Raw genomic sequence first — 141185 nt, forward strand, 5'->3', positions numbered from 1 at the left:
CCATGTTGTTTTTACGCTGTAGAAGAAACTTGGCGCTCTACGTAGCGATTGGCTGTTGACCCGTGACGCAAAACTCATGTAGACGGTACAGTACACAGGACTTTTACAGAAAGATTTGAAATTTTATATATATATATATATATATATATATATATATATATATATATATATATATATATATATATATATATATATATATACACATACATATATATTAGATGTATTTATAAATATTTTTCTTGCTATATATAATACACAACAAAATAATATAAACGAACAAAAATATTTTGGTTTTCGCAAATAGTATTTCAAATAAAACATTTACCATAGGAGGAAAAACAGAAAAACAGCAACACAGAAGAGCACGAATCCTTTGACTTCTTTGTATTTATTCCTGAGCAAAGAAAACCAACAATAACTAATATTTTCTTACAACTTCACAATTTTGTCTTGTTACCATAAAGTCAACAATCATGTCACATTCACCAACAGTGGCTGGACAAAGGAATACATGACTAACTTCACTTATAGTGTGACATCTGTAGGTCCTTTACAAACATTTAACTAAAATGTCATAAACACAATACATTTACAAAATATACAATAAACAAAAAAATATTGTTTAGCCAGAAATTCACAGTTATGGGTAAGTAAGTAAAACTTATTAGTAAAACTAAGAGAAATACATACATAAATACATGTGCATTAGGTTGTATGTTCTCATGTATGGTACTGACATAACAACCAATGCCCTCAAGCTGGTCAACTTTGGATCAAAGCTTTGTTTATTCATTCATCTTCGTCTAACCACTGAGCATCTTCGAGTAGGTAGCCAAGACCCATTGAAGGCCGTGGTCGAGGTTTAACTGTGGCTCCATCAACCCCTTGCTCTGAATCCTCCTCACCCTGCAAGACATTTTTAAAAAAATATTATTTAATTATGATAGGCTGTGATTGGAAAAGTCCCTAACATAAAATAGTTGTCATTTGCTCACCTTGAAAGTAACAAAGCGCCTCACTTTAACTTCTGTTCCACCGATATTGTGAGGACCGACCCAGTCTGCCATGTCTGCTTCTTCCTCACAAGAAAACTTCACAAAGGCCAACGATTTTTGTTTCCCAGAGTTGGGATTCTTCCTAATCTAAGATCCAGTATAAAACAGAAAGTATTTATCGCAGGTCTCTTGTAGGAAAAAAAAGCAAACCAATAGTTTTTTTCTTCAGTCTTTACTTTGCATGATTTGACGGTGCCCCATTCTCGGAAGTAAGCTTGTATATATCCTTCATTTATATAGGGATTCAGATCTTCTACAAGCAGTCCATGTTCCTGTTAAATAGCAGAAATTCAAGAGCTTCATGAAACATTTAAACATAAAAAGATAAAAGGAAATAAAATGATAGCTTTGCTCAAAGATATGGGAATGAGAAAAGTTGTTTACAAGTTCATATTGCTCGGCCAAAAGATCTATGAGTTTTTTCGGAATACAGATGTACGGCCTTTTGTTAGGCGCTGTCTTCATGCCGCCTGGGGGAAAGATGAGCAAGAAAATTATAACATAGAAGGGTGATGCATCTAAAGCAGTCGCACAACAATTTGTAATTTCATTTTCTTTAAAGATGAGACATGAAATCAAGAAAGCCCTTACTTACCAGAAGTCATTGTTGAGAGTCGGATGTGAGACAAACCTGCACTTCAGATTAGACCAAGGTAAAGAATGAAATAACCTGCTGCAAAGTGGGTTAATATGTAAGGTAGGAAAACTCCTCCCACTTTCATTCTTGTGTTTTCATGAAGGAAAGTCAGGAAGAATTTTTGAATAACTGTTCAGAGTTACCTAACTTGTTTAGCAGCTAGGGGGAAACTGTATGGTGGCTAGGGACGGCTGGCATTACTGAAAACTTGTTAATGTAGCAATGTGCTAGTTAACTTACTGTATTTGGACATGGTGGTACGCAGGAGCAAGTTGTCATATTTTTAGACCGTTGGTTCATCCAGCTGGACTTTTCTCATTGAAACAGTAAAAAAAATGTAAATAAAATAATTATAATATTTTTATTTCTTTTGATGAAACATATTCCTTCAGATTTGGCAAATGTTCTTCAATTGTTCACTTGAACTCAAGGATGAACTGACTAGAACTTGGTGGTCTATACCATGAATATGACTCAATTTGTTTGTACTGGAAAAGAAGAACAACAAAAAGATCAAAGAACAACTTCAAGTCAGCTCAGGTAAGTTTTTACTCACATAACCTTTATGTGTTCTCAAAAGGTTTTACAGTCAGGCAAAAGTCGTTCTTCACTGACAACATATCCAACAGGACCCCACTTTACTTTTTCTTTCGCACTTCTGCATATTTTACCGGTTAAACAATGTCACGTGGAATGTGTTCTTAAGAAATCCATTGTGAAGGTATTCATGATGACTGATTTTAAAGAATCTTGGGTTGTGTGTTGTGTGCTAAGGTCTCCATATCCGGATATGTAAAATAAAGATCATTTTTTAAAGTAAAAAGACCACTTTTGAGCCGTGTCTTTTTGGCCGTAAAGAATCCGAAAGAACCGGAATTTAACACTTGCCATCAGATAAAAGAAACAACAGGGACAAAAACAAAGAAGAAATTTTATTTTGTCTTGTCGTAAAATACATTGAAGATCATTGTACACTGTGATAATAAAAGCCTATAAATAAATATTAATAACCCTGCTGAGGTGCCAACTGTCAGTGATTCAGTTTTCAGAGATGACCAAGATTAACATATATTTAAAAACAGCAAACTTCACGGTTACTGATTTTACTTTTATTTTGTTCATGTTTGTAGCATGTTTTAGACGTTCCTGTTTATCTGGACAATCAACTCAGCTTTGAGATAATATCGAAGCCAAAATACTTCTCAGTGAGCCAAACTGCTGCGTAGTGAGAGATGTGTAGTGAGAGAGTGCACTTTGTTCACAGTGTTCAGCCAGAGACTGGGGAAGAAAAGAAAGTTCATCTTTTGACTTGAAATACCAGTGCAAAGCAAAAAAAACCTAAACAAAACAAAAATTATGTAGCCTCAGTGAAGAGCTGCAGTATTGAGAATACTCACCCTTGAGGGGAAGTGGGATGATTATTTGCATAAATCCTGTAATTTGGCGATGAGGAACTTTTTGTCCTTACCCTCCTTTGAACAGCATTAAAACAAAACACAATGCATTGACATTAATAATGACAAAAAATTGATTTCAGCAGTTATTAAAAAATAAATTGATTCAATAAATTAAAAACTGTAATAAAATACTGACTGAGCCAACCAGATGAGCTGAGAAAGGCTGTTTCAAAGTTTTAGAGCTACTGCGTGAAAAGCGTGGTCACCTCTGGTTATAAATAGTGTGGAACTATAAACCGACGATCAGAGAAGCTGACTGCTGTTATAAGCTCTGCTATGTAGGCAGGAGCCTACCCACGTCGGGTCTTTTTGATAGGTTTATGTTTGTGGCTAGCTTGATGTTGGTTGTTAACTCTGACTGATCTGTCCTGTTCTCAACCAAACACTAGATAGTGAAAGTTATATGTTATGTTTCTTATCTTATCTTATGTTTTTGGTGACTGTTAACAGGACTGAGTATGGCAGCTGTTGCTTCTGACTTAAGTTTCTGAAGGAAGCTTCATGGACGGAATTGTATTTGTGTAGAAAAGATGATTTGTCGTCCATAGCATAACACTTTGAATTAAATGTGAGCAAGCAAATGCTTATGAGAGATCTGAGAAATGTGGTCTCAAACAAACTTTTGGGCTCGGTTCATCTTGTCCTCCAGTTTTACCTAATAGATCTACACAAGCAAAATTTGCTCTGCCAGTGGATGATGGGGAATTGGCTGCTATCGAGACACACCCAAAATTGCAAAAATAACCACTTGACCTAGCTCAATTAGTTCTTTTCACTTCCTGGAATAAAGGAAGAAGCATTTCTCAAGGAATGTTTAGCAGGATTACAGTTGGAGGCTCAGGATAAATCCCAAACCATCAGACAGAGTTTGAACTTTGGAAGTTGGAGCCGGGGTGGGGTTAATTAAAACAATTCAAACCCAGAGCCTGATCCATGTTTTGAACAATTTATCTTTCAGGGATCTTTGCCTTTAACAAGCAAACCAGAGGTTGAGCAAACTATAAAAGTCCTGAGGGATACTGGTAGATCTCGGTCACTGATAGTCACTGATTTGTTGCCCTTGAGTGAGTCAGCTCCTCTAATCATAAAGGCTTTTTTACCATCTTTGGCCTCCCAAAATCCAAAGTAGTTCAGACAGACAAAGGCATAAATTTTCTATCAAAACACACTCAAAAAGATGAAATTGGGTGGTTGTTACATGTACAACTTGTAATTTGAACTAAATAATTTCATGTTTCTATGGTGAACGTAATTAAATCATGTAGCATCTGCATGAAATTCAGCAACTTAATTTGTTCTTGTTGAGATGACATGATACAATCTAGTAAGAGTGGTTCGTTGCCTGGACTCACGAAAATCACATTAGATGTCAAACTGCAGGAAAATCGCTGGAGTTTTAAGAGGCAGACAACTACACCCACACCACGTGTATGGCATTGCTATTTATTGCGGTTTAACCTGTCAAGGACAAAAACGTACAGAAAATGCTGCATCAAGCCTTGTAATCATAGCTTTCCTAGTTTGTTAAGCCTGGGTTGACAGCTTGGTGGTGTGATGGTTAATGCTGTTACCTCAAAGCAAGAAGGACCTGGGTTCAAATCCACAATCTGGCTAGTTTGCTGTGTGTAATTAGAGTTAGGTTAATTGGTGATTCTGCATTACCCATGAATCTAAGTGTAAATGGTTGTTTTTCTCTATAAAATCATCAACCTCTGTATTGGTTCATTACGCAAGACTAGCAGTAATTGTCTTGCTTAACAAAGTAGTTATTCAAGCAACAAGATTTCTTTGCGTTTTCCTTAACTTGTGTAGAATGAATTAAAACAGATTTCATACTTAAATAAATCACTTCAACTCAATGTAAGTATACTACGTTGATCCAATGTAATCTGATTACGTTAAACCACCAAATGCCAAATGTGTTGGTTTGACATGGTCAAAAATTGGTTATTGTACTTGGTTAAATCACGTGGAAATAGGTGCCATGATTAAATTGTGTTCATCCAACAACAGATTCTTTTGAGTGCTCTTTAACTAGGTCATGCAGACTATTAGTAGTTAAACATGTGGTCTCTAGTGCCTGTCATCCTGAGTCCTAGGGAGCTCTGGAAAGGTGGCACCAGACTATTAAATCTGTGCTGCAGAAGTGCTGTTTGGCTATTGGTAATGACTGGGATGAAGGAGTTCCACTAATGGTATGTGCAATACGGGAAGCTAAACAAGGATCCCTGTGTCTTAGCCCAGCTGAAGTTGTTTTTGGTTATTCAGTGCAGGGGTCTTTTAAAACTATTTAAATAACAACTTCTGCACAATCCAATAAAACTAATGTTTTGGACTATGTTTCTTTGAACGCTTGTAGCAAGCCCTTTCAGTAGCACTGGAAGCTCTTTTGTCTGTTCAGATCACCATGAAGCGGCATTATAAAAAGCACATGAAAAGTCAGTTACAATGATCAAGACAGGAAAAGAATTAAAGTGTGTATTAAATGTCCAAATGATTGGGTGTCGGTAAAACGGGAGGAAGAGAGAGTGGAAATCTGGAGGCATGCATTGGAGAGAAGAGAAAGGAAAATCAGTACAAGTAAGACAGAGTATATGTGTATGAATGAGACGGAAGCAGGTGGAAAGGTGAAGATGAGGGGAGTAGAAGTGCTGAAGATGGATGAGTTTAAATACCTGGGTCAACCATCCAAAGCAAAGGACAGTATAAAAGGGAGGTGAAGAAGAGACCGTAGGCTGCAAGCTTTAGAGATGATGTCACAGACAAAAAGACAGGAGGAAGAAGTGAAAACCAGGAGGGAAGAGACGAAAGAAGAATTTTAACATAACCATATATACTCAGATGATGAATTCAAACTAGGATGCTGAATTCGTTTTTGTCATTTCTGTCTCTCAACTCAGAAGGAATTTTCACATCTTTAGCGATGCCTTTTTTTTCTCCGCTGCCATCATCAGGGGAAATGCTAAAAGCGGTTCAAATGCTACTTGTACATTTTAAAAGTACGCCATCAGTGTCAGCCTTAACATGGTGCGAGTGTTAGCGCTTAAACTCACAAATGCCGCTAACATAGACAAACTCATGCATACATTTTCAATCTGCTTTTCTAACCGGCTGATGATTTTCCTCTGGCCATCAACAACTTGAGCCTGAAAGTATATCACCATTCTGCAAAAACAAAAGCAAAAATAGCAATGGATCATTTCAAAATTTTAAGAGTGTAAAACCATTTCTGTAAGTCACGAACATTAAATGTTTCAATGGAGGAGATGCTTGCTGCTACGAATTGCTACCAACAAACAACGCTGACTTGCTAATTAATGAAATGAAATACATAGCGGAAACAGGAGCGTAATCATTACCACTCACAGAAAGACTCCACTGGCGAGGAATAGAAACACTGGATTCTCTACCAAACAGTCGTAGACCCAACTGAGCCACTTCAGGATTGGATGAGCATCCTCCAGGTGCCTGGTCGACATCTGCCCTCCCTCAAACATTGTTGTGAGATTCCTGAAAGGGCCGCACTTTTCCGAGGGTTTGATTCTGTGCATGACAGGCAGATGCATTTAAGGGGATACAGTAAAGAGTGTGTGTATATATATATATATCATCTTTTTTTAGCCTGATCCTTTATGTCTCGTGTTTTTTTGTTTACTCTGATCTGAATCAGTTGATGAGTTTGTAAACTCATTGTCTTTTCCTGTAGTTTTGAATTTGCAGAGAGAAAACTCCAAGTGAACTCAAGATGAATCACGTGGGAACCTTCAGCCTGCTTATCTACCAGATGTCTCTTGTCCTACTCTTATTTCCTGTTTTTGTTTTCTTCCTGTGTGATTGCAGCTCAGTGTTGATTCATTACAGCAGGTCTGAAGGCAAAAGAGTGTCCAGCCTGTTACTTCACAGTAGCAAGTGAATATAGAAAGATTTGAATACATAGATTGTAATCGTTAAGTTGAAACTATTGGTTTTGGTCTTTCTTGAGAAAATGTCATTTCCAGGCCATTTACCTTCAGGGTAAAAATATTCCAGTTGTAGTTTTAGTTTGTACTTAAGAGATTGTTGTTTTACTTAAGGTTTGTTTTTAGCGAGCTGCGTGTTTGTGGTTTTGAAACGCTCACAAGCATTTTCACGCTATAAGCATGAAAACGCTTACGTGCATTCCAAGAAGATTGTTATACTTACGTCCATACTGTATAAATGATAGTCACGACAGTGCCAAGAAATGAGGGGAACCACAGTATGCAAATGAACAGCGTTGTCATTTGAGTGGCCCTCCAGGGCTTTCTCGAGGCCTGACAGTTGAGAATGAGACTTCTCTGGAAAACAAAGAGGAAGAGTCATCTTTGCAATGCAGTCTTGGCATACGGTACTACAGCCCCACTGCATACACACTCTACCAACCTTCTTCATGTAAAACAACACAATCAGTTTTATTAGTTGGACTCCAGGAAGAAGTGGTGCAAACAGAACTCCGATCCTACAAGAAGAAATGCAACACATGACCACTGATTTTCCTTTTTATCGCTGATATTAAAGCTGTGTTTTTACTGAATAATCACCATGTAAGAGTTTGCCCATATATGAGCTCCAACACATTACGAGCAATGTCGAACACTGGCTTTCTTTTCTTTTGCAGGATTGTCTGGGAAAAGACCCTAGAAGGGAAGAATTAGGTTTTGGCTTAAAACAGAAGTAAAACCAATCACCCGATCTTGCTCTAACTGGTAAACTTGCCTCCATAGGAACTCTCCCAAAAAAGTGTAAAGCACCGTAACGATGAAGTCCATCACAAGGAGCCGGTACAGTTCTTGGCCAACTGAACTCTCCCAACACTGAAAAAATGTAAAAATGTGGATGTTAAATGCTTTCAGATTCCAAAACTGTAGCTATAATATCGCATGTGTTAAACATCTGCGTGCAAAAAGCTTTCTTTAAGGAATAAAAACGATTGCATACAGTAACTGAGTGCTGAATCATGTAAGAGCGTGAGGATGTTACTAACCTCCAGACCATTGGCTGGAATGCTCTCCAGCCAGCGATAACATAGAACTCCAATAACACTGACCTTCAACAGCAGGTTCCTGAAAAATAAATGATCAAATACTTTATTATAAATATTTAAACTTTATAAAAATCAAATCACATAACAAAGACAATAATTTTACATCGTGTTGAACTATGTTATTCATTTGAAAACTTCTTTTGCGTGTTTTCCTTTTTTTTTTTCCTTACCTGAAGACAGAGACATAGACACGTGTGCCAGGTGATTCATATTGCTCTGCCCAAACGCACAGGTTGAAGAAGCCAGGGAGTAACAGGTTAATGCCCGACACCACTGCTGACAAGACCAGCAACTCAGTGTCTTTGGGCAGATTTAAAGTGGTCTAAATCACAATGAAAAATGCAGACCGACAAGTTATAATCAAAACAGGAAATGAAGTTCCGCTTAAACATTATATGCAACTGAAGTGAGATCGTCTTGACAACCATGATATTTAAAAATGAAGTATTGCTATAGTATCAGTAATCCTCTTACACCATCTACCTGCAGTTGTGTTTGACATCATGGGGACGTGTCCAGGTTATACTGGAAGTCAATCTGCAGTTCTCTAACGTTGACTGATTCTGCGTTATTACTAAAGAACTGTCTTTAGACTTATTCAGAAAGAGAAGAGTGAAATTGGCGACACCGCTTTGAGTATGTACAGTGCTGTGAAAAAGTAGTTGCCCTGTCTTGTTAAATCGTGAATTAACTGTGATGAACCGAATGTTTTAGAAAGCTGAGCCAAGGGTGATATGATCAGCTGTTAGGTTTAGGGGCAATTACTTTTTCACACATTGTCAGGTAGGTTTTGGCAGCTTTTTTCCCCTAATAAATGAAATAATGTCAAAACTGCATGTTGCATTTACTTTGAAGGTCTGAAACGTGTGCAATATGCAAAAATCTACGAAATAAGGAAGAGGGCAAGTACTTTTTCACCGCGCTGTATATGCAGGTTTTCAGGACCATCTTGAGCCTTGTGAGTCGTGAGATGATAACACAAAAGTTTATTACTTCTATATTATTCCTGTTATTTCTATTATTATTTGTCCTTGCACAGAAAAGCTTTGAAACACCAGTATCTTTTTGGGGGGGGTTGTGTGTGTGTGTGTGTGTGTGTGTGTGTGTGTGTGTGTGTGTGTGTGTGTGTGTGTGTGTGTGTGTGTGTGTGTGTGTGGGGTGGGGGGCGCTTATTATCACACAAAGTAGACAGACAAAGATATCAAAAGGTCTAGCAGAAAAGAAGAAGTAGCTAACCACAGTGGGTGGGGAATTAAAATTTACATACTTAAAGTGGTGCTTGACTGTGCATGAATGCTACCATTTCCTTTTCCCAACAATGTACCTTGATGTTGATTTTTTTTCCTGACAGGTTGTGCACTCCTATGGTGCCCAAGAAAATGCTTATTAAGCATGCGGTCCACGCCAACAGATGAACAATAAGGCGGTGAAGTTGTTGCATGCAGATCTTTTTGTCTTCTCCCTTGATCATCTCAGACAGCTGCTCCTGTTGGAAAAGCACCATTTGTAAACTAAGCCTTTCAAATAGGGTGCTTGTTCTTTTTAAACTAAGGACATGGCCCCGAGGGTGACATAACACGTGAACATGTGATCAGGTTCCTGTGAGCAAACGATAACCACAAACACTACTATGTGTGATGTCAAACTGACAAAGACTGCTGCAAAAACTGAAATACTTGTTGCTAAGAATCATCAAGAGAGCATTCAGTGTAAAGAAACCCTTTTTAAATAACTTGGTTGGTTTGGTCTATTTTAAAAATAATTTCAACAAAACAAGAACCAAAAGAAACGTTTCACGCTTCAGTGAGTATTCATATAAAGTCGTACTTTGAGCTGAGTGCTGATTTTCTCAGACTGGAGTCTGACAGATATCTTCTTGCTCACTTTAAAGTCCCAGCAAGAAAAAACTTTCACAGCCAGATTCTTGTTAGATTTGAGGACTTGAAAGTTTTTTCCGAAGGATTTGGACAACCTGTCAAAAAAACCCCAAAAAAAACAGTATTAAAAAAAAGACACAACAAAAATAGAATTAAAGCATAAGTAATTGAGTTAGAGTTCAACCTGTACACAAGGATGATGCAGATAATGAAGAGGGTGAAGCCAATGGTAAAGAAATAGGCTGCTGGCATTCGGTATTGGTCTCCAGGTAACGTTTCACTGGAGTAATAGCCATAAAACATCAAGCTGTCAGAAAAGTAGCCCTGTCAACGAAAACATTAAAGATAGCTCTGGTTTCTTTGTCGCTGAAATAAGCTTGTAAATACAGCTGGGATATGATGTACAGCCATCTCACCGTGCCCGTGAGAAGCTCAATACCACTGAAGTCTGCTTTAGGACTAGGAGGAGGGTTGATGCCTTGTGGGATGATTAGGAACAAGCCAGTGATGACAAAGAGGAGAAGGTTAAGGAACAGGAGTGTTCTCAGAAAAAGGAAGTAGGACAGCACACCGGTTCCGTAACGTCCGCTCAGTGTCTTCAAGGCTGAATGCCACAATTTGAACGAACTGAAGACGGGCAGGCAGCTAAAGAGGCAGTGGCGCCAAGTCTGAGGGGAAAGGAACATGAGCGTGTCGCCTACACACATGGTGAAATCTTATCACTGTGTACGCTGTTTGCACTTACCATTGAAATGTACATGCTTAGATGAGTGTAGCAGGGTATATTTCTGCCGATGAATGAACTTTCAGTTTTTAAACTGAAAGCAACTTTTCTAGAAGAAGATAGGGAGAAAAATGGTGAGACGCCATCCAAATAGATTCTAAGATTCTTGAAGATGACGTAAAGTACTGATTGTGATTTCCATTGCACGACTCCTCTGGTCACGCCAGTGGTTTGTGTCTCACATACCGGATTTCGATCTTATCTGCCAAGCTAAGTGGCATTGCTCGCAGCTTGCGGGTGCCTTCACTCACTGAGAGGCCTTGGAGGCTGGACACCAGCTGGTCCATATTATTTTCAGCGGCGCACAAATTGGAATCTGTGGAATAAGAGAGGTCAGATCTCACTGTAGTGAGAGGGTTAAAAGTAGAACGAAAACACTTGTTAACACCTGTCAAAAAAATAGCAAATGGCACCTTCAGTGTTGATTTCCTCCGCCTCTGCCAGAACAGAGGCACCCTGGACTGGTCTGGAGAGGTGAGGAGATTCATGGGATGAGGCCTGATATCGCACTCGCCGGGATTTATTTAATTCTGTGTGGATGAGGAATTTCGTTTTGAACAAATGTTGCAGTTAACACGTGTGAATAAATCCTAGCAAACATTTAGACAGCACGGAGAGATTTTCCCCTCACCTGCAGTGCGACTAGGCATCGAGGCGAGCACCTTTACCGTTGCAGCCGACCAGCCGTGTCTCTGCAGATGGCTGATCTCTTCTCTGTCGTGTGATTCGTCACTCGTGTAACTGCTTCTGTTTGACTGTACATCTACGAAATGATAGGTTTTATAGGTTTTATAATCTGTAGATCAAAAATAAAACTACAGATAGAAATTGGATTCTAACATTTCGCTGGGGTGTAAACAGCAAACACTGAGTCATTGTACCTGTGCATTCTTTAAAGACTTCCATCTCCAGTATTTCAGGGCAATTTTGGGTGCTGGTTTCTGGCTCATTGATGGGATTGAAGGAGAAATCCTGAGCTGGTTCTCCATCTGCCAGATTCCTACAACAATGAACAGAATAATGACCAAAAGTCCCCAAAACCTTTGACCAACATGAAGAGGACTTATAGCTCATGTTGTTTTATATGAATAGCTTTTGGAGTTTTTCTTTGGACATTGGCTGCTTTTTCACTTATTTTCAGGGGAGTGCTTTTTTCATCTGTTACGCCGCCTAACTCTTAACTTTGCATCATTTATGCATAAAAATGGCCCCTAACTCAAGTGAGGAAACAGCGTTATGTCTACACATCAAAGACAACTCAGAAAACAACCACGACTGACCATTTTAAATTGTATCTTTAGGCTCTTGTATATTTTAGCTCAAACAGCTATTAGCTGAAAACTTAAAAAAGAATATCTTTGCATGTTGGTCAGTGAGTCCTTACGAATTTGAGGAAATTAAACAAGTGGACCACAAAAGAAGAAGCAGCGAGCGTAAAAGGAAAAGGAAATAATATATACAGCAAATGGACAGGATCTGAAAATCCATAAAAAATAGAAAAAAATTTCGAAGTAAGACCAAAAACAGGACCTAAAAGATGCATTCGAAACTTTATTTAATCCATCTTCTATTCACTGAAACCTCATCAGAAATGTTTTCAGTGTTTGTCCGAGATATGCCAAGTTGCACAAGAAGTGGAGTGAAAATCAGTGGCAGCAGGTCTGATGGAGCGATGAACCCAGATTGGAAAGTTTTTGGTTCAAATCATGGTTAACATGTACGCAAGACGTAACGACAGAGGTGCAGATATGAGTGTTTAGAGTTCTAAAACACAGTGGCGGCTCGACCATAGGTTACATTTTTTGTGTTGGGCATTTTGCTAGAATTGATGGAATTACGAACACAGTGTCGTCAGGTTTTGATCACCATGCAAAACTGCAATCTGGAAAACCTGTGATTGGCAATGGCTTCATTTTTAAGCACAACAATGCAGTAAAAGCAGATGTGGATAGAAAAAAAGAATAAAAACACAGTAGAAACACTGTCAGTTATAGCCTGGCATCTCCCCATGAGTGTGTGCGTCGTGTTCATCATTTTCACAACTTTTCATCCACTTGGCAGATGCATTGCAAACGAGATTAACCTGTTCTTTTTTTCACACTAATGCATAGCATGTTGTAAGGCCAGTTTCCACGGCACCTACGAGGTGCTTTTCAGCAAGATTGTTCAACAAATCGAAAGTACCCAACTGTAATAGGAAGGCTTTTCTTTTTAACTTAAAACTGTCTGATAGGCAATTTTTGTGGAGTAAAATGGAAAACACTGGCAATCTACCCTCATTGGATAATGATTCTTTTGATTGGAGGAGATTTATAAAACAGACTGTTTTGCGCACCCTGTGCTGGGTGAGTGAAATTATATTAGTATCAGAGTTAGCCAGCCACATTACTCACTGCAAAGTAGTGACTAATGCGGGCTTTTAGATATATGTGCTTAAACCTGTCTACATGAGGCATGAACACCCAGTGTAGACAGGTTTAAACATTTTAATTAAATGTAAATTAAATGTAAACTATGCAACGACCGATAGTAGCAAATAACCCTGTGTCACCACACTGCCACCTGATGATGAGTGACATGTCTTAAAGGCTTTAAAGTTTTTTGCTCCTGTAGTTGAAATTTACATTTAAAAGTCAGAGAAGGTGCGCTTCCTTTTTCATAGCACAAAATTTTAAGCAGCATTTTCTCTTAATCATGCAATACTAAGCGTAGCTAATTGACTATATAAAAATAACTTGACAACTAAAGATGCAAATCAACACTATCACAAACGAGGAAGTCAATGCTTTAAAGTATTTATATTCATATATTTATTTAGTGTTTGCCGTGGCTGCAGCAGGAGGAGGTAAAACAGGTGGAAGGTTAGTAGTTTGATTTCTCTCTGCAATCACCGATCTGTAGTCCAGAGCAGTGCCCCACCTACAGGACTATGTGAATATCTTTTTTCCGGACAAATGTCAAACATGTTTATTTTATGTTTGATATTCTGTGTAGGCAAGCAAGTTGATGTTGACAGAGCTCTACTTCTTCAGAAAGGCGTCTCTATTTTGTTTTCTTTTTTTAGACTGCTTTCTTGCAATTTCATAATCTTGCAATGTTGCAATGTCATGATCTTGCAACTTCACCCGGGACTGAACCCTGAGTGTCTCCACTTTGCAGGTATTCGCCATTGTTGTTTTTGGAACCATCTCAGACCAAGGCTACTATAGCCCCACGAGTAAAACAAATGGCACCTGTATGTTTAACAACAATGAATGCGCATGCAGCTATGCGGTGGGAGTTGGAGTCCTGGCCTTTGTGGCTTGTGTTGTGTTCCCCATCCTGGACGTCATCATTTCAAAGATCTCTAGTGCCACAGCGAAAGATCGCATTGTCAAAGGAGATCTGGCCTTCTCCGGTAAGTCAGCTTTAACTGCTATGCCATATAGTTCATTAAAGGAACAAAAGAGTACAAAAGAAGGAAGTGCAGCCTGTCATAACTTGAAGCTTTCATCAGCTGTAATCTTTTCCCCTGAATTTGTTTCTCTGCTTTGAATCACCTGACAGCGGCTATGACCTTCCTGTGGTTCATCTGTTTCTGTGTCTTGCTCAACCAGTGGACCAGAACTAACTCCGAATATGTCATGGCCGATGCTGCCCGAGCTGCCGTTGCTTTCTCCTTCTTCTCAATCATCACCTGGGTATGTCTGACATACAACTCACAGTTGGTTTGGAATCTCTTGTGCGAACAATTAATGTACTAATTCAAATTTCTCTCAACAGGCTGTTTTGGCGTACGTTGCATATGGAAGGTATAATGTAAACCTGAACACCTGTGAGTGGCTGACTGCTTTATTTCCCAGAATCATTGGAAATGGAAATTCTGAATAGATGTTCTCTCTCCCACGGTGCCCTCTGTACAGCATAGACTTTGATTGTTCAAACCCCACACAGGTGAGATTTGGATTCGAGGCAGCAAATATTAACTTTGAGACTGACTTTCAGCAGCCAAACAGATTGGACATGTAGGCTACTAAAAGTAAAACAAAAGGAGCCTGTATGTGTTTGTTGTTTATTTACAGTTTACTTCAACCATTTTCAACCAATGAGAAGCTACGTCTGTAAAAGACTTTCCATTTGATTATTTAAAAAATGTTCGGATTAGAAAAAGCTCTGCTCCTCAGGCTCGTATGCGTTGTTTGTATCAGCTGTGTAACAAGACATTTTTAAATTGTACTAGAGAAAATGTGTGTTCCTCGTTAGTCATGGTTAAAACAGACACTCGGCACTCCTCTGGCATTAAACGCATCACCTATTATCCCAGGCCTTGAACATGTGAATTATGTGTTTTTATAGGCAAACTAGTGCATAAATAACATGTTTACAGGAAATACCCTAATCTAATTAATGTTGATTTGTGGTAACAGTTTCATTATATTTTTTCTCTGACAAACCAAATTAATAAACTGCAAACTAGCGTTTAGGTAGCATGTTATTGTGTCTCATTGTCTATTCCCCCTTTTTGCTATTTTTATTTGAAGTGAAGCACTTTGTAATTTTACCTGGAAAGGTGCTATAGAAATACATCTTTATTACTTACTTACGTCACAGAAAAATATTTTAAAAAAACTATATATATATATATATATATATATATATATATATATAGTTTTTTTTTTTTAAAGAGACTTACTCGTAGTCGATATCTGTTTCACAAATGTTCACATTGTAATCCATGGTTTTTGATGATCACCGTTTATCTCAAACACGACGTCCAAGTCTGCTGTGTAGTGGAGCAGTGCTGTGTTGCACTTCTGAAAATAAACTATCTGCAAAGGAGTATGATGCTTTATTTTGTCACACTGTCTAACTACTTCTCTGATAACCTCACAGTGTTGCTTTGCTACTTGTGACATCCTGCCACAACCTTTATCATAGCCGCTGGGGTATTAACAACTTCCTGATTTACGATCTCTTTTTTTTTCTTTAATCATTTGAATATGAATACAGAGCAAAGAGGAGGAGGTTAGGTTAGTCTTTCTTGACTCTTTAAAGACATAAATGTTTCCTTTCAGTTGTTTGCTATACCATTTCATGACCATTCTTTGTATGGGGACAAAGTATATGAATAACTAACACAATCACAACAGCAATAATAGAAAATACGTCTAATTCATTTTTTTTCCACTGGAAACATTTGTATTTGCATTCAAGACATCTGGAAGAATAAGATGAGCATTTTCAGTTATGGTTGACCCTCCAGTGGTCATAATAACAAACTACAACATTATATTAGGAAGCTAAATGAGTTGCAGGAAAAAATATACAGGCTTTTGAAATAAAGGCAAAACCAATGTATTGTAGTACTGTATTTCATGCATTTGAGAGTATATGTCATTGTTTCTTGTATAATTATTTTTGTACCATTGTTGGCAAATAGTTTGTGCTTTGTAATTTGTTTCAATGTGCGTGACCTTTTGGTTACCTATGAGTGGGTGAGTGAATAGTATTATGATTGGTTACTTCATGGTTAAATGGCTATTTCCAGCCCTGTGCTTGTTTTAGAAATGACCGTTCTCACTCTGGTGTAGTGAATTTGAGGGACTAGCACAAACCTTGCAAAAATAAGCTAATTATCGAAAGGAAGAGATCAGATGAGAACTGAATGTAGAAGGACAATAAACACACAGCACTGAGGTAATAATGTAATGCTGTACTAAATTCAGTAACCACTTTAAAGTGATGTCATTACTTCCGTTACAAAGGCGCAAAGGAATAAAACATAAAAATCAAACATGCCTTTTTCTCCTTGTGCACTTGCACTACAGTCAACGGATGGCAAAGGGGAGGAGTGGAGATGTGAACAGTATCTTTATTTTTATTGCACAAAAGCGCAGGAGTATGCATTCGTTTTTGAGTTAAGACCCCAGCACTGTTCGTTGATGCCAAAGAAGAATATCCAGGCTGCTTGGAGCTGATAGGCAGATAGACTCCTGGTGGTGCTCAAATACTTGCCCTTTTGTTCTCTTAAGTTCAATTCAGTTTTATTTATATAGCACCAAATCATGACAATTGCCTTTATATTGTAAGGTAAAGACCTGCAATAATAGAGAGAACCCCAAAACAATCAGGTGTCTTCTGTCTATTATTATATAACAATCAAAATAGCTAATGATTAAATGCAAAGAGGTGCATGGGTGACTGAAAACGGAAAACTAATTGCATTGTAGAAAGCCCCCAGCACCCTAGCACTATTGCAGTAGAACTAAGGAAGGGTTCAGGGACACTTGATCCTGCCCTTTCTGCAAAACAGTTTCTTTTTTCATCTCAGTGTGAAGTGATAATTTAGTAGAAATCTGTTGATTATGAGTGTTTGTGTGAAATGAAAAAAAATTCAGCATGTAACAGATATGCAGCTGTGTAAAAATTTATTAGATTTTTTTTTTGATGAGGGATTTTTTTTTTTTGTGCTCATCTGTGGCAAACGTTATTCAGATAACCATTTGTTACAACTAAGGTATATAGAAGAGCACGCAACACTTTGAACCTTGGCATAGATGGGCTACAGTAGGAGAAGACCCCATGGGCATACTGCCAGCTCAGCTAAGAACGTGAGGATGAGGCTACAATTTACACAGGCTCAAGAAAACGAGACAGCTGTTACCTGGACTGATGATTCTTGATTTCTGAACATGAAAGCGTCTACCCAGCCTGTCTTGTATCAGTGGTATAGGCTACTGCCGGTGGTGTAATGGTGTGGGGATATTATTATTTATTTTATTTTTTGTGCAGATTTAGGGCCCCTTAGCAGCAGCTGAGCATCATTTAAATGCCATAACCTTGCTGACCATGTCCATCCCTTTATGACTACCATCTTCTGACAGGTAAAGGTCAGAAACATCTTAAACTGGTTTCTTTACCTCACATTCAGTGCTCGACAGTCATTAGATCTTAGCTCAATGAGCACCTTTGGGATGTGTTCGAATCGTTCACATGATTGGTTAATCCGAATCATGGATGTGCAGCTTGCAAATCTGGAGCCACTGTGTGATGCTATCATGTCAATATGCACTAAAATCTTTTCAGCACCTTGTTGAATCTGCACCATGAAGAATTAAAGCAGTTCTGGGTGGGAAAAGGGGCCTTGAACACCAAACACGGTAAAAGCAAGGTTTACATAATAACACGGCCTCCGTAAGATCCACGGCGTTGAGGAATTAAACTTCCGGGAGTCCCGTGAACGCATCGCCGCAGGGGCGGCGTTAAAAAAGTTTTGAGGAAGTTTTTTTGACAAATCGAAACTGCCGCAGTCGTGACAGGAAGACTTGTCAGTTTGTCCTTAAACTGTCTGACTGTCGGGGTTTTCTTCACGGGGAAAATGCAGAACAGTGCTTACGGGGCCTCTTTGGCCGGTGGCGCCTTTGATTTAGCGAACTTTCTAAAACAGCCTCAAACTATTTTGCGCTTCCTGAGCTGGGTGAGTGACTTCACGGAAACGTTAGCATCACAGTTAGCCAGCTGTCACTGCACCTAGTTTAGCTTAACAGATGTGCGCTGCCAGCGCCCACCCAAATTAGTGAAAATTTTGTTTTTTTAGCTTTTTGTGCGGTCAACGCGGGACATTATCTGAGTGTCACGTTTAAACATTTTAATGAGCTTTCAGTAAAGTGTAAAAAATGGTGTTTCTGTGGCTCTGGTTGATGGTAGCTAATAATAACTAGCAACTGACCAGTGCTGTGTCACCACACTAACTGCCACATGATGATAAGCGATCTGCAGATTTTTAATTTAAAGTTTCTGTGTTCCCGTGGTTTAAAAACGAGACAGGTTAAAACAACAGGAGTTGTTTGCTTTTTTTCTTGCAGTTTTATAGTTTAGATAATTGTCAGAAATTGAAGCTTCCGCCGTCATCTGTTGTCAAGTCAACTCCAGTTGTCAGGTGATTGGAAATGCTTAATATGCAGGCACTGCAGTGGAAGCTTAAGTATGCAGTGTTACTAAAGCATACCTTCACAGTGCTTTGCAAGAAAAAAAAAGCAATACTAACAGAAAACAGACAAGTAAAAGTTATGCTACAGTATTTGCTTTCCGGTAAGTGCATTTAAGTTCAGTGGGCCTATTAGTGAAAACCTACATCTGTGAACAAGACGGGTAGAAAACAAGGATATTTTATTTAACTAAAACTATGAATCAACTGTTTTCAAAAGGTTCCTGCACTGATTTTCCTAAATCTCGCTTCTGACATACACCCTCCATACAATAATAATCAAAACAAAGGCTAAAACTAGCACTGAAATTTATAAATATTAAACTAAAACCTTTTCAAACAATATAAAGTAAACTGCAATAAGTCAATCCAGTCTGGAAACCGAAAGAAAAATGAAAAGTCACTATGTAATACAATTCAAAAGAATGCAAAACTATAATAACTAATGTAGGAAAGTTTAAGTGTTCAAATGTTATAAATAAAACCAACATGGTTTTGCAGGCAAATGGTTGTCCATAAGTTCATATTCTCTTCAGATGTCTTCATGTAGAGTATTTATAAGAATGCCTAAAACCTGTTCAAAATCATACAAAATGCATGAAGTCTTCATGAATTAAGAAGCTAGAACATGAGTGAACAGTGACTCGGTGATTCGGTTGCCTTTTAAAAGTAGTATTTTCATTTTGTGTCACGTAATTGTGTAATGTTTTTCATGTTAGCTGTGTTATGAAAAAGGGGATGTGGGTCACGAATAGCTGAAAAGGTGGCGTTATACTTGTTTAGATTGGATTGACAGATATTATTTTTTTGATTAAAGAAGCTTTCTTGTAATGTGAGTCATGGTAATTTCGCAAACTCCATAGCTGCGTGGCTTAAACTTGGCCTTGACCTTTTTGTGTCCCGTCTTTGCAGATATTCTCTATCGTGGTTTTTGCAACCATCACAGCCGAAGGCTACACCAACACGAAGGAAAAAGCTGAAAACGAGTGCATGTTCCACAACTCTGACAGTGCTTGCAGTTACGGGGTGGGAGTCGGAGTCTTGGCCTTCTTGGCTTGTGTTTTGTTCCTCATGCTAGATGCCTACTTCCCGAACATCAGCAATGCCAAAGACCGAAAATACATTGTAATAAGTGATCTTGCTTTCTCTGGTAAGAGTTGGTTTTCATTTTTTCACCACATAGTTTAATGAAGGAACTGTGCCATAAATCAGGAAGTGAGACTTAAAGTTAACACATGAAACATGTTTCTCTCCTGTGAACACCTGACAGCGGTGTGGACGTTCCTGTGGTTCATCTGCTTCTGCGTCCTGACGAGCCTGTGGTCCAAGACGACAAACGAACAAGTCGTGGCCGACGCTGCCCGAGGTGTCATTGCCTTCTCCTTCTTCTCGATCATCACCTGGGTGAGGCTGAGGCAGAGTTCGCATTAGCTTTGAATTTGCTGTGATAAAAGATCCTAGCACTAATTCAAAGTTCTCTCTACAGAGCCTCTTGACCTACTTTGCACTTGCAAGGTATCGCCAAGGAGTGAATGAATTCGAGCAGGAATACAGAGACCCAGCCAACGACCACAATGCTCCTTACCAGAGCAGCCCCTACTCCAGCACCAGCGGGCCCTCTGGCTATCAGCAGTCACCTTTCTCCAACACCCAGGAGACTCCAGGAGCGTATCAGCCTCCATCTTATTGAAAGACTAAGATTCAAAGGCAGGAATCAAATGAGGAAGTTTTTCTTTTTAAATATGTGTGCCAGTTGTTTCTTTTACAGAGCCGGACCGTTCTGTGCACTCCCCCTTCTGTTCCTGCTGAACGCGTTTGGTTTTCTGGGTGCACTGATATCTTTTTAGTTTCCTGCAATGGTGGAAGTTTTGCTGTGTTGTTCACAGCGGGTAAAGTCTAAAGATGTTCTTTTATTTGCTAGCGGGTGATTGTCTTGGTTTAAAAAAAAAAAAAAAAGTTGCCTTTGTACCAAAACCGCTGCAGATTTTTCAGTGCCTCCTTTAGTTACTATTGCGAGTGCAGTTTGCTGCTGTTCCTATCAAAGCACTAATTATCAGAAAGGTTAGACTTAGTGTAGTTCATTAGGAAATCTGGTTTGCATTGAAAATTTTTACTGAATATGTAACTGTTCAGTGTTTACTTCAATAACTGCAATTCAAACATACAGCTGAGTATACTGCTCTTTCACCACATTGCAAACTCATATTATTCAATTAGTTGGTAGATCAGAAGTATCGGAAGTCTATAACTACTGTAATGCCACGTGTTTGTGTCTTTTTATTAAGTAATCAACCACTAAATAGGCTTTCATGCACTGAAAAACTCAGTTTGTTTCTGTTTGACATTTTAATTTGTCACATTCGTTTCTTTTTATAGTTTGGCTTTTACAGGTGTTTTGATTGATTTGTATTGGATTCTTCTGTTGAATTCGTTGCTTAGGATTTTTAAAGTAATCAATGCCATAAATGTCTCAGCCATAGGTTTAGCAATTCTTTGATGTTGTGGCAAATTTGGTATTTATTTTCTTTTTTAATACTGTTAAATTCAGGTACATGACAATCAAATTGAATCATTCTCCACATTCTTTTTCCCCCTTGCTTTTTCTTCTCCTCTGCACTTTTGCTTTGTCACCGCTTTGCAAATGTTCCTCATTAAAGTGCCTTGCACAGTGATCCTGTATCAGACGGAGTGTGCCAAATAAAAACAGGTTTTAAAACTCTGAGTCTGACTTCTTTAAAAGAAAAGGCAAGACTGTGTGTAGTTCCTGCCTCTGCCCCTTTGTCAAATATTTGAATAGTAAATGTGGAGGAACACTTGAGGTGTGGAGACAGCAGGATCCAGACAACAACTGAGGTACTAAGATTTGAGTAATGCATTATAGGTTAAAATAAAAGTAAGTAGAAGTGAAAGCTGCTCCCTTGTCTTAAGAGGAGACCACAACGGGAAGCTCCACGTTTGATTTGAGTTTTACAGCAGTAGTCCTTCCTGATGCAACCCTGAAGGGGATTTTTAAAAAGTAAGGCTTAAAACAGGATAAAATAAAAATATCAATTAAAAATGAACTGCAATAAAGCAAAGAAATATATTAAAAGTTAGGTTTTTGTCTTAATTACGGCAGAATTTTCATTGTAACAAACTTAAATAGACACCGGTTTATACTTTTATTTGAGAAATCTACACAAAATCTAGAGTGAATGCTCATATTCTAACACCTGTCTTCTCTATCCAATAATATGAATCATAATAAACATGGAATAGTAGCTTATCTCTTACAGTACTGTAAGCCTTTATCATAAAGGCTTGCAGGCATAAAGGTATAAAGCCTTTATACCTTTGAGCAAAGTGTGTATGTGACACGTGTTCTGAACTTCTTAAATGTGATAAACACAACCTGTAAAAGAAACAAAGATAGATGTGATCTCGTGGCCAAGGTAGCAGCCACACAACCCATAACATAAAAAAAGATTCTAAAATGCATCGTAAAAAATAACATCCACAACACACAATATTTAAATAGATAAATGAAACATCTCAAAGTCTCTTTTGTATTCTTTATTCTGTTTTTTTTTTCACCAATAGAGAGACATGTTTAAATGTTGGTCTTTCTTTGCATTATTTAATGTATGTAAAACTAAATTAAATTCTAAAGAAATCCATAAAACATTATAAAAGTATAATAATTCTCACAGGTAGGCTGAAACTTTAAGTTATCATATTTCCGACAGCCCCTGAAGGCAGCGTTCTCCCCCCTCCCTCTGCATCGACTACACGTAAGCACGACATGGTGCTGTCGTCATCAAACTGACATAGGAAGTAATGATCGGCTGTCCGGACAACGCAAAAAGAGGAAAAGGGGCCGAGGAAGGAAGCGACACAATAATGACATCCAAGCTCCGACCACCGGCGGACTGAGAGCTGAAGACCCCACATCTGCGGTGAGTAACGAAGCGGGAAGAGGGGTTTGATCGGAAACGTTTCAGGTGGCCGTTACTGACGGCATCTGCGTTTTAACATCTGCGCTCCTGGCAGGAGAGAGCCACAGCAGCTAAAAGCACGCTTGCAAATGAGATGATCGCGTGTGTCAGTCCAAAAGCTTCGCCTTCTTCACCGAGAAAATCAACTATGATGGTCCGGCAGACATTTAATTCCCTTACAGGTTTAGTGTCTCAGCGCTTAAAGGCCTGGAAATAAAAACTTGGGTATTGTCCTGGTTCACCCGCAGCTTGTTATCTTCTGGGAAACTGCAGACAGCGCAACCACGTAACATCAGGTCCATAGTGTGTGATGCACATTTGTTTGTGGCTCCTTGACACACAGGGCATTTAAAACCCGAGTTAAAGTACTCAGTAAAAGTGTTTATTGGCCTCACACACACTTTGAAGGTCAGCCTTACCAGATGTCATCGATTATGGGAGCACAGAGGCAAGTTTATGGTCAGAGAGGCGCTTGAAAGGACACTCACTCAACATTATGCACAGTTGCTACCAGGCAGGGGTGGGTTTAGAGAACTTTAAATTATTCAAGTAACTTAGAGACCTGCAAACACAGATTAAAATGCTTGACTATAATGTGTCTGATTGTAATTCTTCTGATCTATTATCCAGTTTTAGTGAGCCTGTGTAAACCGTAGCTTCAGTTTCCTGTTCTTGGCTGACAGGAGAGACATCTGGTGTGGTCTTCTGCTGCTGTAGAGATCCAAACGTTTCTGGCACAACTTCACCTACTTCCAAGGTGCGTGAAGAGGTCCATGGCACACTATGGACCTGGTGAGGTAAAGACTCCAGCAACACATGAAACACTAGGGAACAACTTTATTAGCAGGCCAACACATTTCGGCTTGTGGCCTGAATGACCCCGATGAAGGCCACAAGTGTTCCTGGAGTCTTTATCTCACTTGTTGTGCTGCTGTAGCCCGTCTGCTTCAAGGGGCAATGTGTTGTGCATTCAGACATGCATACCTTGCTTCTAATAAGTGCTCATTTAACGACTTGAAGCAGCCCAGACTAATCTCCTCTGAGAGGCATTTCCACCCACTGCCACTCACTGGTATTTTTCTCCCTTGTGGACCATCCTCTAGGGATCACAACCCTAGAGATGGTTGTGTGGAAAAATCATCAGTTTGGCACCAGCAACCATGCCAAGTTGAAAGGCACTTCAGTGACCTTTCTTCCCCATTCTGATGCTCAGGTTGAACTCTTACGTTTTTAATTTTACTTGTTTAATGTTGTCAAACGGTTGTTTTGAGGTGCGGTGCAGCTGCAGAGACACAAATCTATTGGTTCATTTTAGGAGAAATGCCGTCAGCTTTTTAACTAAGTGGAACGTGATCATTCCAATGAGCAGCCTTTCACCATCATCACCATCAGCTAGGATGCCAATTCTAAGCAGTTCAGTGTTATATTAGAGGGAAACATCTGTGCTTTTCTTTAAAAACAAAGGCTATTTCAAATTCATCCCAAACTTTTAAGAGTCTTCTTATCACCCAGCGCTGCAGTCTTGTCTATTAGGTCATCTTCACTGCGTGGGGAATCTGAAACATGAAAGTATCGGGCTGAGAAGCTGAAAGGTTGCTTTTTAAGAAGCTGTCTGTGCTCTTAATATGTTTCCAACTAAAGTCCAGAAGGTGTTAATCACTTATTAACAGACATTACTGCGTCTCAGAGTCAGTGAGGTTTCCTGTGCGACTATGCTGCTCGCAGTCCTCAGTGTAATGATTACATCACAGGAACGCCTCTGATTGTAGGTTTGCAGCTAACTTCTATTCATATGTCCAGGGCTGTGGCTTTTCACCTTTATGCCGATAGTCGCTGAGCACTTAATAAAGGTTTTCGTAACCCTCGGTAGCTGTTCATTCATAGGCGGTGATTAATAACAAACTGAATGAACTGCGTTGTCTCTCAAAAGGCTTTGCCCCTTTGGACTTGGTGATAATCCTCCAAGTGTAGGTAAAGTTCACAAGCTTTGTAACAACATAGTCATGGTTGCAGTGCAAATGATCAGTGGGGAGAAAGACAGCTTTCGAGCTCAGGACTACTTGTGGAAGGACTCGTGGAGTAAACTTAATGACACAGGATCAGCGTGCGGGCAGGAGGAGACGAAGGGGTAAGCCGCGTCATCTGATTGTGTTGTGGGGCACAAGCAATTTTTACACCAACAGTCAATCAGCAACACTGTTTCTATTCTCAGCTACTCACTGAGTTTAGGTACAGTGGCGGGCCTCAGAGAGGGAGACCCGATGCTGCTGCCACAACGGACGGCTGTTTGGCTCAGGGCCCTCGTATGAAAGAGCCTTTCAGCTCCTGCTCCCCTTTAAGAAACGCGTTCAGGTTTCGGGGTATGATCCTGCGGCAGCTGGGCCCAGAGGAGCTTTAGGGTTGCAGAGCTTTTCAGGAGACCCTCTAACAGCGGACAGTTCCACTGCTGTGTTTGGGTTGTGTTGATTCAGCTGAAAGGTCACACGCACTAGTTTATTGGGTGTGTAAGCAAATAACAGGAATGTAGTTTTCCCAAGTTACAGGCCTTTCAGCTCTACGTGAGCTTGTAAAGTAAAATAAAAATGCGTTGTTTAAATTATTCCCAATTAATCCCGCTGTTTATCTGTTATCTCACTATCACGTGTTTTATCCGAAAACAAAATATTTAGGACGCTGCAATTCAAAAAGGGGTGAAAACTTCACAAGTTTGGATGATTTACCTGAAATAAAAACAGGGAAGAAGGGACAGAAGGTCCTGACAGATTAATCCAATTGTAACAATCTTTATTTTATATATTTTTAATGAATACAATGGGCTTTTGGACAGCTGGTAGGGCAGGATTTTTCAGTTTTCTGACAGCTTATTGAATGACTAATTTGTACTCTCTGTCCTTCTTCAGCCATCTTTATATATTTGAACAACGGCTCACGCACACAAAAAATCAGATATATTCAGATATGACAGAAGATGTCTGAATATATCTTTAAAGCGGCTGGACTTTCTGCAGTAAATCAATAGATAGTTTGAATTATTGGCCACTGTACATTTCAACACTCATGTTTACCATATCATTACACTACATGTGACGGCTCATCAGTGTGACAGTTGCTCAGTGATTGTGTACTTCCTGAATAACTTGTTCAGCCGCCCTCTTATTACCTCAGAGCAAGCTCCTCCCATCACCACGTCGACAAGACTCATTGTCGGGCGCTTGATGGCCTGTATTTGTATTTGATATTCACCTAGAGCGGTTTCTTCCTCCTTCTAAGCAATCAATGTTCAACCAGTGGACTCGCTTTTGTCCGCTCTGACTCTAACACTTAGTAGGATAATTAAACCAAAAAAAAAAGAATGAAGCTATAACCTGAAATGAGTCATCTGCCTGCCATCGCTTATGGAAGTGTGTAAGTTGAAGTTAATTATTTTAATTGCGTTCATTCTCTCATTTGTGGATTAAGAGAAATGACGAAAATGAGCCTTTTGGTTAAAAAACTAATTGTCGTTTTTCGATTTTTTTTGTTAATACTTTTGCGTTGTCATTTTGCAAAGTCGTGTTTTAACTACGAGCCGAGGTTGCGACCTTTGCTCGGGATTTAGGATCAACCAACCCCATTGTTGTAGTTTTGGTGTTTGGTCACAGGTATGATACGTGTTCATTTCGTAAGGGCTAGAGCAGGGTGTCAAACTCCAGGCCTCGAGGGCCGGTGTCCTGCAGGCTTTAGATATCACCTTGGGTCAACACACCTGAATCAAATGATTAGTTCATTACCAGCTCTCTGGAGAACCTCAAGACATGTTGAGGGGGAAATTTAGCCATTTGAATCAGCTGTGTTGGATCAAGGACACATCTAAAACCTGCAGGACATCGGCCCTCGAGGCCTGGAGTTCGACACACCTGGGCTAGAGCAACTTTATGTGAATAGATGACCTCACTGTGGCTTGGTGCTGAAAAAAGGATCTCCTATAACCTCCATGTTGACACCAGAGAACCAGACTGAAGTATTTTCCAGTGGCCTCTCTGACAGTGAACTCACATTCTCTCTATTTTTCTGTAGGTCACTCCAAGCCTGGTTCCCCCATGCCTGCTTCTCCAGGCTATACTCGACTTGAGCATAATGAGCCTATGAACCCGCTGCGTATCTCCGTAGGAGGCCTCCCCATGTTGGCTTCCATGGCCAATGCCACCGACCCCCGGTTCCGCCTTAAGTGGAGGCCCATCGTGGCAGTAGCTGGCTCTGTGGCCTTAATCCTGCTGCTTTTCATGCACTTCAGCTCGGGTTTACGGTACCGCTCCTACGGCTCACGCAGCTGGAGAGTCAACCCGAGCGACGGCCACCAGTCGGATTTGCAGTACAACGACACCTACCCCCTCAGTCCACCCGAGCGCACGTCGCAGGGCACCCGCTATCGCATCGGCGTCATCGCTGACCTGGACACCAGCTCTCTCAGCGACAAGAAGATGACGTGGATCAGCTACATGCGGCGGGGGTACCTGCTGGTGTCAGAGAGCGGTGACAAGGTGGCCGTTGAATGGGATGTTGACAGGGTGGTGCTGGAAAGCCACCTGTCGGAGAAAGGCAGGGGCATGGAGCTGTCTGAGCTGGTGGTGTTCAATGGGAAGCTTTACAGTGTCGATGACAGAACGGGTGTAGTCTACCATATAGATGGAGAAAAGGCTGTACCCTGGGTCATCTTACCCGATGGCGATGGCAGCGTTGCAAAAGGTTGGTGTTGCACTTTTAGATGATTTGTTTCCACTTTTCATTTGCTTTGCATTTTCATGGTGCCTTCGTCTGATAGGATTCAAAGCCGAATGGCTGGCAGTGAAGGACGAGCACCTGTATGTTGGCGGTCTCGGGAAAGAGTGGACCACCACTGAAGGCGAATTTGTCAACAACAATCCAGAATGGGTGAAAGTTGTGGGCTTCAGAGGCGACGTACAGCACAAGAACTGGGTTCCCAAGTACAAATCCCTGAAATCCGCCGCAGGGATAGAGCAACCAGGTAAAGACGCAGATCTGATCTTGCTAACAGCCGCCTCCGTTTCCATCTCCGTGCTTTACTCATTACCGTATTTCCCCGAATCTCCTCAGGCTATTTGATTCACGAGTCTGCAGCATGGAGCGACACCCTACAGCGCTGGTTTTTCCTTCCTCGCCGCGCGAGCAGCGTGCGCTACGAAGAGACGGCGGACGAGAGACGCGGCACGAACCTCGTCCTTAGCTGCTCGCCAGATTTCAACGACATCAAAGTCAGCCGAGTGGGTGTACTTAATCCTACCCACGGTTTCTCCTCCTTCAAGTTTGTCCCCAACACTGATGACCAGATCATCCTGGCGCTCAAGTCTGAAGAGGACGCTGGGAAGATTGCCACGTACATTATGGCCTTCACACTTGATGGGCGCATCCTTTTGCCTGAAACTAAGATCGGGGATGTAAAATATGAGGGCTTGGAGTTTATATAGAGGGCTCACACACAGAGACACTCACACTTGAGGCCACTTCACTGTGGTTCTAGTTTGTTTACAGTCACTGTTGAACTTTTTGCACTCGCTGCTTCCTCATTGAGTCTAAAACACATAACTCCAACCGTTGAAGTGACATCGTCAATACAAATAAAAGAACTAATGGCTGAAAGAGTAAAGTTTCAAGAATGTGCGGATCGGGTTGTGGTGGACTGCGTTCTTCCTAGGCCAAATGTGGGCTTAAAAAGTACTGTAGCCTTTCTTATAATGAATGTACAAAAGCTAATTTATCAGACTGTGATTTGCTTTGGTTTTTTTCCCCTGAAAAATTCATCTTTATGCACACACTATACACACTCAGAAAGTCTAAGGTTTTTTCCCCTTTGCTCCATTTTCCACAGTATCACTCTGTCCACACGAGTATTGTCAGTGGGATAGCAAAAGCCTTGTTTTTAATCCTGTATATTGTTTGAAGACTGTTTTGGTGATTTTATCCTATGTAGTTTTGTTTGGTTTTCTGTGCGTGTGTGTGTGCGTGTGTGTGTGTGGAGGGAGGTGACTGAGTAAAATCTTAATTCCTATTTTCTGAGTCCTGTCATATCTTTTTACATGTTCAAAACACAATCTGCCAAAGTTAGACATTGTCCTCAAACAAGTTCCTGTTAAACCAAGAGCAGTTGTGCAATCAGGTATGTGCTCACAGACCTCAAACACAACTTCGTAACCACAGGAAAGAAGGTAATGCGTTTTTATTGCACGTAAGGATTTAGGTAAGTTTGTATTTAAAGTTTCAGCTTTTAATTTTTTGTGCTATCAGTTTGAATTTGAATAGATCTTCCTCTCTATCTCATGGAAATATATAGTAACTCTTTGGAAGTACTGAGCAGGTTGATTATTTATTCTTTGGAGGATAATTTTAGGACGTAAAGTAAAGCAGATGGAGCATGTGTCATTTGCCGCTTCTTATTTTTTTGTCTTTGTGTTAGAGTCGTGCACTAGCTGTTGGAAATGCTCCCGCCTCGAAATAGTCTTTGTCTTCTCCTACTTCTGTACGTCTGGAAGGGCATACAAATTTGACATTTTGAGTGAGTAATCCAAACCACAAATACTTTTAAGTATATTCCTAGTTTTATAATTACACATAATAATAAAAAAGTGTAAATAATATACGTTAGTGTCAAAGTTATGTAATGACTATGATCATTTAGTTAGTTACATATAATGGCTCTTGGGCTTTGGAGACCTGAAGCTCTGACTGTGCTCTCTTTACATGCAGTCTTGTTTGACTATCTTTGATAAATGTACTGGCTGATTTGGAATAGTTTCTAACTGATGTACTTCATATCAGGCATCTTTTATACACAGAATGAAGTCATTTGTGGGATACAGCAGCGGTTGATTGCTTTCTCAGTGTTTTCAGAACAAATAGCTCACGAGGTTGTGTCTCCTAAAAAGGGAGGCAGATTTAGTCATTAACTAGATTTTAGAATTAAAGGCCTGTTTACTTTTTTGTTTGTTTTATCTCAATCAAGATACAGGAGAAATAGTGTTTTCACTCTGTTTATCCAATATGTATTTAATCATTAGTTATTGTCAGTTATTATTAATGTCTTGCTGCTGTGGCAGATGGCTGCCCCGCCCTGGTTCTGCTAGAGGTTTCTTCCTGCTAGAAGGGAGTTTTTCCTCCCCACTGTCACCAAGTGCTTACTCATAGACGGTCATTTCCTTGTTGTAGTTTCTTGGCAAAATATAAATAAAAATGTGTTTAATTAATTCAAAGGTTCAGAGAGCAACAAAAGCCAAAAAGCAAAATAGAAAAAATTCAGGGTTGGAATAGAGTGTCATAAAAATAGTTTTTTGTTTTATTTTGCTTTAATTGATCTTTTACAGGATGCAAAATGAGCTAACAATATTAATATTGTTCAATATGAAATAAAAATGTATGTATTTACTCTGGCTTTTTAAAAAAAGAATACATTATTATGTTGAATAGACAGAAATCATGAGCCACGGGAAGGTGATGTGAGGCTGTTTGGCTCTAAGAACGTGTCAGAGGGCCGTGTGGAAATCTACCATGATGGGAAATGGGGAACAGTGTGTGACGACAACTGGGACATGGCTGACGCCCAGGTGTTGTGTCGCCAGCTCAACTTCCTTGGAGCCAAATCTATTGTGACTGGGAAGGACTACGGACAAGGTGGCTTTTATTTCCACTGATCCACCACCAGAGGGCAGTGAAATGATTGAAATTGTAGTTTGTGATTTCAGTTTAAACAAAGCAACTCTACATGTATGTGTACGCTCACCAACCACTTTTAGGTACACTTATTTACGCAGATTTCTAAGCAACCAATCACAACTCGGTGTATTTAGGAAATTAGGCATGGTTGGAGTCACTGAAGTTCAAACTGAGCAACAGAATAAGGAAGAAAGGTGATTTCAGTGACTTTGAATGTTGCATGGATGTTGGTGCTAGATGGCCGGTGTGAGTGTTTCACAAACTGCTGATCTATTTGGATTTCACTGCACAAGCACCTGTAGAACAGTCTGAAAAAGAAAAAGTATCCGGTGAGTATCGGATGTCTGGGCAAAAATACCTTGTTGATGCCAGAGGTCAGAGGTAAATGGCCAGTGACACAGAGAGTGTCACTTAGTGTGTGTCACCCTGTTTCACCCTGTCTGCAATTTGCAGGCTCAGATTGCACAAACTGAGTCACCCTGCCTACAGTTTGCATGGGCTTGCCCAAATTGGACAATAGGATATTGAATATACTGTTTCCTGGTGTGCTGAGTTTTGATTTCTGCTACACAATGTGGATGGTAATGTTAGAATTTGGTGTAAACAACCCAGAGGTACAACCCAGTTTCAGCAAGGTGTACCTAACAAAAGGGTAGGTGAGTGAATGAGTGCTGTCTAATATGTTATGGCAAGATGATTCAGTTTTTTTGAGTGTTGTGTCCATTTCCATTGTAGCTCCTGGACCAATTTGGCTGGATGATGTAAACTGTAAAGGCACAGAAACACATCTCTTCACCTGTGAATTCAAAGGCTGGGGAGAAACTGACTGCACGCACAAAGAAGATGTTGGAGTAGTTTGTGAAACAGGAAGTAGGTATCAAAACTCTTACAAAAAAACTTTATGTAGAACCCATAGTAGCACTGATGTGGTATGTGGCATCAATGCTTAATTAATTATTCTTTTTCAGGCATTAATGTGGACATCAATGATTCTACTCACTCACTGGACCACAGTATCGGTCTGTCTGACTTTCTCGGCCAAATCTTTGATGATGGAAATGGCTGTGACTTCCTGATCGTAGTGCAGAGTCCTACTGGGAACAAACAGGAGGATGGGACCCCAGAGATAAGTGAGAAAACCATCTGTGCTCACAAAATGATCCTGTCACAAATCCCATTCTTTAATGCTTCAGTGGGGATTACTAACATCACAGTCAACCTCAGCTTGCCCTGCCAGCCACATTTCACCTCCTTCATCAGGTATAATGAACATAATGTTTTGCTGCATTTGCAGTAGATGACTTATTCTTTAAAACATCTAAATGTTTTGCAATCATCTACAAATGTGTACAAATTCTAATATTCGATAATCTGATCTTCATTAGGTACATTTACACCCGTAAGATAGATGTGACCCTCTCCTCTGCACTGTGTCTCCACCAAATGGCTTCTGATTTTGGGTTAAAGCAGCTGATGGAGGACATTGGCCGACTGTTTTCTAAAATCCTCCCAGAAGACTCCACCTTTCACAACCAGGTGTCTTTTTACAAGTATGCAGTGGAGACCAAGGACTTAGTGCTTGAGGAGAACTGTGTCCAGTACATGGCCTGGAACTACCAAAACCTGACCAGGTCTCCAGCTTGGTCCGGCCTCTCAGTGGGGCTTCTTAGGGCTCTTCTTACTCGCTCAGATTTGGTGGCACCAGATGAATATTTTGTGCTGCAGTCTGTAGAGAGATGGATCAGTGAGAAAGGCGACTCCATCGATTTAGAAACGCAGACTGATCTGTTGGGACGCATTCGTTTTCCTATGATTCCTGCTGAGAAGCTGTATGTGATAGAGTCCAGCTCTCCGCTCTACAGCACTCATAAGACCGTGTATCGTGATAATATGTTGAAAGCTTTTCAGTTTAACGTGCTCTTCTTCAGTAATCTGACAAAGCAAAAGTTCGGCAAAGAAAATAATGATTACCAGCCCAGGATTTACACTGCTGAGCCCTGGAGCATTGTTTTAGAGGTTTCAATCAGAACATCATCCTCTCAAACCCACTCAAGACCGATTGACAAACGGCAGCGCTACAATAACCGCTATATCCACGGCTATGGCTATGAAACGTCTTCCTACAGTCAAACCAGATCCAAGTCATTCAGCACACCTGTTCACAACAGCCTCATCTTCAAGCAAATATTCTCATGAACAGGCAGGAATGTTCAAACCATGGTGTGAGATGTGAGTCTTTTCCTGTGGCAAAGCTGACACCCCAAAGCTACATCAGCCAAAGTGAAATCCTCTTTCGTAACCGGGTCTTGCTGGTCTGCCAGGGCCAGTATGTTTGTCAAATCCAGGACTTCAAAAGCAATATGGCTTCCGTCTCTGCGAATGCTACTCAGGTCCTTCCTTATCCCTGTGCTGGTGACCAGTTCACCTACCAGATTGTAGTGACACCAGAGTACGTGTGATGCAGCGTCAGCTTCAGGATCAATGCGTTCATCATTTTGTATTCTCAATAATTGACCAAATCACTCTGTAGCCCATGAAGTAATAAAGAAACAACCAATATTATCCATGTGAGTCATAATTGTTTTGACTACTGACAAGTATTTCTGACAAATATGTGAAAAAATATCTTTTGCCTCATATAACCATCCTAGCATAGTTTATTGACAGATAAAATGCGAGTTCGATACCATTTTTGTGTTTGTCTTATAAATTCAACATTTGTCATAAAAATCACCAGGCCAGGATTTACACTGTTAAGTCTGGGCGCTTATGTGGTGGCCCATCACACAGATGTCATTACAGTCAAATCATCTAATTCAGCACAATAATCCGATTCTTAAGGACAAGACGGCCAACTGATATTGTACGTGAGGCTAGACACTAAGGAAGGAAAAAAGGACTTTTATCAACTGGCTAAGCAAAGACAGAGAAGAGTTGTGCAACAGGTTAGGGTGATCAAGGAGAAGTGAAGAGTGTCCTTTAAAAGTGGAAGGAGTACTTCCACCTTTAAAGGAAAGACAAAGGATTACTAAGGAGGAAGTGAGGGCTGCTATAAAGAGTGGGAAGACAGCTGGTCCAGATGACATTGCCTTGCCTGTCACGTTGCCTTTCCTGGGGTTAGCTTCTGCTTCTGGGGATGGGGGTTGGGCGTGCTCTCTTACCTAAGCTAAGTTAGCCTTCTTCTGCAAGCTTTTCAAGTGCACTTTGAGGTTTGTGGGATTTTCCCCCTTTATAAATATTTTATCTCATTTCACTACAACATTCTTGCTTTAATCTAAAACACAGTCATAGTCAGAGTAATCCCAAATTGGACTCTGGATTTGGACTTTTTACTTCTAATTTTCATTATTTTGTTAGTTTTCTTTAAATATTATAATCTTGCTGGACAGTTTAGCTACTAGCCCACTAAAGGCCTTGACGATCGTCAAAAGAGGCCGGCTAAGTTGCCTCTTGACTGCTACTGAATAAAAAACAAACCAATAAACCAACATGCTCTATTACTTTTTGCTCTATTACACGTTCTCCTTCTCCCTCTCCCCTCTCCCTTATCTTTCCTGGTTGGCTTCTCATGTCTTTGTATAGTCTTGCTTATTCTCTAACCCTAAGAGAGTCTCCCAGACTTGTTCTCTAAAAACCTAAAGAAGAATTATGGATTTGATCAACTGGTCCCTTAACAAAACTGACAACTCCTGGGCTTGGGAGAGCCTGATTGTCCTGCAGAGACGTTTGCTGCCAGATACTCGATGGTCGGTTGCGTCGTGTGTCTGGAAACACTCTCGATGGTGGACTTTGAATGACATCTACCAATTCGGAACCATGATAAGAGAGTTCTGGCTGATTGGAGCTGGCTCAGACCTGGCTTATCGAAGAACAAGAAGCGGCTACAGCTGCTCAAAATCCCACAAGGCTGGCCAACATGATAGACGATGGGCAGGGCTGTGAGTACTCAGACTGTGTTTTTTGGAACACAATATGGATAAGATCTTGGAGAAGCTCATGGCTCTGCAATATGGACAACATCTTGAAGAAGAACAACAGGAATTGAGAGACCTGGTGACCAGTGACGGACATTAGACCAACTGTAAAATTGGAAGCAGTTTGTTCGCACTAACCAAAACAGCTATCATCTTCATCTCATACGACCCCCCTGGTGCCGGCTGGATGCTCAAGGCAAAAGCTGACAGGAATAACAATTCTCTCCTTTAGATAACAAGACTGTGTTGTGACTCTCTTCCCCCTCCTTCAAGGCCACCCGAGTCGACCGAAGATTGTTGACTTTTGCTTAACCGGGTGAAGGGACACTTTCTCTCGGCTGAACACGGAACACACACACATGTACACTGACACAGACCTACACTCACCCCCCACTCCCTCCAAACGCCTTCGAAGCTTATGTCTTCTTTGTTGTGAGATGCGATGATTCATGTGCTATGTGCTGAGGTGTTTTTTTCTGTTCTCAAACTGATCTCCCCGTTGGAGCTCAGTCTGGGGGGAGATCTTTTTTTCTCCTCGTCTCTCCTCATGTTGTGTATTTTCCATTGTTATACCTCTCTGACCTGTCTACCCCATGTGATGTTTGTGTAATGTATGTACGGTCGGAAGGGTAAGATGGCGCTGGCAAAGGTCGGCAGCCTTAACCCAGTTTCCTTCGGGGTCAATCTTCAGGATCAATAAAGTTTTATTGAATTGAATTGAATTGGTATGCATTTGCTTTGGCATCTTTTTAAGCTAATGCAATAACATTTATTTCCATCCACAGTTAATTATTTGGTGAGCTCTTCTGTTAATATTGACAGAGTCGTACTGCTCCATAAAGTCTTCTCATCCCAGAGATTCTCAATAGGTTTTGGGTCTGGTCTCTGTGTTAGCCAGTCCATGCGTGGAAATGATATCTTATGCACACTGAACCACTCTCCGATAATCTGAACCTCACATACTAAAGCACCCCAAAGCCACCAACCCGGGTTGTTCTTGTAGACCCCAGACACGATGGGTGCATCATTTCATCTGCTTGTCTTTCTGACAAGTAGGAAGACAAATTTACTGTGGAACAGGGTAAATTTGGATTAGATGTCCTTTTTTCCATAACTCCAGAGCCCTATCTGTACACTGTGTTGCAAACTGAAGCCTTTAAAAAAAAAAAAATCCTCTCTGGCAAGTGATTTTCTTATGGCAGCTGTTTAGTCCTGATCCCCAAAGCCTAGCCTTGAGTTCTGCTGTTTAATTTGATTTGACCAAAACTCATTTCCAAACACGACCATCAAAGACGCAGCCACATTTCTTTCTGGAAGACAAAGTTTCACCACTGTCAGTTTTTGTAGTTTCAGCAGTCTCTTTAGTTGTTCTCTTTATTTAATGCACGCTAATATTTCGACCCTTCTAAAACAGAAAGATGTGTTTTTGCATGGTTGTTTGAGAAATGAGCAGCTACTCACTCCATCAGTTCCGTTTAAATAACCTCAAACATTTATCACTACAGTAAGTCTCCAATGAAGCACTCTTACCTATTTGCATGGTGGTGATTTTTTTGTATTATTATTATCGTTTTTCTTTTTTTAATCTACGCACCCCGGTTTGTTTACCCGTTTACTCTTGAAAACTGTAAAACACATGACTCTAACAGTTACAGAAGTGTAGTCCCATTTTATTCTTCACTTGAAAATACATGTCAAATCGGAGAATGCAGGGCTGTATTGCGATGGATCACTTTCTTCACAGGTTAACTGGTGAAAATTAAACATTAGTGTTTCCTTTCTTATACAGATGAATGATTTTTCAGATTATAATTATTTCCTCTAACTAACTTTTGGGGCTTTACAATCTCAAAGTCAGTGGTTGTTTCTTTTCCATTACTTGTCTGTTCTTTCTGCTTTTCTGCTGACATAGGGATCTTTATCCAATCACGAGTTCAAGTAAAGTGCAGACATTGTGATCCGACAAGTTTCGACTTACCCACAAAAAGTTATGCAACCAGTGTGGTCTTCTGCTTTAATGAGAAATGAAACTTAGGAAAGGTGCTTGGAAAAGAGGAGTTTAATGTGAAGTGAAGCTCACAGAATCTGGAGGAGCGCACGTTCATTTAGCCCCCTCTTCCCCTCTTTCCTTTGTCACGCGACTTTAAAAGGAGTGAACCTTGGGCAAGACACACTCAGGAGCACATTTGCGGACAGCGCAGCTCGATAACACAAAAAGGGTAATGTGGCTTTATTTTTTGTAAGGTTTTTAGATTTGACTTTGACTTTTTTTTCATGCACAAATTTGGTCGAGACATTTAATTTGAGTAGATTTTGCAGTGCGCTGTACTGAAAACAAAAGCAGCTGATGGAGCAGATTTCTCACATTATTTCTTTCTTGTTAATCACTGTGTCAGTCCTACACCGGAAGTCGAAAATGCTCACGCATCAAAATCTACGCACTCTTTGGATTCTTCTGCTTCTGCACATGTCTGCAAGGGCTTACAAATTTGACATCTTAAGTGAGTAATCACCAGTTTGCATACGAAGCAGTTCAAATAAATCCTATAGCTGCTATGCAGTAGATATGACTATGTGAGTATGATATGTGAGTATGAAAGTGAATTACAAATAGATTTTGAGAGTGACCAATTAACTTGGAATGAAGGGCTAGAATATGTGGTTTCCATCATCATGGTCTTTGCTCACATAACCTATTTTTATATATATTTCAATAGAAACACACCACGAACCGCAGGAAGGTGATGTGAGACTGTTTGGCTCTAAGAACGTGTCAGAGGGCCGTGTGGAAATCTACCATGATGGGAAATGGGGAACAGTGTGTGACGACAACTGGGACATGGCTGACGCCCAGGTGTTGTGTCGCCAGCTCAACTTCCTTGGAGCCAAATCTATTGTGACTGGGAAGGACTACGGACAAGGTGGCTTTTATTTCATTTATATAAATGATCCTCCAGCAGAGGGCAGTGCAATGACTGTACAGAAAATAGTTGAGATTAGGCTCAACATAACAACCACTACAAATCACAACTCTGTCATAGCTAGAAATGTAAACAAATTCCCTTCCCTTTAAATTTCCATTGTAGCGCCTGGACCTATTTGGCTGGATGACATCAATTGTAAAGGCACAGAAACACATCTCTTCACCTGTGAATTCAAAGGCTGGGGAGAAACTGACTGCACGCACAAAGAGGATGTTGGAGTAGTTTGTGAAACAGGAAGTAGGTATCAAAACTCTTAAAAAACAAACGTTTTGTAGAACCCATAGAAGCATTGATGCTGAATATGGCTTGATCACCGCTCATTCCCCCTTTGTTCATTACATTAATTATTCTTTTTCAGGCATTAATGTGGACATCAATGATTCTACTCACTCACTGGACCACAGTATCGGTCTGTCTGACTTTCTCGGCCAAATCTTTGATGATGGAAATGGCTGTGACTTCCTGATCGTAGTGCAGAGTCCTACTGGGAACAAACAGGAGGATGGGACCCCAGAGATAAGTGAGAAAACCATCTGTGCTCACAAAATGATCCTGTCACAAATCCCATTCTTTAATGCTTCAGTGGGGATTACTAACATCACAGTCAACCTCAGCTTGCCCTGCCAGCCACATTTCACCTCCTTCATCAGGTATAATGAACGTAATGTTTTGCTGCATTTGCAGTAGATGACTTATTCTTTAAAACATCTAAATGTTTTGCAATCATCTACAAATGTGTACAAATTCTAATATTCGATAATCTGATCTTCATTAGGTACATTTACACCCGTAAGATAGATGTGACCCTCTCCTCTGCACTGTGTCTCCACCAAATGGCTTCTGATTTTGGGTTAAAGCAGCTGATGGAGGACATTGGCCGACTGTTTTCTAAAATCCTCCCAGAAGACTCCACCTTTCACAACCAGGTGTCTTTTTACAAGTATGCAGTGGAGACCAAGGACTTAGTGCTTGAGGAGAACTGTGTCCAGTACATGGCCTGGAACTACCAAAACCTGACCAGGTCTCCAGCTTGGTCCGGCCTCTCAGTGGGACTTCTTAGGGCTCTTCTTACTCGCTCAGATTTGGTGGCACCAGATGAATATTTTGTGCTGCAGTCTGTAGAGAGATGGATCAGTGAGAAAGGCGACTCCATCGATTTGGAAACGCAAGCTGATCTGTTGGGACGCATTCGTTTTCCTATGATTCCTGCTGAGAAGCTGTATGTGATCGAGTCCAGCTCTCCGCTCTACAGCACTCACAAGACCGTGTATCGTGATAATATGTTGAAAGCTTTTCAGTTTAACGTGCTCCTCTTCAGTAATCTGACAAAGCAAAAGTTCGGCAAAGAAAATAATGATTACCAGCCCAGGATTTACACTGCTGAGCCCTGGAGCATCGTTTTAGAGGTTTCATCCTCTGAAACCCAGTCCGGACAGTACAACAACCACTATAACAACTATGGCTATAATCCTTACAGTCAAACCAGATCCAAGTCATTTACCACACCTGTCCACAACAGTCTGATCTTCAAGGACATCGTGATGAGTTGGCAAGCAAATATATTCATATACAGGTATGAATGTTCAAACCATGGTGTGAGATGTGAGTCTTTTCCTGTGGCAAGGCTGACACCCCAAAGCTACATCAGCCAAAGTGAAATCCTCTTTCGTAACCGGGTCTTGCTGGTCTGCCAGGGCCAGTATGTTTGTCAAATCCAGGACTTCAAAAGCAATATGGCTTCCGTCTCTGCGAATGCTACTCAGGTCCTTCCTTATCCCTGTGCTGGTGACCAGTTCACCTACCAGATTGTAGTGACACCAGAGTACGTGTGATGCACCATCAGGTCCAGGATCTTTGTTTCCTTATTATTTCATGGAGTGAAATCAATTGGCTTCATTATTATCCATGCGAGTCCCAATTGTTTTGATTACTGATATTTCTGACATATATATGAAACATATCTTCTTCACATATAAGAATCATAGCATCATTTATTAAAAAAGGTGAAAAGGGGTTTCTGTGAAAATTGTATGAGTCATCTTCTTTTGAATGATTTGTTCCTGATTAAAAGAAAATCCTGGTGACTTTGTTTCCTTATTATTTAGTGTGTTGCAATAAGATGCTTTCATTACAATCCATGTGAATTTTCTTTTTCTTTTTTATTACTGACAAATATTTTTCTGGCAAATAAACAGTGATTTCCACATTATTTTTTGTGCATTCGTCTTATTTTGAAAGATTTGTTCCTTACAAGAACAAATAAATCATAATGTGGAATGTAATAGGCAGTTTAGCCTGATATGAAACACAAGACAAGTATAAATGTTACATTAATCACCAAATTGATTCATACATTCATTCCACCAGACATAATGCATTCCGATTTATTAATATTATAAGTTGTTTCTTCCACAGGTTTTAGCCAAATTCTAGCAAATACATTACAGATCCAGACATGAACCTTGCTTAAATGGCATCTGCTGTCAGACAGTTTGTTACAGTCCAGAAGGAGAAGGAAGTATGACACTGATATGAGTAATAAAATGTCTTTACGGCAGATACTGCAGATACTCCAGTTGTTCTTTCCAAAACTAATCAGCAATTTTGTGTCATTTGTCTCACTGAAGCCTCGCCTCCCTGCAAGCTGGTTGTAAATTGTAAAGCTGTAAAGTATATGATGTATACTCTTATATAAGTACATGAGTGATTTATACTAGAAGCTAGTTTGAAAAGGCTCAGGAATGACTTTGTCATCATTTTTTACAAATATCTGAAGATGTATTTGTTCATACAGATGACATGTGAATGCAGTTCTGCACTCCACAACAGACTTTTGGCACATTTCTCAAAAACTGACAATATTTTTAACTGCTCTTCACAGGGGGTGTGCTTGAGCCAATGTACCTGCACAGATAACGGCAAGTAAGATGATACAAGCACCCTCCGCGTGAAAAAGGTCAAAGGTCACACTTAAAGGTCTTAAAAGTTAAAATGAATAAAAACAACAGATTTTAAGCCTGTCAGATTTATCTCCCGGTAGGACACCGAATACAAAACTGTTTACAGGGCTTTGATTAAAGGTTATTGCAGTCTCACGTCATGAATCATGAAATTTTCCCAGGTGATTGTTTTTACCACCCTCCAGACTGTCTTCAAGTCTTCCTGCATTTCATCTTCACACAACTGAGAGTTATTCATGACAGCAGCGCCTCTACATGCCCGGGCAGGTGGGAAAAACAACTAGAGCTGTACCGAACCAGTCGATCAAACTACGCAATCTGCGTGGGCTTTAGATTTAAAGATTACCAAATACTTAATCTTTAGTCTAGTATAAACTCAGAACAACCGTTTGGTTGATAGAAAATAGATCAATTCACAAGTAGCCCCATCCTAAGGCGATTGTTTAATGTACTCTAATATATATTTACAAGAAGGAAAGGTTTGCCTATTTCATCATAAGGGCAGACTTGCTTTGTGAGTAATATCTGGCAGCTTTTTCATTATCGTGTCACTTAACCCACCAAAAAATTAACCCCGCATGTCATGACATATTCTGTTTGTTTGGTCAGCCCCAGAATTTTGAAATTCCACATGGCTTTTATGAACAATGTTCTTCTTACTATGTAATCTTCATCATCTGAACATCCTCCAGAATTTCCCAATTTCCACCGATGTCAGATGCAACTAAGTGTGTCGTTATGGCAAAAGTGCACAACAACATAACAAACCAAGTTGCAAACATGCCGAGAATTAAGCATCACATTAATACTGAAATGTTCGGCAGCAAAGGGTCTCAGTCTCACAGCATCGCGGAGGGTTTTTGCCCCACTTTTCTTTGCAAATGTGAAGGTTCAGCTGTGTAGAAGATAGATTGCGCATCCAAATGCAGGAGTGAGGAGATCAAAACGGCGTTAATGCTAACAGAAATACAGGAAGTTCAAAATGTCACAGAACGGGAGCAGGGAAGTGGCAAACACAAGGTGACAGAGCTAAAAGAGATGATAGGACAAAGGCACAGAGGTGGCACATGGAGGCACAGAGGTATACAGAGGAGCTCAAGCTGGTTTGAGGTATTTGTGCTAATACGCTGTTTGATTTCACCAAATGTGGCCAAACATCTCCACTTTGTTCCAGAAGTCTCGTGGTTTGTTCAGATGCAACTTTACAAACGCAAGCTGCGTGAAAGAAGACACTTTCTCCTGGCAACCCTCACAACCAACATTTCTTCAGTCTTTTTCTAATTGTTCTGTCACGAACTTTAAAATTTAACCTGCTAACCGAGGCCTGTAGATCCTAAGGTGTAGCTCTCGGGTTTTACACAATTTGTCCGAGGATAGTCTGACCTTAGGGTGAATTTCCTGGAAGATTGCGACATTATATTAACACATAGCTAAATGCCCCAGACCAACAAAGTTCAAAATCTTCTGCTTTTCAAGGAGTGCTCACACTTAGCTGATGCTCAGTTAATCGAGTATATTTTATTAGCAGCACCTGACTGCTACTGACCCTTTTCATTTCTATGGAATAAAGGGTAGCAGTGAAGGTGTTCTTAGCGTTTTAGATGTTTCACGTGACTTTTTAAGAAAAAAAAGAACTATGCTAACAACTACTGGAATACTGAAAACACATTTCTGATTTCCTCTGAGTCTGTTGGATGTAGCTCAGAACGTAGCAGCTCATTTACTAATGAGAAGGTTGGTAGTTTGATACTTGGCTGCTCCAGTCTCTGATGTGTTCCTCACAGTATGAATGTGTTTGAATGTTAGATAGAAAGGTGTAGTCACTATATTCAAACCAGTCCCATGTCCCAATTCCCATGTGTAAGAGGAAACAGCTTTCTAGTGGATTTGGATTTCTGTGGGAATTAGCAGGTTAAACAAATTGCACAACATCTATTCCCCTCTTTAAGTTGCTCATCATTTAAGGAGCTGCCCACAGTACCAAAGTCACGAAATGGTAGTGCTATTGTCTGCAGAGGAAATGACTGTACATTTTGTACAAACTTGATATTTTACAAGTCTGTGCCTGTTAGGTAAAAGTGAAAGTTCCTGTAAACACACTCACCGTAGTTACCCAGAGAGGCACCACTTATTAAAATGCACTGAAGAGACTAAGAAAGCTTTTTGGATATTATCAGCAGACTCATGGTGACTAACATCTCAGTTGCTAACATCTGTGGATGTGGACATTTGACCTCAGAGTGCGTGGAACTTCAAACAGATGTTTTCTTCCACATCGGTGTCCCTGAAGCAGTTTCCTAATGCTGATTCACTGTCTTCCATTGTCACCGGTGAATTGCGAATAGCTGCAATGATGGATGGAAAGTTATTGGAAATACCCCGTGGGTTGTGGCTGGGGGTGCAAAGAGGGGCTGGACAGTTGGAAATCTGCGTGGCGGTCAGGTCATGTGCAATGTGTGCAGATAACAGGCGAGGGGTCTGTTTGGGAGTCAGAGGATGTGGGTCAGTGCCACAGCACCCACCAGTACCCACAATGAAAACCTCTTTTTTATGCCTTACTGGGCACTTCCTTTTGAGAGTATTCCTGGCCTTGCAAGTCTGTAATTTAGGGAATGGAGGTTCAGGCCATTTTTAAGCCCCTTTTGGCATTTGTAGCTGGTAATGTACACAGAGGGGGCTGCTTACATTGCACTTCTTTGACAAATCCGCCCTCTTTCAACGAATTAAAACCAAATGTTGATACAATCATCCAGATCTCGACTGGTGGATAAAACTCTGTTCTAAAGAGAGAGTCGTAGTGCGGGAAATCGCTCAGAATATACCCAGGAGCTCAGGACAAGGGTGTGATATGTGAGCAGAGCCCATCACATCAGTCAGCATATGAGTGTAAAGGAAGCAGACTGTTTGGACAGGAGGCAGCAGGCCTTGCCTTAAAGAAGGCATCTGGTGTTCCCCCAGTGCCCCTGGTAAAGTTGTATTAAACAGAAGCATATTTCTGGCAACTCTGTCTCAGATGTGTCACTTCCTTTTGTATGTTTGTCTTGATTTTTCTCACACCCATCTTCTGTGGTATTGTCCCTCTAAGCTCTATTGTTTCTGGTAAACTGCACTCTGTTTACGAGTCATAACGACTTACCAGAGTTCAAACAGTTTGGGAATTTTTCTTATCTCATTGGTGGTGATCTCACTCCAAAGGTACATGTAAATACAACGGTAAAATAAATGTCTGAATTTAACAAAGGTAATGAGTTACGCAGATGACACCAATTTGGTTGTACCATTTTGCTTTCTTCCTCTCCCGCCTGTGTTTTTTAAAAAATTTTTCTTTAACACAGACATCAAGTAAAAGACCTGTGGAAAAGAAAAACATGCAAAAATTGTTCAGCCATGAAAACCAGTGGAAATATTTGCCGGAGTGGCCAGAGGACTCACAGTCAGTGGCCAAATATGATGTCAGGGAGCGAGGCAGCCACAGCAGATCCAGTCCCCTCTCTGGCATTCTTCTTCATTCATCATCAGCTCTAATCGCTGAATACTGTACATCATGTCCTCGCTGTGATCTCGCCCTCCTGTGCCAGAATCAACACAAGAGGCCGCAACCCTAAAACTCTTAAGATCCTCAGTTTCCAGAAGCAGCGGTAAACTTTCCATTTATTTCTGTACATGAATACGGGATGAGGAACGACTCAGGAATTCGACTATAGCATAATGTTTCTTTCTCAGCAGGCTGGGGGTGGGAGCTGCTGAATTGCTGCCAGACTGAGCTCATTAACTTTAAGGGCATGATGTCACTTCTCTCCACCGTGCCACACCTCCTTCTGTCAGACAGTGTTTTAGGAGTTCCTGAAAGTGACTATAAGATACATAAACACTCTCGCTAAATTCCAACCTCAGATAACTGCGCAGCGTGGGCTACGGATTACTCAGCCTGACCCACGTTAGGATTTACTCATAGGCGAATTATCATGTGTGCAAATGTTTAAAGCATCTAAAATCAATATTTTTGTGACAGTGAATCAAATGTTGCCGTGACAAGACCTGGCAACGGGAAAGGAGTTGAGCGATGAACCTGCAGGGGACTGTGGCCTGAATTTCCCGCTACCCACAGCTTAAGTGAGATTTATAGCAATTTTTAGTAAATTGTTTGTCTGTCCAAGCCACAGCTTTGCCAAATGGTTTTGCCCTCACAGGAGTCTCATTGATTTTATAGGATAGTTTTTTAGCATGATAGAAGAATTATTTATGCCAAGACAGAGATTTCCTCCAGGAGTTTGTTAATGCAAAAAACTGGGCTAAAAGACACTAAATATCAGTGTTGCTCCATGATTGCTGAATGTGTTTTTAAAAGGTACGGCAACAAATGGCTTATATAGTTGTTGCTGTACTGGGGATTTCTCTCAGGATGTGATAATTGAACCACTTCATTTAATGAGACTATACAGACTTTTTTAAAACTTCCACAGTATTTGCTCCTTTTGGTCTCCTGTTAGTGGAGAAATGTAGTCACAAGACTATTCTGGTGTGCTGAGCCATTGCCTCATGGTGTCCAGTACAGAGACTATAATGAATAGGCAAGGCAAGGCAAGGCAAGTTTATTTGTATAGCACAATTCAACAACAAGGTGATTCAAAGTGCTTTACAGAGACATTAGAAACAAGAACAAATAAAAAGCATGATTTAAAATTGATTAAAACAAGCAAATAAACTAACTAACTAATTAACAAACAAACAAACAAACAAACAAACAAACAAACAAACAAACAAACAAACAAAACAGTATATAAAATCAAAACAGAATATCATGTATTAACAATAGTAATGCATTGTAATACGTCATATTTATTATCATTAAAACAAACAAAGCTCCTGTCCTTATCTAACAATTTAAATGAGTAACACACACACACACACACACACACACACACACACACACACACACACACACACACACACACACACACACACACACACACGTCCATCTAGAAAGGCTTTTCATTCCAAAGTTGTATTTTAAGTTAGTAGCATAGTTGTAAACGTCAGTAAGATTTAGTCTGACGCTTTCTTACCTCTGGAGTTGAATCCAGATGTTCAGGTTCCAAGCTCTTTGATGCCTTTTGTAGGCATTTATATATAATCCACTGAGAAATTGTTTATTATGATTAGAGAAACAAATGTTACCTCTGTGGCAGGAACCACACAAACTGAAGAACAGATAGTTTTTTTTATGCCAAATTTTAGTTTTTACTGCTCTACCGTATTTCGGGGGGAAATATTGCACTTTTTTATTTACTATTTCTTAAAAACCTTCAGATAAAAAATGATAAAATATAAAATGTTGCTATAATTAAAACAACGCGAGAGTTTACACGCGCGAAACCACACAAGGTATAAGTCAAATAATTAGTTAAATGAAAGAAGGGGCCTTAAAAAAGTACAAAAATTAAACAATTAAAACATTTTAAAATATTTTTAGATACCCATAAGTTTCATGGTAATACCTACATACTCTCACTGCAAGACTTGTACTTTTATGGAGTGGCGTGCAAGAGTGAGGAAACACTTCGCTTAAAACTTACGAAAAAAAAAGGGGAAAAAGTCACAAGTCCCAAAATACGTGTGTCACAGGGTGATGCTGTTTGTTATCACCGTCGTTTCCTAAAAACAATTATCCGCCTCCTCATGCATCAGCCTGAGATTTACGTAGTTTAAGGGGTGCGTGTGTAAAGTCGGCAGCTCCTGACCTCTGTCGAGCTCTTGCGCTCTCTGGCCACCGGAGGGGGGGGGAGGAGTTTGCTGCTGCTGCCTGCTAATAAAACGTGGCTGCTGCTGCTGAGGGTAGTGGAAAACAGACTTGGTGTGCAGTCTTTAGCAGGATTACACTTTCTCTCGTGCCCTGTGCATCATTTTATGCACAGCACCGTCGTGCGTCGACTTCTAGCCAAGGACAGCGACTCGTTTCCTTTAAACCCGACAGGCAGGTCTATATCTATACCCTCACTCACTTTTCCAGTTTCAGTTAGAAAGCGTAGTTTTCAGAGATGACCTGGACGATGAAGAGATGTTTTGTCACTCTGGCCATCCTGTGTCTTTGGCGAGTGCAACAACTGGCAGAAGCCTGCAGCTGCTCCCCGAGGCATCCCCAGCAGGTGTTCTGCAACTCAGACGTCGGTAAGTTGATTTTTAGACTAACAATCAACACATCAAGTTGTGTTTTTGCCATTAATGTATTAGTTAGCAATGTCTAGGATAAATTGGTTTGGGGGTTTCCCCCCCCCCCACAAGGAAACCATCGTATTCTGAGAGGGAGACTGCCCAGCTCCCGTGTTTACAGTTGCAGTGGGAGGAGGATGGAATTTTCTGTCCCCCAGTCTTTCTTTCCACTGCCCTCCTCTTTTTCTCTAATCTTCTGTTGATAGCTTCAATGCTCTTTCATAGACACATCAATATACTGTCTGGAGTTTTGTCTTCTTCAATACCATTTTAGGCTTTTTTTTAATCTACAGTAAACCACATTATTCCTTGTTGTTGCTAAGGAGACTTTAAACAAAATCATTTGTGTTTGTGCTTGTTTATGACAACATGAATATAACTTCATTTTCTTTCACCAGTATCACCTCAGTGATCATATAGTTTACTGAAAGGCAAATTCATTTAATCCTACTCAAACGCTCCTGAGGATAATTTCCCTTTAATTTCGCCTGTTACAAAAAAGTACTTGTTGCTGCCTTCAACACAGACCTTAAGCTAACAGGACTGTTAACAGTGACCAGCCTGTCCAGCTCCGGGTCTTTTTTCTTGCTTCTGAGATGGCTGAGTGTGTGGCATGTGGACAGAAGGTGACTTATTCAAAGATTTTTACTCACTGGATTCCATTGCTCAAGAGGATGAATAAACTTTATTATGCTACCTGAGAATGTACACAAATGGAAAGTCAGATACCGCACTAAAAGGGAAGACAATTTTTCTTTCTTTTTACCCTATTTTGGTGCTTTAGGCTTTACAAAGTGAACCTATTAAAATAAGTTCTGTTTTTTGATTAGGCAGATTGTGCAGAACTCTAGAAAAACGAAGATGCTGGCAGTCATCTCAGCCTCACAGCTGATTCACCTCATTTCCATCTCTTAAGTCAGTTTCTAACATGACCTTGACCCTCCGCTCCTGCTTCAGCACCATGGATAGACCCTCACATAAACATAAACCACCATAGAGTCTCGGGGAATCTGTTTCTTGACCAAATATTCTTGAGTTCGTGTCTTCGGGGGTTTAGGCAAAGTTTAAGAGTGGGCTCAAGCTAGTTGGAGAAGAAAAGCGCCAGCAAAACTTCACCAAGTTGCTGGGTCACAGAGAGGGCAGTCAACTGTTGCACACTTGCACAACTTATTTAAACGTCAGAGAGAAGTTTCGGGAATTTACGAAATCGTTGGCATTCCACTTCACCAGCCCATGAACTGACTGCTACCTCAGTGGGTTGATGAAATTTTGCATTAAGCAAGCTCATTCAAAATTCTTATTCTTCTTGGGCTTAAAATGAAGGTGAATCATGTTTTTCTTTGAACCATGGGCCACTTGTGTTATAATAAATGATGTGTGTGTATTAAATACAGCATTCCTATGTAGATTAAAATAAGTCAAGATACTATCTTAATAAGTGCCAGACAGCTAACTGACTTGGAAGTATTGCTAAAGTTTCACATAGCTAGTGCTGGTTTTGGTTTTTGGAGATTACAGATACTTACTGAAGAGCAGTTCATTTCCACAGTGCAGGAAGATCATTACACCACTTGTGATGTCATTTTTAAAGGTGGGCCTTCGTATAACCTGAAAGTCGATATAAAATGAAAATTCCAGATGCAAGTTTGATACTAAGATTAATGGAGGCTTAAGCCTTGAGCCAGAGTTTTTAATCTCATAACAGTGGTTCTCTTTTTTTTTTAACCTCAGTTGATCGCCATGGTAACTTATGGTGCAGATTTAACCAGCTTATTTTCAGAGATTTGGATAAACATGGAGATGGGTTGGTTTGATGTCAGTGAGCAGTGATAGTTAAGGATAAGTAGCACCTTTTAGTATCTATTGCAACTCCTGGGTGCTACAGGAACAAAAAAAGCACACACACACACACACACACACAAAATCAGAGACTTCTTTTATCCTTGTATCTGGAACAACAATGATTTTCAATTCAATTCAGTTTTATGTCTACAGGACCAAATCACAACAGTAGGAAACCTCGGGCAAAACCAGAACCAGGGAGGGGCAGCCATCTGCCATTATGTTCCTATTTACTGAAGTCAGCTGTTGGTCAACTTTGTGCAGAAGAAGAGTCTAATGTCTTGTCAGAACCCCCCTTAACTGGGAGTCAGCACAGAGGCTGATAGAGAAAATGTGATTAGGAGAAAAAGGTAACTGCCACTGATTGGTGTATATGGTTTTATCCAGCAAAGTAAGTCTGGCTTTGTAGAGCCTGGTTTGTAGTGCACGCCTAGGATCAAGTTTTGTTGTAAACAGTTCCACTGTCAAAACAGTCAGAGCAATCTTTCCTCATAAATGGAAATCTATCTTCTGGTTCCTTGGCGGAGGCAGAGGAATGTTGGGTATTCATAAACCACACTCATTATTCTTTACTTTTATTTTTCTTTTTAAATGTAAAAACTATCTGTGCTGCTTTTTGTGAAGAAAGAAAATGAGTCATATTGGTTCCTGAACAGAAAGTAGTGGGTACGACTTCTGGGACAAAAGCAGCCCATAAATTGCAAGCTGTGCAAACACAGCTGATATTAAAACCAGATTTCCGTCCTTTGAGCTGGACAGAATTTGTGCAAATAACCACAGCAGCTGCCTTAAGCTCCAGCACCACTTGCAATAGCGCGCTGGATTGATCCGTGCAGTGCGACACTTGCAACTCCCCTTTAGGAAACTGCATGTGAACGTTATGTCCATGGCCTCAGTCACATGCAGACTGTAAAAAAAACAGGAGAAAACGCTAAAAACGCTACATTTTTTTATGCAAGGCATAACAAAACTAACGGCTAATGTAGATGATGAGATTTTAAAGTTATCTTCGTCCATAGCTTCATGTGTTTGCGTTTTACATCGGATGCTCTTCCCTGAAGGCGATTTGTATCCCTGGCTGGAATCGTACCGGGGACCTTTTGCTTACCACACGCACACCAATGAGATGATGAGTATTTAAACTCTACAATTGTCCGTTTTTAAAAGGAAAACAAAGGATTACCTCAGATTAGTCTGTATCTCTTTGCACAGGATCAGCAGGATAGTCAGTTTGAATTTGTACTTGACTTTTTCGCACTCTGACCGCTTTGTGGCTCCTCGGAGAGGAAGACGAGGGCACATGCTCTTCAATTACATGACATGCATTTGCTTTTTTGTTCTTTGTTTTTAAAACCCTCCCATGACCACAATACTGCATGCAAAATATTGTGTTTATTGTTTGAGTAACTAGAAAATTAGATGGTTCCTTCGGTTTCCAGTTCTGTGAAACTTATGATTTTTAAAGGGCTTTGTCAGCCTGTTCCAGTAAACATCCAGGCTCTGGCAAGAACTTGCGTACACACTATATACCAGCACAGAGAATAAAGTTGTACTTCTAAACCGCTCGAACAGTTTGTGGAGGAAAAATCCATCAAATCAAATAGGTGGCATGTCAAAGGAATATCACATTAATTAGCTTAAAGATCCTTTTTTCCCCGATAACTTGCCTTATTTTCTCATGTACATGTAACTCAAGAGCTACACCTAATTCTAAAACATGCTAAGATTATATATCAGTATGCGCATAAGACCCCATTTTCAGTATTTTTCACTTTATGCCTCTTTAACATCCTGTGGTTATTCCCACCTGCTCTAATTCCTGCTTTTAGGCGTAGAAGAAGAGGTCTCTGTTTGATTCGACACATTGGAGCAAAGGGGGATTACCGCTAATACACTCTGCTGAGAAGTTGGAGAGTTTCTCGGCACGGCTACCTCACTCTGCATCAAAGCGAGGGAGGGAGGGAGGGAGTTTGTGATATGTAAACAACGAAAAAGAAAAAGAGAAATCCGGTGACTGGTGTAGATTATCCCTAACACAGCTTTTCTTTTGTATCCCTCTTGACTTTAAAGGGCCGTCTTCTCCTTGTATACACAGCACATTGTTACGCTAAGAATACTTCAGCAATGTGACTGCCTTCCCGTGCTTGCTTCAGGACCCATCACTCCATCACTCCATGTGTGCGCACATTCTCCTTTTTTCTCTTGCTTCCTTTTGTCTGGGATTGATGCTTTAGACCCTTAAAAGGAGATGTTCTCTAAGCCTCATGAATGAGGGCACATATGGCTCACATCTTCATAGCTTCATATAAAAAAGGCAAATGAAAGGGCTTGATATTATTTGGCAAGGAGCGATCAGAGACAGTCAGTAGCTGCCACCTTGGGAAAGCAAGGACTGAAGTGGAACTTGAGAGAGAACATCTGGTTAGTGTTAGCTCTGTCGCTTGCTTCCTTGCAGTCCTGTGAATATACAGTAACTGCCGGGTGTCTGGTTGCAGCTGACATGTGATCATACTGTACTGCACTTCCACATTTTGAACACACATGGAAAGAGCAGCAACTTTGAAAAACACAAGTTGATTTGGGGTTTTTTTGTTTTTGTTTTTTGACTACTCGGGATTTTAGCTCAACGGCTCATTTGTATGGCTCTAATAGTAATTTTCCATTAAAGCCTGTTTTTTTTCCACATGAGCTCTTTTCTTCCAGCTTCAGAGTGCAAGAGAGAAAAGGAGGAGGCTACATGTGAAAGGAGGAGGTTGATTTGCATGTCAGCACCTCTCTCCAGACAGAAAGGCAGGCTGGCTGAGAGGCCTGGGGGCGGGGGGCACTCTAGTTCAGCTTTTTCAAAGACTGCTGACTGGCTTCCTCCTGTGTCGGCCCAGGAACCTGGGAACAGGCAGCATGCATTCCTCCCTCTGATTGCAGCTGATGAAACACTCATGCGCCTCTGTCTTCCCAGGACCTGGCACATGCAAACTTCTCAGATTCAAGCCACAGCAATGTGCTGCGGCCAACTCCAGCATGCCAAACCTGGGCAGGGCTCAGATCAGATACAGATAGATGCGGATTCATTTCAGTTTTAACATAACAAAGCAGCGTTCCAGTTACAAAGCTGGCATTCACACAAAATGAATGTTAATGCAATTTGTTTTTTCTCTTTTTTTCTTGTCTTTATCCAGTTATCAGGGCAAAGGTAGTCGGAAAGCAAGAGGTGGATGTTGGCAATGACGTCTATGGGGATTCCATCAAACGGCTTAAGTACGACATTAAACAGATCAAGGTATTTAGGACAAAGCTATTGCATTTATCATTTTTCTTCCATGTGTAAAAACTTCAGTGGAATCTAAATGTTTTTGCTTGAATTCCCAGATGTTCAAAGGTCCCAGCAACGCTATCGATGCCTTCTACACAGCTCGCTCTTCTGCGATGTGTGGAGTGTCTCTGGAGACTGACGGCAGGAAAGAGTATCTAATCACAGGTATGACTTTCAGTGCAGTGTAAGGCACATGTTGTGTAATATAACAAACATGTTCTTTAATGTGGCTTCATATAGATTCTTATATATCCTCTAGATTTACACTTTGCTCTCCTTCCACTGTAGGAATGCTGGAGGCTGATGGGACAATGCACGTCACTCTGTGTGGCTTATTTGAACCCTGGGACAACCTGACTACCACTCAGAAGATGGGTCTGACTGAGCGCTATCAAATGGGCTGCGAATGCAGGGTATGGAAAATTTATGATTAAAAGTCTAAGGGAGTAGTTAAAGTTTACATTTACCAGATGATCACTTCCCAGTTGCATAAAACAAATCACCGCTAGATGCACGATGTTGTAACGATCACTGTGCTTTTTCTGATCCTCAGATCACCTCCTGCAGCTCCATCCCCTGCATGATCAACAGCCCATCCGAGTGCCTTTGGTTGGACTGGTTGATGGAGAAGACTGAAAATGGAAGACAAGCTAAACACTATGCATGCATCAAGAGGAGTGATAACTCTTGTGCCTGGTACAGAGGCTCTGCAGCGCCCAAAAAGGATTTCATGGACATCGAAGACCCTTAACTTTACCACTGTGCACATGTCTGCAGTTTAAATATGCCACCATAGAAATATCAAAAACAAAAATAAAAAACTCATCAAATTCCCCTTCTTTTAATTATCAAAAAAGCTGTAGAGTGGATTTTTAAAAAAGGAAAAAAAAAAAAGGTTTTAATTGCAGATCTCATGTTTTCACTTATCATTCCTATGAGCTCAGCGCTTTTTGCCACACCGGCCCCTGAATCTGAAGCACATCCTCATAAACCACTTCTCCTCCAGCTGGAACAAAGGGGGGAAAACACCATAATTCAATGATACAATTTCTTCCTGAGCTATTAATCTGTAATTCTTTATTCAAGTTTTAAAGGGTTCTATAATTAAAATAACATGTACCTACTGATCAAAGTTCTGTGAATCTGCTTTGATAAATAACACCAGGAAACAATCATCCTGGCAGAGCTATCACAGGGAACAGGAGCATGCTTTTTAAATGTGTGGCAACTGATTTGTGTTAAAGCACGACTCTTTAACCACAGTCGCTGCTTTTCTTATACTATAATCCTGAATAGACAAGAAGGCACTTTGAACATAATTATATCGCAACATTCATATTGTCTGTAATGAAAAAAACATGTTGGAATTAAAAGAGGATCAAATCCTCCATGGTTTGTTGTTTTGTTTGTTTTGTTTCTGCATATATAGATCACAGCTCTAGGCACTGTTATACTTTAGTACGTGTGAGCACATATTTTATTTAAGGTACTACATATAATTATTGGGAAAACACTTAAATTCTCTTTTTTTGATAAATAAAATATGTAAATGTAAGTGTATGTATATACTGTGGGAAAAAAATTTAATGGCCCATCGGCTTGGTCAGTGGAAAACAACAAGATCATTGAATTGTTCCCTTAATTTTTGTTGCAGTATATTTAAATAAAGAACACCATATATTTTCTTAACATTAGTAAAATACATTTTTGTTGGGAATAACAGATTGTAACCAATCATTTTTCTCGCACTGACGGTACTAAGATTGCCGTCAGTGTGGCGCAAATGTGACATGAATAATTAATATGAGAGTGTAAAAAGATTCGTCATTTGAAACTGTAGTCAAGTATGATGTGCTGGTTTCACATGGGACTTTTTTTTAAAGATAAGATGACTTTTGTATGCATAGCCATCTGAAACATTACTGTACATTTGACCCTTACAATTAAATTCATAAACCTCTTTCGGTGTGCTCAGTATTTTCATACCAGTACATGCAGCAAGCACACTTTGCTGCTAAATCTAAATGCCTAGGAATGTGCATTTAGTGCAGATCATCATGCATCATTTTAGCTTACTAAATCTGTAATTTAGAGACTCGTTTGAGGCAATCTACTGCCGCCTACTGGAGACAACAGCAACGTGACATTCACGAGCCAATCCATGTGCCCAGATCAAGCAAACATGAGTCCATTCAGCATTTCACAGCATGCAATCCTTTTTCACTGTAGATTTTAAATGCGTTACTATTCTAACATTAAAATGTCCTACTCTTAGGATAACACTGCTGGTCTTTGCAATGACAATCGAATGAAATGCAATCTTAGAAAGAAAAGCAAATGAAAAAGCATCATTAAAAATGTAAAATGGGGGGTTGCCCTCCTCTGGGAATTTTCATGAGCATGAGTAGCGGTGTGATTCAGGCCCTGCCATGTTTCCGCGCGTTTTTGTTGTTATATAAAAACATAATCAGGTATCGCGCATCAATGGTAAACAGCGCTGGCTGGAAGTCACGTGTAGCCCTCTCCCGACAGATCGACGTCACGTTAAGCGCCGATTGGCTGAACCTTTCGGCTACAGCGTGACCTGTGCTCTGATTGGTCCGTGATTCCTGTCAGTCATTTTTTTTCTATCGCCCTCTCATAATGCAGCATGGGCGAAAATACTAGATTGAAGAGCTTCATCTGAGGAAGCAGAGGCTTCTAGTTTAAATTATTTTGTCCCGTTGAGTGAAAGGTAAGTGAACGGAAAGGCGTATTCGTGTAATATCTGTTCGCTGCTTGTTTACGTGGTGCTGTCGTTGGGCTAAGAGGCGAGATGTGGCGGTTAGGGAGGTTTGTTAGCTACCTGGGTGCTGGGATGCTAACCACATTGCAGCACTGAGGGAGGCTGGCTTTCGCCACGTTAAGCTAGCTTGGCTGCTAACCGCGTTGCTCCACTGTTAAACGATTGAATAGCAGAACACGAATCAGTCGACAGCAGGGACAGATAAACGATTAAATATCGAGCAGTTGCGATATTTAGCGACGCTTCCTGTATAAATTTTAAACGGTTCAGGGCGAGATTAGCTGCGGCTGTAGATAAGCAAACTAGCATTCAAGCTTTGGTGATTGGCCCATAGTGGTGGGACCAGTAGGTGAGCAGCTACACCGGCTACTTCATGGAGCTCTTAACGACCTTTAGAAAAAACAAGACCTCAAACTAGCTTAAATTATGCGTCCAGGTAGATTTATAAGCAGGTCAAAACAATAAGCTGTGGGATTTAAGAAGTGAAATCTCTACACTTTGAGTGTGCTTGTGGGAGTGTGTTGAAGCGAGTGAGTAGCTTTTTGTAGATCTATATATTAAACCTGGAGTAGTCCAGTTTTGGGTTTTTTTTTTGGTGTCATTAGACAAACCTTTGCAGCAAGTTCTTTAAGAGTGATCTGAACCCTCAGTTTTAAAAACATATAGGATGGCCCAATGCTCCTCTAGTGGTGGTGGGTGACTTGGATATGGGAGAAGGTGAGGGCTGAATGCATGTTTTCATATTCTGGTGTTTTGTTTTAATAGTTTATGGATTTTTTTTTCCTCTGTCGTTTGAGTAGTAGTTGAGAATGAATTATTTCAGGGATAAATTATGCTGAGTAAGTAATGTTAATTATCCAAAGCTTCTGTGGCTCAACAAGACAATAAATAAATAAAACATGTAAAGCTACCCGCTGTGGTGACCCCTTGTAAATAAATGCCCTTTTTTAATGATATATTGCCTCATATATATATATATATATATATATATATATATATATATATATATATATATTCAAAAAGAATCATTTTTTTAAAATGTTCTCATAGTTTGTTTTGTGTCATAATTCAACATTTTTGGTAGCCCTTGAAGTCACCTGCATCCAGCAGTAGTTTAGGCAGGATATGTGCACGATCTATGTATGCATAGTTTACGAAATGCAAATAAAGAGTCAGTATTGGGTAATGCAAGTATTCACTGGAGGGTACTTGAAAGTAATCCCACTGTCTCTACATTTTTTTTTATTTTTTTTATTCTTTGTTTAAATATTAGTAGCTAACATAATTTGCTATTGACTGTCCATAAAAGCACTTAATAAACTAATTCAGCTGCAATCTATCCTACAAAAGTAAAAGCTAGTTTTGGTTGCTCACTTATTCGGAAAGGATCGCGCCGCATGTTTACACAGGATGCCCTTCGTGATGCAATCCCAGAAGGAACTCTCAGGATCAAACTGAGGTTCTCCGAACTTTCACTGTGCAATATGGAGTCAATCTATCCTTTACGAGTCAGTTTTCTAAACATCTAAATTTAAGTTCAATATCAGTTGTGTTCCTACAAATTGAATGAAATATTTTCATATCAGTGTGAGGATTACCTTTTAAAATCGGAAACAACCAGGTTATAAGTTTTTAAACCCCTGTAAATAGGCTTTAAGTCGTATTGTTTAGTTTGACATTGCACTACATATTGATTACATAGGCAAAATGGCTTAACAAGACCTTACGCTTAATGACTGTCTGCCTGTGTACATCCCTTCCTTCATTGAATGGAATAGCCCTTTATTGTCATGGTACATGTACAACGAAAAAGGCAAAGGGCATTGATGGAAAGTGGAACAGAAAACAAAGCCATGCTAACATAAATTACCACATAAAGTGAAAACTTATTAAAGTTGGCTTTAAGATATCTGAAGTACTCTTAACATTAAAAAGCTTTACCAGTGTAATTTTATGCTTGATGTAAGCTTGAGTTGACAAGACGAGGAATTGTATTTGTTTTATTTTTGGATTTAATCGATTTTCTTTTTTTTTCTTTTTTTTCTCAAATTAAGCATCGGTGTAAGTAATTATTCCCAGATTATCACTGTTTGTGAAAACCTTCACTCACCTTAAAATGACCCGTGTCTTAAATAGCATCATTTGTTAGTTATGCAACCAGCATATCCCAAACAGCAGTCAGAAAGTTTCTGTGTTATCAGTAATGTGACACAATCGGATTAAACATCCGTGTTTTGGTCAGCGCATCAGCAGAGCTGCCTGTTTGGACGGTTGCATCACTGCAGTTAGCTCCCTCTCCCTGTGGGCTCTGTGCTTCTTAGTTGTATCAGTATCAGCAGCACGTGAAGGTCAGCATGCCCTTGTGCATACAATGCATGTTCGGCCCTCCTTCCCTCTTCATGACGTCACTGCCTACTCTGATGAGTAAGTCGTAGTGCTGTATTGTCTCTATGATGTAGCCTTCGCTTCTGTTTGTTTGTTTTTTTTTCCTTAGATGTTTTGTTGTCTTTATCTGGGGGGGACGGTATCATTTGTATGGGTAAACTGAGAGAAGATTGAATGTTTTACACACTCACCATCAAAATATGGCGTTGCTATGCTGTGTAATAATAGCTTACTCGTAAGTTTAAAAAGTAAGTCACAGGTTCAGCGATTGATAGTTGAATGTGTTACTCGAGGGATTGCAGGTCACCTACTCTCCGACCCTCTAATGCTCCCGTAGTTTGGAGTTGCTCTCTGTTAACTGCAATGATCAGCTGTGTAAACAATGTGTCACTCTTTCCTTTGGACTTTGATCTCCTCATTTCTTCCCGCTGCAGTCAGCCGGCCAGTCAACTTGATCGACTAACACCCTTCATCAGCTGTTTAGTTTAGCAGCCTGAATCAGAGCTCCTTTACAGCTGCCTGGTGTAAAGCAGCAGTTCTCAACACTAAAATGGTCTTTGTGTACATTAAGCTGCTTTTTATGTGTAGAAACAGTACATGGAAAACACTTTTAGGTTTACTGTTATTACTTGTTACTGTAGATCTCTAACTGTTGTGACAAAATTTAAGGAGCTACAGCTTTGCTGATTATGCACTCACTGGAGTCGAGAGGATGACAAAAAATTTGATTAGGTCAAAATGTGACTTGTATAAATGTAATTTGGCAGTTAACTACAGCTGCTCACACCTTATGTGTAAGCATAAATGCTCTCCCTCTCCTATCCCATACACTCCCCCACCCTATGTTACATCTGATGCCTTGCATAACTGCAGGGACAGCTGCCAAGACCCAGCTGGAAGCACTCAGTCCTTATCTCTCTTGTAAGGTGATGTCAGAAAATGTGCCTAGAGAGGTGCCCACTGGAGGGCAAACAAACGGGCTTAATTTATTAGCTATGAGAGCAATTTAACTTGTATTTGCAGGTTTAATTTTGCTCATGTTTAACTCTGAAACAAAGTAATTTTGTGTGAGCATTTTTTGCAGATATAAAAAAAAAAGGATGGCATGTCATTGATATCATTGAAATGGTACATTTTTATTTTTATTTTTTTGTGCAGTCTTGAGAAGTGATGCTGACACTCAATCTGTTTGTCCCCACAGTGATGTTCCAACAATGCCGATAGTGGATAAACTCAAGGAGGCTTTAAAACCTGGCCGAAAGGACACAGGCGATGAGGGTGACCTCAACAAGCTATTGGCCTCTTCTGCCAAGAAGGTCCTTTTGCAGAAAATAGAGTTTGAGCCTGCCACCAAGGGGTTCTCCTATCAGCTCGACAGCCTAAAGAACAAGTATGTGATCCTCAATCCTAGGACTGAGGGTGCTACAGCACAGAAAGCTGCAGAGCCTGCTCAAATTAAGAGGCAAGGTAAGCTCTCAAAATGAACTGAAAATTGAGCAGAATTTGATGGCCTGACATTTTCCATGTTTGACCTTTTGTTCTTTGATGCTTACCCTGAAAGCTCAGTTCTGGCGTTCTGTCCTCGGCTAATGTCACAAAATTGCCTGTACCCCTTCTTTAGTCTTAGAGAATGTGGTCGGGGGCCAGAGCGATGGGATCCCTGCTCCGCAGAAGATGCTCTTTCCGGGGAACAAGATCACCCTTAAGTGGGAGCGTGTGTACAGGGTGGGAGCCGGCCTCCATAACCTTGGAAACACCTGCTTCCTCAATTCCACAGTGCAGTGTCTCACCTACACGCCGCCACTTGCCAACTACTTACTCTCAAAGGAGCACAGCCGTGTCTGTGAGTAGATTTACTATCCTATTTACTTATTTTTTTTTTTATTTTAAACACTAACAGTTTCTCACACAGTTTGGGGAATTACTTTTACCTGGCCTATATCCCTGTGTGTGCCTGAAGAAGGAAAAACAAGAAGTGTAGCTTCATTTGGTTCAGCTAGTTTATTTTGAGCTCCCAATCATCCAGGGATTTCCTTACCTGGATGATTGTGCATGCATCAAGACATTTATTATTTGGAGCTTTTTTGTTTTTGTTTTTTTTTTTACTCGTTTTGATCATCTCATTCAAACAGACTCTATATAAAAGATTAACATATTGTAATATCAGCAGCTGGTTTGTGGAATGCCTTTTAACCCCTTAAATTTGAGTTAAAGGTATTGTTTTTGTATTTAATGCTAACACCTGCTTATACTTTTATGTTATGTGTAACTCCTCTTCCTCTTTGTTGTTCAGGTCACCAGTCAGGCTTCTGTATGATCTGTGTAATGCAGAACCATATCATCCAAGCCTTCGCCAACACAGGCAACGCCATTAAGCCCGTCTCCTTCATTAGAGACTTAAAAAGTAAGATCGCCCTCCTTTAACAGTGCCTGAGCAGTTTATGCCTTCTAGGTTTATCTCAGACGTCACATTTATTGGTTGGCTACTCTCAAGGGTAATGTGTTGCAACAGTGTCCCGTATGACAACAATGGGCAGTAACTGCAGTATAGAAGTGGAGCAGTGAGACTGCAGTTAGTGAATGAATCCCACGTAGACAGTAGCGATGAGGTGTGAGTAGTGCCCTGACACGGCGAGTTACTGTGCTGTAGTTTCATTGCACCCTAGTCCCCTCCCTACCTGGCTGCTTCCTCCTTATGTGATGCTGCAATCATGTCTCCACCTCCTGTGCCTCATTTTCTCTGCCTCCCTCCTTTCCCAATGCCCTTTCTGTCTCCTTGTGACTGCGGGCTTTAGCACAAAAATGTACAGGCCACCTGCTTTCTCCCCCCCCATCAGAGCTCAGGATGCGCTGTATGTGTGTTCAGGTTTTTTATACATTGATTTAGCTAGTGGCCTCCTCTGTAGCTTAAAATGTGCCGCTAATGCTGGAACAGTTTAAATGCACACATTGAAATATCAACCTCGGTATTTCTAGTCCAACTCTAAAGCCCATTAATACAGTGCCATATCACTGCACAAAAACAAAAGAGCTTACTGCTGCCGATTCCTGAACTGCCACCAGATCTCACAGCTGAGGTTTCACAAACAAAATAAAAACACGACACACCAGTATTAATGCCCACAGCTTTAATGTCTTCAAGATGTTGCCTCTCTCCTCTCCTGGAAGTGCCTGGAATAGATCATTAGTGCTTGATGTATTATATTCCTTTTTCCCCACTCTCGGGTGACTCATTGTTGTGAATGTGCAGGGGTGCTATGCTGGGAATATGTTGATGACCACATTCTAATAGCTCATCCAGTTTTCCATTAGGAAATAACAGTAGGGTACATTATCTCTACTATGAGACTCTTACTGCAGATTAGACGCCGCTCTGTAACCATAACATGTTTATTGGGTCATTATGCCATGGTCTGGGTGAAAGCTCTAGTTTGATTGGCTGCAGGGTGTACTGTATTTCCTGATAAAGGACCTTTATGTAGTTACAGTGAAACAGCCAGCCCACTGTTTGAAATGAATGTGCTGACCTAACCTGTTTCTATAATAGTTACAAAAAAGTGTGACTGTTAACCTGGGGAAAATGACAACTTGGATGGCTGGAGTGTAGCTAAAGAGACTGGACACAAAGGACAGGAGGTGCTAGTTTCTAAAGGAAGAAACAAAGGACTGCTAGAGTTTTGTACTGTCCAGTTTGCCAGTGTAGGAAGAGTATAGTGCCAGCCTATAAAAGGAGTGGTATTTATCATATTACCTCGACATGCATGTATTTCCTTTGAGTGCCGAGAGAGAGCCGATGAATCGGCTCACTGATTGTTGTACATCACTACTATCTGTATTAGCCATTCACTTTATAAGTGTGCACATGTGCCGTGTCATATTTTAATAGTTAAATGACTATAATCAGTTATTCTTGTTATGAAGACTATAGAGAGAACCTAATTTTACGTTGTGGGCCAGTTCAGTTAAATCTCAGTGGGTCAGACAAATCGGTTAATCACCTAATGACCATTTAAAAAAACCTGATGTGTTCTCCTTAAGTCTTCATGTTTCTGCATTGTAAAGAAATGCTGCTGTAGTAAATGAAAGTAAAAAGCATTGCTGTTAGACTTTGTCTATAAGAAATAAAGTTGTAAACATTAAAAGCACTTGTAACTCCTTCCTGATCTTTGACGTGTAATTAAAACAACAACAAAAATAAAAAAAATAATAGAAAAAAATCTTTGAATTAACAGCAAAATTCAGTTTTTACATTTTGTTTGTGTATAAATAAAAACATTTCTGTAGAAAATTATGGAAAACAATAACTTTTCTGTTATTTAATAATGAAAATATTACTTCAATTTGTGACCTTTAATGGTTTACTTTGGTGTCTATCAGGCCATAAGTGATAAGCTGTCATGCTATAAATAAGAAATGAATTTTTTGTTAGGTTTTTTTATTTTTAATGAACCTCTACAGTTTCTTGCTTTGCTTTCACTTATTGTCAGAAATCACGATATGTAACAAATGTCTGTGACCTCAGTCAGATAATCTGGGTAGTCAGTGGTTGATCTATTTCTTTAATGAGCCTGTGGGTCATTGCAGTTCATCAACATTTTATCAAATACAAGGAACATTATTGACAAGTTGGAAAGTGAGAGACGCCTTTCTCTGAGCCTCCCTGTCTCAGTAAGTGCGAGGCTAGAGGAAAAATGTAACTCTGGTAAAGCATGAAATCTGACAGGCTCTTTGTCGTCCACAGAAATTGCAAGACATTTTCGCTTTGGTAGTCAAGAGGACGCCCATGAATTTTTGCGGTACACCATCGATGCCATGCAGAAAGCCTGTCTCAATGGCTATCCGAAGTAAGGATTTATGCTTCTTATGATATTTGTTTAGTCATTAGTCATTACATGAATAACTTTTGTCTTTGTGTTTTTAGGCTTGACAGGCAGACCCAGGCCACGACACTGGTTCACCAGATCTTTGGAGGTTACCTCAGGTCAAGAGGTATTGACTGATGAATAAACACGCAGCTCAGATTAAGTCTTAATGGTTTGATGCAGGTTAATACTCAATATACTAAATTAGGCTAATATAATCTTTTTAGTCATGCATGGAAAACAGAGAGGTGTCATATGTGTGTATCTTACCTTGGCTTAAGATGCAGGTATCCTGTGTAATTATTTTATTTATTTTTTTTAGAAAAAGACACTACATTGTCAAAATTTATTTAACTATTCAATCTCTGTGTTTTACTTAAGAACCCACTGCTCAAATATTCTAATTTAAATTGAATTTAAATCTTATTAAAAGAGACATTCATTATGATTAACTTTCATATTGAAAGTGAGAGGTTAAGGAACAGTTCGTGTAATTTCTTTTATGTGGGTTCAAGAGTTTCGCTTGTTCTATAATGGAAAAATAGAAACGAGTTAAAATGTAAAAGGAATTTCCCCTTAAAGTTTGCTCTAATAGTCAGATGAGGTTGTTTGAGGTGCCTGACAGTTTCATGTTTACAGGAAATTGAACTGAGGTTGCTGCAGCTTCAACAGATTTTACTTACAAGTACTGTCAGAAGAGTGAGACTTGTTTTTTTTTGCCTTTCAGTAAAATGCTCTATTTGTAAAAGTGTCTCAGATACGTACGATCCTTACCTGGATATCGCCGTTGAGATTCGGGTATGTTGCACGATATCTCCTTATTGTATAACGTTTATTTTCATGGAAATGTTCATGTTTCTGTCTTTGGAAAGTTTGGTAACGTAATTTCTGTTGTGTTGTTTTAGCAAGCAGCAAACATAGTGCGAGCCTTGGAACTGTTTGTTAAACCAGATGTTTTAAGTGGAGAGAATGCCTACATGTGTGCCAAGTAAGTTCCCCTCTCATGTAGTCAGAAATGATTCAAAATACTTTCACCAGACACTTCATTAGGTACACCTTGTTAGTACTGGGTTGGACCCCATTTTGGCTTCAGAGCTGCTTTGATTCTTTGTGGCACGTATTCAGCAAGGTGCCTCTTGGGCCATATTGACATGATGGCATCACACAGCTGCAGATTTGTTGGTAGCACATCCGTGATGCAGATCAGTATAACTGCAGTAGCTCAGTAGTTTCCGAAATAGACTGGTTGTTGATGGCAGACGGGCCAAACCACGTTCAAAGTAATTTAAATCACCTTTCTTCTCCATTCTGATGCACAGTTTCAACTTCAGCAGGTCGTTGTGACCATGTGTACGTACCTAAATGCATTTAGTCGTTACCATGTGAATGGCTGACTAGATGTTTACATTAAGCAGTTGAACAAGTGTATCTAACAAAGTCAGTGGTGAGTGTAAATCTTAAAATTTTTGGGGAAAAGGTCTTAAAATTAAAAAAAGATTAAAGAGTGTCGTCATAATTTTTATTTTTCGTCCTCTTCAGGTGCAAAAAGAAAGTGCCGGCCACCAAGCGCTTCACAGTGCATCGAACATCCAACGTACTCACCCTTTCACTGAAGAGGTTTGCAAACTTCAGCGGTGGAAAAATAACAAAGGTTAAAGAATTTTCACGACACGGACTGATTTTTAGCAAAACTGCCTCATTCCTCTATATATCTCACACCTTTCTGTCATTTTCTTCTTCTTTTTCAGGATGTTGGTTACCCAGAATTTCTAAACATCCGCCCTTACATGTCTCAGAGCTCAGGCGATCCTGTCATGTACGGCCTCTATGCTGTTCTGGTGCATTCAGGCTACAGTTGTCATGCTGGACACTACTACTGCTATGTGAAGGTAAGACGGTATAGATAAACAATCTTTTTAGTGTGCGTGTGACAGGAACGTGAAGGAAAATTGGCTTTAAAAATCCTTCCACTCCGTCTTGTGGATTCCGATCGGGAAAGGTGACAAATTAGGTGTCAGCGATCTGAATTTAAAGTTCCTTTTCTACACTGTTTGTGAAAGCTTGTTGTGAAACTTTCCCATTAATACGTCAGTTTTGTGGAGTCAGAAGTGACTATATGTGGACAAGAGAGTGGATTGTTAATAGCTTACCATAGCAGACCTGGATAACAAGCTGTATCCATCGAATATACCAGTACAACACATTTACACAGATAGCTGCCAGTTTTTGCCAAATATCGATCTTCACCAAAAGTCAGGGTCACATTGGTTTCTCTCAGTTCCTTTTTAAAAGCTAAAAGTTAACAAATCCCTTTCACAGCTAAACTAGTGATTAAGATTTGAGAGCTTTAGTTATCTTTACAGGGAAAATGGCTTTATTTTATGTTTCTTCCCTCTTTTATCCTCACAGGCAAGCAATGGACAATGGTACCAAATGAATGATTCAATGGTGCACTCAAGTAACATCAAAGTGGTCTTGAACCAGCAGGCTTATGTGCTTTTCTACTTGAGGTGAGACGGTAGCGAGTGATGCAAGAGATCAAAAAAGATGTCTGTACCTCCTGGATGTGCAGTCCAACAAACTAGAGTCTGTGTTTGTGTGTTAAAGGATACCTGAAACCAAGAAAAATGCAGATGGGCAGACCACCAAGCAGGGGATGTTGTATTCCGGGAAGAATACGGCACCATCGGAACAGATAAAGAGGTCCAACTTGAACGGGCCTCTCTCTTCCCCACAGGTGAAAAAGGTATAAGAAATATTTGGCTTTTTGTAAAATAGTAAATGTATGTGTTAAACTTTCTAGCTTTTAACATTCTGGATAAAAAATGTAAGAAAAGTCCTCGTTTTCTTGATAGAAACTTGAGCCAGCCCAGCTGCGCAAGATCCAGTCGATGGACGGTGGTTTGGGTTTGCCCATTTCCAGGAACGGTGTGAGCACTCAGCCACAGCCCCGACTGTCCAACTGGACATCCTCTTCCAACGGTCTGCCAAAGCTGCCGGGTGGACCCGCAGTTATAGAGGAACCTTTCAAGAAGGTGAAGAAGCCCTCTTCGCAGAGCCAGCTGCCATCCCGCAGCAGCACTCCGACCCCTTCCAACAACGGGGTCAGCAGAACGGAGGGAGATAAAAAACAAGGTGGAGAAGGCAGAGGCATGGCAGCGTCTACCTCATTTAAGTCTTTGTCTGACTCCTCCTCTGCTGACACCACTGAGTCAAAGGTACGGTATAAAGTCAACAAGCATGAATACAAATGTTACATTAAGGGTGAAATCTTGACAGGGATTTTTAATTTTGATCATCAGGTAATAAAAAATACTCAAAATATTTGAGTGCTGTGAAAAGCAGTGGCATTTCTTTAGGGAAACATGCTTTCCTACAGAGATTCAGTCTACAGTAGCATGAAAACAAGGATTCTCTCACATTTCAGAAGCCATGTTTGATGTAAAAGATCAGATCTGCAGCTTCACAAAAGCATAACCGCCACCTGTGGTTTTCTCTCTCTGGACCAGGACTCCATTGGTCCCAAAAGTGCACCAGTAGGAGAGACTCCCTCCACTCCTCGGAAAGGCTCCAGCGGCCTGGCGTCTCCAGCAAGGAGCGTGGAGCGCTCTCAGAGCACAGAGGAGCAGAAGACGGCAAAAATTAAACCCCCGGCTCTCGGCAACATCACATCTGAAGCCACCAGCACCATGTCACCTCCACCTGCCAAGAAGCTTGCCCTGTCGGCCAAGAAGGTGAACGTCATCCCCATCCACAGCAGTTGCCTCACTTCCTGTCTTACTACAAACTCATAATAATTCTGCTTCCTGTCGTGTAACGCCACACCTGCTGTCACAAATTGCACCGTTGATTTCAATTAGTCTTTTTTATTCAGGCAAGTTAAAGAGTGGTGTTGTGTTACGTTTTATGCCTTTTATGTAATGTCTTATTTCTCCAGTGTACCGTCTAATCAACCACATGTTAGCACTTGTTTAAAGTTTGTCTTCTTTTCCTTTAGTTTGTTCTTTTTTCCTAATCATTTCTAATTCTTCTCTGCCATACCCTTTCTACTTTGTTTTCCTCTCTCCACCCCCCCCCAATCATCCTTTTAATCACCCTGTTTTTTTCCTTTATTTACTCTCTTCCTTATTTTTGTCACACTCATGGCTATTTTCTTTAGACCACCAAGTTTTTATTTATGTCGATAACTGCAGGCTCGCAGCCGGAGTCCGAACAGCATTGATGTTCTGCCCCGTTTGCCGTCCAGTGACCCCATGCATCAAAATCAACTTAACTCCCTCACCCTTGCCTCACCCACTCCCACTCACAGGTATGTATATGGAAACCTGTTTCGTATTGCGAATACTCACACTAGGCATGGTTGAGTTGTACAGTCCTCTGCCACTTAGGGGGTCAGTATACTCTTAATGTGAGTGTATCCATTCAAATTTTGACACCCAAAAACAAAGACGATCCTTATTTCTTTTCCAGAGCTGATCCATTCCATTCATGTAAAGTCCAATCATCACCTTTAGCCCATTCAACTGGATCCTTCAAACTGCAGAGTCCTCAGAAACAGTCCCTTTTCTCCACACTGCAAAAGCCAAGCGTGAGCCTTCCTCCTAAAACAAACGGTCTTCACTGTCCAGGCCCAAAGAGTCCCAAGTCTTCCAACAAGCTCAACTCAGTGGTTCAAGAACCAGACCTTGACGACCCTCCCGCTCAAAATGTCAAACACAAAAAGAAGAAGAGGAAGCGGCGGCATTCTGAGGTGGAGAGCGTCCCAGAGCCAGTCACATCCCCAGCTCCACAGACACAGTGCACTGCAGCAGAGTCCGATGGCGAGAAGAGGTGCAAGAGGAAAAAGAAGAAGCGAAAGCGGCTGGACGAAGACGGAGAGAAGGCGAAGGAGCGGGCGTGTGTCTCGTCTCATTTGGACACGTCAAGCCAGGAGGAGGACTGGTGTCAGAGTGGCATGTGGAGCCTGACCCCTCAGTCCAGTGCAGAAGAGTCTAAGAAAAAGCCTCAGTTATCCGCTACAACTCCATCGCAGTGTGAGTCAAACCGGAAAAAGCAGGAAACGGATTGTGTGTTGAAGAAGAAGAAAAAGAAGAAAAAGAAAGACAATGTGGGTCAGTCAGGAGACGCTCTGCAGGATACAGTGTCTGCACGCTCTACAACAGAAAGGTTGGTTCGAGTCTGGTTATGTTTGTTCTTCACCTGAAGTTGAGTTCGTGTGTAAAGCTCTCAGAAAGTCTACATTACTGGCTTGACTCTAGGAATCAAGAACTTTTCTTTTTTGTGATCAACATTTTATTGATTTAAAACGGGGTTGGGGGGGGGGGGGGGGGGGTACAGACATATACAGCACAACTGTAAACTGCAGTAGCAAAGCAAACATTAGCAAACAAGGCATAGGGACAGCAAAGAAAAGACACAAAAACACAAAGTTAAAACCAATTATTGCCTCTTCCAGGAGATAACTCTGGATGAGAAGATTTTCCAAGCGTCAACAGTCGTGGGTCGAGCTTTATTTAATTTTGCTGTGGTATGTTCAAAACCAATAACACGGATAAGACATCGTCTCCAGAATGATTCCATACAAATGTCAGGACAGAACCATTGCTTTGTAATAGTCTTCTTTGCGGATGTAAATCCAGCGAACAACATTTTGCATTGCATTTGTTTTAAGGAGATTTCAGAGGTATCATTAAGGAGACAAAGACCAGGATTGGGAACATAAAAAACTTCCAGTACCTCAGATAACACAGAGTTCACAAAGACCCAAAAATCGGATACCACAGGACAGTCCCAAAACATGTGCAAAAACGTGCCAGGTGATGAATCATTGCAGATGTGACAGTAATACGTAGCCTGTAGTTTCATCTGGAACCTCCTATAGGGCGTAATGTATGTTCTGTGTATGGTTTTGAAATGAATTAATTGATGCGCCAGGTTCTTAGAAGTCAAACTCAGATTAGACCACACTGTATCCCAGTCTATATTAACCTGTAGTTCTCCCAGTTCCCTGACCCAAATAGATTCAATGGGCAGGGACTTCATACCATGTTCAGCTAATTTGTTGTAGATTTTGGAAACAGAGGGTCTGCCAGATTTAGGCAGGATCCAGTCCAACATGGGATGAGAGGGAAGAGGAGAGTCCCAGGGGACACCGTATGCTTTTAAAGCGGATCTGAGCTGCAGATATACAAAGTAAGAAGATGCAGGAAGAGAAAAACGTGTCCTTAAGTCCTGAAATGAGCAAAGGCCTTGGGCGTTGAATAGATCATCAAAAAGGTTTATCCCGAGTGAGAACCAAGAGGGTTGAACAAATGGTCGGCTGCCACATAGTAACTTTAAATTATGCCAGAGTGGTGAGCTTTTACAAAATTTAACTGGAGCACCCAGCCGCCGTTCTATCTTCCTCCATACCTGTATAGAGTTGGCAATAATAGGTCCAAATTCGTTGTTGTTGTAGAGCGTATTGGCGGGAACATTAGCAAACAGAAGATCTTGTAGTCTATGCGGTGCTGCCTTGGCGGATTCGATCATTTTCCACGCAGTAGTAGTCTCTGGGTTGACCCACGTACTAAGTGCCCTGATTTGGAATGACCAGTAATAAAACTCAAAGTTTGGTACTGCCAGGCCACCAAACAATTTGGGCCGCTGCAATGTTGACAAACGTATCCTAGGCCTTTTGCCATTCCAAATAAATTTAGACACCGCAGAGTGTATGTCTTTAAAATAAGTTAGAGGAGGAGAGAGTGGCAACATAAAAAAAAGGAAATTAAGCCGTGGCAGTATGTTCATCTTTACTGTGTTGATTCTACCCTGAAGCGAAGTTTTTAAATTGTCCCACCTTTGAAAGTCGGATTTGATCTTATTTAGCATAGTAGTAAAATTCTCCTTGATTATCTTTGGAATACTATTATGAATTGAAATGCCCAGATAAGTAAAAGTGCTTTTGATCTGAACACAACCGGGTAAGGAAACTTTCGTAGCTTTATCGTTCAAAGGCATCAAAGCAGATTTCGACCAGTTTATTTTGTAGCCAGATAGAGAGCTGAAATGGTCAAAGTTTTTAATCAATGGATGGATGGACGTCTCATAGTTGTCCAAAAACAGAATAATATCATCCGCATATAGAGATATGATATGATTATGACCACCAATTCTTATGGGAGAAATCGTGGACTGTCTAATGGCTTGTGCTAAGGGCTCTAGAGAGAGGCAGAACAGGAGAGGAGAGAGAGGGCAACCCTGCCTCGTTCCACGCTGCAGCGTGAAAGGGGGAGAGACCAGGTCCCCTGTTAAGACACTAGCAAGAGGTGAGTGATATAGTGTTTGAATTAGAGATGGACCGATCCGATATTACGTATCGGTATCGGTCCGATACTGACCTAAATTACTGGATCGGATATCGGAGAAAAATAAAAAATGTAATCCGATCCATTAAATATCACGAAAGCACCTCACAAAACTTGCAACACGCCGTAACTCACCTCAGAACGTTAGCACGTTGGAGCAGTATGCATCATGTGATAGAGCGGCTGTGGCATGCGGACCCGTCGGTGGTCTGGATAGCATGTGGAGCTTCGCTAGCAACCCAGCATTTCATCTCCGACAAAGTTATCCCAAGAGAAGTAAAGCAAGTGTGTAAGTCCATCTCTGAATGTTTGTAAAGCATTCCTGCCTTAAGCTTAACAAGCGACTGCGTCTTCTTGCTGCTACTTCAATGATGAAACTGCTTAACGATCAGCTGATCGGCTTTTCTGTCGCGAGTCCGTGTCTCTAGTTTGCTTTTGGCCCACTTTGCACCAGAAAGAGGAAACCAGCGGCTGAACAACAGCAGCACGTTTAAGCTTGATCAGCTATTGTTAGAATGTATTTAATATTACTTTCTACTCGAGGATCTTTTTCTACGTAGCTGACGCTGGTAACTGTGCAGGGGCGGATCTAGCAAAGTTTAGCCAGGGGGGCCGATAGGGCATTAACAGGGAAAAGGGGGCACAAAGACATACTTTTCTTTCTTATTCTCATTTAAAATGTCTAGCTTTTAATAAATAATTATCTGACACCCAAAGTTTTAATTTGATGTAAAATGAATAGAAGTCAATTACTGTATATAGTAACTATTAAGTCTAATATATATACCCTAGTAAGCTATAGTACTTTTTCCTTTGGGAAGGTACCATCTGTGCAGTCTGCAATTTTGTTGAAGAAAGATGTTGAATCTATTTAATATTTCTTGAAAAATAATTGATTTCTGTGCATTTTTTTCACACTGCATCAAATTAAGGTTGATTACGTCGATTAAGCATCATGAGGTGGAGTGTGAGGGGTGGTTCCCTATTTTTTATTTATTTATTTTTGTTGTTGCTGGGAGTTGGAACCCTATTAGTTAGGTTGCTTAATATTTATGCTAAGTACTCTTTAAAATACCAGAATAGGGAGGATGGTGTAGGTTTAAGTTTATTAGATTGATCAGTATTGCTGAACTATGAAATATTTTTTTTTTGCATACAGGTATAACAGAATAGCTTTAGTGTAGTTGTTGTTTTAAACTTGAGTATGAACTTATACAAAATGCAGCAAGATATTTAAAAAACAGTTTTGTTGATTAAAAAACATTATATCGGATTCATATCGGTATCGGCAGATATCCAAATTTATGATATCGGTATCGGTATCGGACATAAAAAAGTGGTATCGTGCCATCTCTAGTTTGAATCATAGCAACAAATTTCTGCTTAAACCCAAAGTGTTTTAATACCATCCACATATAGTCCCACTCTAGCCTATCAAAGGCTTTTTCTGCATCAAGTGAAAATACTGCACATGGATTTTGATAGCTGTTAGCGGCATCTATGATGTGCAACAGCCGTCTTATGTTATCAGATGCAAGCCGCCCTCGGATAAATCCTGTCTGGTCTGCATTGACCAAAACATGGATAACTCTTTCCAGGCGCAATGCGAGAGCTTTTGCAAATACTTTAAGATCAGTTGTGAGCAGAGATATCGGTCTGAAACTAGAGCACTCAAGAGGGTCCTTTCCCTTTTTTAAGAGAAGGGTAATAAGTGCTGTTTTCTGGTCTCTATGGAAAGACCCGTTCCGGATTGCAAAATTAAATGAGCCGAGCATGAGCGAGCCTATTGTATCCCAAAGTTCTAGAAATAGTTCTGGCGGAAGGCCATCCAGTCCAGGTGATTTACCTTTGTTAAGGTCTTTCAGCGCTCTATGCAGCTCATCTAGAGTTAATGGGGCCTCTAGCTCATCCTGATCTGCTTGTGGAATATGAGGTAGATCCAGATTCTCGAGAAAGCTATTACAGATAGTATCCTTAAAATTGATATCTGATTTATACAGATTTACAAAAAATGACGAGAAAGTGGTGTTAATGGACTGGGGATTTGTCGTAATTTTATCGTTTGCAGCTGTTATAGCTGGAATATGTGCCCTTGTTTCACATTCTTTAAGCATAAGTGCCAACAAATGACTAGGACGCTCTGATTCAAAATAGTACTTCTGTCTAGTTCTATGCAAGATGAACTCTGCTTTGGACAAGGTTATTGCATCATATTCTTCTTTTAGTGAAGCTAGGAGTGTAGACTGATCGTCTGACCGGCTTAGTTTTTGCAGATTCTGTAAAGATTCCACCTGATTTTCTAGATTGGACACCTGAGCACGTTTTGTTTTTGCCAACATGGAGGAGAATGAGATGGAAAAGCCACGAATGAAACATTTTGTAGTCTCCCATAAGACTTGTGGGTCGATATCCTCATTAGCGTTGATATCCAAAAAATCCTTCAGCTGGAGCTTAAGCAGGCTGAGAAAGGTAGAGTTTGTTAATAGGGACGTATTAAAGCGCCACCTGGGGGCCCTATTCTTTAAATTGGGCAGATCGACAGAGCATAACAAAGCTGAATGATCCGATATCAAGATTGGCTGAATAGAAATAGATGTATCACCTGAAACTAAGGAAGGACTAACAAAAACGTAGTCTATCCTAGAGAATGTCTTATGTCTATTAGAAAAGAATGTATAATCCCTAATGTCGAAATTCTGCATCCGCCAAAGGTCGATGAGATTAAGATCTTTTATAAGTGTATTCAACAGAGAAGATGAGAGATTAGCTACTGCATCTGGATGAGATTTATCTAAAACGGGGTTGACGACAGCATTGAAGTCTCCACCCAACACTATGGAATAATCATTGTATTCTAATAGTGTATTGGCAATATAAGTAAAAAAGTCCCTGTCTGGCTCATTTGGACAGTATACAGATACGAATACCAGTTTATGGTTTAAGATACTGCCAGTTACAAGTGCCAGCCGGCCGTTTTCATCACTCGTGCTATACCTGGTAGTAAGGTCGAATTTTCTCTTCAGCAAGATACAGACACCCTTGGTTTTATTTGGGGCAGAGGACGAAGCTAGTAGTTTGTAGTGTTTGTTTTGAAAACGTGCCACATCACCTTGTTTCAGATGTGTTTCTTGGATTAAAGCAATGTCAGCGTTTTTACGGTATAGGTACTCAAGGACACAATCAAGAACTTTTCTAAATGTGTTATCATTATTCATAACTCTCATAAAGGACTTGAAATAAGATTCTTTTTCATTAAATATTTGATCTTCTCACCCTTAAGGGTTAAGAGTGAGACAAAGTAGTTGCTTCTGCTATATGCCTTTCATTACCTCGATCTCTCATCTGCTTTTTCCCCAGAAGCAGTTCTGAGATGAAGCCCACAGGGAGCCAGAAAGATACAGGAGATTTATTAAAAGTAAAAAAGAAATTAAAAGTGAAGAAGAGGCTAAAAGAAGAGATGCAGCAGTGGGAGGAGAGCAAGCATTGTCCTGATGCTGAGACTGAAGCATCGGAGCCCCCGTACAAAAAGAAAACGATGGAGAAGGACAGAATAAACAAAGAAAGCACAGGTGTGTGAGCGAGAACTTAACATTACATCGATTACCTGTGGAGTGTCAATGTAAAATTTTGATTGGAGCCATTTGACAAAATCACTTTGCACCTCTGCAGCCTTTCAGCCTTTCTGTGGAGTGACCAGTCATTCTACTTTTGTGCAGAGTGTGACTCATTGCATTTTGAGAATGTCAGATTTAATCACAGTTCTGTGATTTTGTTTTGTTTTGTTTTTTCTCAATTCCCAGCCACAGTGGTAGTGTGGGACAGCCAAGTGAAGGACGGCTACAAGCGCAGCGTGGCACCAGCGGCTGATGGAAGTACATCGGATGGCTCGACCCGCGCCGCACCCGTAGCTTGGGATGGGAAAAAGACGAGTAGTGTGGTAGAAGAGCTGCTCAGGAACGCGTCGGATAAAGCCTACGGAGCCAATGGTGAGATGCAGAGTCATATTTGTGTTTTTAAATGCAATTTTAAAGAAAATGTGTTTTTAAAGACCCTAAAGGGTGTCAGTGTCTTGTCTTCACTAGTCCTCAGTTGGGATGGTGAGGTCTCTGCTGTCAGCAGAGATGCCATTGAAGATGCCCGCGATGCCAGGTGTGACACTGTGATCGACGAGTGGGATGAAGACTTCGACAGGGGAAAGGTGAGGGGTGAAATGCAACATGAAAAAAGTCATTGTCTGTCTGTTCAGTTCACAAGAATCTGTACTGCTGCATTAGAATTAGTTAGATTTCAGTGAAACTTGCACACAGTGATCACCTAATGAGTCTTTACTCAAAACGTGCATGAGGTCAAAGTTACATTTGTCATTTCACAGGCAAATTTAGTGCCACTAACCAGACTTTTTATTGTACTATTCTTAGTTAGCGTATTGTCTGTCTTGTCTTAATGTTGGTTTAAAATGGAGCACTGTAACAAAAAATAATTTCCCCCAGGGATCAATAAAGTATTCTGATTCTGATTCAGACACGTTGTTGCTCTTGGGACCTAAACAGTTACTTGTGACACTTTGCATGTATATTGTGCAATCAAGTACGATCCCTGGAAAGATTGTCTAAAAATGTGTTGTTGTAATCTCTGTTATTAAACAACACAGCGCCCCTATTTCTCTCTATGATGGCCAGTTTTTACCCTGCTTTCCTGTTTAGTATTTTGATTATTAACAACTAAAATACTTCTCCGAGACGATATGCAATTATTTAATTTTAATTTTGTCCCCTTTTCCTCTTATTAACAGGTGAAGAAAGTAAAGCAGTATAAAAGAGAGAAGTGGAGAGGGGCCAGCAGCATGTTCCAGAAGATTCAGGACAGGCGGAACAAGTGGTCTGTAACACCCGGAGGGAAGAGAGTTTTTGGAGTCCGACGCTGAGAGTCCAGATTGCTGCTGAAGTCTTGCTGACTTGAAATTGAGACAGAAAATACTTTTCTTACCAAACTCATTTACCCAATCTCTCTCTCTCCCTCTCTCTTTTTTCTTTTGTCTTTTGTTTGTTTAATCCCCCATATTCAAGAATAAGATATGTGCCAAAAGCAGTACACATTACTGCATCAGCAGTCTGCCAACACAACTTTTAAACTAATCAATGTGAAATATTGTTTTCAGCAGACAGCTGAATTTCACTATCTCCCCTTTAGATGCCGCCATGAGCAGCTTAAAGTTTTCTATGCATTCAGTATTTAATTGAAAATCCTTACATCACGAACATCACGTCAATATCGCGCTAGATTTGTGTCCTTTGAGCCCCGATTATTTCCCTGAAAATGTGCTACCATGAAATACAAAAAGCTTTACCGTAATTGTGAAAGGTAGGCTGTGACTCATTGGCCTCGCTGAAAACTGCGCTGAAAACGCAATCTGAGCAAAAAAAGTGACTTTTTTAACAAAAAATGAAATTATTCTATGTCAAATAACAAAGCTGGACTCATTCATTATTCTTGTTTTAGATTTCTTAAATATTTTTATGTTATTATTATTTTTTCTCATAAGTTGGGATTTTATTTTGTACTCTAGTGTCTGTACCACACTGCTTCTTTTTAAGGACCGAGTTTTGCCTGCATATTGTTGGTAAAATTGAGGTTTAAAATAGCCACTGTTTCCTCATTACGCATGCCTAAACTGGTTCAAAACCCATTTTAAATGAAGGGTCGTTTGTAGTTGCGCAGTTCTTGTTACACACGTGATTTTTCCCTTCCTTACCAAGTTCAGCTTTAATGTTAATACATTAATAATACAAAGGAATGCTCGGTGTCATCGATATGGAGGAAACGCATCGGATGCTGTTAGTTTTATTTTTTATTCATGAGTTATTGTTTTCTTACAGCTCGGTGCAATTGTTGTGTGCGTCGTAGAGGCCGGCGTTTCTGGAGGAACTCTCGTTGGCGCAGTTAATTTTCTACTGTGCAGCTATCCAACTATGTAGCTCATCTCATCAGTTCTTCATTTAGAGAAGCTCAGTTTGGAAACATGTTTTTGTTTTCTGTAAAGAAGGAAAAAAACTCCTTCACCACTATACTGCAATTAAAGGGTTACATTTTATACTTCTGGCACTGTGTTATGATGCGATAACTACATGATGAGATCTTCTTGTCCCCTTGTATCTTATACCTCTATGCAATTTTTCTGACAGTCATGCTCGCCGTCTAGAAACTGGGCTGAGACTCAGGAACCCAGAACCTCCTGTATTCCCATCTCCACCCTTGATCAGACCCCATTTCATGTAGGAGTCATCCCTGGACCTAAGCCGCCTCGTTGCATCCTGTACATCCTATAAACAACTGTTTTATACAAAATATATCAGGTGTGGAATCCATCTAATCATCTTGCACCAGTTTGGGCACAGATGTGTAGAGAAACTAAAGTTAAATAAACAAATGCTTTGCCAGTGTAGATTGTACAGTCCATCTTGTGCTACCAGTGTTTCCCCCACCCCGACAACGCTGTAAAGATTTACCCACGCATTTCTTTTCATTCTAGAGATGTTGCCTTGAATTGGCTATAAAAAGCATAGGTTTTAATGTTATAAATATGTAATTTAAAGAAGATCTTTACTGTGCTACTAAATACTCAGAGTAGTCGGTGGGTGTTGAGAATTTATCTACAAGTGTGTTTGTTCAGTTGTGTGTAAGAGAGACATTTGTTTTTCATGCAAGTCCTTCCTTATGTCACTGTAATGTGTACAGTACAAGAGGGGCAGTGTCATTTCCAAAGGATAGCTGTGAAGTGGACTGGCAGATGAACATTTACTGGCGTGAATGGACAGTCCACATGTTTGCATTGATGGTTCCATATTTTGCACCACCTTTTCTGACCAGAGAAGAGAGCTTTCATAATGAAAGTAGCTCTTACCTCGTAATAGCTAACTGAAAAGGTGCAATAAAGTTGTGACTTTTGTGAGCTGATTGTGGGGTTTTTTTTTTTCTCTTTGTCTTCCTCTGCTTTTTCCAAATATACAAATGGTATGTGGGTAAACAGCACAAATAGGGTCAGCATCACTGTTTAAGAAGGGTTCTTTCTTTAAGAAAGTCTGACTTACCAAAAGAGGTGCATGTATGTTGTATTGCCTTTATCTATGGAAGCTGAACCACTTACTGCACTTTCTTGTTAATACAGCATGCTGCTGGTTGGGTTACATTTAAAATGGACCTCAAAACCATTTGTGTACCATTTCAAGGAAACATGGTGCTCAATGCAATTGCAAGAAATTGTGCATGATGTTCAAATTTTGATTTAAACAGATCTGACGAATTAGGGTGAGCTCTGACTGGGAAACCAAAAACTTGTAACCCACAGGCAAAGCTCTAAAGTATACACTGCTTTCTTGTCTTTTTTCTGTCTGAAAAGGACTCTAATCTACAGGATGAACAACCTAACAAGTCCTAAAACTACAGATGGAAACCAGATCTCATTAGCAGGACGTTTACTGTGGGTGGTAGATCAAGTCTCTCATTCACTTTTGTATAATCACTTATTTTTGTAATAGGGGGAGATGCTGCTGACCAACTAAGTTGGGGAGTTTTTGGTTTGTTTTTTTTATTTGACATTTCAGACCAACCCATCTTTTACCTCCAGTCTGTGGCTATGATGTATGAGAGATACCAGTTGGATTTATGGATGCCCAATCCCTTCCAGATTTCTAGGGCTTCCTGAGCAGACTTTGCATACTCTTCCTGTGCTTGGGTGGGATTTGTCCAATTACTCTGGTTTCCTCCTGAATTACAAAAATATGTCAACTGGTGATTCTCAGTTGGCTGCAGGTGTAAATGCAAGGTAGATGAAGCATGCAAGTACAGAATAAAGTGCTGTGTGAATATGTGTGGCAAAGGTAATGTTGCTGCAGTATAGAGTGTTTTGAGTGGTTCAGCAGCTTCTTAATGCCAACATCATATAATCACATAGCAGTAACCCAATGCATTTAGCCATGTAGAGATGGTCAAGATCACCTGCTGAGAAACAAGGTAAGCATCAGAATGAGGCAGAAATTAAGCTTAAGTGTAAGTTCAATAAGGAGGTATCTGTAGTCACTCATCTGTCTGTTTTCCTGTGTATTCAGCTGCTTTTCTGTTGTTTACAGGACTACTGCTTTCCCATGCTGTCAATCTCATTTCTGACATCATTACTCTAGTCCAATCAATTCTCGCCTGCCTTCTTTGAGCCAAAAGCCTCGGCTTTGCATGGTTTAAATCTGTGCTCCCTGCCATTCTCCCTTTCAGATTCTCTTTCATGCAACCCACCTCCTCCCCATCTCCACTTCAGTTACCTCAGCCACAGCTCTATTCAAGCCTCAGTCTTCATCTTTACCACCATTTGTGGAGGTCCTGTCTTAAATCCTATCACTGCTGGGATTCTGTTCTGCCATGATGGGTCATTTGGTGTCTAATCGCCCAATACGCTAATTTCTTTATCTCAGTAAATCATGTTTAGCTCTCTCCTTATTGAAATGTGATTTAAGTAATTTCGAACATGGCATGTCGGGGTCAGACCAGGGGTCCAAGGTTCACAGAGAACGGTCAGAAAAACAGCAAATATTTATGAGTGGAAGAAGTAAGAGGAAAAGGACTGCTTCAAGCTGATAGGAAGGCAACAGTAATTCAAATAACCACTCATTAGCTCCAGAGGAGCATCTTTAATTGCACAACATGTAGAGCATGTTAGCAGATGGACTACAGCAGCAGAAGACCACACCAGGTGCCACTTCTGCACCGTGTTCACTTTATGCCACAAAGGACTATCGTTAGCAGCGGCCACTGAGTTTGTTCTACTCCATCTGTGTTTTTCTCTTGGAAAACAGGGATGAAGTTGCTCTGGTGAGCAACTGAAGTCTATTCATTAGCTCAAAAGGAAGATTTATTTACGTCTGGGAGCTAAAAGAGACTGAATAACGCTCCAATAAACAGAGGATCACCTAAATCTGTTTTGCTTCTCGCATTACATTTAGTAATTTTCTCATATTTTCACTGGATGTTGTATTTAATGGATTATATGAATAGTTGTATGCACACGTTACAGGGCCCGTCAAATAAGCAGCAAGTTATAAAACCTAGCAGCAGGACATTTAGTAAACTTGAAGCTAAGTTAGAGCGTGACATCACATCTGGGATGGGAGGGGCCAGCATGTGCACCGGCTTTTCTGGAGAGCTACATAACAGCGGAGCAGCCAGGCATCGGCAGCACACACCTCTGAAACGGCAAAAAGAAAGGGACAAACAGAAAAGCAACAAGCTAAGAAAAAAAAAAAAAAAAGTAAGCTTACGCCTGCTTTCAAGTTGAGAGCTGGGAGGTGAGGCGAAGCCAGAGAAGAGACGAGAAAGGGAGGGAAGGAGGGCGGCAGGTAACGGAGTTGCTGCGGGCGCTTCGAGAGAGACATCCCCGGACAGAGACGCCTTCATCAGCCGCAGAAGCAGCAGCAGCATCAGCACCACCGGGATGGAGGGGGAGAATTACGGTTTGTCCTCATCGCACTGTTTCACGCATGTAGCAGACGCTTTGATCCAAAGCCTGACACTGCATGAGCGCATGCTTTTCAGCACTGCCGTAGCGTGTCCGTGTTCCTGCTGTGCCAAGAGATTAAAAAAAAAATGCAGCCCACTGAGCTATGTCCACACTACTGCCTGTCTGTTTGGTGAAAGTGTTAAAAAATGACAACGTGTCACACTTCAAAGTAAGTCCTAGTCCGCAGCAGGCCTGTATGCCGTGTTGTTTTCATCCTACACTTGCCCGTGTTTATGTAGTCTAAGCGCATACACAGGAACAGGAAGAAGGATGCAATCTAAAGCCAGCTTTAAAACAGGTGGTCTCTGTGGTAATCACACATATAAAAAGGTCGACGCAATTAATGATTTAGCATCTCACTGCAGCTATGACAGCAGGGTGACAGCTGTGAAAACAATAATAATAATAATAAATCGGATTTTTACACTCAAAAACAACAGCAGGGAGAAACAGAAAAGTTCCTGCTCTTTTGGGAGTTTACATGATCCGGACTGATTTATTTATAGGATATCAGGCTGGGATCTATTTTGAGGCTGACATAGTTTTTCTTTTCTTTTTTCTTTTTTTTACAGAATGCCTTCTTATACAACTACTTGTGTTGAAAAAAATGTGAGCCATATTTACTGGAAATTCAGCATCATGTCATCAAGTGTATGGTGACATCCCTGATGATGTCAGACCGGGATGAGCTAGCTGGTGGCTCAGCTTAGAATATGATAGAGCCTTCGTCTCAATTATTTAGTAGTTTAGTTTTTTTTTTTTTTTTTTAGTGAGCTTAATGCATCTCAAAATAGAACCTCCAGCAATGGCCTCATTGCAAAAAATTCTACTGATGCTCTGCTGAAGGGAGAAGGAGGGGGATGATGCTTCTCATCTCTTTTCCAAAAATGAGGGGAAGTTTTAGTCTAATGGAAGTATCACAGCTCCTAACAAAGGAGCAATTGCTATAAAGAGTCCATAGGTGGTGACTTTGGGTAGCCCGTGCAGGGTGTTTTCCTGTCAGCCCCAGAACAGGATAATGATATGCCGTCAGCGACTTCCTATTTGCAAAGGAGCTGAAAGAATCAGTTGGTGATTATGTAATTATCTGCTGAAGTGTGAGGCATAAGAAAAGAGACACGCTGAAGCACCCAGCGCATTCAGATAACACTCTCGCTGTCCCCGACACCTTCTTAGTCAAATCGACAGCTTGAGAATCTGAATGAAGAAGTGCAAAGCATATCATCTCCTCTGTGAGCAAGAAGACGGGAAGCAGATGGAAGTAAAAGTGGAGATGTCGTTTTATTTTGGCACAATTTTTTTCCCCCCACTGCAGTTTATTATTAGTCTGGACTTATATAACAAAACACAACATTCGTCTGGAGGCTGCCTATATTTCTAATGTAATTTGTATAATTTATTGCGTCGTGGCTTCACCTGCATAGCTGCCTTCTTACATTTACAGCAGGATTATCATTGAAACAGGTTTCTGAACTGTGTTCCAGTGATGTTGCTAGGTGCTGGCGCCCTAAATCAACTACCTGGGGATTCACGAGGCGTGGCTGGGTTTCAAGACTTACTTAAAAGGCTTTGAGCTGCAGGGTGTCAAAATGTTTTTTTTCTTTTGTGTGCACCCCCTCCCATCTACTTGCACCTGTCAGCGCAGTTCGGTTTCTCTTTGCATAATAAAATGTGCACAAAGGAAACAGTGCAACTGCTCATAGGTGTGGTGCGCTGGTGCTCTAGGGTGACAGGTATATGTGGTTTCTGTGGTTATGGGTGTCATCTTTCTCTCTGTCAGTTTGACCTCTCCTCTTTATCTGAGTGATTTCGTCTGAGAAATAGAGATGCTTCTGCTGGTCTTAATGCTGCGTGTGTGTGTGTATTTTTTCTTGTTTTCTCTTTGTAATTTTTTTCCCTTAAACTGTCACTCTTCAGCCATGTGACACATTTACTCCAGCTCTAAGCTCCTCTCATGTTCAAAGCATACTGACACTGTCACGGAAGCAGCAAACTCTCAGCGGGCTTATGCAGACACAACTTGTTCTTAATAACAAGAAATAAGTAGTTACATAAAAATCACACCAAAGATGCTACAGCTGTTCTACTTTCTTGATCGTGTAATAACTCCAGAAATAAGAAGCGAAATGAATTTAATGGTTTGTTTAATGGGATTACATTTGCACCGATCAAAAAGAGACGCAGATGAAGAGAAGTGCTCAAAGCTGAGCAACGAGTGCTGCATGTTGCTATTGTGGAGATATTGTGAAGCTCATTCAGCCTGTTCAGGTGTAGAAGCTCTAGCCTTCATATTCACTCTGGTTGTATCAGCAGAGACACTGGCTCTGCCCCCACTCAGCCAGTTGTTAGTCACCAGAGGTGATGCTATCATTAGGCTGCCATGTAGGAGTTCCACCAACACAGATCAGGAAGCTTCCTGTAGATTTTATCTTCCACCTGGGAAATGATTGTATCGAAAAAGAAAACACGTTCACCTCCGTAGCTGTCTACTCGTTTACTGATGACTGATTCACATCAGAATCGTGTAATCTTCTGGGGAAGTTATCGGTTTTCTTATTGCAATTTTTACTCATGACTGTTGCACTCAGCCCACATAGATTTCATAGTTAGATTAAATCTGGGTCTGCTAACTCCAGAAGACTTGTAGCCTGCTTGGGGAGGTGAAAATAAGAGTTGTTGTTGCATGCAGTGTCCACATGATGGCATGCCATGCTCAAGGAAGTGGTTCATCTGGGGCCAGTTAAACGCAAAAGGCCTTCATGCTGTACGTGGCAAGACTTACATATCAAAGCAAACTGCTTCAGCTGTTACGAACTGGCTCAATAGCACAACATAAAGTGGAGACTGACACCAGATCTGGTTTTATTTGGTATTATTTTGATTGACTTCAGCTAAAAATGACAGCCCAGAGAGCATGAGGCCAAGAAGTGGCATCCATACTTTGTTGGATGAACACAATAAGCAATTAAGCCTTGACAACACCCAGACTCTTGCACCGTCACTATAAGACAAGTAGGGGTTGGATCGGGTGTGACAGAGTACAGTCGTTAGCCTCCTAGTGGTTTAATCACTTAGGAATGGATGCATTAAATTATTTGTATAATTTAAACTCTTTTGATTTGTTTAGGGAATTCTTTTGCGATGCCATCCTACATATTGCAGAAAAAGTGCAGTTTACTTTGTAATCAATGCATTGCTGTAGATTTTTAGTTTACTCACATATTTGAGGGTCATTAGATGTTTTCTCCCATTTGGGGTTCATGAGGAATCAATCAGTGACTTACCATGTGCCTTTTTGACTAAAGCAATCTAAAGTGTGTTATATAACAAATCAGTATTAGCATTTAAATTGTGACAGTTTGGGCATCTTGGGGATCTCTCTTTGAATGACTGCATTTGCAGCTTAATTGCGTGTTGCACTTGACGTCCTCATTAGTCCATAATAAACTGCAGTGCAAAAATAATTAATTCAAATGAACTGTTGTCGATTTGGCTAATTGGCTTTTATGAGTTTCATTAGAGCACTTAAAGTTTGCTCTGTGGACTAGAATAGCTCCATAAAAGTTCAGTGGAATACACAGATTTAAACATTTTCAGTGTGTTTGTGTTGTGCTGTCGAGCGAGGGGGGAGGAATATGCATTTAGAAAAAGAAAAAAAAAGAGGCGGAAGATTTGTGCTGACTTCACTGTGTGCCGTTCCTCTGGTGACAGAGCTGTTCTGTCTAGGTGATGTGCAGCTGCAGCATTTAAAGTACCCAGAACTGACTTTGCAGTTCATACAGAGGTCAAGTTGAAGCACTGTGCCCTCAGATAATGAACTAGGCAGTGCTTGTTAGATCATAATGATTTCCATAACCACGAAGCACGTCTTACTTTATTGCATTCCTTATCGAGTCACCCCTATATTGCTTTTCAATGGAAACATGATTGACAGAGAGGGCGGAGTTGAAGGATTAATGAATGACTCGCAGAGAAGGAGTAATTAAGGAGTGACTGACAAGTGGGGTAATGCAGAGTGGCAGGTGACACGAGTTCAAGAGGGAAGCTAATCGTTTGCATTTTGTTCCACGAGAGGAAGCGAGAATCTGAAACAGATCGTTGACGAGCACATTTTCGTTGCTGTTGTTGTTGTTGTGAAACCCATGTGCGTTATACAGCCCCAAAATGCGATCGTGTCACTGCGAATAACCCTCACCGAGTGTGAGAATAATCTAATCAAAACAAATGGCTCACAGTGTTTGGCCCAGGAGCTAGTTATTTCTTCTATCCTGTTGCCAAGCAACAATGAAATCTTGTCTCTTTTTTAAATGCTTTTCAAGCCAAAAACCAAGAGTGACTAAAAGCTAAAAGCAGCAGAGGGTGGAGATGGAAATAAAAATCTGGAGTGGACAAAAAAAAAGCATACTGCTGACTTTCATCTATTTATTTATTTTTGCCATAATTTCCATGAAAACAACAGAACTCCATCCCTTCTTCAAGCGACTTTTCAGATTGGACCAGTCGTACGCGGTTGCTGCAGCAGTCGCAGATACGTTAATATATTTTGTGTGCAGCCTGTCAAGAATTAGTATGTGAGGTAGCTAGTGGGAGAGAAAGAGAAAGGGAGAGAGAGGGAGCAGAGGAGGATAAGAGCGAGGTTCAGATACCAACGGAAAAGGGGAACGGGGGAGAAAGCAGAAGTGATTTTAGCATCCGATAGCAAGTTGCACATTCTCAACAAAGGGGAAGAGAAAGTAGGTTAGTGTAAGACATTGGCCGAGGAGCGTCATCCAACTTGGGGTGGGGGGGGATTAGGTGAAGCAAAGTGACACAGTGCAGGATCTTACAGTTGGAATCCTTCCATGGAGGGAACAGCTGGGAGCAAGGAGTGACAGGTGCACTGGGGAGACTGGGATCTTCACAACTTTTCTTTCACATCACAGTCATAAGGAGGGAGGAACTCAGGACGATACACAGCTGCAGTCTGAGACATACACTCAGATACGGAGATTAACACGCCGGAGCTATGGGGACAGTCGGTGAACTATGTGTGTCCAGTTTTCAGACCTTCTTGTGCCCTGCTGTGAAGCCACTCGAGGAAGCTCCAGGTAAAGTAAAAGTTGTTTTCAGGAAGATCATTTTTCATTTTGCTGGCTTTTGGCATCATTACTATAAACCTACAGTGTTGAAACTATCACGAGCATTTGTTTTTTGAATGTGTTTTCAACCTGTGAGCGTGGTCATGTGTGCTTCTGTGACCACTGGCACGAACACATGACTAAACCAGAGATGAAAACAAACAGTCGGACAGAAATAGAAGGAGCTTCTCGAGGCTCAGGGAGGCTCTCATTTAGCACAGCTTAAACCTCTGCCCTGTGCGTGCACGCACTCTAATAGAGCGTGAGCTAATGTTATTACTCACTCAGCTGATCGAATCTGCAGCAGGGCTGCCTCCTTCTTGATGACTTCACATTCCTTTTTCACACATGTACATAAAATCCTTATGTTGGCCGACAACATGTGAAATCTCAGCTTGCGAGCCAGACTTTCTCAGCTCTGCCAAAGACTTGTGTTTCCGTCCTTTAACAAAGAGGACTGGCAGTGTTGTGCTTACTGGTGATCGCCTCCTAAAGCTGGGTAAAATGAATTTTCTGTGTTTCTCGGTTTAATTACACACAGAGAGACACAGATTAAGATGTTGGTTTCTTTAGAAGTTTGCTACTCACCATCTGGACAGCGATGGAGCTGATGTGTGCGTGTTTGTTGTTTTGGATTGGTTGCTAAGCGCCGCGATGACATTGCACTGCAGGATGGTGTGCAGGTTCCCATTGGGGGTGTTTAAACTGCGTGTTGACATGACTTAAAAAGCTTTGTTGGGTGGCAGTGAATCAGCTGACTTTGTGCGAAGCATGTGGAAGCGTTGCTGCCTCAGTCATTTCAAAATATCCACATCAGCACCAGGGCTCTGCCTGTCGATTTGGATATTCAACGAGGAAGTAATCTGGATTGTTCTGGTACTAAATGTGATGACAGCAGACTTTTGCTCATTTTATTTTATTTTTTGTCAGGCCAACAGAACTGAATGGCATGTTGGGTGTTTCTAGTCACTTAGATAAAACACTGGCTTGCATTTGTACATTCAGCCTTCCCTGCAATTTGTGGGCAGCGTATTACCAAAGCTGCCAACTGCCTGCCTTGTGTCACGTTTTTTGATTAAACGGCAATAAAACGAAGTTTGTGTTGTGATGGCAACCGTTAAGAGTTTGGGCCACTTGTGATGTAATGACATTGGCTGATACTGTTAGTGTTGGTATTTCTGCTTTTAATGGTGAATCACGAATGACTCATGTGTGGCTCATCCAACTGTTGTTAGGCAAGTTCACGTTGTGTCATCTAAGCTATCACTGTAAACCACTCCTGAAATAAGTTGGGGAATTATTTGATTTCTGTACTTGCGTACAAATTGCATCACATTTCGCTGTTATGACATCTCAGTAGGAAATGGTGTACTTTTATCTGGTGGCTTTACTCTCTTGCACACACAACATATAAAGCTCTTAAAAACTGCTTGACGGAAACTATAATTTATCTACTGACTCACTGGTCACATTGTCAGTTAAACCTTTCTAGTACTGGGTTACACTCCTTTTACCTTCGCAATTCAACAAGTTGCTTGGAACATTCCTCAGAGTTTTGGTCCACATTGAAATCACGGCATCACAAAGTTGATGTAGATTTATCAGCTGCACATCCATGATGCGCATCTGCCATTCCACTGCATCCCAAAGGTGCTGTATTGGAATGAGATCTGGTGATTGTGGAGTTCATTTGAATACAGTGAACTCAATGTCATGTTTAAGATGATTTGAGTTTTGTGACACGAAGCCGCCATCAGAAAATGGTACACTGCGGTCATAAAGGGATGGACACGGTCAGCAGCAACAACACTCAGGTAGATGGTGTTTAGATGATGCTTTGTTGGTACCAAGTGGTCCAAAGTGTGCCAAGAAAATATTTCCCGGACCATTAAACCCCGGTTGATGGAGCTACTACTACCTGCCTGAAAGAAGGCAGGATGGATCCATGTTTTCATGTTGTTTACTCTAACTCCTGACCGCACCATTCAAAGGTTGCAGTGAAAATGGAGACTCATTAGACCAAGCAACATTTTTCCAGTCTTCTGTTTTCCAAACATGCTGCCCATGCAAATTGTAGCCACAGTTTTCTTTTTTTTTAACTGAAAGGAATATCACCTGGTGTGGTCTTCTGTTGTTGTGGCTTGAATCAGTCCATTCTCCTCTGACCTCTGACATCAGCAAGGCATTTTGACCCAGAGAACTGCCACTCGACAAATGGCTGTGTATCTAACAGGTGTATCTAAGAAAGTGGTTAATGAGTGTATTCTGCCCACAATAACTGTTTACATCAGATTTTTCTAATAAGACATGTTAATAATACTTAATGCTTTTATTTAAGAGGAGAATGTATATTGAAATTAAACTAGTCTTGTCTTTTGAAGAAGTAAAAAGAAATTACTTCCTTCTTAGTCTGTTCTCATGTAGTAATATCAGACTCCAAAGTAAATACAGACTTTTATTTTATCATTTATTTTCTTCAGTTCCCTTTTGCATCTAAATTACTGAGTCACACGCACACTGTTTTGCACCTTTCACAATGTAATTGTTATTGTTAACCAAACGCTCACAGTGACAGTCACTGTGAGTCGGCATGCTTAAATAATCATCATAGCCCACAGAATGACAGCGATCCCAAGTACTGTGTTGTTTATAGAAGACATGATAGAAATTTTCTCCGAGTGATATCAGCACAGCTCCATCAGTCATCTGTGCAGAGAGCCAGGTGTGCCCCGGATTTGCCGAGGCTCTCTGACGCGGAAATTACTCTCGTGGGCTCCAGGGACAGCTGAGGACACACTGATCTGTGCGAAAGCACAACAAGGCCGTCAGCAACAGCGTGTGTTTGAGAATATTTGCCCTATCAGCTTGTTATATATGAGACTGTAGTGATGGCAGCAGTTACCAGCCTTTTTTGGTTTGGGAGCCTTACACTGTACTGTTATCTATTTTAACAGCTTTTATATCAGTTTATTATTGATTATTAAAATAATGAGATATTTCACAAGTCAGATAAAATCAATAGTTTTTTTGACGGAAAAAAAAGGTACAATGAACAACATCCAGAACCACTACAGGTTGAGCTCTTTTTGAGCTAGAGCTATAAATGCTGTCATCAGCCACTTCATTAGGTACACCTATTCAGCTGTTTGTTAACACAAATATCTAATCAGCCAATCACATGGCAGCCACTCGGTGCATATAGGCCCTGTTTCAGGCAGGCAGCAGTGTAATGGTGCAAAATGTTCTTGGTACGCGTTGGAGGACTTAGTACCAGTTGAGCATCTTTTAAATACCACAGCCTAGAAACACAAGTAATGCTGTCCATCCATGTCCATCCCTTTATGACCCCAGTGTACCCACCTTCTGATGGCTGCTTCCAATAGGATAACGCGTAATGTCACAAAATTCACATCATGTACAGTTCACTGCACTCAAATGGCATCCACAGTCACCAGATCTCAGTCTAATAGAGCACCCGGAGGATGTGGTGGACAGGATATTCTCAGCCGACAAATTTGCAGCAACCGCGTGATGCTATCATATCTATATGGATTAATATCTGTGAGGAGTGTTTCCAGTGTTTGTTAAATCTGTGTGAAAAAGAAATAAGGCATTTCTGGAAGCAAAAGCATGGGTTGCACAGAGTACCCAATAAAGTGTCCTGTGAGTGTTTATGCTGAATGAGTTTGACAGTGAGAAGTCTGACAGGAAGTTCCTTCAGGGAAGAGTGTATGAAAACATAGAGAGACTCACAAAACCTAACTAAGTGGGTTCCTTTTGGTGTTATGGGAGGATATGTCTCAAGATATTTTTTATGTCTTGATAAATGCTCTAGGAAAGAACAAGCAACGGATAGGACAGTAAAGAATTGATGTTCATAATTGTGCTATTTTGGCTATATCTGACATGACCGTCAGTTTTCACCTTTAACGCTAACTGCTTAGCAGCATGCACCTGCTGCCCTCGATCTTTTAGTTTTTATGACTCAGATAGAATCCTGTTTATAAAGAGCAAAATGTATATTTAGTTATTTCTCTGGAGTGCTTATTAGTCAAACTCATGAATTTTTCAGCAAAGATAAGCAGTCGCTTTGTCACCGTGTGCCATCTCTTGTTGGGGTCACCATGTAAATGTCAAAACTTTGTGCGGTGCAGAACGCTGCACGACTAGCATGAGATGAGTACGTTTTCTTATGCAAACAGGTTCTCAACTGTCATGTTTTATCAGAAGCTCTGGAAATTTTGCATGCTCCTCCTGAAACAGTTTCTGGCAGCAGTATTACTGCGTGTAGGTGGGTCCTGCTGTAAGCTGTGTAGAGTTCTCTATTTTAATTGCAAATTGATTGGCCGCCCACAGAGTTCTTTCTGACATGCAAACATCAGAAAAATAGCACCAGAGTTAGATGTATTCTGCTTTTTTTTTTTTTTTTTTTTTTGCACATGACTCATGTCAGTAATTAATCGTTCAGTCCTGAATTCCGTCTAACCCAGAAAATTACAGAGTGCATAGAACCAAAGGTCTCATTACCTGTGATTGCACCTGTAAAAGGAAAGCAGTGGTTTCAAAGTCAACTTGTGCAGTGACTCATGCGTCGAGCAGCAGATCAGCAGAGCCATGTCTAATACCAAAGAATATTTGCCGTGCAGGTTTGTAATTGTCGTGGTGGCAGAACCATTTTTCATGCCTTGTTTCGAGCTCGTCTGTGGATATTAACCTCCTGTTTCTCAATAAACCTCCTGTTTGCATGTTTTGTAAGTTAGAAAAAAGCAACATGACTCTGTACAGTGACCCAACTTCAGTATGACGCAGTGTAGTTAATTTTGAAATGCTTTTGGTTGAAATCATTGCTGTTTGATAGTAAAGATAAATTTCTCTAAAATTTTCCTTTGTGGGTTTCTTTCTCCCCTCCTGCAGCTGTAATTAATACAAATGATCAGCAGGAGTCACTCTTGGTACCTTTTGTCTTAATGATGGGGATTATTTTCTCTCACACAGCAATTTTCCATCTAATTCAGGCAATTTAAAGCCTAAAATAAAGATGTATTTTTAGTTCAGGAGCTGCCAGGATATTGTTTTGACTCTGTGGTTTCACTTATAATAGCCCCGGCACACCCACAACCGATTTTACACATATATACACACACAGAAACACAAAAAGCAAAACATTATTTTGCTTTCCAACTTCTGTGTTTTTGAAGACTTTTTTTGATGTTTGAAAACGTATTGCATCAGTGTTTCTTGGATTAGGAGGCTATATTTTTATGGCAAGCCTGCCTTATAAACTAGGACTTTGGTTTTGGGCCTCTTCCAGGGAGTCGCAAATTGTAGTTTTTGTGAAGTGGAGTGTTTTGGAGCTCGGTCAGACATAAAATAAAATTCGCCCCTCTGTTGGAATTATCTTGACAATCGTTTTCTTTCACATCCTGCAACCTTGATTCATATTTTGAAATCACTACTTACGAAACTTTATATGGTGTCGCTGAATACTAAAAACCTGGTAGTGACCTGCACATCAGTAATGAGTGCTAATGATCGAAGTCAAAACATTCAATCATGTGTTCATTACACTCAGCTGAGGGCACCTTTTAAAACCACAAGCTTTTTTGAGACTCGCACTTGCAATCACACCTGAAATCCACATTCTTAACATAGCACCGTAAGACTGAACAACAGCTATTTCACAATACGAGCCAGACTTGTGTGAGGTCAGAACATTCCTAGAGGCTAGAGAGCTACAGTCACCTTATGTAGACTTAGAGGGTGATACCAGAAAGCTGTCAGAAAAAGCTTTGCTACAAATCCAACACAGCCTGATTTATATATAATGTGTCCTGCATGTACATCTTGCAAAATGCTGCATAAAATGTAATCTTATGCCTGCAGCAATAACGCATGCGTGGGATATCTAGAAGTTATAAATAATTAAGCAGTGTTAAAGTAAATGTTTACCTTTGCTGTAGCAGCACTGTTACAGACACCATGCAGTTTCTTGGACAAAGCCAACAACTTCACACAAACTTACTGACATGAAGACAAATTAATATTGTCTTGTGGTCTTCATACATACATGCTCTAAATAATATATGAATAAAATTGTAATAAAAAGATATCCTCAGTAAATGTGTCATATCATCAACACCAATTCATATAAATCTTATTGCATTTACTGGAAAATAATATTGCGTTACACAGGTAAACCTAGTTTCCCCATTTGGTTGTGGCTGACCTCATAGTTGAGACTTTTATAGGTCATAGTTAAAGGTTTTGCGGTAATGGTATTTTAATTTTAAAACTGAAAAAAAGAACTAACGTCCTACAGATTCTAAGACGAGCAGACCTTTGTCTATTTGAGGAATTTCTCTTTTCCTTTGAAACTCAAAATCTGCTGCACCTTTTAGCACAGTCTTTATTCTTTTTTTTGGTCTTGATTTAAAGTTTGCATAAATCCTCCATTTATCTGCTGATCCGTTCTACTTTAGCTCGTTCAGGAAGCTGTGGATAACTGTAATCTTCATGTGTCTATGTCATCTCATAATCTTTTCATTTAAAGGTCAGGCAGCTGCCTGTGTGCTCTTGTTCTGGGTCCTTGAGCACAGATTTACAGCATTGCTTGGGGGAATGGATGCACTTCTAACAATGAGTTGAAACTTTGTGTGTACGGGGGTCGCTACACACAGGCTGCATTGTCAGCTGTTGAGTTTGCGCGACACAGCTGAAGCATTCATGGGTCACAGAATGAAGTTGAGATCCCCCCTAAATGAAGATTCAGTGCAGACTGTAGCACTTTACCGTAGTCTTCTTAGTAGCTGTGTCCTGATTCCTGGGTCGGTGCTCAGAATCTTTTTAAAATGCAGCTGGACAGCTCATACACATTTTTCTACCGTACGTCAGATAAACAAAACAGATGAGCTGTTTTCTCCCCTTACCTGGCCTCTGTCATTGGCTGTGAGTGGAGCATTCCTCTTGGCTCTCAGGTATTCATCAACAGGCAAGGACAGGCTCAATCCTCTGCTATCTGACAGCAGTATGGCTGTGCAGGTGTTACACAAACAGAAGACTAATTTACTCACTTTCAACAGGGGGCTGTAAATCCCTCATAGTTTCCTTAAAAAATGCCGCCAAGAAATATCTCTCTACTAGGAAAAAACGACCTTTCAACAAACCTTTGATCAGCCTTTGATCACAGGGGGGGAAAAGGTGAAGGTCATGACATCAAAACTGTAAAGCTGCATTAGGCACAAACATTCTGGTGAGTATCACCAAGATGTAGCCAAACCTGTTTCATCGTTACTGGTAGGCCCCTGCATTGTTGTGGTGTAATCATAAGAGTGCAATGAAAATCAGCTGTTTTTCAGAATCACTCAATCATCCCCAATAATAATAATAATAATAATAATAACAACAACAACAACAACAACAACAACAACAACAACAACAACAAAAAAGATTATACAGGATAATGTGGGAAATAAATCCATTGCCATTAAAGCACTAGACTGAAACATTTTGATTTATTTGTTTATTTATTGCAATAATATCATGTGAGAATAGGCTGTGCAGCGAGTTTGAATATCCAACAGGTGTTCACAAGTGTTTGTCTGTGCAGGTGTTGTTGCTATTTTCTAAAGAACGGTTTAACATTTGTTTCTGAGGTAAACGTTTGACTGCACACACACGTCTACTCTCGGCGGATGTGGTGAATCAAAAGCCTTAAAAAGAGCAAGATTAGCAGCAGTAAACTGCTCTGCCTCGGTGAGTCTAACTCACTCCCTGCCCCCACTCAAACCCCAACACATGTGTGTGTGTGCGTGTGTGGGAGAGAGCCGAAGGCAACAGGGTGGCAACACAGTGGGGCAGACGCGTCATAGGGCACGTTCGCTGCGCTCTAATCAGTTTGCATAATCAGGAGACGGAGATAGGCAACGAATTCCTTTCAAAATAAGAGTCTCACTTACAATTACAAAGTCCAGTATATGAACTACTGACACCTACCTTACTTTTTGTAAGTAAGTAAAATTTATTTATATAGCACTTTTCACACATAAAAATCACACAGTGCTTCACAATAAAGAGAAAGAAAATGAAAAAGAATGGAAATACAGCAAATAACAATGTAAAACAGTAAAATACAACATAAAACAACAAATTAGTTGAAATCTAGTCTTCAGGGTTAGAAAGGCCCGATCTCCATGAGTTTTAAATCCAGCGCGTGGGGCCACCAGCAGTCTCTGAGCTGATGACCTTAGAGCTTGGAAAGATGAATGTGGTTTCAGCAGGTCAGATATATACTGGGGAGCTTGACCATGTAGGGCCCTAAAGGTTAAAACTAAGTCTGAAGACTATGCAAAGCTAATTTGTTAAAACAAGTAAAAAGACCAATGCAGTAATCCAAACGGGAAGTCGTTTATGCTGAAGAACTGAATCATTTAAAAATGTAATATGTACATTATATATTTATATGCACATGTATATATTTATATATTTGTTTATTTTTTCTCATCTACTCACTGGCATCGTAAAGACACAAATCAAAACTGTTGTATAAAACATAAACCTGTAGGATCCTGCAGGATAAGCCTAATTTGAAAAAAAAAGAAAGAAGAAAGTTATGTGCTGAAAGTTATGGTCTGATTATACCAGCACCAACACATATGCAAACAGGAGTTTTGAGCTCTGTAAATTGGTATACCTCTCCAAGTTTATGTGGCAATGCTGCAGGGCAATTCCAAACTAATAACTGACAGTTATTCTTTGAAATTATTTGGATGTGAGGATGACGGGGATTTAGCCAGTTGAATGCTTGTTTGGGTGCCACAATGTCTTGAGTCAGTCTCATTATACACCTCAATATTCAAATCAATATAAAGTTCTTGTAATTTAAGAGTAGTGTTTTCTTGAATTTATATTAAGTTTTGTACTGTCCTGAAGATAACTGGTTTGGCTAATGGTGCCTTTATGAATACCAAATCACAGAAAGAGTCAAAACAACAAAAATTGTAACTGTGTAATCCAAATAAAGTTTTTTGTAAACATTCTTTAAAACGTGTTTTAATTTGAAAGGCACAACCGGAAGCGCTCCTCTGTGCCAAGCCTGCTCCTCTTGCTACTTTCTCGCTCTCAGGAGCAAAAGCTGGTTGGTCGAAGTCCGTCACTTCAAACCACTCCCTTGAGTCGTGGACCGAAACAGTCTTGTTTTAGGCTAGAAGTCAATCCTCGGAGTAACTTTTAACTCGCCAATTGAGAGTTGAAAAGCCAATAAAGCTGTCGTTAATTGTATTCGGCGAAAGGTTTGACTCTCGGAAATCTTCTAGAAACTTTTCGGACTCGAAACCTTGAGGCACAGACATCATGGTGTTAAAGTCGGAAGACGGCGTAGGTGAGTGAGCTACTCAGGGAGAGACGTTTTACTTCGTGTGAAAGTAATTTAAATGGCACCACATGGCCTTTAAAATATACATATATATATATCAGAGATAATAACTTGACGGTATGAAAATGGAAAATCTCAGTGGACTGTAACTGTCCTTGGCCTTGTTGACATTGTTTATTCTCCTATTGTTGCTTTGCTGCTTGTGTAAGCGCGGCACTTTTCTGAGCCTTATATAGCAAATAAAAAATATGTATACACAATCATTTGGGTTTTTTTTAAAGTCTATTTTTGTTTATCCATATCATATTGACTGATCCTTGTCTACAACATTCAGCACATTACCACATATTTGTACACTAAATCAAAGAGCTGGCTGTATTTTCACATTTAGTTTTGAGCAGTGCTGGTGTCAACATTATCAAGCACTTTAGTAGTAACACTCTGTAGACTTAATGCAGACTCTAACACGGTCAGAGTAAATATCGTCGGTGTCATTTTTCACTGAATACTCAGCAACAGGTGTGAGAGCAGACCGCGCACTCCTCCAGCAAGCTTTACATGAGTCATACTTCATCATTCCAGCTTTTGGATGGGCCACCTTTAGTTGAAATTATGCCAGAGAAGCCTTGCTAACTGTTGCAAATTACATTTGTGGCTGTAATTCCTTTACATCAGTTTGATGATGTGCAGTCATAATGAGCCAGTGTGCAGCCTTTGGTGTGAGACAGAAAGCCTTTGTTGCTGAGCATCATTCTTTCATCTTTTCTCTTTGACTTGGTTAGCCTGGCAGCATTAATCAGGAACTTTGCCTTGCGTCACTAATAATCCTGTTAGAGAACAGTGGCTGATCCTGTCATATGCTGCTGCTCCTTTATTGTTCTTGGGAACTTGCACACTTTGCCCCCCTCTCTCTTTTCCTTCCATAGCCTTGGCTGAACCTGGCTGGCACACACAGCTGCATTGTTTTTTGGAGGCAGCGAGGTGAGCGAGAGGTCCATTCGATTCCTTTTGAGTCCATTTGTCTCTGCCACTTAGCGGTGGGTGGTCTGGGAAATTAAAGTAGTTGTCACTAATGGTTCCCTAATGAGTGGCGCTGAGAGCTCTAATGGGGCCTCTGGTACAGTGTACCCTCCCTGGCACTAATGCCCCCGTGGTTTGATAATCGTCATCATCTCGCCATAATCATATTTTAGCTCTCTTTCTGCATCAGTTGCAGCGCTCCTTTCCACTCAGACCATCGTTCACTCTGTGTTGTTGGTGCTGAAATGGAAAATGTGTTTAGAGCAGAGAGCACTAGTGAGGTGTTGTTGAAAGTCTGTTTGGTAGCTCAGCAGCACTTGGTTGGCTGTTTTCGCTGATGTTGATAGTGATCTCGCAACTGAAAGAGGAGAGAAAATGAAGGGTGTGCAGATTTAAAACTATGACCTGTCACATTAATATTGCAATGGTTTCATGAGAGTCTGTGCTGAACAAACATTTTTTTTTCTTTCTAATTAGTCAAGGCAAGGGGGGGGTTTGTTTTGGATTGTCATTTACCTGCATTGTTATTATGGTCAGCTACAACTGACTTTCTATTTGGTACTGGGCTTGGTCTTCATGTGACATCATGTGACGCACATCATGATTTCGTAACGTCACGATGGCGAGCTATGATTAGTTGGGGAAGTCTGTCATGTCTTGCGGTCAGGTCATTATTATAATCCCAGATAAATGAAGTCCAAGTCTTTCTGGCCAAGCATTTCAGCTATCGTAGTTTACATTTATTAATCATAAATTGAGCTCCTTTTAAAAATTTCGCAGATTAATCAAGAAAAGTATTGTGTTCTTGTCCACATTTCGTGACATCTTGTCATGATGCTGAGAGTGCAGATAAGGGTGTAGCAAGACTTGAACTGCTGTTTTCACTTCCTTCTCGGTTTCTCAGAAAGAAATGTGTCAAGTTCTCTTTTTTTTTCCTTTATTCTTTCTCTAGGAGTGGAAATCACACTGCAATCTCAAAGCTTAGCAGTTTGTTATTCCTCGCCTCTCTCAAAGTTACTGACTTTTAGTGACACTCAGCTTCGTCTGCAACAGGTAGAGACATGCCTGGAGTTGCTGTCTTATTACGGGAAGGGGAGGAAAAAAAAGTCTGACTTCTGCTGGTAATGTGAAAGAATCCAAAATGGCGGCTGGGAGGAACTTCTTGATAGATGCCTTTTTAAAGGAGTATGCTGATTTGCCAATCAAGCAGCTGTGCAGCAGCTCAGGATTTGAGCTGTGCATACTTGGTCTACTCCTGGTGTTTCTCCACTGTTCAGAGCACAATGAACCAATGCCTATTTTATTCCCTTCCCAACAGGATGGGAGGGTTTCGCCGCAGTTTTCACTCCTCCGCCGATCTGTTAGAGCAGCTCCCAAACAGGAAACTAAGGGTTTGATGATATGCTTGGCAGGAAGAGGCATCCTACAATTTGTGTGATGGGTCCATTTTTTCACTCTTCTACAGCAGAAAAAGCAACACTGAGGCAAAAATAAAGGTGCTAAAAGATAAAGATTTTTGGCTCTTCCAGCTTTTCCACCACATGTTTTTCAGAACGTGTGTGTTATACTGGGAAGGCAGGATGTTGTTAGTGGGAAAGCCCTGATTAGAATCAAGGCTAACGGCATCAGAGGACAAAGGCATGTATTGTGGGAAGAAATAGCACTTCCGCTTTTGAGGGAAAACACAGAGTTGCCTCCTCGGTTGCTTCTAAAAACAAGTTAATGTCAATAAAACAGAGCAGGGATTATGTAAAAAAAAGCTCATCTTTTGTGTTTGCTACCGTGGATTATGCCTATGTATGTGCATGCAGCTGCTATGCTGCTGTTGGGCACTCTGCATGTTTGCTTTACACTGAATCTGACGCTGACACAGTGTGTAGGGTGGCAGGCCTTGCTATACATTCTTCAGGCTCAGTTCCCACCCCCTCACATCCTTGGGTCTCTACATTCCTGCACAGCAGCGTCAACAAAGCTAGCCAACCCACTGTGAACTATGTCTGGGCTGTCAGGGGAGTGACGGGGTCGTTTCTGTTTGACCAGTCTTCTTTTGCGATGGCATTGACTTTTTAATGTGCCTTTTTAAAGGGTGTAAAACATCTTCTCTTAACACAAAAACTCACACAAACACAAAATGCTTTGCACTTTCACCTGTTGAGAGCTCTGGAAGACAACCAAGTTGGACTACATGAGAGGGGAAAAATCCACTGAAAAGTGAAACTAGTGCTCCTCCTTAAAGTGGCATTCCTTCTAATAAACGTCAGGGTGTCCTCTGATTGCAAAACAAACCCCAGATGCAGAGAAGTCCATGAGATGATGTTTCCTCAGATCACTTGTCTGTGACCTAATTAAGCCCTTTCCTCGTGTATTTATGGGCACAGTCACTATTTTCAAGTATATTAGTACAATATGGTGTGTATGTATTAAATTATTTCCCCATTAATGTCAAGAATGTTGATAAAGCAGCATATGCTTCAGGGCAGACTTTTGTCAAGTTTCCATTGGCTTCACCACAGGACTTCAGTGACCAGTAGGTGACATCTGAAGCCCCTCAAATTTAGAATTTTATTTAAAATCAATACTGATGTTTTTAGGAATTTAATAATAATAATAATGAGATTGGCACTGATGGCACAAGCAGAAGAAAGGGATCTGTCAGTCTTATTGCTTTCTCAAATCACTTTACATTTGTATTGCATTATGTTTTATTGGAACATTCATTAGGAGAATAACACCTTTGACTCTCCAACATAGATCATTGTAATCCTGAGGCATGCTACAAGTGAATTTACTGTTGCTATTCCATTCTTGTCTAAGATGGGATTATGTGAAAAATGGGTGTAACTTCACCAGCACATGGATCCCATCCTGACAGCTATCAGAAGAAGCTCAGTCACTTCGAGGCTGCAGAGTGCACTCAGCACGGCAGAGGGCTCCAGGATGACTCATTCGTCTTTATACAGACATCAGACAAGCGCTCATGTCTGCTCTGTGCTGCAGACGTACCCGGGGCAAGTGTACACTCATACTGTAAAAACACACACAGTGAGGAGCAGTGCTGAGAACCATTCTCTTAAAAGATCATTAGACTCAGGATAATACTCATGGCCTAGACTTAACAATAAACACATACTCGCCTCCAGCACAGAGTCCGTTGTTAAAGTGGAGTTTGGAGGTGGTAATTTTGGCTGCATGACTGGTCAGGAGAATGAAGAACTGGCTTGAATTGCTTACTCACAACACCAGCTCATAGTAGAATATATCATCGCTGTCTCTGTGGGAGATGACGGCAGAGGAGGAACCAATCATCATGTAGTTATTTGGTAATTTAACTATTAATCATCATTACGAACATAAGAAAGGCTGGATTTTTTTTTTCTTTTTCAGTCTTATGGTTCTGGGCTTTTTAATTTCATTATTCCTGATACAAATAGGGCAAATTTCCACACTTAAAAAATCTGAAATGGAGGGGGGGGGGAGTAATTGGATTACTACCTGAAAAGTATTTCATCCTCTAACTAGGACTCAGCATGTTGAGTTATAAGCATGGGTTGAACGTATGCCTACAGGTGTGTATGCAGCATATTTTTGGGAGAAGGGGCAGCAGCTAAAGGAATGACCACCGGGTGGAGCCACCATGTTTGTCGTGGAGACAGGAAAGCATGTGGAGAGAGAGAGAGAGAGAAAGAGGGAGGGCGAGGAGGTGGTGAGCTAGTGAGTAAGGCTCCTTCCCAAATGGACTGTATCAGTGGCTGTGTGCCTTGAGCCGGCTGGCAGCTGATAGTTGTGCTGAGGAAATCAGGCAGTGTCTCTCTCCCTGTCAGGAGGAGCAGGACTCTTCCTTCTGTTACTTGACGTGTGGATGTTTTGAATCGCCAGAATTAAGCGGTAGAATCTGACAGGAGCCAGGGCTGGTGAGCCTGTTTGTGTACAACAAGGTGGAGTGAAGAAGTGGAGTTCTTCAGAAACCCAGAAAAGTAACACTTGGGAGATTTTCTTGTTCAGGTTAGCACCAAATCTTGATGATGCTTCTGTGTTTAGCTGATTAATTAATTGCAAGGCTGTTTTCTGTTGCTTGCTGTCATGTTGCTGTCATGTGGGACTTTGGTCAGGTTTCATTGAGTCTGTGCCTGCAGTTGCCCTTTGACAGTTTTGAGGGTAAAATCAATGAAGCTGGAAAAAAATGCATGCTTTATAAATAAACTGCTGGGAGATGATTCATATATATGAATATTTATGTGTTTTAAATCTCCTGGCTGGCCTGTTGTGTTGACTGTATACCAGAGCTGGAGCCCCAAAACTGGGTAACAGAGTGATGTCAGCAGTGGTGAGTTTGTTGGTATGAATGAAGCCCTTTTGATGACGGATGTATGTAGAAGTTGGACTTAAACACCACATCATCAGGGGTCTGTATGGCGCACATGGGATAGGTCCATTCAACAAAATTGACAAGGATCAAGCTGGTAAAAGTAAAGGCGATTCCTTATCATCAGCCCATGTGTTTGGGCCTTGTTAAGGAATAAAGCTACTTGTCGACACAAAGAGAGAGCTGTGATCATCCCACCTCTCTTCTCACAGTTTCTGTTCTTCTGCCATTTGCTGTCCCACGCTTCCCTGGCTAAACACAGGGCTTCTTCTCCTGTTGTCTCTCCTCTGCCAGTCCCCCTTCACATTTCATACCAACAGGTCAGAATGAATGGATTTGGGCCTTTTTCTTCTTATTAATCCATAACTGGTGGTCCTTTTCAGTCCGGTGTGTGGATTCTGTTTCTTTGTGTGCTCTAGAGGAGGAGGTCAGAGATGAATGATTTTTTTTCTCCTTTTGGTGACCACATTCAAAACAGCCTTAGCTTTGTTGCCTTTGATCTGCTTTGTTATAGAATGTCTGTGTGTGTGTGTGTGTGTGTGTGTGTGTGTGTGTGTGTGCTTTTAGATATAAATGAGAGAGGGTACCCGTGGGATTTGCTAAAGTAATGAGATTCAGTCTGAGATATGTGGATGAGATAGTCACATTTTAAATCACTTTCTGTTTAAGCAGACCACAGCAAGAATCAGAAAGCTTAGAGTTATTTATTAGACTGAAAATCAGCACCATAATCGATTGTGTGTGTCCTGTGCTGAATTAATTAAACCTTATCAAGAAGTGGACTGCTTCTTTTGACCATTTGTGCTCTTATTGGTATTGGCTAGGGGTCAATTGATTGGCGCCTACGTGGCTCTTGAGGCCAGTGGCCAGGTTTTAAAGGGAGGATTGTCAGTGTAAACATAAGGTCAAATGTTGAACAGCAGCAACAGAAACCTGATGGAATGGGGGGAGAGGAGCAGGTAGATGTTGACTCGAGAAAACTGATGTTCTCAGTTCAAATGAGATCGGCTGGAATAAGAAGGGAGTGCAAAGCCTAGATAGGAGTTGGTCAGACCAGAAGGATGGTGCATGAAGGAGAAAACCTGCAGACACAAACAACAACAAAACCTTGTGCAAAGAATGATTGCTGCTGACAGTGTCATTTGTTTACTTCCATCACTGTGTGCACTTCATCAAAATAAAAACAGTGATCTGTGTGTCTTCGCATATTCCCTCACTCAGCAAATTGTAGGTGTAAATATATTCCTGACGTCTTCATCTGCTGCTGTAAAACACCAATACACATGTCTACTAAACTGTCATTTTACTATAAAGATCACTCAGCATTAGTTTCTTCCTTACATGCAATACGTACGTATGTCTAGTATCTGTGTTGCTGGAGCAGCCTGAGTAAGGAAATTACCTAGTTAATAATTTTTTTCTCTTGGTCCTTGTGTGCTTGGAGGAGCTCCCTAAATTGGGTCACATCAGCAGGGAGGGGGAGCTAAAAGATCTTACGAGCACTCGGAATTCTAATTTCCGTATTTTCCAAGGAGAGTTCTTCAGTGATCTGGGTGGAAATGAGACGTCTGCTTCTTTTGCCAGGATGGCAATCAGGATGAGTATTAGTGGCTTCTGCTGCCCTGGGAGAGTGATCTATAATTGGTATCTCTCTTGATGCCACCTCCCTGGTGCGCTCTGCTGACCCAGCCTTCACTAAAAAAAAATGCTTCACCCATCTAGGAAGTCTGCACTCTTAGATTAAAAAAGTAAGGGTGCACCGAGACAAGGTATTATTCTTATACCTGATTTAGGGCTCAAATGAAGCTTTGGGGAAACTAAAAAAAAAACTTCTTAAGCACTTTACCTAAAGTACAGAATGTATTTGACAAGAAGTGGGATGTACCAGTTCAGGAGTAAGTGCCATGATTATTCTTGCAGAGTGCATTGAGTGTTTCAAGTCATGCATTTGGGTTGAACTGCACCCAGGAGTAATGAGGGCCAGGCCACTGCAGGACAGAGCTCTGATTGTAATATGCCAGATTTAGCAAAAGAGCACTTATGTCAGTACCATTAACCAATTGCTTCACACTGTCATCTTTTTCAGCAAGGTATATAAATGGAACGCATTATCTTTGGTTTAAAATAAAATAAATTTAGTACTTTGTAATACTGACCTCTGAATAGAGGTGAACACACTTTGGGAGTGACAGTTTCGTAATGATGTGCTGGAAATGACAGTCAGATGGTGTTAGTGCTGTAAAATGAAACAAAAAGCAAGTTGCAAGAGTGCTGATCATTAGTTTATATGTGGGTGTGCAAGTCCATGTTACTTGTCCCTGGTCTCTCTGCATGACGGCACTATGTGCAAACACGCCCCCATGTGCGTTTGCATGTAATTCCCCTAGATGACTTATTTTTCACGCATTGCAATTCCGAAAGCAGTGAGATGTGGGCGTCATGTGTTTTACTTGTGAAACAGTCTGTGGAGCCTGTGGTCATCACAGGTTCGACCCTGCCCTTTTTGCATGTGAGAGAGTAAGAATTCAGACAGATGAGGAGGCGTGGTGTGCGTGGAAGGAAATGCCTAATTTATCCCTTTTCTATAATATTGTAATGCCAACAATAAAATATGGATAGTAGGTGGTTATCACAAAGTATCTTTTAATAAGACCATTTATTTTCATTGTTCCAAAAACAAATAGTCCCTTCATTCTTCCTCTACCCTCTCTGACTCTCTTTTTAACGTCCTGCCTATTTCTGATGACAGCCACATTTCATCGGCTGTGTCAGTGCAGAGGTTTGCTGAATGCGAGCCAAGCAGTGCTCCAAGCATTTTCTTACGTTGATGAACTCCCTCTTCATCTGCTGGTTTCTGGGAAATTACACCCACTTGGTGCCCACCTCTGAAGCAAGCATGTTTAGGGCCTTTCCCTGCTGTGCTGTGGTTATGGTTATTTTGGGTGGAGCAAGGAAAGCATCGATGGTTTCAACCACGTTGCTCCGTGATTATGCGGATTCAGATGACATGTCGGGATGCAGTGTACGTTTTGATTGCAGGATCTGGGTGCCATCGTGCATCTGTCATATGGATTTTGCACAAACTATTTTTATGTGCTCTCAAAAGAGGAAAGTGTATAAACAGTTTCCTTCCTTAAAATTATTAGTTTGCTAATTTTTTCAGTTTTCTCCTTGGAGTGAAATTACAGTCCTGTATGCAGCTCTTCTCTAATGTCAGTCCTCCTCTAAGGCCTGGAGCAATGTGGCTGTTTCATATTGGGACCTGCTGTCCTGTGCTGTGTCCTGTTCATTTTTTTTAGGGTCTGCCAGGCCCCCTACTTGACATCGTGTTTCTAGAAAGACAATTGAATTTTCGTCTTTGAGATCATCCTCCCTGTTGTTATTTTTTTAGGCTGTTGAACACAAGCCCCTGCTCTGGATTTCATCATTGTGACACTAACTCATCCAGGCAATCAGGAGATAAGGTCATTAAATGCAAGGAGGGCCATATATTCTCAGACCTATCACCACTTTGTTTGTGTGTTAGGTGGTGCCTTCTTGTGCATCTGCGAGGAGGAATTGTGACCAGATTTTTAAAAAAATGCACATATATATTTGGGTTTGTCTTTGCTCAGTATCATCCTGTCAGCCCCCGCTTATAAACAAAATTTATTCAGACCCCACTGTGACTTTAAATAGCAGAATGCTCGGTATGTATATGTCCGGTATGCCAGAATTACTTAAGGTGTCGAGGTTTGATGTGTGAAAGGTCAGCTTCATGTGGACTCCCATTTTCCCCCAGCTGTCTGAAAGCAAAACAGGAAGACAGCATGGCATTGTTTTGGTGCTCCTTCAGTCTGCTCTAAAGCAGTCCCTGTTTTTTAACTTTCATCGTCTATCATCCCTGTGTTAAATATTATCAGAAATTCTGGGAAATGCCATAGTTATTTACCCCAATGTCTTTAGGTTTACTTGCTTCTTTTATTAAAATAAGCATCCTCAGTTATACAGATTTCTTTCTGCTGGTTATATATTTAAAGTTGGATTTTTTTTTCTTCTTTTTTTGCTTTTTGTATGTTTGTGTCTCGTCATTTATGAGTGACGTGCTTAGGATAATTTCTGAATGTCAGTTGTATCCTTCGATTGCTTGCTTCTCTTTTTTTTTTTTTTTTTTTTTTAATATAAAACCATCATCATTCCACTAACACTTTTACATGTGGTTAGAGCTGGGCGATAGAACGATAACGATATGTATCGCGATATAACTTTTACTCGATAGAGAAATTAAGCTATCGCGATAGACCTCGCCGCTCTTGTCCTCAAAAAAAAAAAAAAAAAAAAAAAGGTCAGCCAATCCAAATTAAGTAGCGCAGAGCCGAACCAATCACAGCCGCAGCGTCACGTCGCGTGACTTGTTAGGTACAGCACAAGTGCCAAGCCGCACGTGTTTGGGAAGCAGCCAGCGGGTAATGGAGCCAGCGCATAATGGAGGACATGAGTGTGCCGACTAGAAAAATCAACCGAGCGTGACCGAAGAGAAAACAGATGATGGTTCCAATGCCGGAGAGATTGTCGAACGGAAGAGCCATAGAAGTTCCATAGTGGGAAGGTATTTCGGCTATTTCAAGTCTGACAAAAAACAGAGTAGCGTGCACTGTAAATTGTGCCGAAAGCAAGTCTGGAAATACAATAAACTGGTGCATGCGTCACACTGTGCGCCACGTTATTGTTTCGGTGAAATGAATTTCTACAATACTGTTACTGTTAATTCTACTCTCTGCAGTGTTTAAATGCTTACATATACACACAGTTACTGTCCCTCCACACATACGACTCGGTTCTGCTTCTATGCCCCAGCTTTGTTTACTTTTTCCCCACCGAGGCTTCTAGACTTCTGATTGGCCAACATTTCGGCACGGTTAGGAATCTAGCGCCACCTGCTGCTTTGGCATGTTCATAGCAGCATTTTCCTTCATTTCTGCCTTTATGTGTGGACGGGATTATTTTTTTAAAACGAAAACGGAAAATCTCCGTTTTCAAAAATACCCGTGTACGTGTGGACGTAGCCTCAGTCTCTGACTGGAAGCGCTAATTCGTCATTCGGCTTTTGTCAGACTAAAGTAACTGTTAAAACTGTTTGAAAAGCTCAGCTATACAACAAGGAGAGATTGAGAATTTCCTTTTAGTTCTCAGTTTATTTGATATTGACAAAAGTTAGTCAGTTTTGTCTGTTCTTCTGTAAAACAAACTAAGATTTATTTTTAGAATTAATATTTTGTTTCTAAGTGGAATTGACAATTTAGTCTGTTTCGTTTGTTCTATTTTGAAACTTAAACGCTTTAGTGGCTGCCTTTTGTGTAGTTTGCAATATTTGCCTTTATTTATCTGAAAAAGTCTCATGTTCCTTAAGTACATCTACCCTGTTGAACTTATTATGGGAAATAAATATTTAAATAAAAACAAGCTGCTGATTATTTCACATTTTACTTATGAGCAACGGCACATTTAAATCTTACAAATATAGTTATTTGGCTTATATCATGATAGATATCGTTATCGCCTGAAATGAAAAAAACATATCGTGATATGAAAAAATCTCATATCGCCCAGCTCTACATGTGGTACACTGTGTGTTACCCAGTCTCATTGAATCAAGAATTTTACCTCTACAGTTATGTTGAGTCCTCTGTCCTCAGCTTTCGTCTCTTTATATCTGTTACTTTGTTAACTGCTGAAGACTCACTGAGATCCATAGAGTCATCCAACCTTTGACCCCCTTTAACCTTTAAACTCTGCTGAGGAAATGAAACGAGGAGGTTACAGAACAGATCTTGTGCTGAGCCACTGCAGGAACTGGAGAAATGGCCTCGCATGCCAAATAATGTATCTTCTGTCTTTTTAATGCAAGTATTTAAAGGCAGCTGATTATCAAGCAACACTTTACAGCAGAGCAGACAGTTTTGGGCACACACCTTTTTCTTGGAAAAAATTTTAATTATGAGAGAAGCCACTGAAACAATTTGAATAGCAACGTCAACATCAATGTCTTATTTGTTTTATATTGAAATGTCATTATGTGTTGTTTCCCATCGGGAATCCACCTTACGAACAATGCAGATTAATGACATTTACTACTACTACTACACTTTGTGACTACTTCCCTTACTCCATACCATTAGTTTTTGTTATTTTACATGGTATAGCATACATTTTGTTTATCAAGTAAACCAGTTAATCAATACTTGTTTTTAGAAATTGACTATGTTAAATATATAAATTACACAAACACACAAGATGCAGCTAAGTCATTATTAGCATATTTTTAAAGTTATGCTTGGTCTTAATAGGGCTGCTGACAGAATAGCCTGATTGCTTTATTAAGAAACTGTCACTGTTTTTTAAAGAGAAAATGTAAACTTTCTTGTTCAAATGTAAAGCAAATGAAACGCACTGTTTGGAGTGCTGCTGTGCTTACAGTGCTCTGTGTCCACGCATCTAGTTTTCGCTCAAGTGGACAAGCAGGCACGTTGTCCATCAAACAGGCTAATAATAACTAAGGTGTGAGTGACAGGAGGACTGTCAGCACTTTGATACCTGTCACATTTGTGCTTCTTATGCACTGATGCTCAGTGCTGATTGGCTGACCAGACATTTTTTTAAAAAAATTGTAGTTCCACAATAGCTGATTTCCTGTTTGATCCGCATGTGACCGCTGCTGATTAGGTCACTCTGTTGGTGTAGGCGTTTTGAACTCTTTAGTGTTTGTAATGCAAAGGCTTATTTGAGCCATCACTAACACTTTAACAAAGAAGGACTTTCACTGTATTGTCTTACGACTTACGGTAGCCCCTGCAGTTGAAAATGTCTTCTCATAAATCACCGCTGGTTTTCATTGTTCCTCGTACCATCTTCCACATTCCTTGCTATGTGTGTAATCACTTTTTGGAATGTTGAAGAAATGCTTCAGGGACATTTATTTATAGAAAATGGCAGGGATTGTGCTACATAGTGGACGTGCACATGGTCATCTATGCATGCTGACAACTTGCCATTATTGTATTGTTTCTTTTCCTTGTGGAGGACTGATGCACATTCAGGGCACTTGTATTGTGTCTGTGCAGGCACGTCTGCATGGTATGCCTCTGTCTGCGTACAGCCTTATGTACACACTTGGATCATGACTTTGCTGTTACTTTAACCCTAGTGGATCATTACCAGCCCTCACACACTGGGACAGTATTTCACTGGTTATTCTAACCCTTCATCTTCTTTCTCTTGTGTCTCTAGTGCCGGACGACCTCACTCCAGAGGAGCAGCAGGAGCTGGAGAATATCCGCCGGCGTAAGCAAGAACTGCTGGAGGACATTCAGGTAATCCTAGAGGAGGATATGTAGGCAGCGTCAAAAGAGACTCTTTTAATGTTAGTAAGGAAATTGGATGTCGTTTTTATTGTTCATTTATTGAAAGTGTTAACATTTTAACATTTTCTTTTATCTGCCAGTTTAGTGTTTTATCTTTCAAGGATAGAAACTCCTTCAGCAGCATTCTTAACTCATGCTTGAAAACCTTGGTATTCAAACAGAGAGATTTGCGTTCACTCTGGGGAAATCAGGTGACAAGGAAGGCAAAAAACATCAACCATCCTGACCATGTGCTGTCATCTGAGTTCAGGAAGTTGTTTTCTGCTCGTCACTACCTTATACCCCGAGTGTAGAACAAATGGATCCTTCATTCCCTCAGTTATTAGATCATCAAACCTGAACAGGGTTTATTTTAGTTTCATTATTTTCTGGCGTTGTTCGTTTTTAGACTTGTCCTTTTTAATCTTTTTATTTATTTATTTTTATCCTGATTGTTTGTTGATCTGTGCTAACAGTGCAACAGTGTTTGTGACCACAGCTTAAAGACTGTATGTTGTGTGACTAGGTTGAGTGGGTAAGCTTCCCTTCTTGGGGATAAATAAAGTTATCTTAATCTCAATCTGACAAAAACGGCTCCACACACAGATAAAAGGTGATTATGTTCTTATGACTGCACGTTTGCAGGAAGCTAGTAGCATATCCCTCCTGATTTACAAGCAGAGCCAGGATTCAAAGCAGCTCTGCTGAATTTCCATAAAGTGGTTTATTTGATTCCTGTCCATGGCCCACGATGATGTTTGTTGGCTTCAAACTTGAGACCAGGGCATAGCTCGTGAATCTAGCTCTATCTGTAGGTCAGTCCTCTCACTCAGTAAGCAGCGATAATAAGCAAATAGCTCGCAACAAAGGTGAGAGACTGTCATGCCCTGAAATGAATTATGATGGTGTCCTGAATTCCCAGTGGGCAAATTGGCTTCTGCTGACCCCAGTGGATGTTTGAGGTGTGATCTGTCACCCTTTCTTTTATGAGCTTAGGCCACCATCACTGCCCTTCCCCCTCTATGGCTGCCGCCGCTGCCTCTATCCTGTCCTCGTCTCTTTCTCGGTGCTCTGCACACTGACCCCTCTCCTCCTCACTGGCTCCCACACTCTCCTCTGCTGGCCCCGCATGTGAAGGCCTCAGCACCACACCCACTCTACTTTCTGTATGAGCACAGCCTTTGTTTGTGCAGATAAGCATCTGAGGAATGCGTTGTGATTGCGCAGGCCTTGAATGGACAGATGTTGTCTTTGTGGTTTCACAGTTGGTAAGTTGGCATTGTGTACAAGAAATATTGCATTGTCACGCATGGTAAAGGAAGAGGCTTGATGATTACTGTTAGTAGGCAAACGAGATCTATATTTGACTTCTCTTATGCTACTGTCTGTTCTCCCATGCTTTGATCAAGCTGATCTCATCCTCTGCATCCTCTGCCTTTACTGTGCCAGTCTGGCACCAGCAGGTCTGGCAACTAAATCTGCCTCTGACACCATTAATCGGTAAAATACCACACAAAATATAATCCTTTTCCATGCTTACTTACTCCATTTGTATTGAGGTTATCCCCTAATGTTTTCTGCCCAGTGAAATTCAGATTGAGAGGATTGTTTGGCTCAGACACATCCTAGCAGACTTTCTGTGAAATAGGAGCTGCTATCACTTTATAGTTTAAGGAGCATACACAGTGTTGCATGTGCAGCATTATCTGAAGAGGCCAAAAAGTGACTTTTCTCTCTTTGTTAAACTGTTTGCTCTGATGTGAGTATTTATGCAACAAAAGGCCACCTGACTTACAGACAGGGGGGGGTTGTAAATACAAATGCTTTGCATGTTATTTGCATCGGTTATCCCTTTCCACGCCTCTTCGAGGGAAGTTGATGGACATATGTTTAACCTGTTCCTGACTCCCAACAAGGCTAATATATATATTTTTTTCCTTTGCAGCGGCTGAAGAATGAGATAGCAGAAGTTACTAGTGAAATTGAGAACCTGGGTTCCACTGAGGAGAGGTAAGAGAACTGGAGTGACTTTCCTCCCCTGCAAACACATTTCTTTCTCTGTTGTGTCTAAGTTGCTTGCTTTCTATTAACTTAGCAAATGAAGCTGTCAATTATTCATGTTTGATGGCTAAGTTGGGCCTCCCATCTCACCAAATTGGCTATGCTTTTAAAGCCGTTTAAATGTTTCATCAGGCACACCCTCATGATGGGAGGCCTCATTGAATAATGCAGTGGGTGTTCGGGCAGAAGCAGACAATAGGTGGTCTCAGGGGAGGGAGTGCTTGGGTTTGGTCTACTCTAGTGGATAGGGATTCCATCAGCTGCTGGAAATCTCTGAAACGCTCTCAGTGGTACCTAAAACCCCATTAGGGGTGCTTATGATCAGATATTTCTGTGATCCATTGATTGGAGATGGTACATAGTAGTTAGTGTGTGTTATTGCTCTTCACATGAGTGCTGGACTTTTGCTGACAAAAGCCAAAGGAATGCTAGTGTGACTGAATCGGTGGGGAGAGATGGAAATGTAACCATGGTGACTGCGGACTCTAGGATTGCACTTTGACCCTGAAATTACTCAAAGCCTGAGAAACCACACATTCCCATATCCATGCTAACCTTTAACAACTGTGTCTGACCAACACCTTGTCATCACAGTTGAGACGGAGTATGGGAAAGCTCCTGACAGACCTTTTTAAAAAGAGACAGACACTGAGATAGGTGAATTGAGCAGTAAATTGAGTGTGTTTCAGTTTATCTAAAACTCTGAGCTTCAAATTCTTGTCACTGCTTCATATATACTAGATCTGAAAAATACTGCTTTAGTTGATTATTATTTATTGATCAAGCATTTTTCACCATTTTCTAATATAGGTGATAGAGCCTGACAGATACCGATATTAACTGATGTATAAATTCAATATATGTATTTTATTCTTTCAAACATACAAAACGTAGAGATTTCCTTAACATTTGATATGTGCAGCTCTGGGTCCTTATTAACATATTACAATGCAATTTAAATCTAATTTATTTTGTAGTCATGATTTACTCATTTAAGCTCTGCCTGATTCTCCTCAGATCAGTTGATTGTTGTTTTTGCATACAAGACTGTTGATTGATCAGTAAATAATTACCAAATAACTGATAATGAAGTAATATCTGTTATGTCCATCATTGTCATTGTGTCACCAGGTTATCATAGTATAACTATTCTGCATTATGTTCATGTTAGTATAAATAACAACACAAACTCTCTCTTTTAAAGGAAAAATATGCAGAGGAATAAACAGGTGGCCATGGGCCGTAAGAAGTTTAACATGGACCCCAAAAAGGTAGGTAACAAAGATACTGTGGCTCAATTAGAAATATGATTTGTTTGTTGTGGTTTTCGTAATCAGGATATAACCTGGGGTTCACTTTCTTTCTCAGGGGATCCAGTTTCTGATTGAGAATGACTTACTGAAGAATACCAGCGACGACATTGCTCAGTTCCTCTACAAAGGAGAGGGCCTCAACAAAACAGCCATCGGAGATTATCTCGGAGAGAGGTCAGAAAGAAGATTTTATCCACTCTCTCTCTAACTGTCTTCCATTCATGCTGGCCCATTAGTCAGCAACCATACACGTGGTTGATAAAAGTATCAAATAGAGAACACATAGTTTCCTTATTGCTGTATTTCCTCTTGGTCAAGCTCACGCCCATCCTTTCCCAAACACAGGTTATTGGTTCCACATTTAGACCTTCCTCTCAAGACAATGATCGTTACTCTAAAGCCAACATCTGTGCTTGATTATCTTACTCACAAGTAACTTGGTCAATAGACTCACAATTTTGGAATGTGTGTGTTTGAAAGCAATTAAAGATTTCACTCGAGTGAAGAGATCATCCGTGTTAGAGTGAACACATAATACAGGAAATATTGATGGGCTTAATGTACGGTATGCACTGCTCGGGGACTGTAAGGATGGCAGTGTTACAGGCAGGGTGTGGTCTGTAAGGCCATAGCGGGGACTGGAGTGCTGTTGACGTATGCTTTTTGGTTGTTATCAAGCTATCTGGTTCTGTAAGGAGGGGCTGTGGCAGCATGCTAGTCTTAAGACACGATTGGTCATTTGTCCACTTGAGATGGTGTTGAGTGGATATGACTCTGAGCTCCTTAAAGCCTTGCTGTGATCCCAGAGGGCAGATTGTTTTCTGTGAAGGGCATAAAGGTCGGGGATGATGTCATGCTCTAGTTTAGATAAGTGAAGAGGGCTGGGAAGTGTGTGTGGTCCGTTATGTGGGGTTTGCTGGGAGCATCCATTGTATCGTCACAACCTCTTGCTTATCAGATTAACACCCCCCCCCCCCCCCCCCCCCCCCCCCCCATTTAATGCTAAATTTTATCAAACGCATACTACCATTTTATTATTTTAAGACTTATTAGCAGAATATAATATGGACATTTTCACTGACAGGACAATTTACCCTTTTTTATCTACCTTAGAGATGATTTCAATATCAAAGTACTCCAAGCCTTTGTGGAGCTTCATGAGTTCACAGACCTCAACCTGGTTCAGGCGTTAAGGTAAGATATCCTCCTAACATCTGTTAGCCACCCGGCTGACTCCTCATACTGTTGCTTCCTTGCAGGTTTATGTAAATCACCTGCACTAACATCAGTTTTCACGAACAGCCTCATTTGCAGTTTGTAAGGATGCAGCTGCCAGTTTCAGTCTCGAGGAGGAAAAGAAAAGGAAATAAATAAATAAATTCTTTGACACTTGAAGGAAGTCTGTTGCTCACTGCAGAGTTGTGTCCCTTGACAGACAGTTCCTATGGAGCTTTCGGTTGCCGGGAGAAGCCCAGAAGATCGACCGCATGATGGAAACCTTTGCTCAGCGCTACTGCCATTGCAACCCTGGTGTTTTCCAGTCTACAGGTATAGCCGTCGTGTCTTCTAGCCCAGCTTTTAGTGCTGTCATAAAAACAGAAATAACCATAAATGTTAGAGCAGTGAAACAGAAGAAAATGACTTCACTTCATACTTTCTCCTAATAAAATATCTTAATACAGATTTAGATGTTAAACTTGGCCTGTTGAATAGATCATTATCTGCCAACGGAGTTGGTGAATGTAAATTTCCTCAAATGTCTTCTATGTTACCCTGATTAAATGGACTGGCTCTTATGTAGTACCTTTCTACTCTTCTTGAGCACTCAAAGCACTTTATGCAATGTGTCTCATTCATTCATACTTTCACTTATTTCTGCATATAAGGGCTTTCTATTTAACATTCACAGTATGATAAACAGGAGCAATTTGAGGTTCAGCATCATGCACAAGGATGCTTTGATGTGTGGACTAGAGCAGCCTGGGATCCAACCATCCATCTTTCAATAAGTAGACGATTTGCACTACTCCTGAGCCACAGCAACCCCAATTAATCAGTAGTATCTCTTTAAACTCATACCTTTTCATGTTGAGCTGCAATCCAGTGACAGGTCAATGGAAGTCATGTAAAAGCTGGATCATTTAGCAGACACAAAGTCTGTTGTGGTGAACTGTGTCAGGAAGTGTCTGGCTTTTGGGAAATAATGACACTAGCAGACAGACAACTCCATCCAGTATGGATGCTGGTGGATGTAAATAATGCACGGGACTGCCTTAACAGGTTTTTATAAAGTGCTGCTGTTTCAGCCATGTGCTTCGCCTCAATGTCTTTTAGCTTATGCATGTATACACACTCATACATTAGACAGCACATGCATACTTGGTTGCCCACATGCAGTCCTCCTCTCCTGCCCACTCTGCGCCCTAATGAAGCTACATCTGCCTTTTTCCTCCCAGTTTGACTGCAGTCCCCTAAGTGCAGTCCTTTCAGCTCGACTAATTTACATTCATATTTAAACGCAACATTAAACACCCACACCATTTTTATGGTAAACGGCAACCTTTCACTGCCTTTCGAACCTCACCCCCTCTCATAGTGCGATCCCACTTTTGTTTTGTTTGGGGTTTTTTTCTTACAGACACATGCTACATTCTGTCATTCGCCATCATCATGCTAAACACCAGCCTCCACAATCCAAATGTAAAGGACAAGCCGACCGTGGAACGGTTTATCTCCATGAACAGAGGCATAAACGATGGAGGTGACTTGCCTGAAGATCTGCTCAGGGTGGGTAGCCCTTCCCAAACTTTGTTCCCTGAAATCACCCTTCTTTCCTTAATCTCACACATTCTTTACTCTTTGTTTTAGAATTTGTATGAGAGCATCAAGAACGAGCCTTTCAAAATACCAGAAGACGACGGCAATGACCTCACACACACTTTCTTCAACCCGGACAGAGAGGGCTGGCTGCTAAAACTGGGTGAGTGTGTACACAGCTACACGAGAACATAGAGAGGCTATTTTCACCCTCATGACTGCTCCCATAGATGACTTTGTTGTGTCATTAAAGCTGCACATATTTTTGCATAACCCGATAACCAGTGTCTCCCCCGAGGTAAATCGCCTCTGAGTGCGTGCGTGTGGGTGTGTGTTAAAGGTTACTGTGAACACACGCGAATGGCTAGAGACACGTCTCCCCGCTTTAATGTATTATAAATGTGGTCTTGAGATCAGACCACCACATGTGGAGATCTTTGAATTATTTACGATGATGCATATGGACACGCCTGACATGCACACAAATACTGTGTTTCAAAACTTGTAAATCAAGTCAACACACACACACACACACACACACACACACACACACACACACACACACACACAAAACACACTCTGAAGTTCAGACATTTTCAGGAAGCTGTTCTCATTTTCTGTGCATTTTATAACTGAATTTGATATTTGAGATGTGTAGATTGGGACAATCTGAAAATGTTAGTGACATTTCTATGGCCTTTTTGTCCCTCATGTGTAAATCAACTGTATAGTTTGACATAAGCAAAGGCATAACCTGTATCATTAGAAATGTTTACAGGATGGTAACGAACCTTTCAGTGGTCACATTCAAATCACTCCTGGATGCCAATTCTTCATCTTCTGTTTCCTCTGACATATCTCTCTCTGTTGTATAAATTCACAAAAGAATGCATGAATGTATAGAGTGAAGACCTTCAGTCACTGTGAATCTTTACAACAGACTGTACTAAGGGAGTCAGAAATCATCTCTTTCCAATTACTCCTAAATGGCAGATTTGAGTAAAATAATCAGGGTGGAAGGTCAAAAAATTACCTGATATAATAAGGTGAGAACCCAGTGAGGGATATATTTCATGTAGTGCTTCACAGTAGCTTTCTTAAGTCCACATAGACTAGATCGCCCTCTTGTGGATTGGCTTGATATCAGCAGATGGGAAAGTTTGCTGATGGCGAAAGCTGTGAAGCAGTGCATTGAAGCCTCACTGCGACCAGATTAAAAGGACTGTGGTGGTATATTTCTTTATCATTTAATTTGATTATTTTTGTTTTCTTTTCCTCTTCGTTTGTTTGTTTGTTCCCATGATTTTGGCTGTTGTCTTTCCTCAGGAGGTATGTACACCTGCTCTTCCCCAACGCTAGTCCGTCTCTCAGCTCTCAGGTGCTTTCGGTGGCCTGCCATGCTTTCGTTCTCTTCCTCGTTTATTACATTCATACAGAGTTATTTTGTGTGTAGATTTTTTTTTTTTTTTTTTTTTTTTTTTTTTTTTTGTCTCCCCATTGACTCATTTGAACTTCAGATGTTTGTTTGTCTGTTCAGTCTCTCATGGAGCTGGTGGTTTTGTCCATGCTCTTTTATCTTTGTCGGGCAGTCGCCAGGTGCATTTGTCACCCTGTGGACTCGACTCGGGGAGCTACTGCTTTGTGACCACACTACTGAGCAATTTGGCCTTTTTTTTTTCTCTCTTTGCACTGTGGTGGTCACTCTCTTTGATCTCCCGTTTTTTGGAAGCTGCATTATACCTTTTTTCCATACAGCGAGCGCAACAAAGGACTTAGCTTTGAAAAATTGATCATGAACCAGTGTGCACATTGGAAGCTGTTGTTTGCTCTCTGATTGAATGGAAAGGGAATACTGCACCTTTTCATCAATGCAGCTTTCCTTATCTCCTTGCATAATTCCTACACGTGGATCTGAAGGTTAACGTTGTGGCTCAGGTTGGTGTGGTGCTGGCCTGGACTGGACCAAGCTGTGGGAAGATGGCATGGACAGAGGAGTGTGCTGAAAGGAGCCAGACGTTGTTTTAATGATAAATTTATATATTGGTGTTAGTGGTGCATGTTTTCTTTAAATTACAAAAAAGGGGGTAACTAAATTCAACTCGGGGTTTGTTAATCATCAATTGCTAATTGACCAGAATGAGAAAAATCATCCTCAAATAAACAACCACCTCTTAACCTCCTCTCGTCCAGCCTCTCACAGTCCCATCTTGCATGGGTGACTCACTCCACTCAGCCCCACTCGGGCCTTGCACCGTCCACACACCTCTCTGCAACAATCTGCTGGGACGTGCCGCCTCGTCCCAGACATTCTTGCACAGGAGGCAGTGAACTCTTTATTTTTCTCAGAGTGACAGGAACTGACACGGCCATCAGACCAATCGCTACTTTTAGCCAACCCAATCAACTTTTAAGCCCATCAGCTGTGTGATTCTGCCATCGCGTCTGTGCTCTCTGTCGGTCTGCTTTTGTCTTTTTTTCTTTTTCTTTTTTTTCTTTTTTTTTGCTGTTGCAACATGCTGACGAGTCAAGGTGCGGCGAAGAGCCCTATATCTCCATTTCCGTGTGCCAGTTCAGGCGTGTCGACAGTTTCTGTAGCTACTAAACGTAGACTGAAGTGTTGTGCCTGTCATGATGTCTGTAATATGATGGGATATCATATACAGCGTGTCTGCTGCTATATGATAATACAAGTGTGTTCTACATGTCAATAGAAACATCTTCAAACCCTTGCTTTTGGTAAATGGGTTTCAAAATGCAGCTTTTTACTAACATTGGTGGTGGGAAAACCTAGTCTAGACTTGGCTTAGTAGGCTTATGACTGTCATCGTTAGAAGGACCCCTCCCCAATAACTAAATACTGTTTCTATATAGATGCAAAATTGCTTAACTAAGCCCAAACAGGATATTTAAGATTGAAATGCCTGTGGAGAGACTAAGCATAACTTCAGGCACTGAGCTTCCTGCCTCTCTCTTCGTTGGCATCCTATCCTCCCAGAGTGTGGCTGCCATCTGGTACTGTGATCATGTTTCCCCTCACAGGAAGCAGGGTGACAAAGGGGGTAAGAGTTCAGCTAGAGATCAACAAGAGCAGAGTCAAGTAATGAGCCCCTGCTGCACTTTAAAATGAAGAAGAGAACTTAATCCACAGTCCCTCCTCACTTTCTATGTTCAGCCCTTATATATGGATTTTGCAGCTTTTTAACTGTTGCCCAGTAACATACGTGGTTCATCAAGCTTAGTGAATGCAGAGCATATAGATCTGTATGCTCCCTATTGATTCTGGCTCTTTAGCCCTCTGAGTAAAATGGTGTTGAGCCAAGAGAGGAGATGCCAGTTTTTTCAGTCATGTCAAAATATGATTGAAAAGTAGCAAACAGCTTTCAACTCAATCCCCAGATGTAAACTCTGGGTAGTTTTTATATGCATTTATCACCTATAAGGAGTTTCTTTATCATATGAACAGTATATCAGACTGGAAAATAGCAATCAGGCCCATAAATCAACAAATACAAGCAAAATGATAAAATAGTTATTATAGCTACAAGTGGTGTGGTGATGGGGAGCACATGGCATGGACGTGGATTAGGGTGGATTGTGGGGTTCCTTAGGTAAAGGGAGTCCTCTGGAGCCGTCATCTGTCTGTCTGCTCATACATCTGTCTGCCTGTCTGCTGCTTGATACGGTGCTTTGGTGCTCGTTTCTCTTTCCATATCGCTTTCTCTTGCTGAGCATTTCTGATGCTTGCTGTGTGCTCAACAGGGGGACGAGTTAAAACTTGGAAGAGGAGGTGGTTCATTCTCACAGACAACTGTCTGTACTACTTCGAGTACACCACAGTGAGTACAGTTGTTTTTCTGTTAGAGTACCCTCCTTTGCTGTTGTTGCTCCTTCGTGCAGTGCTCTCATTTTATATTTGTGCAGGACAAAGAGCCAAGAGGAATCATCCCACTGGAGAACCTAAGTATCAAGGAGGTGGAGGACAAGAAGCCTGTACGTACAGCTCCCTCTAGTGGTTCATCTGTGGATTACCCACAGTTAGAGACTCAAAATAGCATTTTTAATCAACAGTTATTTTTAAAATAGTTATTTTTGTGGCATTGTCATTTCTAACTTAAATCATCATCACTTCTGTAGAACTGCTTTGAGCTTTTCATACCTGACAGCAAGGACCAGGTGATAAAGGCATGCAAAACTGAGGCTGACGGACGGGTCGTGGAGGGCAACCACACCTTCTACCGCATCTCAGCCCCCACAGCTGAGGAGAAAGAAGATTGGATGAAAAGCATCAAGTAATTTATATGTTTTTAATTACTTTACCTCTTTTGAGGTAGCTTAATTTCAGTGATGGCAGTGAATGTCACCACATGTCAAAACATGAGTTTTTGACTCTTTCTCCCATTAAAGTCAACATTTGATCTCCTGAATGATACATTTTGACAGCTCAGTTTATATAAATAAAGGTTTAGGGTTTTTCCAAGAGTAGTCCTAGTAAGCTGTATAGGCAGAAAACACCCTCACTAACTTCTGATTGAAACTCATTTGTTCTGGAGTCTGCAGTCCTTAAATGTGACAGAAACTGCTCTCTTCAGAAAATAGAAATAAGGGTTTAACACCCAGAGGTGTTAAAGAGTGGAAGAGTGACCCAACCACAGAGTGAGAACAAATCAGTTTTTACCTTTCAGTTGTAAGGTGCCCTGAAATGTACAAAAACACTATTGGTGGATTCAGTGGCGGTCCTAGCCTGTTTGGCTGTAATTAAAATCTGTAACATAATGTATTGTTTGTTACTATTTTTACCAATTCTTCTTGGAGCAACTGTAACCCACATTATTTCCTTAGGGATTAAAAAAGTATTATTCAGATTGTTTCAGGATACATAACCCGCCATTATCCAATGACACATCTGCTTACCTGTATCTTTCGTTTCTCCTCCTCTTGGTTTAAATTTTGCAAATTTAAAAAAAAATTTTTTTCCGATGCCCGTGATGCCGCCCCGGGCAACCGCCCGTGTCGCCCATATCAAAAACCGCTACTGGGTGGATTATTTTCTGCTGATATCTGTGAAAGCCATGCAAAGCAATGAAACGACTTTTAAAGCTGCTAAATCTGAACATATTTGTGTAAAATCTTTGTCCGTTTTTCACATTTCTTTTAATTCTCCCAAAATATTTTGTTTTCAGAGGCACATATTTTTCTAAACAGATTTTGATTTCTTGTCCTCGCTCTTTCAAAAGTACAGAACAGTATATTGAGTCTGATTATGCTGACTAGCTCCTAAATGAATGAATTAAACAGAAGAAGAATTTTGCCTTCCAAATGACTTTAATTAGACTCATCCTAAGAATGTTTTTTTTCCAGACAAAAAAGAGAAAAATTTGACCTTCTTGCACAGCTGAGCCGTGTCTAACATTAGTGTTTTATGAGTGCGTCAGTTTGCACATTTTATGAAATTTTGCTGACATTTTTCTCTGCTTCTGCACCCACAGAGCTGCCATCAGCAGGGACCCCTTTTACGAGATGCTGGCAGCCAGGAAGAAGAAGGTGTCATCCATGAAGAGACATTAGGGGCACTCGGCTCTCCGGACGTTGCATTTGACAGAATAAGGGGCGCGGGGTCTGTTGGCCCTTCCTGGGCCATTGCAGAGGTCATGACCAAGGTCTGCCTCTGACCTCCCCAAGGCTTTTCTCTAGGATACACAACAGGTCTGACTTTTGGACTCTGCAGGCCAGAAAACAAAAAACAGGAAAGCATGCTGGGTTTTTAGATAAGAGTCTGGGCTGAGCGCCTCCTCTAACCTCCTGTCTGAATGTGTTGCTTTCTCTCTCAGCTTTTATATGTGCTCTGTCTATGAGACCGGAAGGGAGTGTTACTGTGCAACTCAGAGTCCCTTTTGAAGACACGTTAAAACAACACAGTTCTCATATACACTGCATACATACGCAACATCACAACAAGCATACTTTCATGGAGTCCTCCCCCGTCGCACACATTGTTTTAACTCAGCAGGTCTGACCGAGTGTGGCACCCCAACCAGAATATTCCTCACTGTGTGGAAGAAAAGCAAAGATCTTTTCTGACGTGCTTTAATATGTTTTGGTAATACGTGTCTATTTTTACAGCTTTTACTGTCAAGTCCTCTCGAGCCTTTTGTTGTTTGCTTTTGTAGAATAAAATGTTCAGATAGAAGCTGTAAAAGGGCTGCTATGAGAGGGAGGGAGGGTTATAATTTGCCAACTGTTAGTGATTTTTTTTTCTTTTTTTAATAGAAAAAAGAAAACAAACTTTTTTTTTTTTTTAAAAAGGAGAAAAAAAAGTTGCCACTCAGGAGATTGCTACCATGTTCAGAGACTTTACAGGGTGGGTTGACTTGGATCATGTAAACAACTCAAGAGATGCATTCAAAGGCACGACGGAGGCCCGGGCTGAGCTGTGTTTGTATGTGAAACTGCAGAGAAGGCGTCTGCTTGTCTGGGAGGGGATGCATCCCGGGGATTATGGGCCTGTCTATCGCTTTGGGCTTTTGAGGTCTGAGGATTTGGGGGGGGAGAAGCAAAAAGTCGGCCCATTTTTTCCCCCCTCGTTGTCTCATTTCGACTCTAAAACCAAATCATTATATTCCCGTATCATGCAAAAGTCATTGAAATGTCAGAAAACTTACTTTACTGCTGCACAGTGCCTGGTGCCCTAGATGAAATGTGATGAGAAATGCTGCTGGTTAGCAAAAGTAATTTAGATATATATTTTTCTTCCTTTGTTCCACTCATCCCACCTGTCACGCTTCTTTAGAGGTTTGCTTTTACTGTTATAATTAAACAACATTTTCAGCACAGCCTCATTCATCGTTATGTTTAAGACACACTGTAGTTTATGAATATTGCTTTAAAGGAGCAGAAATAAAAGTTTGTATTATAGAAACAGTCCGATCCTTGTCTTAGTCCCTGTCTCAGGATCCAGTGTGCCAGGTGAAACAATACTGAAGAATGTACTGTGGTGAACCAAAATATAAATATATATATATATAAATATATATATATAAATATATATATAAATATATATATATAAATATATATATAAATATATATATATAAATATATATATAAATATATATATATAAATATATATATATAAATTTATATATATATATATATATATATATATAAATTTATATAAATTTATATATATATATATATATATATATATATATATATATATATATATATATATATATATATATATATATATATATATATATATATATATATATATATATATATATATATATATGGAGAGAGGGCAGAATGGCTGATTAGCGAGGCACCAAAAAAGCAAAAGCTAGTTTTGAGGGTACAGTTAAACAAATAGGGTCTGATTTGTACACCAAGCCATCGTCTCGACTGCTCCACAGTTGTCTCTCATCTCATCTGTGCCTGCTGTCCCTAATCCCACCCCCAGCCGTCCTGTTTCCTGGTCTCCTCCTCTCCTCTCTGCTCTTCCCAGCGCACTACTCCTAGAGGATTAAGCAAAAATGCAAAACAATCATAATTCTAGACAGTATTGGTTTATTTATCAAAGTTGTACATATTTAAATGTATAGTGGGTATTGTGTTTCTAATTTTGTTTATTTGTTTTGCCATTTTCCTTTGGCACTCTGTTAGAATGACTGAGTTAAGGTTTCTATCAATGCCATTTAACCAAGCTGTAATAAAGACCGAATTGTCACAATGCTGACTGTTGTATTCTGTTTCGTTTAAATAGAGCACTGAAGCATATCATAGTTTTAACATGACACCACCAGGTGGCAGTATGTGATAAGGATCACTGGCCATTGTGCTGCAAAGACAGGCGCGCTATTTTTTCCGTTGCAAATGGTCTATTGTGCACTTTTATGCTGCTAATTAATGCACTTTCCCCAAATCGATGGCTAAATCAAATTATGGTTTAAATGTTGCCAGTCAGCCACATATATGGCTGTGACTATAACTTCCACTTGAGGGCAGCCTTGAATTTGAATCATGCCCTCTGTGTCCTGAACGAACACACAAGTCCCAAAGAACATTTGCCCTTATAAAATCCACCCTCCCCTTCTGTTACTGTTTAAAACCAGGCCTTATTTACCCTTATAACATTTCATATCTTTTCACGGGCTTGATTTCAAAGTATTTATGGCAGAAATGTCAGGACAGCAGGGAAAGGTCGATATTCACAAGTGAATATGTATCATATTAAATGATGCCTGGAAAGGCAAATCAATAGAAATGACTTTCTCAATGGAGCAGGCATGCAGGAACCAGCAGGATGTAACTGTTGGGATGCAGTGCAAAGGGAGAACATCTGGGGTCACAAAGGCTAAGATGCAGCTGGATTTGTGTTCCATTTTGATGCCGTGTGTCATAGTGTCATGGGAAAGAACTGGCTGAAAAGTGATTGTTTCTTATTATTAATGACTTTGTAAAGCAGTAAATGATAGGAAGCAAAAAAAAGTCACAATCCTGCTGCTTCTGTGGGGGGAAAAAAACACCATCTTTGATGAATGGTCTGCATATTTCTTCCCTATTCTTTCCATCATGTTCAGCAGTCCATGTGTAATTTCACACAAGACCCTTCAAAGTAGTTTGGGTAAACATTTCAGCTGCAAAAACACAAGTTAAACAAATCAATCCCATCTAAATATTTGCAGGAAATGCTAAATTGTCCTCGCGCATACGAGCTGTTTCTGAGTACATGGATTGATAAAGTTACATATTGTTTCTTCTCGGGCTTTAATTAATGTAGATAGTCGAAATGTTTTAAAGTTGAAACGTGTTTATCTGAACTGAAAACACAAAAAACCCTCAAAAAACAGAAGTTCTGTGATCTGTGGAAGATTAAAACCTTGTTGCTTTTTTTTTCCTTTCAAACAAGCGATGTCTAAAATCAAGGCTAAATAAAACTCTGCTTATTTGTTTGATATTTTCCTCTGGGCCATTGCCTGCAGTGTTTTGTGAAAACACGGGTACAAATTATGCAACAATTTGTTCCAGATGTGCACTGAAGACAAAGACAAGAGATTTGTAGCCCTGAATTCCTGCGTTGCATCAATGCATTCTGTTATTAAGTGCATTACTGTATAATCAAAGTGGTTGGTAAATGGCCCCTGATCATCTTTGCATAGCCGCATTCAAGTAATATTTTGCACCCGTGCTGTGAAACAGGGTGATTTTTGAGAATTGCAGAGCAAGAGCGAGGAGGTGATCGTGACTGATGGGAAATGAGAGGCACGCTGCCACTGAAAGAACAAAAAAAAGTGAAAAACTGAACGTGTGGTGGTTGCGAAGCGGCGGCAGAAGCAGGGAAGTCTTTGTTTTTTTGTTTTTTTTACATTTCTGCACTCTTCTTCGCTTCTCGCATGTCTCACTCGACGTTGGAGTGTGCGTGACAAAGGGAAAGGTGATATTTTCTTCATTAGGAGTGGAGAAAGGAGTGGACGGGCTGTACTGAAAGAAGATCCCGGGAACAAACTGTATTCACAAATATTATTCAAAGCCAAATATTCTTAAAAAAACAAAACAAAGGCACGGTATAAATGGCATGGCTCAGTATGACATAGCCGACCTTTGTGCGCTGAAACACACACCACTCGGCTGTGCTGTCACTTTAGGCTTGCTTGGTGGATTCACTTCTCTGTGGTTAAGCTGAGGAAGGAGGGGGAAGGTCTGGGCCTACTGCAGCTCTTATAGGCCAGGGAGAAGGATCCTCCGTCTTCTCAAGTAAGTGGAGACATGTGAGACCAGTAAGGCTCCAATTAGGCCCAGACTATTTCCCAGAAGCACTGGAATCCTCCCCCTGCCTCTCAGCCCACCTCTGTGGGAGAAGGGTGCACCCCACGGTGTCCAGACCTGACCTCAGCTGGCATGAAATGGGCCTTCTCTCGTAGTGGTTCATGCAAGCAAAGAATGTTACACATAGAAAGGCATGCGCATACAAACACTGTGACATGCAAAGAGAGATGCAACACAGCATTGTGGATGTTTTCACCCAAACCCATCCACAGCTGCACAGCATTTGCTCTGACTGCTCTCTTGGGCCTCGGGTTTGCATAAAATTACCAAGTCAACCCAAAACAGGAGTGTGTTGTTTGTCTGGGATTTTTTAAGCTGATCTAGTAAGTCTAAAAGTCATCATTCATGTTAAGCAGCATTGCTCTTCTACAATGGGAAGAACCTGATCTCAAATGGCTAAAAAGAATCATGCTTGAGCAAACACAAATACACACAGAGACAAAGCACGACACACAGACAGGCTGGAGCCTTTTGCAGGTGGCAATTAAGCATGTTTTCAAATGCAGGATTGTGCAGCGTTCAAGGTGCATGTACACTTTAGGTGCTGTGCTGACACATGTGTCGGTGGTTTACTGGAAGAAAAGATCCCGCTCAGATCACTTTAGCAATCTCTCTGGTAAAGGACAATGAATATAACCTCAGGGCAGGATTTCTGAGAAAGGGAGTTAAAAGGAAGAGACAACAAAGACAAGACTTCCCCCCCCACACAAACCCCCCCCCACACACACACACACCCCCTCAACTGTCTCTCCCCTTACATCTCACTCTGCCTGACATACCCCTATAACTATGCAAACAGCATATTTACTGTGCAGTGAGTTGTGCATAAGCTAGCTGTTGGGAGCCCTGTTTAAAACTGTGATGGTCAACAGCAGGAAAACATAGCTTGCATGGAACAAAAAGTTCACTTCATCTCCTTTCAAAGTGTTTGTGCGTGTGTTTTTTATCTCAAGCATGCAATTGTGTACGTTTGAAAAGTTTCCTGCACAAAAAATCTCAGAAAACGTCTAATTAACACCAACTGAAGGAGATCTGTGTTCCAGCTTTTATTTAAGATACGTGACAAAAAACCTTTCTGATAAAATCAAAACAGCAGACATGTTCGCTTAAAAACCCTCTTCTTTCCTAACAGTTGCTTACTTTCCCTGAACAATATAGTTTTTCCCATACATTTTGAGGACGTCCTCTTTATCGCTGACATAGTGACCCAGTTGTGAGAGCTTGGAGGAAATAAAAAGTGCTCACAAACAGGTTCCTCTTAACAATCAACAAGGTGACAATGTCTACTGGTAGATTTATGATTTAGTTGTAAAGATCACTAAAGGATGCGTAACTGATTAGTACCTGTAAGGAAAGTATGCTGATTGCAGTTACCGGCATTGTAGCTGAGAAATGAGACAGCCACTTGTCTGTACACACATTTGTGATATAGTGGAGTAATTGAGGTTACACTCCTTCTGTTCGTGTCATAACAAAAACTTCTCTGACTTCTGTTTTGGTAACGAGTTCATCTACATGTGAATTCTTTCCTTTGTAACTGGTAGCTCTGGATATAATTATACAGAGCGTTAAAGTGAACGCAAAACCTGCGCTGGGGCCATTTTTTTCCATTTCAGCTCTGCGCTGGGGTTTGCTGCTCTCCTCGCCTGACGGTTTATAGAGCAGACTCTTGTCAAAGGGCTTGGCCTTTGCATCAGTGGGCTTTCTGCAGCGTATCACAGCCATTCAGCATCCTTTAGTGTTCAAGCACGGACTAATGGTTGTGACTGTTTCGTTTCTTTTTTTTTTTCTTGAAAGCTTTCATATTTTCACATAAACTGAAACAGAAAGCAGAGGTGAGCAGCAAAGCCGCATCAGAGACTCAACACGACAGTGGGCTTAGCGTGGGCTAACAATTCTTGTGTGACGGAGGGGTCGGTTTTAATTTTGTGATTGACTTTTTTGAGTGCAAACTTTCATATATGCTTCCAGAGCAAAACAGAGAGCAGAGGAGAGCAGCAAAGCAGCGTTAGCAACTCTCTGCATAAAGTTTTACTCAGTATGAGTTAACAATGGTGGCATGGGCTCATGGTTGAAATTGGATTGCTGTTATTATTATTATCCATGCACCAAGCAGTTTGTTACCCACCTGGAAACATTCACATCAGCAGCCAGTTTAGAATCGCCAGTTAACCTAACATGCATGTATTTGGACTGTACCCATAGAGCAGGGCATCTAACATGCTGACGCTCAGAGGCTCTCATTCTGGAGTATCCTTGGGCGACGCACAGAACTATGAGTTGACCCCGGTGCATATATCAGAGTGCAAATGTTAACCAGTGCTAAGAGTGGTGCTTTGAGTGCTCAGCTGAGTAGGAGTAGAACTTGCTAACACACAGCAATGGAGTAATGGAGAGGAGGAAAAAAAGACAGAAGGTTGTTTGTTTCAGTGGGAAAACAGGAATTTATGAATTTTTCTGCACATTCGTTGAGCTGTGGGTGGATCTAATTCTGGGAAACTGAATATTTGTGTGAGTAAGTATGTGCGTGCACCGAGAAAGAGAAGCACATTGTTTTTCTTCCCTACGAGTTTCGCATGGTTTAATCTCACGTCCAAATGAAATGTCCTGTAGATTACCTCATGTCGATTGAAGCGTATTGTATAATTTGCAGCCACAGGACTTCGAAGAACCTGAGATTAGAACTTCAGGAAACTGGGATAAGCTGGAGTAATTTCTGGAACCGCCAGATTGTTTGTTTACATGCAAGCGTATGTTTTGGAACAGGCTGTACCTTCCTTCCAAGATTTTTAGTTAAGAACAGGAAAATGAGGGGAAAGGAGGCGGTGGTTTGGAACAAGTCCAGAAGAATTTCCTGTCTATAGGGAGTGCCCGACTAGAAGAGGACAAAAGGAAATGCCTTGCAGAAAGAGAACGGGAAAGGTCTGGCAGTTGCAAAGCACTTTTCTGAACTCTAACTCAGGGCCGGTTAACACTTGTTCTTTTTTGTGATTAATGTCTTTGCTAATGAGTCAAATGTTGCTGTATTTTAGGCACGGAGCCAGCGTAAAAAGTCCTTCTTTGTAAAATATGTAATCACAAAACATATCTGAAATACGCAGGAAAGGCCATGCAGACAGGGCCTCCCTCTGTTAGGGCCTCTTGGAAACACTGAGCTGCTGTTTTCGGAGGCCGCAAACCTCAAAGTGTAGGAGTTGCATTTCTCTGATGCAGGGCAGCAAAAAACAGGATTATCGAGAAAACAGAACTGCAAAAGGAGAAGAAATGCATCTGTCCTGAGCTGTTGATTTATGACACACAAGGAAACAAACACTAGCAGATGATGATGGAAAAGATGAAAGAACGTTCCTCTAACACTAAAAGAGAGTCAGACAGAAACACACCTGCGCTAGGAACAATAGGCTCCATTCAATCCAGCGAATGACATTTAGTCCATTTATAGTCTCATGATATGACTTCATTGTATCCGCGGAGATCACGTGCAAGGTCAATGAGGTCTCACAGACATACGGAAATATTTACAGATACAGAGAATAGTTGCGATCAAAGCTTTCCCGCGTGTGACTGATATATCCCGAGACGTATTCTCACATATCTGAGTCGGATCTTTTAGATTGTCCAGAATGATGTCAGTAAATGCAAAATCCTCATTTGAGATGAGGTTGATCTACAGTTTGAGAATATCTTCCAGGTTAACCCCCTCTGATCCACTGAAATGTCCCTGTCCTGTCCCTAGTCCGTATCACAAGGCTCCATCAGCACTTTTATCTCAACAGTAACCGCAAAACCTGTGTGTGAGCGTTGCACATATACACAATAAATCCTTCCGGAAATATCGCGCTTACTGGCAAAGCATGGGATCAAATTACTACTACTGCGTTATAGAGGAAGTTTGCGTTTCTGTGTTTGCATGTTGGTGCATTTGGATGAGCCCTACATCATTCTAGCATCTGCATATAATAAATGTCTGCATGCACGTGTGTGTGTGTTCCTCGCAACACAAGGGCGATCATGCGTGTTTTGGCAGCACGTCCCCTCAGTTGAGTGCATTTAAACAAGGTGTTCTCGGTTAACAGTATCCCTCAGCAAACCTGCTATTATGGCGCAGACAGATTTATTACCAGCTGCCTGAATGACATCAGCCAGCTATTTCTGGGATTTGTGGGAATCAAAGTCCATTTTGAAGATCCCGATTATGTCATTAGCTCCCTCTGTCCCCAAGCATTCGATACTGATAAAAGAATGGTGGCGGCAGAGGCAGATGAGCCAAGATAGGCGGACAGCGTCACATCAATCATATTATCTGCACCGATCTGAATGTTTTGAGGCAACCCATCACATCTGGACACCGGCCATTTCAAGGAACGCGCCACGTGTGCATTCTTCAGAGACAGCTCATGGTCTGTGCACGGTTGTATGCCCTAACATACTTATGCAGTGATCAAGGAGGTGCAGATTGTGAAACCCAATGTGATGTTTTTGTTTTTTTTTTTTTTCAGGTTGTGTATTAGCTGTGCATCACTCATGCATTAAGTTATCTGAATGAAATCAGTGGAAAACACAGATATTCTCCCGCAGCTGAGAGCTGGATGATTTATACGACTCAATATGTTGCCACCGCCTGACTTAACATAATGACAAAAACTGATATCTAAAAACCCAAATTTTTCATTTCATGGTGTGGTTGTGTGCCATACTTTTAGGCCACTAAAAAGAAAAGTGCTCTTGTTACACTCTGGTTTTTAGATGGATTAAGCAAACAAAATAGAATGGGTTCATTAGTGAACTTTACAGGCATTGGTACACAGAGTTTGTTACTTTTGGACAGAGCCAGGAATTTCATTATGTAGCCGCATATTCAGGGCCTGCTACGCAAACTAAGTCCTGGCCAGAAATAAATAAGGATATTTCCCAAAATATTGAAACTATTCTTTAACAATAAATGCATTTTAGTTGCATTAGATTCGGCATGTTTGGCCTGTTATTGTTTGAAGTGAAGAATGGGATGTACTGGTATGGATCAGTTGTGAGAAAGCTTCACTTGTACCTACAAAAAACATCCAACCCGAAGCCACTTTCTGTGGAAAATTATGTGGATCTAGGCGACAACTCTTGATGCCATTTGTTCCTTTTCTTTCCCTTTCCTCCTTAATTTTGACAGTAATCAGAGTGAATGAATCACACAATCGCAGAGCCAACTCTTCCTGAATCAATTTTCGCTTATTATGCACGTCAGTGTCAGAAAAAGCCACTAATCCCAGGGGGTCTAAGATTTGTATGACTTATATGATTTAAAGATGTCAGGAATCTTGTAGGAGCTCCATCCTTACTGGAAATTTTCTAAAATGACTATTTGCATATTTCAGATTGAACTGATCAAAACAGCACTCCTCCCTTTGTCTCATGATGATGGCAAATATGAAAACAAACCCGCGTCTGGAAAAATGATCTCAAGGCCAACAGTGAACATGCAAATGCAAGTATATTCCACTTCCACTTCCTCATCTAGAAGGAAGAAGAATAATTGGCATTTATACAGAAATGGACCATAGTGTGTTGTAATGTAAATATTGCAACACTGCTTGGACTGGATAAGTTTGCTGGTCGTTTGCTTGCAGTCGTTAATCGAAAATAATTTATTCATGAAGCTTTCCCAGCAATTTAATAAGCCTAACATTAACACTTTGTCCAGAGATAATAATCTATGCACTGGGTGCATAACATGATTAAAGAGTTGTGTTTATCTCCCATGGTAGTGCTGTCAAACATTGCAATGATAGTTTTAGTGTGAAGAGTAAATTAATAGCGCTACGTTCTGCTTTTAGCCCTTCCCAGAAGGCAGCTATGACATTCATAAATAGACACCATGTGATACTAAGCGAGGAATGCTGCCTGTGCCAAAACGTGACACCCAATGTCAGTGCCAGCTTTCACAACTTTACAGATCATCAAGTGGGAATCAACCATTTATAAAAAAAAAAACCTGCACGTTTAATCACCCGTGCACAGAGAAATACAGTCAACTATGTGGCAGTATGCATATTCAATAAAAGAGAAAAAAATCTGCACAGTCTGATTGTCTGTGAGCTTTGAATGGAGGGTGTGTTTTCGGTTTTGGAATTTTATTTTGAATTTCTTTCTTTTTCCTGAAAAAAACCGTTTTACTTCTCATGTAGTGTCGTCAGTTCTCATTAATAGGAAAGAGTAAATATTAATAAGAAAGCACTCGTCTCTGTCAAAATACAGGAACACATCTGCAACAGAAGAGTTGCGCAATCAGAGTGATGAATGGTATTCGTAGTGCGCATGAACAGAATATTCCCAAGTGTTTCCCGGACTAACCTCGTATGTCGTGAAAGACAACTCCACAATGGTTACAGTAAACACAAAATACATGGATATGTTTTCATCAACATATACAAGGACATATAAATTTGAAGAAGAAGAAGAAGAAGAAGCAGAAGAGTAGCTTGTGAAAAACAGTGTTGCCATCTGGGTTTTTGTGGCATTCTCAGCTGCGGTGGTCATGCATAAGACTTCCCATAATTTACAGAAGCACAAAGACCGACATTGATAGCGACACTGTAAGAAAGACACTGAAAAAGTTACCAGGAAATCATTACTGAATGATTGGTAATAACACAGAAGTTGCCCTGCCCAATCAAAAAAAGGAAGTTTTACAGTAATTTAGTTCCAAATGGCGGTAAGTGGACAAATAGAAACAGGGGAAATAGGCAGGTAGAGACACAAAGTGCCATTGTTCATTCATTATAAAGACTAGCACATTTTAGACTGACAGGCATACCAGGAATCTACCAGATTACCTTAGTTCATCAGTGTCTAGCAGTTCTACGGGAACTTTTGAGATTTCCTTTTACAGTCCTTCCTTTCGTGAAATACAATGTCTGTGTAAGTTAGCGCATTAGGAAATAACGATTTTATTCTGGCTCTTCTGTGCATAATAGGATTTTAAAAGGAAAAAACAAAAGAAAAACGCTGTTACCAGTATTGTTGACTCAACTGGAATTCAGGATCAGTGCATTCAGCTGTGCAAACACAAAAAGAAAAAAAGAAAAGCAGCTCCAAAATATTTTGTTGAATAATATTTTTTTGCTTTTCGCCGCCCTTTCCAGTTGATAGGTCTGCTATTTTGCCCTCATACCCAGTGGGTTTACGGGAACCACGAGCTAGGGTAAATTTCCGAGTCAGTCTGGGAAAACCTAAACAGCTGTCTCTTTTTTTCTCCCTAACCAGTGGTTTATAGCTAAAAGCTAGCATCCGCTGCCATGTGATGCCTTGTCTAATCCACTTAGAACTAATTCTAAGAAGAACTACACAGAAAATTTGGTTGTTGTCGATGTATTTGTTTGTCAGTAGCTCATGCATTCGAACCTTTAAATATGAACAAATGCTCATTTTTGGTGTAGTATTTTCATTCGCTAAGACTACTATAAATATACGCCAGGGAATGGCACACACACATGCACACACACACTTAGCCTAAAAAACCAAATGTGTCATTGCCAAACCTTCCAGCCACAGATGTTTAACCGGAGTCCCACAGTGTGCTACAGCAACAGGGAAGAAAGCTGCCTCAGCTACAGGTCACTTGGTTCGCCTGCCACCTTGACTGACAAATGTATGCACAGCCTCAGTTTATTGTAATCGACCTGTAAAATTACAGTACACACATTAAACAGCCAAGTCAGCATCCCATAATAGTGTGCATAATTGTTCCTGTTGAGCACTGGGAAGGCAGGTTCTTTTTCCCAGCTTCAGTCAACTTACTAGTTCATTTTTGTTCCAGTCATTCCTAGTATGGACCCTGGGGAGCCTTTGAATACCAAATTAATACTTTACATTGATGACACCATAGTTTTTCTGGAAACAAGCACGCTGTTACAGGGCTATCCTAGTGATCCTCTCCCATCCTGCTTGCCTGTATTAGACAGCACCTGACTCACCTCTGTGGACACAGCTGGTCTTTAACAAAGGCCATCAGGCACTCTGGCGTCACTCTATTTCCCTCAAGCTCCCCCTCTTGTCCTGAAGTTTGTTAAAAAAAAACAGAAAAAAATTGGGTTTTTCTCTCTTTATTTCTATGGATTCCAGTTTGTGTTGAGAAATGTCAAATTCCTGTACGATTCCATGGCCCTGCCTAATAGATCTCAGCATTAATGAGTAAGCTGTATACAGATCCTGACATGAAAAAACAGCCTGGGGTTAATCTACAGCAGAACAACCAGCTGAAGCTGATGGTCATAGCTGAGTCAACAGGGAACAAGATGAGGTGGACAGTGTGAGCACTCTATCAGTCACAATTTACCAAAGATAGGCATTTCCACAACTGAACAACTGACTTCTGATGAATTTAAAAAAAAAGTCCTTGTTTAACAGTTCTACAAACTGGCTTATAACACCCATTCAAAGTGTCTCTAAAAACATATTTTAAACATTTATTTTATAATCTGCCTTTACACCCGTTTTTATTCATGTGTACCCACCAAAAAGGGGGCAAATAAACAATTGCAAAGGCACTTTTTCAGCTGAAAAACAGCAGCACAGTCTCTGTAGAGAAGCAAAATGGAAACTGGTATTAATACGTGTATAAAGAGCTTAACATAGGACTTAAACTGCTCTATTTGATGTCCAATATTATACAAACTATGCAGGTGTAGCTTCAAGACATAATAAATACCTTACAAATGATCACCGCGTCACATTAAAGCATATCAAGGTTTATAAGAGAGCGCTCAAATATCTCAGGGCGCTCATTAAAAGTGCACAAACGCAAACGGGAAAACTGTTAAACCATCTGACGACAAGAAGTAAACAATAATCCGCTGCCCTTGGAAACCAGCTGTTGCCGGTTGAGAAATAAAATCAAGTTTCCCAAAATCTGTCGCCCTCTATGGGAAGGCAGCGATGAACATTCAACCCTCTGTTACTATGAATTTCTCAGAAACCGATTGCACAAAGCGTCGCAGCTGAATCATTACCTCACGCTAATCACTAAAAGAGGAACTTTTAATAGGAAAAAAAAATGACTACATAGCCAAATATAGATTTATGGTCGGCGTCAATAAGCATCGAGGCTCGAAATCTACAATGAAGTTAAAAGTTTTGTGTGAACAAAAACACAAAGGTGCAGGAGGACTGCTTGGAACTCCTCACTAACTTCATTTGGAGGAACAGCAGCGGGGGGAGGGGGGCAGTGCGCTTCTCATAGCAGGAATCCTTTAAAAAAAATAAACACACGCTTCCTGTCAATCTGCCAGGAGAGCAGCTTTACTGGAAGTGAGGGGGCGGGGTCTGAAGACTCAGCCTCGTCTGTATAAAAAGGTTCACTGCTCTCTGAGAGGCGCACTCAGCTTGTTACGCACAGAGAAGGCTCTTTACTAACCTGCCAAAAAGAAAAGGCAAGACAAAAAAAAACTTTGAAGTTTTTTCTCAAGCACCCAAAAGGAGGCAGGACAACTCACTATCTGAGCAAGCTTTTGGATTTAACTTAAAAGAGCGACTTTGGAGAAACATCACAGGTACGGACCAGTCTCTTTTCTCATTTTTGCACTCTCTCTCTGTAGCATAAAATCCTTATTATATAACCAAGGGTTATATAATAAGGTGTCAAGGGTGTTTAACTAACTGAGGCAAACAGTTTAGAGAAGCCGACCGTGGCATGTAAATTGCGCAATGAATATTATGCTGTCTTTACTGGAACTGACCGTGGTGCCTCAATCCCGAGGGCAGATTACACACACACATACGCACATACACACTCATACACAAAGTTTCCCCGAAACGGCTGGAAGTTAGCTGAAGGATATTAGTCAAACAGGGAGAGCAGAGTAAGGCTGGGTAGCCCCAAAGTTTTAAACATGACATACAGTTATGGAAGGAAAAAAAAGTTTCCAGTAGTGCCTCTGGGAGTTTTAAGAGTATTCAAGTTGAATTTGTAGTTAAAGTTTAAATCAGAATTTTAATGTCTGTGTGATCAAAACTGAGTTTTAACCCAAGCCTCTTCTTTCTTTACTTCAGGTGTTTCATTCAGGCAAAGGCTGAAAACAGACCGCTTCTTGCCTACTCAAACAACCCTCTCCACCTCACCTCTTCTTTTGTCTGTGCGGCACCCGGTGCTCCTCAAGCTGCCAAGAAAGCGGGCATAGCGCCATGGTAACTCACAGCAAGTTTGACTCCGCGATGAGTAGCAGCCCCTTGGACTCCAAAATGCGGCTGTCTTACCATTACAAAACTTTCACCTCGAAAACTCAGTATCAGATGGTCCTGTCCACTTTTCAAAAGCTCCAGGAGAGTGGCTTCTACTGGAGCACCATCACCGGCAAGGAGGCCAATGCCATGCTGGCGTCCGAGAAAGTGGGCACGTTTCTGATCCGTGACAGCGCTGACCACCGACACCTTTTCACCCTCAGTGTCAAAACGGCCTCAGGCACCAAGAACCTTCGCATCCAATATGATTCAAACTCTTTTTACCTGCAAACTGACCCTAAGAACGTTCAGTCTGTTCCCCACTTTGACTGCGTTCTCAAGCTGGTTCATTTCTACATGGCTCAGAATAAAGGGAACATTCAAAGTGGGAATATCTACTACATTTACTGCAGTGGGCAGAAGATCCCTCTGGAGCTCATCCGACCTCTCTCCTGCTGCATGTCCACTTTGCAGCACCTGTGCAGGAAAACCGTCAATGGACATTTGAACATTTCTTCCAAAAGAGACCAACTTCCTCATAATTTGAAGGACTTCCTCCAGGAGTATGACGCTCCTATCTAGTGGCATTTGACTGATCCCTGTGTTAAGAGTGTAATGGAAAAAACCTGGTTGGTTTCAGAGCACCTATACACAGTCGGGAGCTGCATTTGAGGAGTAATGAAGCAGTAGAGTCGACAGAATCGAGCCCAGGACTGAGCTTGTGAAGGGGGACCACATGTGTACTGACAAGATGTGTGTTGTTCTCAAAAAAGACATTTAAAAAGACACTGGATTGAGGACCAATCCACAAAGAGGGCCAAGAGAACGAGAGCACTGCTGTGATCTGGTGGCACTATCTTCGTCTGCCTCACCGATGACGTGAAACTTAGTAAAAACCGAAGTGAGGTTCACAGCCAGCTGTCTACAGTGCAGTGACACATAGGTTCCCTCTGCCACCGCTGCTGCTGCTAACCAGTGTACTGTGAGGCTGTTTAGCTCACACATCAGCCTTAGAAAATGATCCACCAATTACAGCTGGACTGGCTTTGTTACTGGATGAGAATCTTGGATGTGTTAGCATCCTGGGATTTCTGGTCTAGTGTTCGCTGGAAATCCACAGACGATAAATGGAAAAAGCCAGAGTACAAATAAATGGACACTGATTGGTTTTCTGGGTTTATTTGTGCAACAGCTTGTGTGGGATGTATAAAGAATGGAAAATGTGGACATTTATATTTTTGATTTATAGAACATGTTTACGCCAAATTTTGCCAGAACAAGACCACAGTTTGTTGGAAGGTCAACAAGACTGAATCCTCAGAGATTTTACTTGAGAAAGGAGCACCACTGCCAAGTTAAGCAAATACAAAGACACCCTTTTATTGGCTGAACGGTGTCTTAGTATTTGTGGCACAGGCAGGATCATTACTGCATTCAAATGAATGTCAACATCATTTTCCTTAAAACCATGAGCTAAAATGAAATGGTTGATCTTTTTTGTGTGTGTGCGCTTGTATGCGCCGTCTTTCATAAAGATGTATTTTTGCCAGCCCAACCACTTGCTGGGGATGCTTGAAGATAATTGAGAAGTTTGACGAAGCAAGCAGACTGATACAACTTTGCACTTATTTATATGTGTACAAACGTTTCACTAATTTATAATAAAGAGTGATATTTTTTCTAAAAACTGACATCTCATTGTTTTATTTTACTTTACCTGTGTGTGGATGGGGAGTTGTGGTGGACACAAAGCTGACATGACACGCCTGGATCTTTAACTTAGGGTTACATACACATGTAGTTTAGTTTTCTTGCCACATAATTCAGGTCACAAGATTTCTACTCATGATTTCCACTTAGAGTTTACCAAGCGCCACCTTTAACCGAGATGGGAAACCACAGCTCTATATCTGACGCTATTTTTTTCTTTTCTTTTTTGATGTATTAAACACAAAGATATAAAAGGCGTTATACTTTCTCTTTTAAAAGATTAGCTTCCCCAGAAGACAGCATGCTTGGTTTGAACTTCAAACAAAAAAGTTATTTCTGAGTGTTATTTCCTAAGAGTATTTCTTCCTCTAACTGAGAAGCTGCCACACACAAAATACTCCAGAACTGTATAACAATCTAGTCTTCTAGAGAAGTACAGACTGCGTCCTTTATTCTTGCGTGACTCACTGGATTCTTTGTAGGTGTTGGTGTGACTTAACACGCTCGCACATGCACAGACATAATGATGCCGCAGTCTGCTTATAACACGAATGGATCTGATGAGTGTTCGTGTTCTCTGTCTGGTTCTCAGAAATGCTCAACACCCTGCGCACAAATGTATAAATAAGTCAACACGCGAGGTTTAGTTTAGTACAGAGAAATTCAGAGAGGTGACGTATTCACTGTTTCATATGATGTCAGTCGTGAAATAATGTGGAAAGCCGCTAGCCCGCTTAAGAACAGTCAGTTCTTAAGTTTTACCACGGCGTGTCTGAAACGTTTCTGCTCTAAGACAACAGTTTTGCGTCAGCAAGCCGTACTACAGGGCTGCAGGATTGAAAACAAAACAGGAAAGATGTGAGCCATTCTCCCAAACATGAGAGATTAGATCGACTTTCTTGTGCAGTTCTGTTTGCGCTGGTTATTTATGAGCGCAACACATCCTGAGCTCCGGGGCCATCTTTCCTTTGGAAAGGAAGGCTGTCTCGGCTGACAAAGGATTTAAATGGGCCTAAACACAAGCATTGCTGCTATGTAACCAACAGTCATATCTATTTCCTTCCTGGCATTATTAACAATGATTTATGATCAGTTCTGTATTTTGCTACCTCTATTTTTTTAATGCATAGTTAATCAGATCAGAAGGGGGAAAAAACACACATACAAAGTCAGTAGGAACATCAACATTGAGGAAGTGAGACTTAAATATATCCCCATCAGATGATTCGGATTCATCAGTTGTCGTCTACCCCTCTCTTTGTGTTCTCTTTGTGACCCGGGTCCTGCACCGGGGAACCTTGCAGCCAGGATAGGGTTGAGGCCCATCGCATCCCCGCTTGGATAAATGTTTATGAAAAAAATATTTGAATGTATTGCAAGATAAAAGATGCTTTTTTCCACCCACACGAAAAAACGGCCACACCATCTCTTACAGTGTATACTGCTACATAATATCAAGAGCGACTACAGCAAGGAACACATACACAATTGCAGCCAGCTACTTGATAAATGACCAGGAATGTGCAATAACCTCAATGTGCAGCATAATTACAGCTCCTACTTTGCTTGCTTCAACAGCACTTTGCTGTTTTCTCGCTGCCTCTGGAGCTGAGTGCAGAGATGTCAGAGAGATGAAGGGTGACTGAGGTGATGTGTGCTCTGTGGTATATGTACAGAACCCTGTTTTAGTTTTTCTCTTAACACCTGGAGGCGTCTTAAAAATGCATCCACCTTTGTGCTTAACGACAATAAATGTCCTTAAGACCCTCCAGGGGTTAATACTACTACTACTTTTAATAATAATACTGATGTGATATCATGTCACTGTTCATCCACTGCTTAGAAATGCAATTTAATATCTCGGAGAAAACTGCATGACTAGACTGGGAACGTGTAAAATATTCAGAAACCGGCTTTAATCCTTCAAATATTCAAAAACAGTCAAAAGGAATGTTTGTAGATGTTATATTTGAATTTTCTGGTTTTATTCATTTTAGCACAGTTAATACAGAGTGTGGAACATAACCTTTGCCATCACCACGAATATATTTAGCAACAAAGAAATGAGACAATAATTTCCAAAGTAAACCCGTGGTCCATGTTGGTATGTGCCATTGATTGTCTGATAATTACAACTGCAGTTAACACATTAAAATGTATTTCTGTCTAAAAAGACCGTGGCATATTTCAGTCTTGAATGGCAGCTGAAACCAGCCTGACCTTCTGTAGAGTCCTATTAAAAGCATGCTGGCTTGGCGTGCTGCTCGGGAGAAATTCTCTGGTAGTGATGGTCATGTGATTCTAGAGAACGAGCTCTGAAGCTCTTACACAGTCGTAAATTTGTCATAGTGGCAACACCCCCAGGCAACTGCTGTGTCTGAAGCACCAATCTGAAACCATTACAGCTCCCACATTAACTTTTTTTTTTTTCACAGGAAGTACCCGTATGTCGTCTGTAGTTGTATTCAAACCTGTTATACAGTTGACACAAAACGCTAGAAAAACAGATAGTGGGAAGACAACATTTCTTTAAAAAAAAAAAAAAAATCTTGTGCAATAAAGAGGAACTTAAAACTAACAAATAATGTAATGAAACATATTCATCATTAGTGTTGCTTAAACAAGCTGTTTTATCCTCTTTTTATAAAATGTATTACAATATAATCCGACTGAACAGGAAATAGTTCTTATTTATTATTCTTTTTTAGTATTACCCTATTGTGGGAAATGGACTGGTTCTTATATAACGCTTATACACCATGTCAACTAAGCACTTTTTTGCTATGTGGAAGTGCTTTCCCATTCACTACTCCAGTGAATACTTGAGTTTCAGTATCAGGTCCATGGATACTTTGGTACACAGACTGGAACAACCAGTGATCGAACCACCATCCTTCCAATTAGTAGAAAACCTGTTCTGTTTCCTGAGCCACAGCCACCACCTTTACAGTATGTTAATTTGAAGTAGTACACTGGTAAATGAGACTAGTTCCTGAGAAAACTACTCCACTGAACACAATGTCCACAATGTTGATGCTGACTGAGTTATCACAGAGGAATGACATGTTCTGTTGTTAAACCAGTGATAAAAATCAGCGACTGTGGACTGTCTGGGACAACATGTCATATCGTCTGAAGAAGGTATGTACTTCAGCTGGGGGCTATAGGTGACGTGTACACTTCCACATCAATTAAATAAATTCCCCTGGTGTTCACTGAAATTTGTGTTGTAGTGTATAGTTACATATAAAATGCCATTTATGGCATAAATCAGAATACATGCGCTGTGGTTTTTTAATCCCATACTACAGAAGGATGACAGATCTTAAGCAGAAGTGAATGGATGGAAAATTAAGCTTACTTTGAACTTACTTTACACTTTATTGTTACTTAATAGAATTCCAAATATTGTCACATTTTAAATCTGAGATGCTAAAAAAATAGCTTTAATCTGATATAATCATTTCCTCAGTGTGATAAAAATGATCAAAATGGGTAGCTAGTAGGTTAGGGTTATACTCTTTGTAGCACAGGCCCTGCACACATATTCTGGCTTTAATTCTTTAATTTAATACTTGAAATGCAATGTAAGGCAATGTCAACCATCTGTGTCACCAAACCTCACATACTAACAAATATAAAGATGTCCAAAATGAACGTTGCAGTTAAATATATGCTAATCACACCCAGCCTATTCATCTGGTTCTAAGAAGAAGTCAAATCAGCCAAAATAAGTAACAACACCTGTGTTTCCCCTCACTGAGATGAGTGGGGGGTGGGGTGGGGGGGGGGGGGGGGGGGTGAAATATTCAGTGCGTTGCACAGCTGCTAAGCTATTTAACTTAGCAGTCCCTTTTCTCCTCACACGGTTTGATTCGTCATGGCAGGAAAAGCATGACTGTTGCCAATTAGATACAACAAAGCAGCAGGACAGCAGGACGCATACTTGGACCCTGAAACCCAACTGGCTAAACGTACACATTTTTATTAAGAGTATTATGGTCTCATATTATTCAACCAACTAACTAGTGAAGTGATGAACCATCAAGCAGACATGTAGTGGAGCTTAATGTTTTCCTGAAGCAAAAATGACTTCATGTGTTTTTACACATCCACACTGAACTCGAGACCAGCAAAGCGATGTTGAGACATGAACTGAAATAATTTATGGGTTCCCATGGGGAAGAAAATAAATGTGATAAAAAAAAACTTATTCCCCAGGGAATTGTTCTCTAGTTGTCTAAGTACAGATTGTGCAACAAATGAGAGTTTATAGAAGTTAAGCCACTGAGTTCTACTCAGACTGCTATCAAAAAGTACACAATGTACATTTCCTGTGATAAAGTTATCTTCTGCTCTTGAGCAAGGCAGACCTAGAAAAAGGTTCAGATTTCACAGTCTCGCTGACACAGAATAGAAAATAATGAACATTTTGCAGAAAAATGAAAAACAAACAAACAAACAAAGGAAACAAATAAATAAAAACAATACCCCCACTGGTTGCTGAGTGCAGCTCGAGGTTCAATACTATATTCTGCATCTGTGCTGTCATTTTGCCTCCCTGCATGGCCTTAGCACGCATACACACAGCGAGCTGACTGCTCAGCTGGAGCTCTGGAGGCCTCTGTGGAGAAACAGTGAAAGTTAGCTTCCCGCTCATCTCTCCACTCTCTCAGTCTGTTTACAATTCCATAACTGCTCGTTTCTATGGAGCTGTTGCCAATGATCTCCAGATGCCAGGTATCAAAACCAACCGGGGAGAAGCTATGACTCATCGCAGCCCGCAAATCCCTTCCACTGAGTCTCTTCTCCTGGTATGCTGGCTCTTTTCTTCCGTCAAACCTCTGGACTTACTGTTAGCACTCCACTCTCATGTGCTTTACTGCACTGCCAAATACTGTAAATCTGCACTTGTATATTCAGGTTTTACTAGAACTGGAACTCTCTGTCGCTTCAGCAGGTTAAGGTTTAGGTTTCCCTGTTTTGCTTTGATTCTAGGAAGGAATTCTGAAGAAGCCCACGAGAATATTCTTCACAATTAGACCTTGATTATAAACCATTCACTGACTTTGGTTGGTTTGCATACGAGCATTCTCTGAGGGCTGCAGTCATTTCATTCTTAACACATGCCCTGGATTTTATGTAATCAGTACATAAGCGAGGGTTTAGTTACAGTAATAAACCTTTGAGTTATAGCTTTATTAAGCTATTCTGCTAGTGTTATGTAGTGATGGCATGTTTGTCATTTTCATAGCCATCAGTAACCTCTTGCTAGCTCTTTATTATTGCCTTTTTAGATTCAAAATTCATGACTAAGCAGTTATATTGATTTACTTCAGGTTTCACAGTTTTAACCAATAGATTTTGTGATTTTACTTAAGGTGATGATTGAGCTTAGCGTTAGTTTACGCATGAAGTCAAGCTCAGGTGGTTGTCTAGGGGGATTTTGTTTTTGTTCACCTCCCGGGAGGAGCCACCACTACACGTGGTTCTTTCGATTGTAGTGGTCATGCTTAAAATGGAGTTATAGAGAAGCGCTTTGACTCAACAACGTGTCACTCCTAATATAGCTCCACAGGTAGTGTGAGAATCTGTCTACAGTTTTACTGGAAACCAGTCATACAAGTACAACAAGCCACTCTGAAATTCTTACATTTCCTTGGTAATTTAATTCGAGTCACAGACTTTGTCCTTTTTTTGTCGTGAAAATGACAACTTGAGTCACACAGCAGCCAGAATTAAGCCATGCCTGTGCATGCTACCACACACCTGCACAGGGAGCTGTCAGTGGTGGGCAATAAGACGACAAATCACACCGGTCATAATTCATGTGATACTCTATGGGTGATAAAAACTAATCAGAGAGAGACCGAGAGAATGCTGTGTGAATAAAAAGAGGTTTTGCTTTCATTTAATAATGATCACAATCAATTACAGAAACACCTCCAGTTCAGGTAAATCACCGATACTTTTTCTTTCTTTTCTCTATTTCCAGGTACCAAGTTACAGTTAGCTGATGTTGTCATGCGAGTGCAGAATGTAAACAATGTCAGCTGAAGAGAAATCCCTTAAACGTCCTCCTGCACTGCTGGGAAACACCCTCTGAGTCATTGCTACGAAAAGATCTGTGCTCTGTTGTAGCAGTAAGCTGGCTCTGAATGAAATGACATATTTCTTGTCCATGGTTACCACGCAACAACTCAACACCAGACCTATTTTATAGCATCCAGTAGCCGAAGTTAAAAAGAAAAATGATTTGGTTACATCTGAAAGAGTTCCAACAGCAGACAAAGCCTTCCCCTTAATTTTACGAGTGAGGGTGCTGACAGGCCAGGCAGCACCCTGTAACAAGCCTGATGTGTTTCTCAAAGTTGAATATCAGTGCTTTACAAGACACTTCCATACACTGTGCAAACACAGTCTTTATTAGTTACAGAATGGAAAAACACAAGGCACACTTACACAGCATCACAAACTGCAATCAAATAACACCTAATGGAGTGTGTAAGATGGAAAAAATGTGGTGAGGTCACCTAAAAGTTTGGTACTGTACACTACTCTCGCGACACTCTAAGCTTTTAGTCTTTTCTTACTGAGAAACCCTTTAACAATAGTCATTTGTTCTATAAATAATGTACACATGGCACGACAACTTTTGCTGTATGACATAATATCACCTTTTACTGAAACTGGGTGTGTCTTTGTTGCGTCAGGAAATTTGTTCGCATACTGAGACATAGCTGGTAAATGCAGCACAAGCTGTCATCGCATGAGAGATGAACACTTACACTGTACAGTACAGTCTGTACTCTGTAAAAGTAAAAACAGAGTACACATGCTGCTCACGCTCATCTGGCTCTGACAGCGCCGCTTCTTTAATATTCAAAGACAAAAGTGACGTCTTGGTTTAGTTCTCATAATTGCACTGATAAAAACATTGTGTGCTCCCAAAATACCACTCTGCCACCCAAGTCAGCAGATTTACATGCCAAATAGAGAAGAACACTCAGCAACTTCCTTCTTCTAGTGAAATTGTATAGTTTTGCAAGAGCTGCCAAGCCCTTTTCCAGAGAAGTACTCAGTACTTCCATTATTATTATTCCAGGGATTTCCTCTGATGGTTCTTGTGTAGTGAACACACAAACTCAAATACCAACAATGCTCTCTAAATGACAACACCATACATGACACCTCGAAGGAGAATCTAACACACCTACAGTTGTCTGTCTGTCTGTGGTGTACCATATCAAACAGAAAATAACAGCTGGCAGACACACAACACAAATGCGGCC

General features: G+C 40.7%; 11 protein-coding genes and 1 pseudogene across 17 annotated transcripts in view; 9 read left to right on the plus strand and 3 right to left on the minus strand.

The window, feature by feature from the left end:
• Positions 1–33, minus strand: part of cenpx (centromere protein X) — a 4329-nt gene extending 4296 nt beyond the window's left edge. Inside the window, exon 1 of the mRNA XM_085404044.1 lies at positions 1–33. This exon is cut by the window's left edge and continues 32 nt beyond it. Within this exon, the coding sequence (XP_085260170.1) occupies positions 1–4 (4 nt within the window). The 5' untranslated portion in view covers positions 5–33.
• A 756-nt stretch (positions 34–789) lies between these two features.
• LOC146671694 (heterogeneous nuclear ribonucleoprotein A2 homolog 1) lies at positions 790–1660 on the minus strand. The gene is made up of 5 exons (XM_085405211.1): positions 1651–1660; positions 1440–1525; positions 1232–1327; positions 996–1142; positions 790–906 (listed from the first exon to the last, which is right to left on the minus strand). Exons 1-5 carry the CDS (start codon positions 1658–1660, stop codon positions 790–792), a joined length of 456 nt encoding a protein of 151 aa, XP_085261337.1.
• A 977-nt stretch (positions 1661–2637) lies between these two features.
• tmc6a (transmembrane channel-like 6a) lies at positions 2638–15738 on the minus strand. Its single transcript, XM_085404047.1, has 20 exons — positions 15545–15738; positions 11754–11872; positions 11504–11635; positions 11286–11402; positions 11059–11188; positions 10834–10921; positions 10505–10756; positions 10273–10412; positions 10039–10183; positions 9536–9697; positions 8382–8533; positions 8152–8230; positions 7884–7981; positions 7709–7804; positions 7551–7626; positions 7332–7465; positions 6516–6692; positions 6236–6314; positions 3090–3164; positions 2638–2970 (listed from the first exon to the last, which is right to left on the minus strand). The coding sequence occupies exons 1-19, from the start codon at positions 15586–15588 to the stop codon at positions 3111–3113; spliced, it is 2274 nt and encodes a 757-aa protein (XP_085260173.1). The 5' UTR covers positions 15589–15738; the 3' UTR covers positions 2638–2970; positions 3090–3110.
• LOC146671696 (synaptogyrin-2-like) lies at positions 12929–15027 on the plus strand. Its single transcript, XM_085404046.1, has 4 exons — positions 12929–13217; positions 14032–14269; positions 14419–14552; positions 14635–15027. The coding sequence occupies exons 1-4, from the start codon at positions 13125–13127 to the stop codon at positions 14740–14742; spliced, it is 573 nt and encodes a 190-aa protein (XP_085260172.1). The 5' UTR covers positions 12929–13124; the 3' UTR covers positions 14743–15027.
• Positions 15739–18136: 2398 nt separating the features above from the next.
• Positions 18137–21245, plus strand: syngr2a (synaptogyrin 2a). Its single transcript, XM_085404045.1, has 4 exons — positions 18137–18328; positions 19751–19988; positions 20109–20242; positions 20325–21245. The coding sequence occupies exons 1-4, from the start codon at positions 18230–18232 to the stop codon at positions 20526–20528; spliced, it is 675 nt and encodes a 224-aa protein (XP_085260171.1). The 5' UTR covers positions 18137–18229; the 3' UTR covers positions 20529–21245.
• Positions 21246–22618: 1373 nt separating this feature from the next.
• cant1a (calcium activated nucleotidase 1a) lies at positions 22619–29047 on the plus strand. Of its 2 annotated transcripts, XM_085404049.1 has the most exons (5): positions 22647–22773; positions 23443–23569; positions 26869–27537; positions 27614–27817; positions 27907–29047. In XM_085404049.1, the coding sequence occupies exons 3-5, from the start codon at positions 26892–26894 to the stop codon at positions 28275–28277; spliced, it is 1221 nt and encodes a 406-aa protein (XP_085260175.1). In that variant the 5' UTR covers positions 22647–22773; positions 23443–23569; positions 26869–26891; the 3' UTR covers positions 28278–29047. The 2 variants fall into 2 exon arrangements, with proteins under 2 accessions (XP_085260174.1, XP_085260175.1); XM_085404048.1 differs by lacking the exon at positions 23443–23569 and having other exon boundaries at positions 22619–22773; positions 27907–29033.
• A 184-nt stretch (positions 29048–29231) lies between these two features.
• On the plus strand, positions 29232–33078 carry LOC146671699 (galectin-3-binding protein A-like; annotated as a pseudogene). Its single transcript, XR_014911489.1, has 5 exons — positions 29232–29362; positions 30271–30474; positions 31252–31386; positions 31485–31776; positions 31902–33078. The product of XR_014911489.1 is annotated as a galectin-3-binding protein A-like (transcript).
• Positions 33079–36491: 3413 nt separating this feature from the next.
• Positions 36492–39674, plus strand: LOC146671700 (galectin-3-binding protein A-like). Its single transcript, XM_085404051.1, has 6 exons — positions 36492–36709; positions 36887–36991; positions 37208–37411; positions 37577–37711; positions 37833–38124; positions 38250–39674. Exons 2-6 carry the CDS (start codon positions 36907–36909, stop codon positions 39304–39306), a joined length of 1773 nt encoding a protein of 590 aa, XP_085260177.1. The 5' UTR covers positions 36492–36709; positions 36887–36906; the 3' UTR covers positions 39307–39674.
• Positions 39675–46244: 6570 nt separating this feature from the next.
• timp2b (TIMP metallopeptidase inhibitor 2b) lies at positions 46245–53076 on the plus strand. Its single transcript, XM_085404052.1, has 5 exons — positions 46245–46602; positions 51663–51763; positions 51853–51961; positions 52085–52209; positions 52350–53076. Exons 1-5 carry the CDS (start codon positions 46473–46475, stop codon positions 52545–52547), a joined length of 663 nt encoding a protein of 220 aa, XP_085260178.1. The 5' UTR covers positions 46245–46472; the 3' UTR covers positions 52548–53076.
• A 1318-nt stretch (positions 53077–54394) lies between these two features.
• On the plus strand, positions 54395–76128 carry usp36 (ubiquitin specific peptidase 36). 3 transcript variants are annotated; one of them, XR_014911490.1, is made up of 20 exons: positions 54395–54530; positions 58168–58433; positions 58588–58809; positions 59260–59370; positions 61708–61810; positions 61888–61955; positions 62556–62626; positions 62734–62816; positions 63368–63479; positions 63577–63717; positions 64238–64338; positions 64436–64574; positions 64684–65046; positions 65338–65562; positions 66022–66137; positions 66299–66994; positions 72532–72743; positions 72975–73160; positions 73232–73372; positions 73967–74105. XR_014911490.1 is itself a non-coding variant. In XM_085404053.1 (20 exons), exons 2-20 carry the CDS (start codon positions 58181–58183, stop codon positions 74096–74098), a joined length of 3450 nt encoding a protein of 1149 aa, XP_085260179.1. In that variant the 5' UTR covers positions 54395–54530; positions 58168–58180; the 3' UTR covers positions 74099–76128. The 3 variants fall into 3 exon arrangements, 2 of the variants coding, with proteins under 2 accessions (XP_085260179.1, XP_085260180.1); XM_085404053.1 differs by having other exon boundaries at positions 73257–73372; positions 73967–76128; XM_085404054.1 differs by having other exon boundaries at positions 72535–72743; positions 73257–73372; positions 73967–76128.
• Positions 76129–83662: 7534 nt separating this feature from the next.
• cyth1a (cytohesin 1a) lies at positions 83663–118415 on the plus strand. 3 transcript variants are annotated; one of them, XM_085404055.1, is made up of 13 exons: positions 83663–83805; positions 105855–105937; positions 107913–107977; positions 109233–109299; positions 109397–109515; positions 110455–110535; positions 110777–110889; positions 111980–112128; positions 112210–112321; positions 115918–115994; positions 116080–116148; positions 116293–116447; positions 117645–118415. In XM_085404055.1, the coding sequence occupies exons 1-13, from the start codon at positions 83724–83726 to the stop codon at positions 117721–117723; spliced, it is 1251 nt and encodes a 416-aa protein (XP_085260181.1). In that variant the 5' UTR covers positions 83663–83723; the 3' UTR covers positions 117724–118415. The 3 variants fall into 3 exon arrangements, with proteins under 3 accessions (XP_085260181.1, XP_085260182.1, XP_085260183.1); XM_085404056.1 differs by lacking the exon at positions 83663–83805 and adding an exon at positions 92958–93211 and having other exon boundaries at positions 112210–112322; positions 115916–115994; XM_085404057.1 differs by lacking the exon at positions 83663–83805 and adding an exon at positions 97969–98227 and having other exon boundaries at positions 112210–112322; positions 115916–115994.
• A 12908-nt stretch (positions 118416–131323) lies between these two features.
• Positions 131324–133868, plus strand: LOC146671704 (suppressor of cytokine signaling 3-like). Its single transcript, XM_085404059.1, has 2 exons — positions 131324–131516; positions 132016–133868. The coding sequence occupies exon 2, from the start codon at positions 132148–132150 to the stop codon at positions 132763–132765; it is 618 nt and encodes a 205-aa protein (XP_085260185.1). The 5' UTR covers positions 131324–131516; positions 132016–132147; the 3' UTR covers positions 132766–133868.
• Positions 133869–141185: the final 7317 nt, after the last annotated feature.

This window comes from Rhamphochromis longiceps, linkage group LG4 (assembly GCF_057381845.1).
Source record: "Rhamphochromis longiceps isolate RC_006_pf linkage group LG4, R_longiceps_female_GT1.1, whole genome shotgun sequence".
NCBI lineage: Eukaryota > Metazoa > Chordata > Actinopteri > Cichliformes > Cichlidae > Rhamphochromis > Rhamphochromis longiceps.

Coding starts and splice junctions, on each gene's coding strand:
- LOC146671694 (XM_085405211.1), bottom strand. Junction 1,328..1,439: donor TGGCCGAGCAATATGAACTT/GTAAACAACTTT, acceptor GCTATTTAACAG/GAACATGGACTGCTTGTAGA. Junction 907..995: donor GGCGCTTTGTTACTTTCAAG/GTGAGCAAATGA, acceptor AATGTCTTGCAG/GGTGAGGAGGATTCAGAGCA.
- LOC146671696 (XM_085404046.1), top strand. CDS start 13,125: ATGGAAAACACTGGCAATCTACCCTCATTGGATAATGATTCTTTTGAT. Junction 13,218..14,031: donor TTTTGCGCACCCTGTGCTGG/GTGAGTGAAATT, acceptor TCCACTTTGCAG/GTATTCGCCATTGTTGTTTT. Junction 14,270..14,418: donor AGGAGATCTGGCCTTCTCCG/GTAAGTCAGCTT, acceptor ATCACCTGACAG/CGGCTATGACCTTCCTGTGG.
- tmc6a (XM_085404047.1), bottom strand. CDS start 15,588: ATGGATTACAATGTGAACATTTGTGAAACAGATATCGACTACGA. Junction 6,693..7,331: donor ATCATTTATACAGTATGGAC/GTAAGTATAACA, acceptor TGTCATGCACAG/AATCAAACCCTCGGAAAAGT. Junction 3,165..6,235: donor TAGAAAAGCAGATTGAAAAT/GTATGCATGAGT, acceptor TGCTGTTCAAAG/GAGGGTAAGGACAAAAAGTT.
- syngr2a (XM_085404045.1), top strand. CDS start 18,230: ATGCAGAACAGTGCTTACGGGGCCTCTTTGGCCGGTGGCGCCTTTGAT. Junction 18,329..19,750: donor TTTTGCGCTTCCTGAGCTGG/GTGAGTGACTTC, acceptor CCGTCTTTGCAG/ATATTCTCTATCGTGGTTTT. Junction 19,989..20,108: donor AAGTGATCTTGCTTTCTCTG/GTAAGAGTTGGT, acceptor AACACCTGACAG/CGGTGTGGACGTTCCTGTGG.
- cant1a (XM_085404048.1), top strand. CDS start 26,892: ATGCCTGCTTCTCCAGGCTATACTCGACTTGAGCATAATGAGCCTATG. Junction 27,538..27,613: donor CGATGGCAGCGTTGCAAAAG/GTTGGTGTTGCA, acceptor TTCGTCTGATAG/GATTCAAAGCCGAATGGCTG. Junction 27,818..27,906: donor CGCAGGGATAGAGCAACCAG/GTAAAGACGCAG, acceptor GAATCTCCTCAG/GCTATTTGATTCACGAGTCT.
- LOC146671700 (XM_085404051.1), top strand. CDS start 36,907: ATGCTCACGCATCAAAATCTACGCACTCTTTGGATTCTTCTGCTTCTG. Junction 37,412..37,576: donor TGGGAAGGACTACGGACAAG/GTGGCTTTTATT, acceptor TTTCCATTGTAG/CGCCTGGACCTATTTGGCTG. Junction 37,712..37,832: donor AGTAGTTTGTGAAACAGGAA/GTAGGTATCAAA, acceptor ATTCTTTTTCAG/GCATTAATGTGGACATCAAT.
- timp2b (XM_085404052.1), top strand. CDS start 46,473: ATGACCTGGACGATGAAGAGATGTTTTGTCACTCTGGCCATCCTGTGT. Junction 51,764..51,852: donor ACGACATTAAACAGATCAAG/GTATTTAGGACA, acceptor TTGAATTCCCAG/ATGTTCAAAGGTCCCAGCAA. Junction 52,210..52,349: donor AAATGGGCTGCGAATGCAGG/GTATGGAAAATT, acceptor TCTGATCCTCAG/ATCACCTCCTGCAGCTCCAT.
- usp36 (XM_085404053.1), top strand. CDS start 58,181: ATGCCGATAGTGGATAAACTCAAGGAGGCTTTAAAACCTGGCCGAAAG. Junction 65,047..65,337: donor CTGACACCACTGAGTCAAAG/GTACGGTATAAA, acceptor TCTCTGGACCAG/GACTCCATTGGTCCCAAAAG. Junction 73,373..73,966: donor AAGACTTCGACAGGGGAAAG/GTGAGGGGTGAA, acceptor TCTTATTAACAG/GTGAAGAAAGTAAAGCAGTA.
- cyth1a (XM_085404055.1), top strand. CDS start 83,724: ATGGGGACAGTCGGTGAACTATGTGTGTCCAGTTTTCAGACCTTCTTG. Junction 115,995..116,079: donor ACTACTTCGAGTACACCACA/GTGAGTACAGTT, acceptor ATATTTGTGCAG/GACAAAGAGCCAAGAGGAAT. Junction 116,149..116,292: donor AGGTGGAGGACAAGAAGCCT/GTACGTACAGCT, acceptor TCACTTCTGTAG/AACTGCTTTGAGCTTTTCAT.
- LOC146671704 (XM_085404059.1), top strand. CDS start 132,148: ATGGTAACTCACAGCAAGTTTGACTCCGCGATGAGTAGCAGCCCCTTG.